The sequence below is a fragment of the Oncorhynchus kisutch genome, linkage group LG5 (genome assembly GCF_002021735.2).
Source record: "Oncorhynchus kisutch isolate 150728-3 linkage group LG5, Okis_V2, whole genome shotgun sequence".
NCBI lineage: Eukaryota > Metazoa > Chordata > Actinopteri > Salmoniformes > Salmonidae > Oncorhynchus > Oncorhynchus kisutch.
The window spans coordinates 39,918,501-40,062,679 of NC_034178.2; the positions used below are offsets into that span (position 1 = coordinate 39,918,501).

The 144,179-nt window shown below is 42.6% G+C and overlaps 2 protein-coding genes across 9 annotated transcripts; one reads left to right on the forward strand and one right to left on the reverse strand.

Moving 5' to 3' along the window:
* Nucleotides 1–6,798: 6,798 nt before the first annotated feature.
* Nucleotides 6,799–52,131, forward strand: LOC109891025 (ankyrin repeat and SAM domain-containing protein 1A). 5 transcript variants are annotated; one of them, XM_020483272.2, is made up of 15 exons: nt 6,799–7,445; nt 14,543–14,612; nt 32,621–32,736; nt 39,072–39,170; nt 39,481–39,627; nt 39,935–40,051; nt 40,974–41,147; nt 42,658–42,795; nt 43,055–43,126; nt 43,225–43,311; nt 43,507–43,644; nt 44,118–44,300; nt 47,755–47,853; nt 48,773–48,870; nt 49,120–52,131. In XM_020483272.2, the coding sequence occupies exons 1-15, from the start codon at nt 7,155–7,157 to the stop codon at nt 49,196–49,198; spliced, it is 1,908 nt and encodes a 635-aa protein (XP_020338861.1). In that variant the 5' UTR covers nt 6,799–7,154; the 3' UTR covers nt 49,199–52,131. The 5 variants fall into 5 exon arrangements, with proteins under 5 accessions (XP_020338861.1, XP_020338864.1, XP_031680899.1 ...); XM_020483275.2 differs by lacking the exon at nt 47,755–47,853 and having other exon boundaries at nt 6,802–7,445; nt 48,773–52,131; XM_031825039.1 differs by lacking the exons at nt 6,799–7,445; nt 14,543–14,612 and having other exon boundaries at nt 30,977–32,736.
* A 19,348-nt stretch (nt 52,132–71,479) lies between these two features.
* Nucleotides 71,480–123,640, reverse strand: LOC109891027 (polyhomeotic-like protein 2). 4 transcript variants are annotated; one of them, XM_020483282.2, is made up of 15 exons: nt 123,488–123,640; nt 101,933–102,143; nt 100,823–100,981; nt 100,533–100,610; nt 100,255–100,422; nt 96,594–96,743; nt 95,656–95,938; nt 88,396–88,748; nt 88,053–88,233; nt 74,959–75,164; nt 74,145–74,277; nt 73,886–74,006; nt 73,514–73,634; nt 73,105–73,411; nt 71,480–72,894 (listed from the first exon to the last, which is right to left on the reverse strand). In XM_020483282.2, the coding sequence occupies exons 2-15, from the start codon at nt 102,083–102,085 to the stop codon at nt 72,740–72,742; spliced, it is 2,568 nt and encodes an 855-aa protein (XP_020338871.1). In that variant the 5' UTR covers nt 102,086–102,143; nt 123,488–123,640; the 3' UTR covers nt 71,480–72,739. The 4 variants fall into 4 exon arrangements, with proteins under 4 accessions (XP_020338871.1, XP_020338869.1, XP_020338868.1 ...); XM_020483280.2 differs by having other exon boundaries at nt 100,524–100,610; nt 123,488–123,636; XM_020483279.2 differs by having other exon boundaries at nt 101,921–102,143; nt 123,488–123,636.
* Nucleotides 123,641–144,179: the final 20,539 nt, after the last annotated feature.

Here is a 144,179-nt window from a genome sequence, read left to right on the forward strand (position 1 = left end):
GTTGTATCTCAATCTCTTCATTCAAAGACTCAATTATGGACACTCTTACTGACAGTTGTGGCTGCTTTGCATGATGCATTTTTGTCTCTACCTGCTTGAAATTTGTGCTGTTGTCTGTGCCCAATAATGTTTGTACCATGTTTTGTGCCGCTACCATGTTGTGTTGCTACCATGTTGTTGTCATGTTGTGTTGCTACCATGCTGTATTGTCATGTGTTGCTGCCTTGCTATGTTGTTGTCTTAGGTCTCTCTTTATGTATTGTTGTGTTGTCTCTCTGGTCGTGATGTGTGTTTGGTCCTATATTTATATATTTTAAAATGTAAAATGTTTAATCCCATCCCCCGTCCCCGCAGGAGGCCGTTTGCCTTTTGGTAGGCCGTTATTGTAAATAAGAATTTGTCCTTAACTGACTTGCCTAGTTAAATAAAGTTTATAAATAAAGTTTAAATAAAATAAAGATCGGTATTTGGCCAGAAGCAATAACAGCAGTGCATGAATCCAAGTCAATTAAAATTAAAGTAACTAGTGTGACTAATATAGTGGCTATGTATCTCATTGTCTGAGACTGATACAGTATTTGGTGTAGTTTCCAGGCATGCCAGTCTGATGGGCCATCTGGCTTTACTGTACAATTTGAATGAAAGAGATTGCTTCCAATACCTGTCCAGTTAAGCCCTTAAACAGGATCCCTATCAGGTTCTGATGACTGGAAGGAGGAATAAACCAAAGGTTCACAAACCCTTGTGAAGTTCAGTGTGTGTCCACCTTTATATCAGATATAATTTTCTCTAGTACTGTATGTCTCTTCCACAGTTCCACAGTTTACTTCTCTTTGTTTATGAACATATTCACAAGTTTTTCAGAGGTGACCAGACCCTTTTCGTAGAGGAAAGACATTTGTGGCATGGTATACAGTCTCGGTCTGTTGGGTTGTCGTCTCTCATCTCTACGCTGGGATGAAAGGACACTGATAGATGTCCTGTGCTGGGTCTTCAGTCAGCCATGCGTGCTCTCCTTCACATTCCTCTGCTGGGAGGTCAGCTCCATTTGTGACGGTTATGAGCCTTTCAGGACTGCCTGTCCATCTTGAATGAGCTCTCTGAGCTGGTAGATGTCTTTTGTTGAGTATCTGAGCCGACCTCCGACTTCATAGTCTTAGTGTCAGTTACCATTATCGTTTATGTTTTGTGTGTGTCTGAGTTGCTGTAGATTAGAGTCATTTGATATTGTTTCCCGATTGATAATAGGCCTACTATTTTCCTTACAATGTTGAATCATTTAACATGATTTGAAAAATGTGTTTCAGTTCAAACAGTAATTAAAAGCCTCCAGAACTCTTACAGATTATAATTGAATTACTGTTCCACATTTGAACATGTCTTTTCAACCGCACCACATTCAGGGCTATAAATGAAAGTGCTGAGAAACAGTACATGTGACAGGTTGACTTTGTAAGAGCTTCTAAGTTCTAAGAGGCTGAAAGTCAGTGTCATGGCCCAGGCAAATTCTCCAAATCCCTAGTGAGGCTTGATGTGAGTTCATGGAATTCTCTAATTATTCTAAAAGATGGACTTCTCATCCTTAGCATACAGGCACAATAACCCACTAATAAACTGCAATGAAATGTGTGGTTTCATTTTATACAAGGCGTCTCTGAGAGGTAGGCACCAGGCAGTGTTTTACCTGTTTCCCCCCTTTTTTCACTAGTATGAATTAGCTTGGTTCTAAGATTTGTATTCAAGCCAAACAGCTTGATTCACAGAAGGCAACAACATCTCTGTTTGAATATCTTTATAACACAATGGCGCCCTTTCACTTCTTAGAATGAATGCAGGTCATCTGGGGCCTGTCCAGATGATGTAAAGCACGAGGTTTGCAGAGAGAAGTAATGATTTCAAGCACGAGGGAAGTAATGGAATTTCTGCGTGTTATGAAAATGTAAATTGAGGGCCTGGGGATACATAGGTGCAAAGTACCTTCGAGACCAAATGCCTAGGAACCCCAAAATCTAAAATGCAGTTGTGAGTCAGAGCATACACAACAAACTGAAACACGGAGAGGTCCTTGCGTTGCACGTGTTTACTACAAGGTGCTGCTGTGTTTGCTGGCAGTGCTTTGCTTGGTTGGAGGACCGTGTTCATGAGTCATCATCTCTGCCCTGGGGCTCTGCAGCCAGATGATGGAGCAGATGTATTTCTTCTTGTTGTAGTTCCTCTGATATACCGGTAAGGCATCATTACATCTCTGTAAACATTTATTATACATTCAGAACCTTTCCAAATTGATATAATGGTTATGAATGATTTGTTTTTTACACCTCAGATTTTCCGTCATTATTCTGAAGTTGTCAGACCCCAGTGTGTGTTATGGCATACTGTAGAGGGTGGTTGTGTTCGGTGCTGATTATTGTGCTCTCTCTCTCTCTCTGGCTAGAATGTTATCCCTTGTGTCATGTACAGTTGAAGTCGGAAGTTTTTCAACCACTCCACAAGTATCTTGTTAACAAACTATACTTTTGGCAAGTCGTTTAGGACATCTACTTTGTGCATGACACAAGTAATTTTTCCAACAATTGTTTACAGACCGATTATTTCACTTATAATTCACTGTATCACAATTCCAGCGGGTCAGAAGTTGACTACACTAAGTTGACTGTGGCTTTAAACGGCTTGGAAAATTCCAGAAAATGATGTCATGGCTTTTGAAGCTTCTAGGCTAATTGACATCATTTGAGTCAACTGGAGGTGTTCCTGTGGATGTATTTCAAGGCCTACCTTGAAACTTAGTGCCTCTTTGCTTGACATCATGGGAAAAATCTAAATAAATCAGCCAAGACCTCGGAAAACATTTTAGACCTCCACAAGTCTGGTTCATCCTTGGGAGCAATTTCCAAACGCCTGAAGGTACCACTTTCATCTGTACAAACAAAAGTACACAACAATAAACACCATGGGACCACGCAGCCATTATACCGCTCAGGAAGGAGATGCATTCTGTCTCCTAGAGATGAACGTACTTTGGTGCGAAAAGTGCAAATCAATCCCAGAACAGCAGCAAAGGACCTTCTGAATATGCTGGAGGAAACAGGTACAAAAGTATCTATATCCACAGTAAAATGAATCCTATATCGACATAACCTGAAAGGCCACTCAGCAAGGATGAAGCCACTGCTCCAAAACCGCCACAAAAAAAGCCAGACTACGGTTTGCAACTGTACATGGGGACAAAGATCATACTTTTTGGAGAAATGTCCTCTGCTCTGATGAAACAAAAATAGAACTGTTTGACCATAATGACCATCGTTATGTTTGGAGGAAAAAGGGGGAGGCTTGCAAGCCGAAGAACTCATCCCAACCGTGAAGCACGGGGGTGGCAGCATCATGTTGTGAGGGTGCTTTACTGCAGGAGGGACTGGTGCACTTCACAAAATAGATGGCATCATGAGGCAGGAACATTATGTGGATATATTGAAGCAACATCTCAAGACATCAGTCAGGAAGTTAAAGCTGTCAGGAAGTTAAATGGACAATGACCCCAAGCATACTTCCAATGTTGTGGCAAAATGGCTTAAGGACAACAAAGTCAAGGTATTGGAGTGGCCATCACAAAGCCCTGACCTCAATCTTATAGAACACTTGTGGGAAGAACTGAAAAAGCGTGTGCGAGAAGGAGGCCTACAAACCTGACTCAGTTACACCAGCTCTGTCAGGAGTAATGGGTTAAAATTCACCCAACTTATTGTGGAAAGGTTGTGGAATGCAATTTAAAGGCAATAGTATGGTTCTCAATCAGAGGCAGGTGTCGTTAGTTGTCTCTGATTGAGAATCATACTTAGGTAGCCTGGGTTTCACTTTTGAGTTGTGGGTGTTTGTTTTCCGTGTGTGTGTTTGTTGCCACACGGTACTGTTTCGGTTTCATTCGTTTCACGTTTATTGTTTTGTAGTGTTCAGTTTGTGTTGATAAATAAAACGTTATGGACACTTAACACGCTGTAATGTTTTCCTCCTCTTTGTCTGAAGAGGAGAGGCGAGAAGGATCGGAGGACCAATAGGCGACATGGAGGGTGTTCATCTTATTTAATAATAAATCCAAACTTAACTCTTCAATTTACAAAAACAACAAATGTGAAAACCGAAAACAGTACCGTGTGGTGTAAAACACAGACACGGAAACAATCACCCACAAACAAACAGTGAAACCCAGGCTACCTATGTATGATTCCCAATCAGAGACAACCAACGACACCTGCCTCTGATTGAGAACCATACTAGGCCGAACACAGAAAAACAACCAAGACACACAAAACATAGAATGCCCACCCAACTCACGTCCTGACCAACACTAAAACAAGGAAAACACAAAAGAACTATGGTCAGAACGTGACACACGCTGCTCATCGGTCCTCCGATCCTTCTTGCTTCTCCTCCTCAGAAGAGTAGGAGGAATGCTGTTACACATCAACTTCATGTAATTGTCAATAAAAGCCTTGGAAACTTATGAAATTCTTGTAATTATACTTCAGTATTCCATAGTAATATCTGACAAAAATATCTAAAGACAATGAAGCAGCAAACTTTGTGGAAATTAACATTTGTGTCATTCTCAACACTTTTGGCCACGACTTTACATACCAGCCCTACCCAAAGGGAAGAGGTGGGCAGGCCAGGGACTTGGCTGGCTGAGAGCACTACAGGGCAGGCGTACACAGTGCAGAGCAGCGGGCACTGCTGAATGCTAAGCACGCCTTAAAAGAGAGCCCTTTGTCAGAATCCACCCTTGATGAATAGACTGCTCAGCATTTGAGAGTGTGTGGGATCTGTACAGCATTCTTCTCAAGTCATCAAGTCTGTTTGTCCATTTTAACCATTGCAATGCCTAATGGAGCAAATATCATGACTAGAAAATATACTCTACTAATTCATGCAGGGGCTTATCCAAGACCCAGTGGTACAGCACACATTGTGGTGGAGGAATCATCCTAGACAACCCTCCCTCTGAACAGGCAGGCACCCCAGCTGTCAGTCTGAATTAGGCCAGGCCTTAGATCCCCACCACGAATCAGGACAGGACAGACTAAGTCCTCCGATAGGGAGTCAGAGTACAGGCGAAGAACGGGACGGCAGCTCCTCTCAGGATACAGTCCAGACAAAGTTTGCAGGTATGGGAAAGCTTATGAATGGGGATTTCACATGGTCTTTTGAAAGCTATTACAGTTCCTGTAAGCAGCTGTTTTTTAATTAAGTACTAATTGTCAAATGACTTACTAACTGTCGCTATGTTTGATGAGTTTTAGAATAACAAGCACAGAGAGAGCATCCTTCTAGAACAGTAAAAAGCAGCTCGATTCTTGAAAAATGTGGAATCTGATTCTATTCTAGTGCCTTATTGGGATCATTTTCTTTCTTTCTTTCTTTCTTTTTCTTTCTCTCTCTCTTTCTCTCTCTCTTTCTCTTTCTTTCTCTTTCTTTCTCTTTCTCTTTCTTTGTCTCTCTCTTTCTTTGTCTCTCTCTTTCTTTGTCTCTCTCTTTCTCTCTTTCGTTCTCTCTTTCTTTCTCTCTCTCTCTCTTTCTCTCTGTGTCTCTGTGTGTGTGTTTGGTCTAACTGTACTATCATTTTGGGTTCCAAAAGTCCTCACAAGGACAGTAAAACAAGGAAGATTCTGACAAGGCTATTTTAGGCTTAGGGGTTAGGTTAGGGTTAGGGTTCGAATTAGGGTTAGGGGATAGGTTTAGGGTTAGGGGTTAGGGTTAGCTTTAGTTTAAGGGTTATGGTTAGAGGTTAGGGAAAATAAGATTTTGAATGGGAATAAATGTTTTCTTGAGCACTTGGATAGTAAAACCAATGTGTGTGTGTGTGTGTGTGTGTGTGTGTGTGTGTGTGTGTGTGTGTGTGTGTGTGTTTATCACACACGTTTTGGGATTTTCCTCCTGTTTTTTAACTCTAGTGTCTACTTTCAGCCATACACTGAGAATACAAACATTAAGAACCATGACATAGACTGACCAGGTGGATATAAGTGAAAGTTATGATCCCTTATTGATGTCACTTGTTAAACCACTTTAATCAATGTAGACGAAGGGGAGGAGGCAGGTTAAATAAGGATTTTTAAGCCTTGACACAACTGAGTCATGGATTGTGTACAGTATGTGTGTCATTCAGAGTGTGACAAAAAGACTGCAACGCTGCTGGGTTTTTCTCGCTCAACAGTTTCCTGTGTGTATCAGGAATGGTCCACCACCCAAAGGACATCCAGCCACCTTGACACATATTTGGGAAGCATTGGAGTCAACATGGGCCAACATCCCTGTGGATTGCTTTCAACACCTTGTGTTGCTTTCAACACACACACACACACACACACACACACACACACACACACACACACACACACACACACACACACACACACACACACACACACACACATTGGTTTTACTATCCAAGTGCTCAAGAAAACATTTATTCCCATTCAAAATCTTATTTTGCCCTGACGAATTGAGGCTGTTCTGAGGGCAAAAGGGGGTACAACTCAATATTAGGAAAGTAAGTGTTCCTAATGTTTTGTAAACTCTGTGTATGTCCTGTCGGGAATAGTCTGTCTAGCCATGTTTGTTTAAAATCCATTTGAACAATACTATGTTGGTTAAGAATAAGAAAGGAGGAAGAGAGAGAGCGAAAGCAAGTGAAAGACATTCAGGGAGGGGAAGGAAAACGTTTAAAAAAGTCTCTTTGAGGCAGCAGTCACTAAGGGGAGGGCAGCCGGATACCACTAGTGGGTGGCGCCTGATGGTTGTATCTGAGCCATGGACACACATAGCAGCAAGCCTCTCTTTTACATACTCCCTTCCCCTAAACAGGAATAGATGTCATTTTTTAAACAGGAATAGATTTGATATATTTTAAACAGGAATCGATGTAGTAGGCGGTTTTCTGTCACACAGTTTCTTACATCATCCCTTCTGTCTGGATTTTTCTCAGAATTCACCCAGAAAACAACAATTCGGCACAGACTGAGACTCCTGGATCCTACAGTGTTTTACAGCACTATCTACTCTTACCAGTGGCTGCTGGAAAAGGAGGAGAAACTGCTGCCTGAGGCCTGAGAACAGGGAGGCTAAGATTCTAACACTGCCACACAGGCAGCTCAACAGTCATGTCAGCCTCCCTCCTGGACGCTGATCCCATCTATGCCACGGTTGTCCACACTGCCAAGGCCAAGGCATGGGAGTCACCAGGTGCCGTGTCTGTACCTCCAGTCAGGCTGAGGGCTCCGGTGGACCTGAAGCTGACCCGCAGCCTCTCCAAGTCAGACTCAGACCTGTTTGTGTCTTCCCTGAGTGAAGAGGATGGGGGTCTGAATGGCCACTGTGAGTCTGTGACCAACTGCAGCTCTGGGAAAAAACGGATGGAGAGATCGCCCTCCTTCGCCTCAGAGTGGGATGAGGTAATACTCTGGGCTCTCTGGGTGGGAGAAGATGCAGGGATTGGCACTGGGAGAGTTAATGCATAGACAGGCTACCAATTGAGCTTTTTAACTCCTATAGGGGCTCGGGGGAAAGGAGGGGGAGTATTGTAATGAGGGATAAAGAGAGGAAGGAAGAAGAGTGAGAGGCAGGAGGGGAAGGGGCAGCAGTGGCGCTGACTTTACCTATACAGTCACTGCAGAATGCCTGTAGGCAAGTGCTGAACGCATGAGTGGCCTGATCACTCCCACCGATACCCCATAGCAGCCCTGGCACAAAAGGCTAATTGGGCTTGGAATGTCACTCCAGATACAGCCAGACTGCTTCCCAGAGGTCAGCCCATGCATGGTTCAATGTCTCCCCTGTTCCCACTGGTTCTCCTGCTCTCTGGAAGGCTAATACAGGACAGAGCCCCAGCCTCAGCGCTTACTGTATGTATACAGATTCCATCCTGGTCTAAAGATGCATTGTGCTGAACTCTAGTCTAGATAGAGGTTATTGCCTCTTTTGGCTCAGCAGTGTCTCCTCCCGTGGCCATTCCCCCTGTTATTCCCTAGTTCCCCGGCCCTCTCTCTGCTCTCCCCTCTATTCTCTGCTCCCTGACAATACTGTTTACTCAGGCCCTGCTGGGTGGGGTGTCCTGTTCTCAAGGGCATCCTGTTTTGCAGCTGCCCCCGTGTGTCTGTTTCTCGTGTAGATTTTAGGGATTCATTTGGAGCAGGATGGGGGAGAGGACGCAGGGACAAATACTTACTCAGACATACTCATAAGGAGCTTAACAACGGCCCGTCCCACTCAGACAGTCCAGAGCCCGGCTCTAATTACACACACACACACACACACACACACACACACACTGTTCATAATTTTCTGAAGTCATTTACCGGTATATTTGTAATTTCTTGTCATTAGCCTGCCCTATGCTTGTCCCAATTATTTGATTTGATGTAAGGGTTATATTGAGGGCATTTAAGCATAAGAGTGGTCCTCCTTGCGGGAAAGCACTCTAGCAAGCAAGGGATCATCACACGGTATGCTAATGACAGGTTTGATGACATCAATTATCAACAGCTTTACATCTTGAGCACATTTGTTAAATTCTTTAAAGGAACAAGTGTCCAAACCAGACCTGTTAAAGATTGCATATCTCCATACCTCCACTCATTAGTAATGCTTTGAACATCTCCATTCATTAGTGAGAGTACTTCAAATGAGCTTTTTATATCAGAGAGATGATTGTGGTTGTAGTGTGTGTTTGCTCGTGCGTGCATATAAGTGTGTTGTGGCATGCTCTCGTCCATTTCCCTCATTGTGTTAACATTGCTCTAGTCTATTGGGGCGCTGGCTGAAAATAATTTCAGCTTGGAAAGACTAACATGTTCAGCACATATGCTGGTTTAAGTCCTTCCATAATTCATGTGGCTAGCTGGGGCAGAGATCTATTTATAATATCTAGTTTGACAAACTCACCTGACAGATTGGGTCTGCATTGGCTCACCCAGCGAAACACATCCACCTGATGTCCCCATCCCACTGCGCCAGACTGACAGAGAGCAGGCTGTGTCGGGCATGTGAGCAAATATGCTTGATTGAACATCTGATTAAAAGTCTCTCCTCTCGTCATCTAGGCATGGAGCCAATGGGCAGTTCAGCTGTGAACATAGTCCATAGGTGAAACAGGCATGGCAATGAGATCCATAAAAAAACTCCCGTCTTTGAGGTGCCCTCTTGGTTCCACCATCAGTCTATTAGTCTGTACTGTGGCGTGTCCTGCATTAGTGATCCTGTTACATACCAATCTGGCTTAACCCCCTGCCTCATATTACCTCCTGATGGCTAAACTTCACCGTTCATTTGTAATACACACTACAGTTTAAAAGTTTGGGGTCACTTATAAATGTCCTTATTTTTTAAAGAAAAGCACATTTTTTTGTCCATTTAAAATAACATCAACTTGATCAATTTGATTTAATGGACAAAAAAATGCTTTTCTTTCAAAAACAAGAACATTTCTAAGTGACCTCAAACTTTTGAACTGTAGTGTACCTGCAGTGAAAAGGCAATACTTATGGACCACACATTCTTATTGTGCCTAGATACTGAGAAAGGCAGGAGAAAAGTTCAATAACGAGCTGCTGCTATTCAATCTGGCAAAGGGATTTACAGTCCAGGCTCCTAATTGCTAATTGGTAAAGTAGTTTAATGGCTATCCAGCTCAAAGCTTATAGCTGACAGTGATTCGTCATGATCTACACAGATGGGTATATAATTAACCAATTAACTTTTGTTCATATGGGGACTTAGCTAAATTAATAGCTGTGGCTTGACTGTCTTAAATGAGTTGAATTCCCATTAAAAATAATGTGGATACTATACATTACTATACAGATTTAATCCTGAGCGATAGACCCATGAGAGGCCCTGGTTAGGGTAAGCTTCCCAACAGGTCTTCTCCCTGGGTCCTTGATGTGGGTAACAGAACAGTGTGACAGCAGCAGAGATTGAAGTGCCCACTAAGAGGATTAGCATATAGATCCCACCTGAATACAGTCTGATCACTTTTAAGAGGAGCACAATTGATTTAACAGAGTCCATCAACAGGCCCTTGACTTCATAACTGTGCTATAATATGTATAATGTAATATATTTCTTTGTGGTCACCATTAGAGGTCGACCGATTATGATTTTTTTCAACGCCGATACCGGTACCGATTATTGGAGGATAAAAAAAAGCCGAAAGCGATTAATCTGCCGATTTATTTATTTTTTATTTGTAATAATGACAATTACAACAATACTGAATGAACACTTATTTTAACTTAAAATAATACATATATAAAAATCTATTTAGCCTCAAATAAATAATGAAACATGTTCAATTTGGTTGAAATAATGCAAAAACAAAGGGTTGGAGAAGTAAAAGTGCATTATGTACCATGTAAAAAAGCTAACGTTTGAGTTCCTTGCTCAGAACATGAGAACTAATGAAAGTTGGTGGTTCCTTTTAACATGAGACTTCAATATTCCAAGGTAAGATGTTTTAGGTTGTAGTTAATATAGTATTTATAGGACTATTTCTCTCTATACCATTTGTATTTCATATACCTTTGACTATTGGATGTTCTTATAGGCACTATAGTATTACCAGTGTAACAGTATAGCTTCCATCCCTCTCCCCGCCCCTACCTGGGCTCAAACCAGGAACACATCGACAACAGCCACACTCGAAGCAGCGTTACCCATCTCTCCACAAAAGCCGCGGCCCTTGCAGAGCAAGGGGAATAACTACTCCAAGTCTCAGAGCGAATGACGTTTGAAACGCTATTAGCGCTCACCCCGCTAACTAGCTAGCCATTTCACATCGGTTACACCAGCCATTAGGCTGATAGGCTTGAAGTCATAAACAGAGCTGTGCATGCGAAGAGCTGCTGGAAAAATGCATGAAAGTGCTGTTTGAATGAATGCTTACAAGCCTGCTGCTGCCTAACATCGCTCAGTCAGACTGCTCTATCAAATCATAGACTTAATTATAACATAACACAGAAATACGAGCCTTTGGTCATTAATATGGTCAAATCCCGGAAACTATCATTTCGAAAACAAAACATTAATTCTTTCAGTGAAATATGGAACCGTTCCCTATTTTATCTAACGGGTGGCATCCATAAGTCTAAATATTCTTGTTACATTGCACAACCTTCAATGTTATGTCATAATTACGTAAAATTCTGGCAAATTAGTTCGCAATGAGCCAGGCTGCCCAAACTGTTGCATATACCCTGACTCTGCGTGCAATGAACGCAAGAGAAGTGGCACAATTTCACCTGGTTAATATTGCCTGCTAACCTGGATTTCTTTTAGCTAAATACGCAGGTTTAAAAATATATACTTCTGTGTATTGATTTTAAGAAAGGCATTGGTGTTTATGGTTAGGTACAGTCGTCCAACGATTGTGCTTTTTTCGCAAATGTGCTTTTGTTAAATCATCCCCCAGCGTTGCATCGATTATATGCAACGCAGGACACGCTAGATAAACTAGTAATATCATCAACCATGTGTAGTTAACTAGTGATTATGATTTTTTTTGTTTTTTGTTTGTTGAATTTGACCCCTTTTTCTCCACAATTTCGTGGTATCCAATTGTTTTAGTAGCTACTATCTTGTCTCATAGCTACAACTCCCGTACGGGCTCGGGAGAGACGAAGGTTGAAAGTCATGCGTCCTCCGATACACAACCCAACCAAGCCGCACTGCTTCTTAACACAGCGCCATCCAACCCGGAAGCCAGCCGCACCAATGTGTCGGAGGAAACACCGTGCACCTGGCAACCTTGGTTAGCGCGCACTGAGCCCAGCCCGCCACAGGAGTCGCTGGTGCACGATGAGACAAGGATTTCCCTATCGGCCAAACCCTCCCTAACCCGGGCGACGCTAGGCCAATTGTGCGTCGCCCCACGAACCTCCCGGGCGCGGCCGGTTACGACAGAGCCTGGGCACGAACCCAGAGTCTCTGGTGGCACAGCTGGCGCTGCAGTACAGCACCCTTAACCACTGCGCCACCCGGGAGGCCAACTAGTGATTATGATTGATTGTTTTTTATAAGACAAGTTTAATGCTAGCTAGCAACTTACCTTGGCTTCTACTGCATTCGAGTAACAGGCAGGCTCCTCGTGGAATGCAATGAGAGGCAGGTGGTTAGAACGTTGGACTAGTTAACTGTAAGGTTGCAAGACTGGATCCTCCGAGCTGACAATGTGAAAATCTGTCGTTCTGCCCCTGAACAAGGCAGTTAACCCACCGTTCCTAGGCCATCATTGAAAAAAAGAACGTGTTCTTAACTGACTTGCCTAGTTAAATAAAGGTATACAAAAATAAGAATCTGCAAAATCGGCGCCCAAAAATACCAATGTTGTTATGGAAACTTGAAATCAGCCCTATTTAATCGGCCATTCCGATTAATTGGTCGACGTCTAGTCACCATACTTGATTATTCCCACTCATTGTCACACTAATCAAAGGCTTGCCACTCAAGAGCTTACTGGAAAATAGTGCATATGTGCATTCTACTGTAAGACAATTCACAATTCAGTTTGAAAAATCATCTATTATGTTATGCGTTATGATAGCTACATTGACTAGTTTTTTGTACACATATTCCACCGATTTGTTCTCAACTGATGTCCTGCACATCTGGAAAGAGTGATGATGTGGGACAATTATGTAGCCTTAATTCTGTTACTCTCGGGCTGAAATAATTTACCTCTTTAATTGTAATGAGATGGAATTCCGGAAAAAGCTGCTTTTGGGCCGAAATAAGGTGCACTATGGCCAATGTGGTGCTGGTATGTGTGTGACAGAATGTATCTGGGTTAATTCAAAGTGGAATATGTAAGGTTTGTATCGCTGTAGGGAGCTGCCATGCTTCCCACGTGTCTGACTTCTAAATGAATCAAGGCTTTTCCTGAGTGTTTATGCCACTAGCAAAGTGCATAGGACTTCTCAAATACTAAATATTGCATCAAATAGCCCTTTATTTGTCTCCAGTGTAATTAGTGAAAGCAAATTCAGATTTTCATCCTCTTATAGTTGTATACAATACAGATTTAATCACAGGATAGCACTGTATTATGGTATTAGCTACCACTTGAACAGTTAGTGTACAGTTAGCTCCCTCCATGGCTCTGAGAAGCTCTCTTCCCATAATCCCAATCTATCTAGAGGAAAGGGTGCTGGAGAATGTCACACCAGTTCTCACACACAAATACAAGGCTAAACTGTGCAATATTACTGCAATATTCTTCTTGACTTTGCTTTTAAGATACATTATGATCCTTTCTTTTCCAAGAGAGAAGAGGTTTTAGGTCCATAATCTGCTGTATTGTTCTGTGTTAACCCCCAGGCAGACTTGTTGTTTCTCTCTGTATACTGCATGTTTTCCCTTTCTGTTCAGAGAAGGGGCAGAGAGCCTTATTTAATCTCATAAAGGTCATTTTGCAGAGATCTATTTGGCCTGCCACTTTCCCCTGTGCTTCGTGCACACAAGGTTCAAACGCTTTAAATTGTGAGTGACCCTATTACCCCGCTGTGTTTTTGCTGAGTGGTGGAGGGAGTGTGAATGACCATTAAAACGCTACCAACATTTTTGTGTAAATGCTGACCAGACCGCTTGCGCGCGCATGATGATTTTGTCCACCCACACCAGACACGATCAGGGCACGCAGGTTGGAATATCAAAATTAACACTGAACCAACTATATAAATTTGGTGGCAGGTTGAAAAGCATTAAACATTTATGGCAATTTAGCTAGCTAGCTTGCTTGCTGTTGCTAGCTAATTTGTCCTGGGATATAAACATTGGGTTGTTATTTCACCTGAAATGCACAAGGCCCTCTCCTCCGACAATTAATCCACAGATAAAAGGGTAAACTGAGTTTGTTTCAAGTAATCTCTCCTTTAGGATTTTTCTTCTTCATTGGACTTTGTATGGCAGTTGGCAACCAAGTTTAAGGTGCATTACCACCACAAACAGGAGTGTGGACCTCAGTACATTTTTCAATCACCCATGTGGGAATATGCTCATAAAAAACAATGAGGAGCTGGGTGAGGTGGGACTTGCAGCACGTCAAGCGTCACAAATAGAAACAAGTTCTATTTTAGCACCTGGCTATGTAGACACTTGTTGACACACGTGAGCAGTGTGGGAGAAATGATTGAATAACATGTTTGTGTACATTTATTTTGCAATGCCCGCACACGCGACACAAGCGGTGTGGTCAGCATGTTACTCTTAAACAACCCTCCTTCATCTTCAGCCCTCCTCCTCAGTCAGCCTCCATATTCAATCAACATTACACTGTCTGTAAACATACAGACACAAGATGTATGAGCAAATGTTGAAGCTTATTAATCAAGGATTTGGCCTGTCTTAAGAAATGTTAGCAGTAAAGGATAAGGTTACAGACTCTGAAAATATACTATATTACATTTATTTGTGTTATGGAAATGATGAATATGTTTAATAGTGCTATTGTTGAATCTTAGGGAAACCATATCTGGTTTGTTCTGCTCCTCCTCCTCAGATTGACAAGATAATGAACCTGATTGGAGCAGGCATCGAATCGTCCAATGACAAGCAGTGCATATCCCCAGGTAAATGTTATTTATTTGTATTGTCTTGAATACCTTCATGTAGGTAAATGCTGCAGTAAGCTGTATGTCAGCCTTGTGATAGAGTGTTCTGGTAAAGGGTTAACCTTCATTACAGGTAGAATGTGTCTACGATGTGTCTTCGACTAACAGCCAACAACCCTATTATCTAAGACATAAATGATAGCCAGTGGGAATTGTGGTGGAGTACCCCACCAAGGTAGTGGCAGTGCTAGCAACACTGGCTGTAACCCTTTGGGGGATGGTCACATTCTGACAATCAGGGAGGGGGCAGAATACTGTGGCCTTGGCAGCACAGCATCATAATGGTCTGACTGCACAGGGGGTGCCGGGGAAAAAGGGTCTCCACAGGGGACCAGCGTGAGTGTGTGTTTTGGGGAAGGGGGGTATCCAATCTCCATCAGCCAGGAATATACATTGGCTTATCAAATCTTCCCATCCCTGCTCAATTTTGGTACGCCTCTCAAACAACTACAATGGTATATGCATTCACATAGCAAGTCTACTTTTGAGCTAGGCTCTGGGGATGAAACAACTGTTTGTGTATGTGTGTGCATGAGGGCCTGTGTGAGTGTGTAGGTGGGGGTATTGGTGGAAGGGGAGAGGTGTAGATGTGTATGTGTGGATGGGGCGTGTGCTTGTATGCATCAAACAGACGTTTCTATAGAGTAATGATGTTAGGGGCCATACAGGATGGAATCACAAGCTGTAATATAAAATAATAATTTCTGCATGCCTAAATGTTGATTTTCTACTGCTTGTCCTTGATAAAGATAACAATCCTTTGTAGGAAGTGCCTACATTATTATTTTTCAATTGTGGGAAGGAATTCATGTATGCGTATAAAAAATAAATAGTTACATATAGTATAACCGAGGCGAAAAGGTTAGACATGCTTATGGCTACTAACCTGGTTTTGTTCTGTAAGTGGCACTTTGTTCTCCTTTCAAGTGTCCCAACCTCTTAAGGACCCTAGGATCTATGTGTACGGGGGTGGTCTGTCAGTCACAGGGACGACATTTCTACTTGGGAAGGGGAAGGTTTTTGCGGGAGGGAAATTGTAGGATAACTAGAGGTCTACTTAGAGCCAGTTGGGGCTACAGTATGTTTAGCAGGGCAACTATCATGGTACAGCTACATGGATAACAGACAGGTATTTATACTGGTGGCACTGGTAGGTATGGATAAGTATCTCAAAATGGTGACTAGGATAGTGGTAATTTTGTCAAATAGAGTCCAACATGGTAATTGGTGAATTGAGTATAGCAAGCTATAATTCCAATGGTTTGGCGATAATAGGGAAAGAAGAACAGTTTTTACATGGTTAAAGGAAAAGGATTACGTTATTTATTGTTTACAGGAAATGTATCATTCAGTACTTTCTGATGAAGTGGCTTGGGAAAAAAGTGTGATGGTCAAATCTATTTCTGTCACGGTGCTAAGGAATTCAAAGGTGATATAATTCTTATAAAAAACAATCTAGATCTTGAGGTGCAATCTGTTAAACTAGATCCAAAAGGAAGATGGATTGCTTTTAATGTACTACTTGAAGATAAAAAGTTATGGCTAATAAATCTATATGGACCGAATAATGACGATTCAAAATATTTACAATAATCAAATTAGTCTCCAAGATACAAATAACTCTATTGTAATGATAGGGGACTACAACACATTTTTAAGTACGTAAATAGACCATAAAGGCTATCATACTACCAACTATCACCCTCTAGCGCTCAAAGAGATTATGATAATTATGGATACGTTGGAATTGATGGCTATTTGGAGGCTCAAAAAATCGGATCTCTTAAGATATACTTGGAGGAGACTTAATCAAGCTAGTCAGATTGATAATTTTCTGGTAGCCTTTTCTATGGTGCCAAAAGTGAAAAAGGTATTGATTAAGAATTGAATGTGATCAGATCATCAACATATCCCTCCATATACAGTTGAAGTCGGAAGTTTACATACACTTAGGTTGGAGTCATTAAAACTCGTTTTTCAAACCCTCCACTAATTCGTGTTAACAAACAATAGTTTTGGCAAGTCGGTTAGGACATCTACTTTGGGCATGGCACAAGTAATTTTTCCAACAATTGTTTACAGACAGATTATTTCACTTATAATTCACTGTATCACAATTCCAGTGGGTCAAAAGTTTACATACACTAAGTTGACTGTGCCTTTAAACAGCTTGGAAAATTCCCGAAAATTATGGCATGGCTTTAGAAGCTTCTAGGCTAATTGACATCATTTGAGTCAATTGGAGGTGTACCTGTGGATGTATTTCAAGGCCTACCTTCAAACTCAGTGCCTCTTTGCATGACATCATGGAAAAATCTAAATAAATCAGTCAAGACCTCAGAAAAAACATTGTAGACCTCCACAAGTCTGGTTCATCCTTGGCAACAATTTCCAAATTGTAGGTACCACATTCATCTGTACAAACAATAGTACACAAGTATAAACACCATGGGAACACACAGCCATCATACCGCTCAGGTAGGAGACGCATTCTGTCTCCTAGAGATGAAAGTATTTTGGTGCGAAAAGTGCAAATCAATCCCAGAACAACAGCAAAGGACCATATGAAGATGCTGGAGGAAACGGGTACAAAAGTATCTATATCCACAGTAAAACCAGTCCTATGTCGACATAACCTGAAAGGCCGATCAGCAAGGAAGAAGCCACTGCTCCAAAACAGCCACAAAAAAGCCAGACTATGGTTTGCAGCTGCACATGAGGACAAAGATCGTACTTTTTTGAGAAATGTCCTCTGGTCTGATGAAACAAAAATAGAACTGTTTGGTGATAATGACCATGGTTATGTTTGGTGGAAAAAGGGGGAGGCTTGCAAGCCAAAGAACACCATCCCAACCGTGAAGAACAGGGGTAGCAGCATCATGTAGTGGGGGTGCTTTGCTACAGGAGAGACTGGTGCACTTCACAAAATTGATGGCGTCATGAGGAAGGAAAATGATCTGGATATTTTGAAGCAACATCTCAAGGCATCAGTCAGGAAGTTAAAGCTTGGTCGAAAATGGGTCTTCCATTTGGACAATGACCCCAAGCATACTTCCAAAATGGCTTAAGGACAACAAAGTCAAGGTATTGGAGTGGCCATCACAAAGCCCTGACCTCAATCCTGTAGAAAATTTGTGGGCACAACTGAAAAAGCTTATGCAAGCAAGGAGGCCTACAATCCTGACTCAGTTACACCAACTCTGTCAGGAGGAATGGGCCAAGATTCACCCAACTTATTGTGGGAAGCTTGTTGAAGGCTACCCAAAACGTTTGACCCAACTTAAATAATTTAAAGGCAATGCTACAAAATACTAATTGAGTGTATGTAAACGTCTGACCCACTGGGAATGTGATGAAAGAAATAAAAGCTGAAATAAATAATTCCTTCTACTATTATTCTGACATTTCACATTCTTAAAATTAAAGTGGTGATCCTTACTGACCTAAGACAGGGAATTTTTACCCGGATTAAATGTCAGGAATTGTGAAAAACTGAGTTTAAATGTATTTGGTTAAGGTGTATGTAAACTTCTAACATCAACTGTAACAATGACAAACTTTCCGCGAGGACAGGGATATTGGAAATTTAACCAGGGATTATTGACTGACACTACTTTCTTACCAAAAACGAAGAAATGTATAACATACTTTTTGTTGAACAATACAGGTTCAGGGGACCCACTTATCATATGGGATGTCTTTAAGTGTGCCTTTAGAGGCCATTCAATTCAACTTTCATCCCAAAAACAAAAATGTTATCGGTCAATGGAGAAAAGACTTACAACAGAAATTGAAAATCTAACATTACACATCAATGGTGTAGATAAATGTAATACATAAGCACTAAATAATCTAGATGCGAAACAAAACGAGTTTGAGAAATTTATTCAGGAAAGAAAGGTTTCATCTTCATAAAAAAACTAAGCAAATTGGATGGAGAACTGCAAAAAGGTTTTCTAAACCTTCAATATAGAAGCACAACCAAAAAGATCCTACAAATTTTTTTTTTGCAAACGATGGAGAAATCTTTATCTCACCAACAGAGATTTTTTTTAAATGAGGAAGTACAATTTTTTTAAACAATTGTTCTTTTGTCAAGTTCCTTCAACCTCACTTGACGATGAGTTTTGTGATATCATTCTCCCCCCAAAAATAGATAAAACTATCTGCAACAGAAAAAAAGTATTGTTGTGAAGTATTAATTGCACATGACGAGCTATGGTTGGCAATTGATTTCTATCAGACGGGGAAAACCCCTGGTCTTGATTGCATTCCAATAGAGATATGTACAACTTCTTATGAACTACTGACATATCCATGACTATCATGTTTTAATTACTCATGTATAAATGGCAGACTGTCGGACACACAAACAGAGGGACTGATTTTTTCTCCTACTGAAGCAGGAGCCAGGGGGGCAATACAAAGACCCCGTCTCTTTAAAAAATTGGAGGCCCCTTAGCAGTAAGTCGTCCTGTCGTGTCGTGTCCCTGTATATTTTGTTTATATTTTGTTTATTTTTCGTTTTTTACATATTTTTCGTTTTTTACATAGCTATCCCTTTAAAAACATTTTGCTAAACCTAAGCTTCCAAATACGCTGGATCTTCACAACTAGCTATCTAGCTAAACCGCAACCCCGGATGATTACCCCTGGCTAGCGTCTCCACCCACTTAGCTTGAAGCTAGCCCGGCCTGCGCTACCACCGTAGCATACTCCTGAGCTACAATACCCGGGCCCACGACCGGTCTATCGATGTCACCGCATGAAGAGGAATAAACAGACTCACCCCATCGCGACGTCCCCCAAAGGCTAACTCTCTAGCCCTCGCTATCTCCCTGCTTGCTAATTCGGCCTGCTAACTGCTAGCTTGTCCAGCTCCGGTCCGCTAACTGCTACCTTGTCTAGCCCGGGCCTACAAACTGTTAGCTTGTTAGCACAGGCCTGCTAACCGCCTGAATCGCCGCGTCCCAAACGCCCACCGGACCCATATTTACTTTCTATCTCTTTTGACTTTTAATTTGTTTATACCTTCCGGAAACCTGCCTCATCCAATGTGATACGGAATCGCTATTATTTTTTATTTATTTTTAGAACACACTCAAGAACCTCCAGAAGCTAACCAGCTAACTAGCTACAAGCTATTTAGTCATTGTTCGTTTTTTTTTTTTTTTACCTGGATAACACTCGCCAGTCCAGCTTCCCTTCCCCATCCACCGCTGCCCCCTGGACACTGATCTCTTGGCTACATAGCTGATGCACGCTGGACTGTCCATAAATCACGGTACTCCATTCTGCTTGTTTGTTTTATCTGTTGGCCCCGTTGCCTAGTCTACGCCATTTTACCTGCTGTTGTTGTGCTAGCTGATTAGCTGTTGTCTCACCTACTGTTTTAGCTAGCTTTCCCAATTCAACACCTGTGATTACTGTATGCCTCGCTGTATGTCTCTCTCAAATGTCAATATGCCTTGTATACTGTTGTTCAGGTTAGTTATCATTGTTTTAGTTCACAATGGAGCCCCTAGTTCCACTCTTCATACCCCTGATAACTCCTTTGTCCCACCTCCCACACATGCGGTGACCTCACCCATTACTACCAGCATGTCCAGAGATACAACCTCTCTCATCATCACCCAGTGCCTGGGCTTACCTCCGCTGTACCCGCACCCCACCATACCCCTGTCTGCGCATTATGCCCTGAATATATTCTACCATGCCCAGAAACCTGCTCCTCTTATTCTCTGTCCCCAACGCTCTAGGCGACCAGTTTTGATAGCCTTTAGCCGCACCCTCATACTACTCCTTCTCTGTTCCGCGGGTGATGTGGAGGTAAACCCAGGCCCTGCATGTCCCCAGGCACCCTCATTTGTTGACTTCTGTGTTCGAAAAAGCCTTGGTTTCATGCATGTCAACATCAGAAGCCTCCTCCCTAAGTTTGTCTTACTCACTGCTTTAGCACACTCTGCTAACCCTGATGTCCTTGCTGTGTCTGAATCCTGGCTCAGGAAGGCCACCAAAAATTCAGAGATTTCCATACCCAACTATAACATCTTCCGTCAAGATAGAACTGCCAAAGGGGGAGGAGTTGCAGTTTACTGCAGAGATAGCCTGCAAAGTAATGTCATACTTTCCAGGTCCATACCCAAACAGTTCGAACTACTAATTTTGAAAATTACTCTCTCCAGAAATAAGTCTCTCACGGTTGCCGCCTGCTACCGACCCCCCTCAGCTCCCAGCTGTGCCCTGGACACCATTTGTGAATTGATCGCCCCCCATCTAGCTTCAGAGTTTGTTCTGTTAGGTGACCTAAACTGGGATATGCTTAACACCCCGCCAGTCCTACAATCTAAGCTAGATGCCCTCAATCTCACACAAATCATCAAGGAACCCACCAGGTACAACCCTAACTCTGTAAACAAGGGCACCCTCATAGACGTCATCCTGACCAACTGGCCCTCCAAATACACCTCCGCTGTCTTCAACCAGGATCTCAGCGATCACTGCCTCATTGCCTGTATCCGCTACGGAGCCGCAGTCAAACGACCACCCCTCATCACTGTCAAACGCTCCCTAAAACACTTCTGTGAGCAGGCCTTTCTAATCGACCTGGCCCGGGTATCCTGGAAGGACATTGACCTCATCCCGTCAGTTGAGGATGCCTGGTCATTCTTTAAAAGTAACTTCCTCACCATTTTAGATAAGCATGCTCCGTTCAAAAAATGCAGAACTAAGAACAGATACAGCCCTTGGTTCACCCCAGACCTGACTGCCCTCGACCAGCACAAAAACATCCTGTGGCGGACTGCAATAGCATCGAATAGTCCCCGTGATATGCAACTGTTCAGGGAAGTCCGGAACCAATACACGCAGTCAGTCAGGAAAGCTAAGGCCAGCTTCTTCAGGCAGAAGTTTGCATCCTGTAGCTCCAACTCCAAAAAGTTCTGGGACACTGTGAAGTCCATGGAGAACAAGAGCACCTCCTCCCAGCTGCCCACTGCACTGAGGCTAGGTAACACGGTCACCACTGATAAATCCATGATTATCGAAAACTTCAATAAGCATTTCTCAACGGCTGGCCATGCCTTCCGCCTGGCTACTTCAACCTCGGCCAACAGCTCCGCCCCCCCCGCAGCTCCTCGCCCAAGCCTCTCCAGGTTCTCCTTTACCCAAATCCAGATAGCAGATGTTCTGAAAGAGCTGCAAAACCTGGACCCGTACAAATCAGCTGGGCTTGACAATCTGGACCCTCTATTTCTGAAACTATCTGCCACCATTGTCGCAACCCCTATTACCAGCCTGTTCAACCTCTCTTTCATCTCGTCTGAGATCCCCAAGGATTGGAAAGCTGCCGCAGTCATCCCCCTCTTCAAAGGGGGAGACACCCTGGACCCAAACTGTTACAGACCTATATCCATCCTGCCCTGCCTATCTAAGGTCTTCGAAAGCCAAGTCAACAAACAGGTCACTGACCATCTCGAATCCCACCGTACCTTCTCCGCTGTGCAATCTGGTTTCCGAGCCGGTCATGGGTGCACCTCAGCCACACTCAAGGTACTAAACGACATCATAACCGCCATCGATAAAAGACAGTACTGTGCAGCCGTCTTCATCGACCTTGCCAAGGCTTTCGACTCTGTCAATCACCATATTCTTATCGGCAGACTCAGTAGCCTCGGTTTTTCGGATGACTGCCTTGCCTGGTTCACCAATTACTTTGCAGACAGAGTTCAGTGTGTCAAATCGGAGGGCATGCTGTCCGGTCCTCTGGCAGTCTCTATGGGGGTGCCACAGGGTTCAATTCTCGGGCCGACTCTTTTCTCTGTGTATATCAATGATGTTGCTCTTGCTGCGGGCGATTCCCTGATCCACCTCTACGCAGACGACACCATTCTATATACCTTCGGCCCGTCTTTGGACACTGTGCTATCTAACCTCCAAACAAGCTTCAATGCCATACAACACTCCTTCCGTGGCCTCCAACTGCTCTTAAACGCTAGTAAAACCAAATGCATGCTTTTCAACCGGTCGCTGCCTGCACCTGCATGCCCGACTAGCATCACCACCCTGGATGGTTCCGACCTAGAATATGTGGACGTCTATAAGTACCTAGGTGTCTGGCTAGACTGCAAACTCTCCTTCCAGACTCATATCAAACATCTCCAATCGAAAATCAAATCAAGAGTCGGCTTTCTATTCCGCAACAAAGCCTCCTTCACTCAAGCCGCCAAGCTTACCCTAGTAAAACTGACTATCCTACCGATCCTCGACTTCGGCGATGTCATCTACAAAATGGCTTCCAACACTCTACTCAGCAAACTGGATGCAGTCTATCACAGTGCCATCCGTTTTGTCACTAAAGCACCTTATACCACCCACCACTGCGACTTGTATGCTCTAGTCGGCTGGCCCTCGCTACATATTCGTCGCCAGACCCACTGGCTCCAGGTCATCTACAAGTCTATGCTAGGTAAAGCTCCGCCTTATCTCAGCTCACTGGTCACGATGGCAACACCCATCCGTAGCACGCGCTCCAGCAGGTGTATCTCACTGATCATCCCTAAAGCCAACACCTCATTTGGCCGCCTTTCGTTCCAGTACTCTGCTGCGTGTGACTGGAACGAATTGCAAAAATCGCTGAAGTTGGAGACTTTTATCTCCCTCACCAACTTCAAACATCAGCTATCTGAGCAGCTAACCGATCGCTGCAGCTGTACATAGTCTATTGGTAAATAGCCCACCCTTTTCACCTACCTCATCCCCATACTGTTTTTATTTATTTACTTTTCTGCTCTTCTGCACACCAATATCTCTACCTGTACATGACCATCTGATCTTTTATCACTCCAGTGTTAATCTGCAAAATTGTAATTATTTGCCTACCTCCTCATGCCTTTTGCACACATTGTATATAGACCCCCCCTTTGTTTTCTACTGTGTTATTGACTTGTTAATTGTTTACTCCATGTGTAACTCTTTGTTGTATGCTCACACTGCTATGCTTTATCGCAGTTGCAAATGAGAACTTGTTCTCAACTAGCCTACCTGGTTAAATAAAGGTGAAATAAAAATAAATAAAAATAAAAATGTTGCGAAGCAAAACTATTGGCAAACCGTATTGCTCATAGAATAAAAAAGGTCCTACCAGTTATGTACAACAATTCATCACGATCAGACGGGATTCTTAAAAGGAAGATATATTGGAGGCAACATTAGACAACTACTAGAAATAATGGAAGACAATGAGAGTGCAGGGAAACCAGGTACAGTATAATCTTTATGGCAGATTTTTGCGAAAGCCTTTGATACAGTATGTCTAGAATCTGTTTACAAGTGCCTGGATTTTTCAACTTTGGAGAATCTTTAATAAAATGTGTTAAAGTAATGTACAACAACCCTATATGTAAAATAATAAATAATGGTTACTTCTTTGATAACTTTGAATTGTCAAGAAGTATAAAACAGGGTTGCCCTCTGTCGCCATACCTATTTATTATGGCCATTGAACTGCTAGCTAATGATAACATTAAAGGGCTAAACATGTTTGGATTACAGACAAAAGTATCAATGTACTCCGATGATTCAAGTTTTCTCGATCAATTTGATGTTATTTTAATGAACAAAAATTCAGATTTATTTTCAAAAACAAGGACATTTCTAAGTGACCCCGAACTTTTGAACGGTATTGTATATATTGGGAAAAAATGTACAAGAAGGGTATAATATTTATGAAGAACATTGTAAACAAGGCCGGTAAAATGATGTCACACAAGCAACTAACAACAGTGTATGAAGGTATAAGACAAAATTCTAACCAACTCATCGCGGCTATTCCACAAAATTGGAAGAGACAATTACTTAAAGAAGAAATTAAAGAATTAGTCTTTCTGCCACCCATTAAAAGTCACAAAATGCTTAAAATGATTAGTATAAATTGAAAATGTATCAGTTTTACTTAAAGTCTAAATGTTTTACACCAATGTCATATACAATTCAAGTCGGGTCTATGAACTGATATATAAAACAACAATTGATTCATAAATCTGTTCGTTTCAATTTTAGCTATTATATAAAATACTTGCTCCAAAAAGAATGCTCAATATATGGGGCATTGAACAGTCAGCCTTGTGCAGACTCTGCCATGTGGAAGCAGAGCATATTTTCTGATACTGTCCATCGGTAGCTTGCTTTTGGAGTCAGGTCCAGGAATGGTTGTTATGTCATAATATCAGGGCCCAGATGGACCTGCAAACTGTATTCCTTATGGGATCTGAAAAAACGCGATCAGTCAATGGGAAAAATTTCATTATACTCTTGGTTAAAGTATTTATTTTCAGGGCAATATCTGTAAAAAAAAAACAAATAGGGAGGTTCAGGACCATCGTAAGACATCACAGTGAAATGGAGGGATGTATTGCAAAAGGAAATTGCAAAATTGCATTAAACTGGGAGAGATGGTTTCATCTGTGGACATAGGAGGGTTGGAGTTAAGATCACAATGATTGGTGGATTGGCCGCAGTGTGTGAAAATCCAGAACTTGAAAAATTCTATGTATGTATGTATGTATGTATGTGTGTATGTGTGTATGTGTGTATGTGTGTGTGTGTGTGTGTGTGTGTGTGTGTGTGTGTGTGTGTGTGTGTGTGTGTGTGTATGTATGTATGTATGTATGTATGTATGTATGTATGTATGTATGTATGTATGTATGTATGTATGTATGTATGTATGTATGTATGTATGTATGTATGTATGTATGTATGTATGTATGTATGTATGTACGTATGTACGTATGTATGTATGTATTGTGTTTTCTCCAATCAGGGTAGGGTTGGGGGGAAAATAATAATAACTGTATTAATAATATTAATTATAATAATTTAATAATTTAAAAAATATATATATTGGGATTAGAAATGATGTAAACAATTAAATTGATAGTACCCACAATCTATCTGAAATATTAAAGCTGATCTACCCCCACCCCCCACAAAAAGTACTATAACATTTTTTAAAAATATATGAAGATTTGTTTCCCCCATAAATCGAAACAATCCAATGTGTCATTAGTTGTGTGTGCAACTTATGTAATCTGTATGGGTTTTTTTGTGGGGTGAAGTGTATTTCCACTTTAAAATAAATCTAATTTAAAACTCACTTGACTGTCATTTTTCCTGTGCTGTGTCTCAATAGTGGCTGAATTGATGCTCTGCTTCATCGAGTCTGTCCTTCAGGCTGTGCTCAGGGGGAAGCCAACTGGCAATGGCTGAATTTGTTTAGATTACATTCCCAACTTGATATATGGTATCTCCCTTGCACAACAGCCTCCCTTAGATCCCTCTATAAGACTATGTACCTCAATGAATTATGGGTCATTTTGCTTTGAGGATTTTTTGTCAAACTCATATTGATAATGACACTCTTTAGGCTTAATGTTGTAACATGTATTGTAGGTGGGCCTAATGTACAGTATCTTATGAATTAATTTGCAGAAATAGCTAGCTACCCACTGCAGGCTGACGGTCTTTTTCATGACATCATACAGCACAGCTGCCTCCCTCTGACGATGTGTGCCCATTACACCGAACAGGCCTCAGTCATAACGTCGATAAATTATCCTTGACACATCATTTATTATCATTAGTCATAAAACTCACCAATTTAGTTTTTCCTCTCCTTCACTTAAAAAGATGTATTGAATCCCAATTACTCGATACCACTGGATATTATTTTAATTTCCTTTTCTTTTCAAACCTGAGGTTATTGTACTCTACGTAATGTGGCTGGAAAATACGGTAATTGATGTGTTTGTTGATGTAGATGGTGCTACTAGACTAGTTCTGTATTTACATTTGTCATACAGAGGACTTAGCAGGAGCCTGTCACAGATTTAGCTGAGTCATAGCTTGCTGATTTTATCTCCTGATTGTACTCAGGCTTATTACATTGTCATTGGAATTGGACCCAGGGAGAGAGGGGGAGAGGATGAGTGAGGGAGGGAGAAGCCAAATTGTCACTCTTCTACCCTCCCTTATCCCACCATTGTAAATTAGCTCAATTTTCCCACATTCCTTCCATCCCTCTCTCCCATTCCTCCCATCCCCCTCTCTCCATAGATCATTTCCCAGGGATGGCCTGAAGCCAAGTTGTGCTAATTAATTCTAAACTATAACATTTTTTAATATGAGACTGTGCCAAGTTGCCTCTAGAAACATCCCAGCAATTCCATGTGGCATTTTGAATGCTTAAGCATTGTGCTGTTTGCATTTGTGGTTTGAAGGTGCTTCAATTGTCTGTTACATGAGCATTGAGTAAATGAGCTTAAAAGGGAGCAGGGAAAGAGAGAGAGAGCTTTCCCAACAACACACAGGAGACATCCTGCAGCTCAGTTTGTGTATGCCATTCTTCTGACGTTCAAAGGAATAGAGTCCGTCTTCCGTTCCCGTGAATTAATTCAACTCTGCGGCTCATTTTGGTAGAGTTGTTGATGTGTTGACAGGGAGCAAACATTCCTCTCACGCCGATAAAATAGACAGTGTTTCATCTAGGCAGTAGAGCGTTTACCTCTCCCTAAATAGGTCTGTCTGGTTTCCCTCTGAGCCAAGTCTAGACCTAGGTAGCTTTCTCTTTCCATATGCAAAAGCACACTAGCCCAAACTGGATGTCAAGACCCATTTACCAGGCTGAGCTGGTGACCCAGTTCCCCCTAACAGTAAAAGGAGCGATGGAGTGACCCTCTGTCAGTCAGTAATTAGGCCCGCTGGTCCCTGGGAGGGGTTGTCGTCCCAAATGAATGGCTGTAATTGGGTGGTGAGGGCTGGTATTTTATACAGGCATTGTTTGAGTGATATAGTAAAGGAGCTGACATGGGTGAAGCTTGGGGGGAAGGGGGAAAGGAGAGGGGTCTGACTGAAACATAATGAGTGTTCTCCAATCTTTCCTATTTTTCATTACCATCTTATCTCCCCCACATGCACATTTCATCACCTTCACTATTCATCTTCTTCTGTGTGTCTCTTTTCTGTCTTCTCCTTTTCTCTCCCCCTCCCTTTCTCTCTATCTCAGAGTGTGTCTAATAGAAGGGCTGTCTGTTCTTGATTATGAATTATAAGCGTTAGCTCTTGCTCGCTTGGATGTGTGGCCACAAAGACAGGGCCAAGATTCACAAAACACTTCTTAGGCAAAAACATAAGAGGCTTCTTAAGAAAAAAAATAGGCAGTTCATAAGATAGTTTGTAAGTGCATTCCTCCACAATATCTTAAGATTTCATGATTTTCTTACGAACCTCTCAAATATCTTCTTACAAACTTCTTAAATATCTTCTTAAGATGATTCTCGCTAGGCAACCAATTTAGCTAGCTTTTTAGCTAGCAATGGCAATGATGTTAGCATATTTCGTTCTGAGATTACAATTCTAAAAAATGCTCTTGAGTTTCAAATATTAATACTGAAACTTTCAGATGAAGTTTGTGAGTGAATTAAACAATTGCTTTCATTAGCTTATTTTCTCACTGCCCTGAGTTTACGACAAGGGTTTAGCTATCTTGGAATTAAAAACATTTCCAAGAGCAAATCCAAGAGCTTTCTTTTCAATAATCTAATTTCTTCCGAACATTTTGCTTAAGGAGAAACATAAGAAATAATGCAAGAACATTTCCAATAACCTTTTTGAGGAATAGAAACTTTGCTCAACTTTCTAAGTCAATAGTTAAGGAAAATATTGCAGTGAAGAAGAAGGTTTTGTGAATATGGGCCCTGACCTTTACCTGATCGTTAAGGCACAGCAATTGGGTCACAGCTGGCCAATTACGGCAGGAGCTCAATCGATTGCTCCTCACTTTGCTTCTGTAACCATCACTTCTCCTCCTCTGGCCAGCTGGCTGGGGATGTGATGTGTGAGGTGTTCACAGGCAGACTGAAAGCCTGAATAATTACTCTATGCCTGCAGTTGCATCCAGATAACACCAGTGAGGGAAGCAGTAAGCAGCCCTGCGTAGGTGGGTGCTAATGCCTATTTGGACTTATGTCAATAGATGTCTATGTGCCCATTTGTATCGTCCTGTTGCATTTCACTGTATGATTCCAGCAGTAATCTGACCTGTAAACGTCATGCATCAACTGTTTTATTTGTGATATGTGCTAACATGAAAACAGAAGTTAATGAAATATGTCTCTCCTGTCATCTTGTAGAATGGGGGGGGGGTATCGAATGACAAGGACTTGAGAGTCACTATGTTTGACAGTATGAGAGTCACTCTGTTAAAGCACTGTGTGTATGCGTGTGTGCGTCCGTGCGAGTGTGTGCGCAGGTGTGTGTGTGCATGTGTGAGTGAGCGCTGCACTGACTTGAATATGTGTTGCCCCCAAGTCCTATCATCAAAGAGAAATGTAAATGAGTTAAAGCCAGCTGCTAATAAGCTAGCGCTTGAAAATGGTCTTTTGTTTTAATATCCCTTGTTAAGCACTGGGAAGCCAAGCTTCAAAATCACTGTCCATGTAAACTCAGCAAAAAAAGAAACGTCCCTTTTTTCAGGACCCTATCTTTCAAAGATAATTCGTAAAAATCTAAATAACTTCACAGATCTTCATTGTAAAGGGTTTAAACACTGTTTCCCATGCTTGTTCAATGAACCATAAACAATTAATGAACATGCACCTGTAGAACGGTCGTTAAGACACTAACAGCTTACAGACGGTAGGGAATTAAGGTCACAGTTGTGAAAACTTAGGACACTAAAGAGGCCTTTCTACTGACTCTGGAAAAACACCAAAAGATGCCCAGAGTCGCTGCTCATCTGTGTGAACGTGCCTTAGGCATGCTGCAAGGAGGTATGAGGACTGCAGATGTGGCTAGGGCAATAAATTGCTATGTCCGTACTGTGAGACGCAGTGTTACAGGGAGACAGGACGGACAGCTGATCGTCCTCACAGTGGCAGACCACGTGTAACAACACTTGCACAGGATCGGTACATCCGAACATCACACCTGCAGGACAGGTACAGGATGGCAACAACAACTGCCCGAGGTACACCAGGAACGCACAATCCCTCCATCAGTGCTCAAACTGTCCGCAATAGGCTGAGAGAGGCTGGACTGAGGGGTGTAGGCCTGTTGAAAGGCAGGTCCTCACCAGACATCACAGGCAACAACGTCGCTTATGGACACAAACCCACCGTCGCTGGAACAGATAGGACTGGCAAAAGTGCTCTTCACTGACGAGTCACGGTTTTGTCTCACCAGGGATGATGGTCGGATTCGCGTTTATCGTCGAAGGAATGAGAGTTACACCAAGGCCTGTACTCTGGAGCGGGATCGATTTGGAGCTGGAGGGTCCGTCATGGTCTGGGGCGGTGTGTCACAGCATCATCGGACTGAGCTTGTTGTCATTGCAGGTAACCTCAATGCTGTGCGTTACAGGGAAGACATCCTCCTCCCTCATGTGGTACCCTTCCTGCAGGCTCATCCTAACATGACCATCCAGCATGACAATGACACCAGCCATACTGCTCGTTCTGTGCGTGATTTGCTGCAAGACAGGAATGTCACTGTTCTGCCATGGCCAGCGAAGAGCCCGGATCTCAATCCCATTGAGCACGTCTGGGACCTGATGGATCGGAGGGTGAGGGCTAGGGCCATTCCCCCCAAGAAATGTCCGGGAACTTGCAGGTGCCTTGGTGGAAGAGTGGGGTAACTTCTCACAGCAAGATCTGGCAAATCTGGTGCAGTCCATGAGAAGGAGATGCACTGCAGTACTTAATGTAGCTGGTGGCCACACCAGATACTGACTGTTACCCCCCCTTTGTTCAAGGACACGTTATTCAATTTCTGTTAGTCACATGTCTGTGGAACTTGTTCAGTTTATGTCTCAGTTGTTGAAACTTGTTATGTTCATACAAATATTCACACATGTTAAGTTAGCTGAAATTAAACGCAGTTCACAGTGAGAGGATGTTTCTTTATCTGCTGAGTTTAGAACGGGAGAAGGGGAAAAACCTACATTACATATTTATTCCGGACAGAGGTCTGTGATCTGGGGCTCCCAGATCTGTTCCCTGCCTCTGATGGTGGTGTCCTTTCTGCACTAGCAAGATCAGAGGGCCTCTGTGCAATTCTAATCAGTGCAGAGGGTGGGAAGAGAGAAATACTGTATGGTAGAGGTAAAGTAGAGAGACATAGACTGTGGTAGAGGGAGACGGAGGGTAAGAGTGGCTGTGAGCAAGAGGAGAGAGGCTATGAGTAGAGGGAGAGGGAGGGTGAGAGAGAGCGAGAGACTGTGAGGTAGAGAGAGAGGGAGGGTTTGATATAGTGAGAGTGTGAGCCAGAGAGAGGTAGAGGAAGGAACAGAGAGAGAGCTGATACGTGGAGCTGTACCCTGCTCTATTAGGCAACATACGGCAGCCCTGCAGTGCACTGAGACTATGTGAATGAGGGAATGTGATAGAGAGCAAGAAAGAGAGCAGAAGAGAGAGAGCAAGAGGGACAGGGTAAGAGAAATCTTGAGGAATTTGGGAAAGGGGATGAGCATCAAGACTGCCTGTTGTGCATGCAGGAAAGGCACGGTTGAGGCTGCTTTCTGGGCTCGTGAGTATCCAGCATCAGGACGTTGTGCCCTGTGAGGGAAGCAGTTTGGAGAGCGTGTGAGCCGAGAGCAGCTTCTTTGTGACAGTACGTGCATCAGACAGGGGATGCAGCAAACCTCTGCCCAGAGCACAGGGGCTTCTGGAGCTAGCTGTACCCACAGCGGGGGAGAGCCCGGTGGGTGGAGGGGGCTTATCGGATGGGGAGGGGGAAAACTGAACCAAGGTGGTCCTGTGGAAATCTCAGCCAAGAGTCAAGAGGCTCACCTGCGCTCTGTTGGAGCTGAGCTTGGATTTACTGGTGTGAGATATAAGAATGTTCTCTGAATGAGCCAGCCTCCAGAGGAGTGTCTATATGCTGGGAAGCACCAGGTTTACCACCAGGATCTCTGGGAACACCAAGGACATAGAGCCTCTTTTCACGGCCAAGCAGGTGGGCAGGCGGCTGGAGTTTTATCAATGGGCTGGTAATTGAATTCTGATTTGATTCCATCAGTTTTTCATCAACAGTCGGGAGCCACAAGGGAGACCTTGAGTTTTGGTGTATGAGATCGGACTCTCATTCCGTTTGTGGAGTAAGATAATAATCCTATAGAGAATATCATGATCCAGATGACATTAATAGCTTACTTTATCATGGTTCTACCTTTATTCAATGAGCCACATCAGAGCTCTCAGACAGGTTGTCCACTAAAGCCATGGGACTGACACAGAGGTGACCAAGTGCTACAAAGTGTACTCTGGGAGCTGTAATTTACTGTGGTTTATCATACCCAAGTGGAATATAATCTGTTTTAAGGATTATGATGATGGTTTAACCAGGACAGAGGACACAATGTGCAGTGTGATATCCAGTAATACTGTATAATTTTTGTGTGGCATTGAAAGTTATTTTGTTTAGTGCTTCGTGTACTGGAAATATTGACACATTTTTAGGCATAGGCAAAGTCACAAACACTTTTTTTGTAGTCAAGGATGTACCTACCAAAGGGATCAATTTTCATGTCAGTAATTAGCTAAAGATTTTTATGGAAGATGCCAGATTGGCTCAATTAATTGAACGTGGTGATCAATATTCAAAGGGTCTACATATCCAACTCTACCTCTACCCTTGCCTGACATTGACACTCACAGTAACGACAGTGGGTGTACAGTATATCAAGGTGGGCTGGTTCCACCACTATATCTCCAGTTTAAGAGTAGCCGGGCCCCTCCTGCTCTGTGGGAGCTGCCCTCCCCCAGCCTGGACCCTGTCTCCTCTGCCCTGTTGGTGCTCCTGCACTCGGCTGTGCTGGCCGAGGATGATGTGGCAATGTCATGTCTCGTCCTCGGAGTGCCGCTGCTACCGGCTGAAGGGATTTTCCCTGCTGAAGCGCTTCCCTCTCTCGGCAGATGGGGCCTGCAGCAAAGCCCTGGACCAGCCCGTGGGAGAGTGGCTGGAGCATGTGGGGCTGCCACAGTACGAGAGCAAGCTGCTGCTTAATGGCTTCGACGACCTACGCTACATGGTGAGTCAACATGTCTAAGATATTTTCTACTTTCCATCTCCTTTTCTCCCTCTTCACTTTCTCTATCCATCTTATTCTCTCTCTCCCAGTTTCCATCTCCCTTCTATGGCACAACAAAACCTATTAACATGCCATCTCATTTACAGTAAAATCCCAGTCACGACCATTCCACCTATCTTGGTAGGCTGATTTATGTTCTATAACCTCAACCCCCATGCTGGCCCAGCCAGATAGCATACAGAGTATAGCTCACCCAATCATCAGCAGATACGACAAGTGGCTCTGTTGAGGCCACAGTATGGATATTACTTCAATTTCTGCTAACGTCAACTGCAATTCTATGAGATATATTGTGGCAAAGTTAAGATTCCTTTTTTTCAGAGGCATGAATCATTTTTGATGTAGAGACTTCATGCTGTAGTGACTGTCTATTGTGATGTCATGGTCAAATTGTATACTGATTTTTAAAAATGACATTTTTGTAGTCCTGAAAAATCTTTAACTGATGCCACTTCAGCCAGAAAAACAGTTTTCAACCAGAAAGTTACATAATTATGACATCCCTTGTGCTTCTTACAGATGCAGGATCTTAATTTGATCACTCTTTTGTTGCTGAGTATGTTCCTGCTCAGCAGGAAATGCAAACATGTAGTGTATGAGGTTTAAAAAGCCATATAAAGTTTGTAATTTACACAATTTACACAGATTTGATACCCAAATATTTTTTTCAATCCCTACAAAAATGTCCATTCATTATAATCCACATAATAATTCACATTTCCTGTTGCTGCAGGATCTTTTTTTTTTTTTTTTTTTCTTCACCTTCATTTAACAAGGTAAGCTAGTTGAGAACAAGTTCTCATTTGCAACTGCAACCTGGCCAAGATAAAGCAAAGCAGTTTGACACACAACACACAGAGTTACACATGGAATGAACAAAACATAGAGTCAACAATAAATAATTAAAAAAGAAAACAAAGTCTATATACTGTGAGTGCAAATAAGGTCAAATAAGGGAGTCAAGGCAATAAATAGGCCATAGTTGCGAAGTAATTACAATATGGAAATTAAAACACTGGAATGGTAGATGTGCAAAAGATGGATATGCAAGTAGAAATGCTGTGGTGCAAAAGGTGCAAAATAAATAAATACAGTATGGGAATGAGGTAGATAGATGGGCTGTATACAGATGGGCTATGAACAGGTGCAGTGATCTGTGAGCTGCTCTGACAGCTGGTTCTTAAAGCTAGTGAGGGAGATGGGAATCTCCAGCTTCAGTGATTTTTGCAGTTAATTCCAGTCAGTGGCAGCAGAGAACTGGAAGGAAAGGCGACCAAAGGAGGAATTGGCTTTGGGGGTGACCAGTGAGATATATCTGCTGGAGCGTGTGCTACGAGTGGGTGCTGCTATGGTGACCAGGGAGCTGAGATAGGGTGGGGCTTTACCTAGCAGAGACCTGTTGATAACCTGTAGCCAGTGGGTTTGGCGACGAGTATGAAGCGAGGGCCAGCCAACGAGAGCGTACAGGTCGCAGTGGTGGGTAGTATATGGGGCTTTGGTGACAAAACGGATGGCACTGTGATAGACTACATCCAGTTTGCTGAGTAGAGTGTTGGAGGCTATTTTATAGATGACATCGCCGAAGTCAAGGATCGGTAGGATGGTCAGTTTTACGAGGATATGTTTGGCAGCATGAGTGAAGGAAGCTTTGTTGCAAAATACGAAGCCGATTCTAGATTTAATTTTTGATTGAAGATGCTTAATGTGAGTCTGGAAGGAGAGTTTACAGTCTAGCCAGACACCTAGGTATTTGTAGTTGTCCACATATTCTAAGTCAGGACCGTCCAGAGTAGTGATGCTGGACGAGTGGGCAGGTGCGGGGAGCGATCAGTGAAGAGCATGCATTTAGTTTTACTTGCATTTAAGAGCAGTTGGAGGCCACGGAAAGAGAGTTGTATGGCATTGAAGCTCGCCTGGAGGTTAGTTAAAACAGTGTCCAGAGAAGGGCCAGAGGTATACAGAATGGTGTAGTCTGCTGAGGTAGATCAGAGAATCACCAGCAGCAAGAGCGACAGCATTGATGTATACAGAGAAAATAGTCGGCCTGAGAATTGAACCCTGTGGCACCATCGAGACGACCAGAGGTTCGGACAACAGGCCCTCCGATTTCACACACTGAACTCTTTCTGAGAAGTAGTTGAGGAATCAGGCAAGGCAGTCATTTGAGAAACCAAGGCTGTTGAGTCTACCAATAAGAAATATGGTGATTGACAGAGTCGAAAGCCTTGGTCAGGTCAATGCCCAGGTCGATGAATACAGCTGCACCGTATTGTCTCTCATTGATGGCGGTTATATCATTTAGGACCTTGAGCATGGCTGAGGTGCACCCATGAAAAGCTCGGAAAACAGATTGCATAGCGGAGAAGGTACGGTGGGATTCGAAATGGTCGGTGATCTGTTTGTTAACTTGGCATTCGAAGACCTTAGAAAGGCAGGGTAGGATAGATATAGGTCTGTAGCAGTTTGGGTCTAGAGTGTCTCCCCCTTTGAAGACTGGGATGACCGCAGCAGCTTTCCAATATTTGGGGATGTCAGACGATACGAAAGAGAGGTTGAACAGGCTAGTAATAGGGGTTGCAACAATTTCGGCAGATCATTTTAGAAAGAAAGGGTCCAGATTGTCTAGCCCGGCTGATTTATAGGGGTCCAGATTTTGCAACTCTTTCAGAACATCAGCTATCTGGATTTGGGTGAAGGAGAAATGGGGAGGCTTGGGCAAGTTGCTGTGGGGGGTGTAGGGCTGTTGACCGGGGTAGGGGTAGCCAGGTGGAAAGCATGGCCAGCTATAGAAAAATGCTTATTGAAATTCTCAATTATCGTGGATTTATCGGTGGTGACAGTGTTTCCTAGCCTCAGTTCAGTGGGCAGCTGGGATGAGGTGCTCTTATTCTCCATGGACTTTACAGTGTCCCAGATTTTTTTGTTGAGTTTGTGCTACAGGATGCAAATTTCTGTTTGAAAAAGCTAGCATTTGCTTTCGTAACTGCCTGTGTATATTGGTTCCTAACTTCCCTGAAGAGTTGCATATCGCGGGGGCTATTCGATGCTAATGCAGTATGCCACAGGGTGTTTTTGTGCTGGTCAAGGCAGTCATGTCTGGGGTGAACCAAGGGCTATATCTGTTCCTGGTTCTATGTTTTTTGATTGGGGCATGCTTATTTAAGATGGCGAGGAAATTACTTTTAAAGAACAACCAGGCATCCTTTACTGACGAAAAGAGGTCAGTATCCTTCCAGGATACCAGGCCAGATCGATTAGAAAAGCCTGCTCTCTGAAGTGTTCTAGGGAAAGTTTGACAGTGATGAGGGGTGGTCGTTTGACCGCAGACCCATTATGGACACAGGCAATGAGGCAGTGATCGCTGAGAACCAAGTTGAAGGCAGCAGAGGTGAATTTGGAGGGCAAGTTGGTTAGGATGATATCTATGAGGGTGCCCGTGTTTACGGATTTGGGGTTGTACCTGGTAGGTTCCTTGATAATTTGTGTGAGATTGAGGGAATCAAGCTTAGATTGTAGGATGACCGGGGTGTTAAGCATGTCTCAGTTTAGGTCACCTAACAGCACGAGCTCTGAAGATAGATGGGGGGAAATCAATTCACATATGGTGTCCAGGGCACAGTTGGGGGCAGAAGGTGGTCTATAGCAAGCGGCAACGGTGAGAGACTTGTTTCTGGAAAGCTGGATTTTTAAAAGTAGAAGCTCAAATTGTTTGGGAACAGACCTGGATAGTATGACAGAACTTTGCAGGCTATATATGCAGTAGATTGCAACTCTGCCCCCTTTGGCAGTTCTATCTTTTCGGAAAATTTTATAGTAAGGGATGGAAATTTCTGGGATTTTTGTGGCCTTCCTAAGCCAGGATTCAGACATGGCTAGGACATCCGGGTTCGCAGAGTGTACTAAAGCAGTGAATAAAACAAACTTAGGGAGGAAGCTTCTAATGTTAACATGCATGAAACCAAGGCTTTTACGGTTACAGAAGTCAACAAATGAGAGCACCTGGGGAATGGGAGTTGAGCTAGGCACTGCAAGGCCTGGATTAACCTCTACATCACCAGAGGAACAGAGGAGGAGGAGGATAAGTGTACGGCTAACGGCTAGTACATTCGGAACAGAGAGTAAAAGAGAGTAGACCGTAAGGCCTACTCTAAGAACTACTGGCTAAAAACCATACAAAAGAACCGGAGAATCTCTTTAATAAGGTAATAATAGGATGAGGATAATGGGTCATTAGTATTGTGATGTTAATGTTAATCTCTTGACTAATGTGTCTGAGATGTAGAAGCACCAAGCAGATAATTGATGAGCTCCCTGCAGGACATATTACCCTCAGATACTTGTAGGTTGTGTCTGAAAAGGTCAGAGCAGTCAGAGAGATGTTGTAAAGGTTCAGTGGTGTCCTATTGAACTGTTTGTCTGCCAAATTCTTTGTATCACTGCAGAGCTGATGTGTTAATTATTTTATTTACTTGGTGGGCTGATTCTGGATCAGGAGAGGTGTTGTGCTGGGTTTTGCCCTGAATCGTTTTTGTGAATAGTTGACATACTCTGTGAGATATTGTTCAACCCTATCATCAAATGAATTTATAAATCGCATAGAAATACAATATCATGAAGCCATGAGGAGCAAATGTAATGGTGACTGTGCCAGAGATGCACATTAGTTGGTGAACGACTGACCTAAAAGATGCAAATATAAAGATGTCATCTTCATTAATAAAATAGGAGAGAAATCAAATCTTCTCTCTCTTTTATACTAAAGCTCAGTGGGGAAAATCTGAATGCCCCATGTTCCTGCTGACCCCAAAGGCAAGGGTGTCATAGAACAAATTCTTCATTACTGAGAAATCAGAGTTAGACTACCCTTCAGACCTATCAATGTAGATACAGTATGACTACCATCAGAGAACACAGGCTCACATACACTCTGTAGGGATTTGTCTCAGCATGGGATGATTGCTCCAAGTGCAGCTTTTGAGAGATCATAAATAATAAACCGCTGTGTCCCCATTTTCCAAATTTTTACAAGTTGATAATAATTTTTTGTTGCTTTCACCAACCATAAATGGGTCTCTCATGTCTCTCGTATGGCCTATCGTTTTTCCCTTATGGGGCTTTTGGTGCTTTTTACATTGCAAATTATAAAATACATATATTTTTTAGAGCATCCTCATTTCATGACACCTTCCTCCTTTGTGATGAAGTAGACTGTAGACTGTATGTATCGCAGTTATGTAATAAGCAGTTATAGATATGGATAAAAATAGATATTCATTACTTAATCATGTTTTCCTGATGAAGTATAAATGACAAGCTCCCATGGGACCTCCTGGAACATCCAACAATCACTTTAGTTGAAATATCTATTTCAGGCTATTCCTGAAGTCAGTCACTGCATTAGTTTGATCCTTGTTCTAGTGATAATCAGTGTGTAATTTCCTACTGTCATACCTTGTGACTGTAACTGCTGTATTGTGCTCCAGAAACAAGCAGTGATGCCATATTTAGAAAAGACTAGCTCCATTTGAACATTCTTGGCCAGGAAGAATCAATCTGCGGCAGTCCACTGGGAAAATGCTGAGCTACACATTTTTAAGGGTCTCCTTGTATCTTTATTCCCCCCCCCTATAAACCTGAATTAGATGACGAAGCTTGTGCCTCTTATGGAGAACTACGTAAAACAAATGGTGCACATTTATTGTTGTCAATCATTAAGGAAAATGGGAAATGTTAAGTTGACTTTATTGTATTCACAATTATATGCAGTGAAATCCTCATTCCTTGTCTCCAACACCACAGCTGTTTGCACACACACACACACACACACACACACACAGGTGCGTAGTCCTAAACATTTCCCTCATAGCAAATGTAATGTTACATTGCAGCTCAGATGTAAAAGCTGCTGCAGTTTTGATTGCTTTTCCCTTGGTGGTTTTTCATTAAAATAGATTGATTACCTTTGGCATGCACAATTTATTTGACTCCAATGTCCTCCAATTCTTGTTTGTCTGAGGACATAAATAAGTGTGTGTGTGTGTGCTTTTACTTGTGTGTTCATTTGTGTATGTGTGTGTCTGTGTGTGTGTGTATTATTGATTGCATATAGGGACCTATAAAGTGTAGGATATGTTGTAATGTCTATGTTAATAGTTATCTTAATTAAGGGATTTATACGTGTTTCGGTATACTGTTGAGTTTGGGAAGTGTCTGCAGTTTGTGGTACTGATGTAATTAACTTATGCGTGTGCATGCGTGCGTTGATGCTTTTGTAGGGCAGTAACGTGATGGAGGACACGGATCTTAGAGATATGGGAATCACTGACCCTGGCCACAGAAAGAAGATCATCCGTGCAGCACGCAGCTTGCCCAAGGTACAGTAGTTATCATCAGTCCAGGGCACTGCCTGCAACCTTGTGCCGGGTTGACCATTCATCCCTGTCTAAGAAGCCACCGTACATCAAGGTGTCAAGGAGTGTGCATTATCTATGTTTGTGCACAGTATTTTCAATCATGATAATGTATTGTAAAGTATCTTTGATCTAGTCTGCAGCTATGTTTAGCAATAGCAATCATGTGAACAAGCCTTTTGACATTGTGTACGGTTTTAAAATCTTGAAAGAAATGGTGAAATCCTGCTTTTATTTGAATGTAATTTGATCTCCTTTCTGTCCCTCTTTGTAGGTGAAAGCCCTGGGCTGTGATGGCAGCACCTCTCTGTCCACCTGGTTGGATGTGCTAGGCCTCCAGGAGTACCTGCCTAACTTCCTGTCCAGTGGCTACCGTACCTTGGACTGTGTGAAGAATCTATGGGAGCTGGAGATTGTCAATGTGAGGCCAATGTTTTGTTAGTGAATTATGTAGTGCCTCAGGGAAGAGACAGCACTGTGCTGAGCTTAAGGCAAAACAGATTTGAGCTGAATAATTGAGGAGAGTCCATTCTGTCTGCTTGGCGAGTGCCAGCATAGGTGTCAGACTCACTATATACAGTCAGTGTGAGTGTATAATGTGTATTTCCATTCATATTTGTTGGTTTGTACTTGTTTGTCAATATTAGTGTCTGTGTTGTTCATATGAACGTAGTCCTATGTACGGTCTAGTAGTTACCATTGTGTCTTATCTGTGCACGTCTCTGCAGGTGTTGAAAATCAGCCCTCTGGGCCACAGGAAGAGAATCATAGCGTCTCTGGCAGAGCGGCCCTATGAGGAGGCCCCGACCAAATCGCAGATCTCTCACCGTCTCTCACAGATCAGGGTTAGTAAGAGTAATCAGTGTCTTACATTTGAACAATAATCCCAGCTAGCACATTTGGTTCCTTGGAAGTTGTGGGAACATACGTTTTTGGTTTCCCACTGGATCTGTTAACGCAGCTGAAGTACTGAAATTCCCACAGAAGAATGTTGTTTCTTAATGTTCTCTGGACTATATTTAAACATTCCCAATGTCAAACCAGTTGGAGAACATTCCTAGAACATTACCAAAATTTAAATTGAAGCTACAAGATGTAACTTTTTGGGCAATCCGACAATATCCATATCGAAATGTGAGTTATAGATCTGTCATTCTCATTGAAAGCAAGTTTAAAAATGAGTAGATATGTTCTATGTGCACTATCTCTACGCCTCCTGTTTTTTAGTTTAGTTTTTTGTGTCTGCTACTTTAGGTTTTGTACACCAGCTTCAAACAGCTGAAAGTACAATATTTTTGGTTATGGATATATCACAGCACTTTAGATAGTATAGTGAGAAAATCATTGTACTATTTTCTCACTATGTTTGTCACATAAACTGAAATTAGGCCAATTATTAGAATTTTAGCAACCATAAAATGTTGGAGCCATTAAATGTAACCATGTTTGAACTTTTAGGAAACGTTCTGTTAATGAAATACCAAGAAAATATATATTTTTTGTCAAGAATGTTTAAAAGCCAAGCAACTATCCTGCACCATTCTCAGAAAGTTGTGGGAAGGTAGTATGCAAAATAACCATAGAACAATCAAGCTCTAAGAAACATATGGTTCTTAGAATATTATGTGCTAGCTGGAATCTAATTTGTACTGTATGCCATTACATAATGCTCTAATATCTTATTGAAATCTGTATTGTGTCACTATGTTTTCTTATCTTTCACATCCAATCAGTCATCAATATGATCAATCAATATGTACGTGGCAGTTTCAGGACCTGTTGTCCCAGACAGGGACCTCTCCTCTGAGTCAGATGGACCCTTCCACCAGTCGCTCCATGGACATGCTCCTGCCCTTGGGGGAGGGAGGCAGGAGGAGGAGAGCCATGGACCAGGACTGTAGCGTGTCCCTGCGCTCCTACAGCGAGAGACCCCGCTCCCACGTTAGTCCTCCTGCCAAAACACTGTCTTTACCTGTACCTCATGAAGTAACAGAAATACAGTATGTGTCTCTGTGGTGTGCTTGGAATAATCATGTTATAAAGAGAGCTATCTGCTGCTGGGGTGATCTGAAACAGAAGCTGTTATGTGTTTAAAAACCTCTTGAAACTAGCAATCCCGGATCCGGGATCGTAATCATAGCCTCAAACGAATTAGCATAACGCAGCGGACATAAATACCCCTAAATACCCCCCTTTTCCTATTTGTGAAAATCACAAATGAAATGAATGAAATATATTCAAACACAAAATTAGCCTTTTGTTAACAACACTGTCATCTCAGATTTTCAAAATATGCTTTACAGCCAACGCTAGACAAGCATTTGTGTAAGTTTATCATGGCATAATGCTATGCTAGGCTCTGCTGGCAACAGGCAACATTTTCACGAAAATAAGAAAAGCAACCAAATTAAATAATTTACCTTTGAAGAACTTTGGATGCTTTCACTCAAGAGACTCCCAGTTAGATAGCAAATGTTCCTTTTTTCCAAAAATATTATTTTTGTAGGCGAAATAGCTCCCGTTTGTTCATCATGCTTGGCTGAGAAATCGACTGGAAAATGCTACCACTACAACGCCAAACTTTTTTCAAAATTAGCTCCATAATATCGTCAGAAACACGGCAAACGTTGTTTAGGATCCATCCTCAATGTGTTTTTAACATATATATTCGATAATATATCCGTCGAGGCAATTGGTTTCTCATAAGAAGCGTTTGGAAAAATGGCTACCTCAGTATTTTACGCAAGATTTTCTGCGGGAGACACCATGTGACCACTTGCTATATATGGTACCTTACGGCTATTCTTCAATGGAAATGCGTAAAAAGACGTCACAATGCTGTAGACACCTTGGGGAATACGTGGAAAACGTAAGCCAATTTGTAGCTCATTCACAGCCATATAAGGAATCATTGGCATGAGGCGGTTTAAAAAAATGCGGCACTTCCTGGTTGGATTTTTATCTGGGTTTCGCCTGTAACATCAGTTCTGTGGCACTCACAGACAATATCTTTGCAGTTTTGGAAACGTCAGAGTGTTTTCTATCCAAAGCTGTCAATTATATGCATAGTCAAACATCTTTTCGTGACAGAATATCTAAAAATACCAAAACATTTAATAACATTTGAGACATGGATAGTGCATGTGTGCCATTCAGAGGGTGAATGGACAAGACAAAACATGTGAGTGCCTTTGAACGGGGTATGGTAGTAGGTACCATGTGCACCAGTTTGTGTTAAGAGCTGCAAAGCTGCTGGGTTTTTCACACTCAACAGTTTCCTTTGTGTATCAAGAATGGTCCACCATCCAAAGGACATCCAGACAACTTTTGATCAGTCAAAGTGTTACAGCATCTTTTTAGTTTTAGAATCCTGTAATATTTTGTGACTAAATGTTCTGCCATAAAATCTTTGTAAAGTACAGCATCAATCCATGTCTATCTGTCTTTCTAGGACAGGCAGAGTGACCGACAAAGGGAACCCCGTTTGACCCTCCGGCCGCCGAGCCAGTCTGCCACGTACACCACGGTCTCTGCTTGGCATCACCAGCCTGAGAAACTTATCTTAGAGTCTTGCGGGTATGAGGCCAGTGTAAGTCATGTCAATGGTCAATCTCCTGTCGTGTTGTGTCAATGGAAGTCCCCTTGAATCTCAGCCACTAGAAAAGTCCTCAATCCGTGTTTGATAATCGCTTGATGTTTCAAGAATTGATCGTTCCCACTGGGCACAAATGGTTGAATCAACGTTGTTTCCACGTAATTTCTTTGAACCAACTTGGAATATACATTGAATTGACATCTGTACCCACTGAGTTCAGAGATAATAGCCTGTTTTGTTGCTTATTTTCCAGTATATGGGATCAATGATTATCAGGGATCTAAGGGGGATTGAGTCCACTCAAGAAGCCTGTGCTAAAATTAGGGTAAGTCTGACTGCCATACTACAGATCAATACTCAATCACTCTATTCTAGCACTCCGTATTAATATGGATCCCCTCACCATTTTCTTTCTCCTTGTAGAAGTCAAAGGACCATTCAAAAAAGGGTCCTGTTGTCATCCTCTCCATCACTTATAAAGGGGTCAAGTTCATTGATGCCGCCACTAAGGTAATGGGAGCCTGTTGGCAATGAGAAATGCATGATGAGCTCAACTGCATTATTTTTCTCTCTCGCGTTCTCATATTATTTCCCCTACAATAAAGATAGCACTGTTGGTTCGGATGAAGTCAGTGGTTGTTACTGGTCGATGGTTTTGTTCCTGTTGCTCCTCAGTTCCAACCTATTCTTTTATCCTCTCACCAGTCAATAGTAGCCGAGCATGAGATCAGGAACATCTCCTGTGCGGCCCAGGACCCCGATGACCTCTGCACCTTCGCCTACATCACCAAGGACAGTAAGAGTGGCCACCACTTCTGCCATGTCTTCAGCACTGTGGAAGTGGTGAGGAACACAATGATGACACCAGCCCAAACCCCTCAATCAATCATTCCATAAGGCTATGCCAAAATACAATCACCCATTTCCCACCTTCTAAAGTACTCTGATTTGTATTAATTTGTTTCTAAATGCCATGTCATATCATAAAAAAATCTTGAAAGGAAAAACTTGATTGACAAAACTGCATGCAGCTTCTTGATTAATTAAATTGCCTTAATGTCTTGATTAAGGTAATGCACCTGCTGTCATGGAAGTAACATAATATCTTGATTAGTCTATTTTATAAGCCATGTGCCAAACATTCCTGGCAGATGACACAGCTACATCTTGATTATCTAATTAAATACTCGATTAACTTAGTTCCACTGCTATGATTGACAACGCAATGATAAAAATGCAGATTGTGCCTCATTCAAAGTAGCTGTCAGTCACTACTGCAACTGTCTCTTCATTCTTTACTCTCTCCCTCGGTACAGACTCAGACTTATGAGATCATCCTGACACTGGGACAGGCATTTGAGGTGGCCTATCAGCTGGCTCTCCAGACCAAGGCCAGGCAGTATGTCCCAGTCCCCCCACTGTCTCTGGGGTCAGAGGTCATTGAGACCAAATCCAGCCGGCCCACGTCACAACAATGGAGCAGCATGAGGAGATCAACAGTGAGTACCACACACTGAGCATAAACAAAAAATTGACATGTAGCTGTGTGTGTGTTTCTAAATGATATGCATACTGTGTTTGGGTATACAGTATGTACAGGTAACTGTCAAAATAAAGGAAACACCAACATAAAATGTCTTAATAGGGTGTTGGGCCACCACGATCCAGCAGAACTGCTTTAATGCTTCTTGGCAAAGATTCTACAAGTGTCTGGAACTGTATTGGAGGGATACGACACCATTCTTCCACAAGAAATTCCATAATTTGGTGTTTTGTTGATGGTGGTGGAAAACGCTGTCTCAGGCACCGCTCCAGAATCTCCCATAAGTGTTCAATTGGATTGAGATCTGGTAACTGAGATATGCACGCACGTGCGCACACACACACACACACACACACACACACACACACACACACATACACACTTTAAACCCCTTATGCTCTTTTAAGACCTCTTTCAAAGTCACTGTGATCTCTTCTTCCAGCCATTGTAGCCAAAATAATGGGCAGCGGGGCGTTTTTATACATGACACTAAGCATGATGGGTTGTTAATTGCCTAAATATCTCAGGAACCACACCTGTGTGAAAGCATCTGCTTTCAATATACTTTATATCCCTCATTTACTCAAGTGTTTTCTTTATTTTTTTCAGTTACGTATGTATGTGTACATGCGTAGGCATGTATGCATAAATATGCACAATCAGATAACACACAGTCCTCGTGAGCAAATGTTCCTCCGGATTTTAAACCACTGATCACACTATAAAAAAAAGGAAGATTTATAGTGCGATGAAAGTGATGACTCATTACTTTGCTACCAATCTCACCTCCCCAACTCTGAGTCACTCAGATCGGAGTAAATTTTCCTGCAGAAATACAGTATGCGAAACTTGATGAGTGAATAGTCTTATTTTTTGCTAACAGGCAGGATATAATATAATCTGTAAATAGAGAGAGAGAGGGAGAACTGTGCGTCTCTCTGCTGGTCACCCGGCCCCTCCACTGATTCCCAGGATATTGATTGAGAATGTTACATAAATGTTTACGTATGCCCTGGGCCATTTATGGATGTATTGGCCTTTCAGGACCCTGAATAATGAACACTCAGTGACCACAGTCACCTGAGAAAGCTGGACCGTCTGGACCGAGCATGCACACTGCTCAACATGTTTATGCGTCCTCGCAAATCACTATGCTTTATTATCTGCTTTAAACATAATATATTATGAGGTAATCAGTTCGCTGCATAATGTACAGGGTTGGCAGTATTTATTATCTACTTTTAGGCAGTGGAATTCTAGGAACATCTAGAACAAGACAACTCCATTTGAAGCTTTTAATGTAGATTAATTTCACAATTGTGAGATGACCTGTCATTTTTTTCGATGTACTTTCATTCTTGCCAGGTATGCACTATTTTGGTCCGATGTACACTACCGTTCAAAAGTTTGGGGTAACTTAGAAATGTCCTTGTTTTTGAAAGAAAAGCACATTTTTTGTCCATTAAATTAACATAAAATTGATTAGAAATACAGTGTAGACATTCTTAATGTTCTAAATGACTATTGTAGCTGGAAACTGCAGATTTTTTATGGAATATCTACATAGGTGTACAGAGGTCCATTATCAGCAACCATCACTCTTGTGTTCCAATGGCATGTTGTGTTAGCTAATCCAAGTTTATCATTTTAAAAGGCTAATTGATCATTAGAAAACCCTTTTGCAATTATATTAGAACAGCTGAAAACTGTTCTGATTAAAGAAGCAATAAAACTGGCCTTCTTTAGACTAGTTGAGTATCTGGATCATCAGCATTTGTGGGTTCGATTACAGGCTCAAAATGGCTAGAAACGAATAACTTTCTTCTGAAACCCGTCAGTCTATTATTGTTCTGATAAATGAAGGCTATTCCATGCGAGAAATTGCCAAGAAACTAAACTTCTCGCAAAACGCTGTGTACTACTCCCTTCACAGAACAGCGCACACTGGCGCTAACCTGAATAAAAAGAGGAGTGGGAGGCCCAGGTGCACAACTGAGCAAGAGGACATGCACATTAGAGTGTCTAGTTTAAGAAACAGACGCCTCACAAGTTATCAACTGCCAGCTTTATTAAAAAGATTCTGCAAAACACCAGTCTCAACGCCAACAGTGAAGAGGCGACTCTGGCCTTCTAGGCGGAGTTACAAAGAAAAAAACATATCTCAGACTGGCCAATCAAAAGAAAAAATTAAGATGGAAAAAATAACACACATACTGGACAGAGGAACTCCGCCTAGAAGGCCAGCTAACGGAGTCGCCTCTTCACTGTTGACGTTGTTAGCAGTTGATGTTATTCTTCAATAACACAAACTACAAAGCAAATCAAGGGGAGAAAAACGTGTTTATTTGATAAGGACAAATCATAGATGTTATGCTGGGAGGTAGATGTTCAGTCTCCCCTGTCCTCAGCTTTTCTCCACATAACAAAGGAACAGGATGCCATTTACAACCCCCCACCCTAGCCTGGGGTTGACCAATTAGAAGTCCTTGCAGTACAACTGGGCCAATGGCCAAATAACCAGTATCCTGCTCCAGACTCAATGTACAGAACGTAGCACACGTAGCTCTGAGTTCAGGAGTGACATTCCACAGATTCTAACCAGCTGTTGAACTGAAACCCAACTCGTACTTACAATTCTCTATTGAGCATTAATACTCTAGTTTTTAGTCCTCTCACCCTCTGCATTGTGTATTTATCTTCAAAAAATTCTTATAAAGTTGAGACTGGTGTTTTGCGGGTACTATTTAATGAAGCTGCCAGTTGAGGACTTGTGAGGCGTCTGTTTCTCAAACTAGACATCCTAATGTACTTGTCCTCTTGCTCAGTTGTGCACCGGGGCCTCCCACTCTCTCTATTCTTGTTAGAGACCATTTTCTCTGTTCTGTGAAGGGAGTAGTACACAGCGTTGTACGAGATCTTCAATTTCTTGGTAATTTCCCGCATGGAATAGCCTTCAATTCTCAGAACAAGAATAGGCTGACGAGTTTGAGAAGAAAGTTATTTGTTTCTGGCCATTTTGAGCCTGTAATCGAACCCACAAATGCTGATGATCCAGATTCTGAACTAGTCTAAAGAAGTCATAAATCACTGTGCAGTTGATCACTTTGTACTGTGCTGTACTGGCTGTGTCTAGATATGGGAGGAGCTTTGCTAGTACAGTCCAGTCTAGTTGACAGATGTGATAAAGCCCTGCTATGCCAGCTGCTGTCAAGTATACATTTTTTTCCTGTGATAAATATTTATAACATTATTTGTCTACACCTAATAGGTTGTGATAAATTACCTAGATTATTCACTTTTTATATCTTCCACCACTATGGTCAGTTCAGTGCCACTATAAATGCTTTGTTTTTCTATTTCCCTGTTTAACATTTCTTTGTTCTTGTCTTCTTGGTCCTCCTGTTTCCCAGGGTGCCCCTCTGCTAGAATGCCGCTGCTGTTACTGTCACACGTGTACTACCCACCGCCCCTCCTTCCTCCCGTTGCACTCTATTAGCCCTGGAGTCCAGGTCCTGCTCTCTCCTCCTTTCCGCTATCCTTCATCATCCATCTGCTAACCTACCTGACGTGCCTCTAACTCTCTCATCATTCCATGTCCACTTTTTGGTTTGCTTCCAGGCACTTCATCTAGCCACACAATATTTGCCCTTTTGATATGGCATAGCCTACACTGAATTTCTGCCACATTCTCATAGTCATTCCATTTGAGCTGATAAGAAGCTCTTTCTCATTATTCTTGCCTGAGGATAAGTAGGCTATACCTTAGCTTAGACTTAATCATCTATGGAAGATTCATGGCTTTGCAGTTCTGCTGCTAATGATCTAGTGCTTTAATTGCATAGCTGTGTGATCAGTATAAATAGCAACATGCTTGAGGTGGCCTATTTAGTGTTAATCCTCCTATATCACTAAGCTTTTGCATTCTGATGAGTCTTATATTGGACAGCTATAATTGAATGATGGCCTTGTACACCTGAGTCTTTCATTGCCACAATGTTCTTAATTTGGGGTGTATCAGTGGTGTTTCATGTAATTAGATATACAGGACTACTAATTGAAATTAATTTATTCACATGGAACAGCTATAACATGTGTGTATGGGTGCTCATGTGTTAACAGAGACTTTTGTTTGGGTGAGAGCATGTTATGAGCGCATGTTTGGATCCTTATGGTGTTTTCACGTTTTCACTTAATTTAAAACCCAGATTAAGAGACAGATGGGACTGTGTGTGGTCTGTTAGGTCTCCAGCAGCCTGTTTTGCTATCAGACATCTCTTTGTTGTGGATTGAGCCCTGGTGTCTGTGATTCTAATATCACTGGACTGTGCCTTTAATCCACTTGCACGTTGGCTGAGGACTTGAGTGTGCAATGGCCTCCACCACTCCTGCAACCTTACGCCCGTCTCTCGTCCCCCCTCCCCCCGGCAGATTGACCCTCTGGAGATGGACGCAGACATGCAATCCCTGGGCAGCGCCACCTGGCTCTTCAACCAGAGAGACTCCAACAAGCGCCCTGTCAGCACCAAGTACGAGACCACCATATTCTGAGGCTGGATCCCCTGCACCGACCTCACCCTATCCTAGCACCCAGTTTGCCCCCTGACCTCCACCGCCCTCTCTCTCTGTCTCATGAGCCCTGTGCCTTCTCACTGTGATGGTAGCATCCCTCTGGGCTGCCCCTTCTCCTCTGCCCTGCTCTGACCTACACAAACCTTGCACTGCTCTGACATCACACATCCTTGCAGCCCTCTCTCCTGTTCTGTTCTCACCCCTAGGCAGCCCGTTACCCTACTCCTCCTGACACTGCTGCAGCCGCTGATGGGGCCCCTTGACTTGTGGATGGACCTGGTGTGAACCTACAATGGCCCTGTTCTCTCAACCAAACGGCCTCCTCCTCCCCCCAACTACTCATCTGCATCCACCCCTATTACGTTTATCATCATTGAAGAGATTGTGGCTTTTTTGTCCTCTTCCTGTCATGCTATTCTTTTTCCAAGTGACTCCCTTCAGTCAAAACAATCCTGACTTTTTTTTCTGTTGAGCTACCTGTTGCATTTTTACCTGACAGTAACATGATTTGCATTGGCTGTACTGCCAATGTGAACAAGAAAATTGCAAACCTTCATAAGTTCCTCTTTTTATCTAATACCAAAGGAGTACTGCTCTTGGGCTATTATCCACAGAGTTTTGGTCCCATGCAGAGTGGAATAAAGAACATTATCATGTCCCAAACTCAGCCTATCCTTCCCAAACAACCTCCTCAGTCATAAACAATATTTTATCCCCTTCCCAAAGGGATTAACAATTTTTCTCATCTTTTTAATGTGTTTATTTTTGTATTTCACTTTTTCCCACTCAGACAAGTTTAATATTTTTCTTTCCCTATCTGTAGCTTGTCCTGTCTTACCAGGCATCTACCACTGTGAGGCACTGTGAGGAGACATATCTAGCCTGGGATGCATGAAGGACAGAAAATCTATAAGACAAAAAACAATCACAAACTTTTTTCTATGCATTTTTAATCGTACAATGATGGATCGTCAAGGAATCTTCCTTTTCCATGTATAATGGAACAAAAACTGAACCTCAATGTCCTGTGTGATTCTGTACACAAATGGACAGGACAACTCTTCCATCACTCTGCCAAGAACAGTAGTAGCCTTACTTCAATCTGGCAATCTATCAGTTTAAATCTAAACGTAATCAATTGAGCATCCTTGCCACCATCACACATTCTCCACACTTGCTGACTGCTGCACGCATCTTTCGTGGTTTAAAATACTTACAACACTTTTGAGTTGACAACACATGAACACTTTGGCTGAGCTGCAGTGAAGGTGTTGTAATGGTACAGGTTTGTCTAGATAATAATGTATATGATGCTCTGTAGCTACACAGCGTGCATGGTGCCTCACCAGTCATTTTATTACCAAGAGAGACTGTTCGGCTCATCAGAGAACACTGTGTTAAAACATGGCACTATCCCCTTTAAAAACTTTTTGTTTGTTTAGAAAATTATATGGTAGGTATTTTGTTTAACAATTATTAATAAGGAATGCTTTTAAAAATAACTGGGATTCCTGAAATGTATTTACTGAGAGAAACCAAGGGAAATCGTAGCAACACCACAATGTATTGCCATAGTAAAATAATGCAAATACAAATTCATGACAAGTTGCCAAAACACCTCATGAAGGTACATTTGATGGCAATAATTTAATTTGCCAATTCATTGTGAAAGGTATAAGATATTCCCAATAACATTGCTTAAATCTTTTTATATGAGGCAAGGCAGGTTGTGTTGCCGGACTCCTGATGCCACTGATTCAGCATGAGGTAAAATGTGTCACTAGAAAATGAACAACAGTGCCAAGGATTCAGGCTTACTCATAGTTTGAACTTTAAATTTGAGGGATCTAAATGTAATTAGATATGGTTTTATTATGCAAATGTACTTTGGGTTGAAAATATATTTGAAACTGCATTCTTGTTTTTCCGTTCACTGTGTCTAATACTGCAGGTCTACAGGAGCTATCTGTTGGTATCATCTACTTGTGTTTTGCTCAACCTATTTTGTGTGCTGTGTTGCCTTGTGTTGTGTCCTCCTGTAAGGATGGCCTGTTCTGTCTCTGTCCGCTGTCCTCATTCTGTGTCCCCTGCTGCAGGATATGTTATGCTTTGCCTCTCTCCAAATGGCACAGGATGGCTGACTGGAGAATGAGTGTTAAGACTTGACAGTCTCTGTGTGGTACTGTAGCTGTGTCTCATCGTTGTTCTGTTCTGACTGATACTGTAGCTACCACTGACGCATGTGGTAGTATTTGTGTTTCGTCCTCTGATGCACTTGGCCCATTGAGGTGTACATATGTAGCAGTGTCTGTTTAGTTTTTTCATATCATTTGCCTTTTTGTTTTACTTTATCCATTATTATAACACAAATACAGCACCCCATCTCATTTACATTCTCCAGCATTGTCATTTCTCGTGCACTAAGTATGTTCCTCCCTGTTATGTGTTGAAATCATGAAGACACATTCAACCTGCTCTGGTTTGGGTGCATATAAATGCCTTACATTTTAGAGAGCAGAAGCTATTTTAAGCAGACACAATGTGGTGGCATGATTTGGCTGTGCATGTTTCTGTCTTTTTTAACACCAGTGTTTTCCTTGTGTAGCTCACTCCAGCGTTCAAGTTTCCGGACACCAAGCTGTGAGTTGAAGTGGAGCAGCCAATGTGAGTGTCTGCGTGTGTGTAGACTAGAGACAGAGAGACTAACAGAGACACAAGCAGCGGGTCTAGGAGTGACTGTTTGATAAGGTCTGCTGCCTTCTACAACCTCACCTGAATACAAAGTAACAGATAAAGGATAACCTTACACTAGCTGTCTGTCTCAACTGGGCATGGCAGGGCCTGTCTCTCACTCCTATCTCGAGAAAGTTCAGTCTGAAATCTCCTCCCTGGCCTCACACTGACTGTCTTTACCTCCACTCCTTACTTCAAGTAGGTACTGTAATCTGCAGAGTATAGGCAATTAATGTTGGGCCAGCAATGACAATTTTTATTGATTTAGGTCTATTTGAGAAAATCATGTTGTTACTGTAAGGATCTAGGAGAGTCAACGCGAGAGTACATTCATCAAATGTAGCACTACTGTACCAGCATAATAATGCTATGCCCATGTATTTGTGGACAGAGTATAGTTTGTCAATGATTATGTGATGTTTATTTATTTATTCCAATTAAAAGCAAAATATACCTGAAATTAAATAGTACAATGGAAAATGTTATTCTTAAGGTATTTGATTTTGTCTTGAGGCATATTCCTTGCATGAGAGTTTGACAGAGCTGGCAGACAATATATTCTATGAGAGTTAATTGCATCTCTTCGTCACAAAGACTAGCCCAGGGACTGGCAGAGGAGTGTACAAAGTTATATTCCCTGACTAGTAGACATTTAGAACAGAAAATCTGATGGAAATAAACTGATGCATTATTTTCATATGGCTAACTAAGGTAGGCTAAAATACATTATTCAATGGAGAAACACATTTTCAAATGAGGGAGAAAATGCAACTTACAAACTCTGTACCCTTGAAAAAACCTGGAAGCTTCTACACATGTAAATTCAGCAAAAAAAGAAATGCCCTCTCACTGTCAACTGTGTTTAATTTCAGCAAACTTAACATGTGTAAATATTTGTATGAACATGACAAGATTCAACAACTGAGATAGAAACTGAACAGGTTCCACAGACATGTTACTAACATAAATGGAATAATGAGTCCCTAAACAAAGGGAGGGAGGGGGGGTCAGAATCAAAAATAACAGTCAGTATCTAGTGTGGCCACCAGCCACCAAGTACTGCAGTGCATCTCCTCATGGACTGCACCAGATTTGCCAGTTCTTGGTGTGAGATGTTACCCCATTCTTCCACCAAGGCACCTGCAAGTTCCCGGACATTTCTGGGGGGAATGGCCCTAGCCCTCACCCTCCGATCCAACAGGTCCCAGACGTGCTCAATGGGATTGAGATCCGGGCTCTTTGCTGGCCATGGCAGAACAGTGACATTCCTGTCTTGAAGGAAATCACACACAGAATGAGCAGTATGACTGGTGGCATTGTCATGCTGGAGGGTCATGTCAGGATGCGCCTGCAGGAAGGCTACCACATGAGGGAGGAGGATGTCTTCCTTGTAATGCACAGCGTTGAGATTGCCTGCATTGACAACAAGCTCAGTCCGATGATGCTGTGACACACTGCCCGAGACCATGACAGACCCTCCACCTCCAATCGATCCCGCTCCAGAGTACAGGCCTTGGTGTAACGCTAATTCCTTCAACGATAAACCTGAATCCAACCATCACTCCTGGTGAAACAAAACCGCGACTCGTCAGTGAAGAGCACTTTTTGCCAGTCATGTCTGGTCCAGCGACAGTGGGTTTGTGCCCATAGGCTACGTTGTTGCCAGTGATGTCTGGTGAGGACCAGCCTTTCAACAGGCCTACAAGCCCTCAGTCCAGCCTCTCTCAGCCTATTGCGGACAGTCTGAGCACTGATCTGCAGTCTTCATGCCTCCTTGCAGCATGCCTAAGGCATGTTCACGCAGATGAGCAGGGACCCTGGGCATCTTTCTTTTGGTGTTTTTCAGAGTCAGTAGAAAGGCCTCTTTAGTGTTCTAAGTTTTCATAACTGTGACCTTAATTGCCTACCATCTGTAAGCTGTTAGTGTCTTAACAACCGTTCCACAGGTGCATGTTCATTAATTGTTTATGGTTCATTGAACAAGCATGGGAAACCGTGTTTAAACCTTTTACAATGAAGATCTGTGAAGTTATGTGGATTTTTACGAATTATCTTTGAAAGACATGGTCCTGAAAAAGGGAAGTTTCTTTTTTTGCTGAGCTTAGCTTCTACAGGCTGTAGTGTCTGTTATTTAGTTAAACGTGTGAGATCTTAGCATGGTAATGTGGTTTAAATCACGTACTGGTAAGTAAAGGGTGTACATCAGCAGATTATGGGATTTTCAAAGACGGTCATACTACAATATGTATGTAGTGCATTTCAGAAGGGTTGTTGCGCTAGGCTAAGGCCTCTGATAATAAAGTTGGCTATATGATAATAATGTTTACCTCTGTAATAAGATGTCAATTGCATGCTGTATTCCATCAGGCTGGGAGGCACCCTTTATTATTTGTTATGAGCATTGATGGCATAATATACTGAACAAAAATATAAACGCAACATGTAAAGTGTTAGTCCCATGTTTCATGAGCTGATCCCAGAAAGAAGAAGATCCCAGAATTGGTCCATTCGCACGAAAAGCTTATTTATCTCAATTATATTAATGTAAAACTTTTTTTTTTACCCCCTTTTTCGCCCCAATTTTGATCTTGTCTCATCGCTGCAAGGATGGATGCGGGAGAGGCGAAGGTTGAGTCACGTGTCCTCCAAAACATGACCCGCCAAACCACGCTTCGTAACACCCACTCGCTTAACCCGGAAGCCAGCTGCACCAATTTGTCTGCGGAAACACCGAAGTCAGCCTGCAGGCTCCCGGCCTGCTACAAGGAGTCGCTAGAGCGTGATGAGCCAAGTAAAAGGCTGTCGTGACACCGCAACACTGTGATGTAGTACCTTAGACCGCTGTGCCACTCGGGAGGCTTCACATTTTTTTACACAAATGTGTTAACATCCCTGTTAGTTAGCATTTCTCCTTTGCCAAGATAATCCATCCACCTGACAGGTGTGGCATATCAAGAAGCTGATTAAACAGCATGATCATTATACAGGTGCACCATGTGCTGGGGACAATAAAAGGCTACTCTAAAATGTGCAATTTTGTCACGCAACACAATGCCACAGATGTCTCAAGTTGAGGGAGTGTGCAATTGGCATCTTGAATGTGTCCACTACGAGCTGTTGCCAGAGAATTGAATGTTCATTTCTGTACCATAAGCCACCTCCAATGTCGTTTTAGAGAATTTGGAAGAACATTTAACCGGCCTCACCAGCGCAGACAAAGTGTAACCACGCCAGCCTAGGACCTCCACATCCAGCTTCTTCACCTGCAGGATCATCTGAGATCAGCCACCCAGACAGCTGATGAAACTGTGGGTTTGCACAACTGAAGAATTTGTGCACAAACTGTCACTGTATCAGGGATGCTCATCTGCGTGCTCATAGTCCTCACCAGGGTCTTGGCCTGACTGCAGTTTGGCATCGTAACCGACTTCAGTGGACAAATGCTCACCTTTGATGGCCAACGGCATGGTGGAGAAGTGTGCATTTCATAGATGAATCCCAGTTTCAAATGTACAGATGACAGTGTATGGCGTTGTGTGGGCGAGCGGTTTGCTGATGTCAACACTGTGAACAGAGTGCTCCTTGGTTGCAGTGGGGTTATGGCATGTGCACGCATAAGCTACGGACAATGAAAATAATTGCACAGAGATACCGTGACGAGATCCTGAGGCCCATTGTAGTGCCATTCATCGACTGCCATCAACTCATGTTTCAGCATGATAATGCACAGCCCCATGTCACAAATATCTGTACACAATTCCTGGAAGCTGAAAATGTCCCAGTTCTTCCATGGCCTGCAAATTCACCAGACATGTCACCCATTGAGCAAGTTTGGGATGCTCTGGATTGACGTGTGCGACAGCATGTTCCAATTCCCACCCATATCCAGTAAATCCCACCCATATCATTATATGAACGCATGTTGTGTTTATATTTTTGTTCCGCATAATAATACATTATTGACCAAGATTATATGGCCTTATTCCGACACTTTTATTCCTCAGAAGTTCTTTATAGCGGAACCCCTCAACAACATTCCGCTGAAAAGTCAGTGAGTGAAATTCAAAAATATTTTTTAGAAATATGTAACTTTCACACATTAACAAGTCCAATACAGCAAATGAAAGATAAACATGGTGTCCGATTTAAAAAATGCTTTACAGTGAAAACACAACATATTAGGTCATAGCCAAGTCAAAAGAACACACAGTCACAAAAAGCAGAAATATAGATCAAATGAATCACTAACCTTTGATGATCTTCATCAGATGACACTCATAGGACATCATGTTTCACAATACATGTATGTTTTGTTCGATAATGTGCATAAATACTCATAATAAACATTGATAAAAGATACAACTGTTATTCACAGAATTAAAGATAGACTTCTCCTTAATGCAACCTCTGTGTCAGATTTCATAAAAACTTTACGGAAAAAGCATAATCTGAGAACGGTGCTCAGAGCCCAATCCAGCCAGAGAAATATCCGCCATTTTGGAGTCAACAGAAGTTAGAAATAACACCATAAATATTCACTTACCTTTGAGGATCTTCATCAGAAGCCACTCCCAGGAATCCCAGTTCGACAATAAATGACTGATTTGTTCCATAAAGTCTATCATTCATGTCCAAATAGCCACTTGTTGTTAGCGTGTTCAGCCCAGTAATCCATCTTCAAATTTATTTATATAGCCCTTCGTACATCAGCTGATATCTCAAAGTGCTGCAAATTCACCAGACATGTCACCCATGTGATCTTCATGAGGCGCAGGCACTTCGTCCAGAGAAAAACTCGAAATATTCCATTACAGTCCTTTAGAAACATGTCAAATGATGCATTGAATCAATCTTTAGGATGATTTTAACATAAAACATTAATAATGTTCCAACCTGAGAATTCCTATGTCTGAAGAAAAGCACTGGAATGAGAGGTAACTCTGTCGGGAGTGCGTGTCATGAGACCAAGGCACTCTGCCAGACCACTGACTCAAAGAGGTCTCATGAGCCCCTCCTTCATAGTAGAATCCTCAAACCAGTTTCTAAAGACGGTTGACATCAAGTGGAAGCCGTAGGAAGTGCAACTTTATCCATATCCCACGTTGTATTCGGTAGGCCAAGCTTTGAAAAACGACAAACCTCAGATGTCCCACTTCCTGGTTGGATTTTTCTCAGGTTTTCGCCATATGAGTTCTGTTATACCCACAGACTTAATTCAAACAGTTTTAGAAACTTCAGAGTGTTTTCTATCCAATAGTAATAATAATGTGCATATATTAGCATCTGGGACAGAGTAGGAGGCAGTTCACTCTGGGCACGCTATTCATCCAAAAGTGAAAATGATGCCCCCTATCCCAAAAGTGTTATAAAATACACCATATACACAAAAGTATGTTGACACCCCTTCAAATTAGTGGATTTGGCTATTTCAGCCACACCCGTTGCTGGCAGGTGTATAAAATCTAGCAATCTCCATAGACAAACATTGGCAGTAGAATGGCCTTACTAAAGAGCTCAGTGACTTTCAATGTGGCACCGTCATAGGATGCCACCATTCCAACAAGTCAGTTCATCAACTTTCTGCCCTGCTAGAGCTTCCTCGGCCAACTGTAAGTGCTATTATTGTGAAGTGGAAACATCTAGGAGCAACAACGGCTCAGCCGCACACGGAACGGGACCAACGAGTGCTGACGTGCGTAAAAATCACCTGTCCTCTGTTGCAACTCACTACTGAGTTCCAAACTACCTCTGAAACCTACGTCAGCACTAGAACTGTTCATTGGGAGCTTCATTAAATGCGTTTCCACAGCTGAGCAGCCGCACACAAGCCTAAGATCACCATGCACAATGCAAGTGTCGGCTGGAGTGGTGTCAAGCTTGCCGTCATTGGACTCTGGAGCAGTGGAAAAGCATTCTCTGGATTGACGCTTCACCATCTGGTAGTCCGACGGACAAATCTGGGTATGGCGGATGCCAGGAGAGCTCTACCTGTCCCAATGCATAGTGCCAACTGTAAAATGTGGTGGAGGAGGAATAATGGTCTGTGGCTGTTTTTCATGGTTCGGGCCAGGCCTCTTAGTTCCAGTGAAGGGAAATCTTAATGCTACAGCATAAAATGACATTCTAGACGATTCTGTGCTTTCGGCCCTTTCCAGATTCAACATGACAATGCTCCGTGCCCAAACCGAGGTCCATACAGAAATGTTTAAAAAAATATATATATATATTTTATCCATTGTTTTACCAGGTAAATAGACTGAGAACACGTTCTCATTTGCAGCAACGACCTGGGGAATAGTTACAGGGGAGAGGAGGGGGATGAATGAGCCAATTGTTAACTGGGGATTATTAGGTGACCGTGATGGCATGAGGGCCAGATTGGGAATTTAGCCAGGACACCGGGGTTAACACCCCTACTCTTACGATAAGTGCCATGGGATCTTTAATGACCTCAGAGAGTCAGGACACCCATTTAATGTCCCATCCGAAAGACAGCACCCTACACAGTGCAGTGTCCCCAATCACTGCCCTGGGGCATTGGGATATATATATATTTTTTAGACCAGAGGAAAGAGTGCCCCCTACTGGCCCTCCAACACCACTTCCAGCAGCATCTGGTCTCCCATCCAGGGACTGACCAGGACCAACCCTGCTTAGCTTCAGAAGCAAGCCAGCTGTGGTATGCAGGGTGGTATGCTGCTTGATGGTTCATTGAGATCAGTGTGAAAGAACTTGACTGGCCTGCACAGAGCCCTGAACTCAACCATTTCTAAGAACTTTGGGATGAATTGGAATGATTGAAACACTGACTGCGAGCCAGGCCTAATTGGCCAACATCAGTGACCGACCTCACTAATGCCCTTTTGGCAGAATGCAAAGAAAGTCCCTGCAGCAATGTTCCAAACATCTAGTGGAAAGCCTTCCAAGAACAGTGGAGGCTGTTATAGCAGCAAAAAGGAAACCAACTCAATATTAATGCCAATGATTTTGTAATGATATGGTCAAGAAGCAGGTGTCCACATACTTTTGGTCATGTAGTGTATGTAAGTGTGTATATACAGTTGTAGTCAGAAGTTTACATACACTTAGGTTTTTCAACCAATACACAAATTTCTTGTTAACAAACGATAGTTTTGGCAAGTCGGTTAGGACATCTACTTTGTGCATGACACAAGTAATTTTTCCAACAATTGTTTACAGACAGATTCTTTCACTTATAAATCATTATATCACAATTCCAGTGGGTCAGAAGTTTACATACACTAATTTGCCTGTGCCTCTAAACAGCTTGGAAAATTCCAGAAAATTATGTCATGGCTTTAGAAGCTTCTGATAGGCTAATTGGAGTCTGGTTAGACTGTAAACTCTCCTTCCAGACTCACATTAAACATCTCCAATCAAAACTTTACATCTAGAATCGGTTTCCTATTTCGCAACAAAGCATCCTTCACTCATGCTGCCAAACATACCCTCGTCAAACTGAAAATCCTACCGATCCACGAGTTCGGCTATGTCACAGGGTGGCAGCATCATGTTGTGGGGGTGCATTGCTGCAGGAGGGACTGGTGCACTTCAAAATTGATGGCATCATGAAGAGGCAAAATTATGTGGATATATTGAAGCAACATCTCAAGACATCAGTTAAAGTTAAAGCTTGGTTGCGAATGGGTCTTCCAAATGAAAATTTATCCAAGCATACTTCCAAAGTTGTGGCAAAATGGCTTAAGGACAACAAAGTCAAGGTATTGAAGTGGTCATAACAAAGCACTGATCTCAATCCTATAGAACATTTGTGGGCAGAACTGAAAAAGTGTGTGTGAGCAAGGAGGCCTACAAACCTGACTCTGTTACACCAGCTCTGTCAAGAGTAAAGGGCCAAAATTCACCCAACTTATTGTGGGAAGCTTGTGGAAGGCTACCCAAAACGTTTGATCGAAGTTAAACAATTTAAATGGAATGCTTCCAAATACTAATTGAGTGTATGTAAACTTCTGACCCACTGGGACTGCGATTAAATAAATAAAATATTAAATAAATAATTATTCTGACACTTCACATTCTTAAAATAAAGTGGTGATCCTAACTGACCTAAGACCGGAATTTTTACTAGGATTAAATGTCAGGAATTGTGAAAAACTGAGTTTAAATGTACTTGCCTAAGGTGTATGTAAACTTCCAACATCAACTGTACAGTCATGGCCAAAAGTGTTGAGAATGACACAAATATTAATTTCCACAAAGTTTGCTGCTTCACTGTCTTTAGATATTTTTGTCAGATGTTACTATGGAATACTGAAGTATAATTACAAGCATTCCATACGTGTCAAAGGCTTTTATTGACAATTACATGAAGTTGATGCAAAGAGTCAATATTTGCAGTGTTGACCCTTCTTTTTCAAAACCTCCGAAATCCATCCTGGCATGCTGTAAATGAACTTCTGGGTCACATCCTGAATGATGGCAGCCCATTCTTGCATAATCAATGCTTGGAGTTTGTCACAATTTGTGGGTTTTTGTTTGGGATTAAGGTCTGGGGAGTTCCTTGGCCATGGACCCAAAATATTGATGTTTTGTTCCTCGAGCCACTTAGTTTGCCTTATGACAAGGTGCTCCATCATGCTGGAAAAGGCATTTTATGTCACCAAACTGTTTCTGGATGGTTGGTATAGGTTGCTCTCTGAGGATGTGTTGGTACCATTCTTTATTCATGGCTGTGTTCTTAGGCAAAATTGTGAGAGAGCCTACTCCCTTGGCTGAGAAGCAACTTCACACATGAATGGTCTCAAGATGCTTTACTGTTGGCATGACACAGGACTGATGGTATCGCTCACCTTGTCTTCTCCGGACAAGCTTTTTTCTGGATGCCCCAAACAATCGGAAAGGGGATTCATCAGAGAAAATGACTTTACCCCAGTCCTCAGCAGCCCAATCCCTGTACCTTTTGCAGAATATCAGTCTGTCCCTCATGTTTTTTTTGCTACCCTTCTTGACACCAGGCCATCCTCCAAAAGTCTTCACCTCACTGTGCGTGACCCGATCCCGCAGCTGAATAAACTTTAGGAGACGGTCCTGGCGGTCCTGGCGATTCAGTTCATTTGAATTGCAAAGAGGGACTTTGCAATTAATTGCAATTCATCTGATCACTCTTCATGACATTCTGGAGTATATGCAAATTGCCATCATACAAACTGAGGCAGCAGACTTTGTGAAAGTTAATATGTGTCATTCTCAAAACTTTCGGCCACGACTGTATATACTCTACCATTCTAATATCCATGTTTTTATCCATGTTTTTGAAAGAAAAGCACATTTTTTGTACATTAAAATAACATCAAATTGATCAGAAATACAGTGTAGACATTGTTAATGTTGTAAATGACTATTGTAGCTGGAAACGGCTGATTTTTAATGGAATATCTACATAGGCTTACAGAGGCCCATTATCGTGTTCCAATGGCACGTTGTGTTAGCTAATCCAAGTTCATTATTTTAAAAGGCTAATTGATCATTATAAAACCCTTTTTCCATTATGTTAGCACAGCTGAAAACGTTTGTTCTGATTAAAGAAGCAATAAAACTGGCGTTCTTTAGACTAGTTGAGTATCTGGAGCATCAGCATTTGTGGGTTCAATTACAGTTCTGCAGGTACTATTTAATGAAGCTGCCAATTTGTTAAAAATAAACTTAAATATCACATTTACAATAGTATTCAGACCCTTTACTCAGTACTTTGTTGAAGCACCTGGCAGCAATTACAGCCTCAAGTCCTCTTGGGTATGAAACTACAAGCTTGACACACCTGTATTTGGGGAGATTCTACCATTCTTCTCTGCAGATCCTCTCAAGCTCTGTCAGGTTGGATGGGGAGCGTCGCTGTCCTGCTATTTTCAGGTCTCCCCAGAGATGTTAGATCGGGTTCAAGTCTGGGCTCTGGCTGGGCCACTCAAGGACATTCAGAGACTTGTACTGAAGCCACTCATGCATTGTCTTGGCTGTGTGCTGGTTGTCCTGTTGGAAGGTGAACCCTTGCCCCAGTCTGAGGTTCTGAGCATTCTGGATCAGGTTTTCATCAAGGATCTCTCTGTACTTTGCTCCGTTCATCTTTCCCTCAATCCTGACTAGTCTCCCATTCCCTGCAAAACATCCCCACAGCATGATGATGCCATCACCATGCTTCACCATAGGGATGGTGCCAGATTTCTTCCAGATGTGAAGCTTGGCATTCAGGCCAAAGAGTTCAATTGTGGTTTAATCAGACCAGAGAATCTTGTTTCTCTGGATCTGAGAGTTCTTTCAGTGCCTTTTGGCAAACTCCAAGCGGGCTGTCATGTGCCTTTTACTGAGGAGTGGCTTCCGTCTGGCCACTCTACCAATAAGGCCTGATTGGTTGATTGATGCAGAGATGGTTGTCCTTCTGGAAGGTTCTCCCATCTCCACAGAGGAACTCTGGAGCTTTGTTAGAGTGACTATTTGGTTCTTGGTCACCTCCCTGACCAAGGCCATTCTCCCCCGATTGCTCAGTTTGGCTGGGCGGCCAGCTCTAGGAAGAGTCTTGGTGGTCACAAACTTCTTCATTTAAGAATGATGGAGTCCACTGTGTTCTTGCGGACCTTCAATGCTGCAGAAATGTTTTGGCACCCTTCCCCAGATCTGTGCCTCGACACAATCCTGTCTCGGAGCTCTACGGACAATTCCTTCGACCTCATGGCCTGGTTTTTGCTCTGACATGCACTGTCAACTGTGGGACCTTATATATATACAGGTGTGTCTTTCCAAATCATGTCCAATCAATTAAATGTACCACAGGTGGACTCCAACTTGTAGAAACATCAAGGATGATCAATGGAAACAGGATGCACCTGAGCTCAATTTCAAGTCTCATAGAAAAGGGTCTGAATACTTATGTAAATAAAGTATCTGTTTTTCATTTTTAATAAATTAGGAAAAATCTAAAAACCTGTTTTCGCTTTGTCATTATGGGGTATTGTGTGTAGCTAGATGAGAGAAACAATTCATTTAATACATTTTTGAATAAGGCTGTAACGTAACAAAATGTGGAAAAAGTCAAGGGTTCTGAATACTTTCCGAATGCACTGTAAATTTGTCACATTTATGTTGGGAGTATATTGTGCTTTGCGTTACTTACCACTGATTAAGAAATGAATATGTTTTTTTTATATGTTTTTCCTCATAACTCTAAAACCCAATTATTAAAATGTTAACTGAATCCAGTTTGTAAACTTGTTTAAATAGATGGAACAAAATGTATTTTCGTATCTATGATAACATTTTGAGGAGTATCATACTTGGGTAGAATGTATTAAACACATGAACCTTTTGGGGTAAATTTCACTCAACAAATACCCCAACAGATGATGTAATGTACAGTTAAAAAAATACAAATGTATTTACATTTTTCAAAAGTGCATAAACAAATCTTTGGTATGTGCTTTAAATTATAGAGTACATACCAATCAAACATGCTCAGAAGCAACTCAATCCTACATCCCACTCAACATTATCCAGCTAATGTACAGACAGTAGCTGACATACATGCATACTCTAGATATGAGTAAAATTATTATTAGGGTTGCCAAACCTGTAAACAGTGTTGAAGACATGGAATTTGAAATGCCAGTATAATTTGTTTATATATTACATACGGTATGTCTTGAGGGAAATACACTACCGGTCAAAAGTTTTAGAACACCTACTCAATCAAGGGTTTTCTTTATTTTCCCTATTTCCTACATTGTAGAATAATAAACGTTTGACTGGTACTGTCTATGTATTCCACTATCTCATGGCCTGACATATGTTTTTGTTTAACAAACTTAGCTAATGTATTTACGTCCTTCTCAATTCTAAATAAACAGTATACACTCTTCGTTCTGTAAATGTTGAATGGCAGCGTATGCAGGTGACCAAGGTGTTGGTGGTGGGAGACTATCTCGGCCTCTCCCAGTGGGAACAGGGTCCAAAGACTGTGCAGTTAATATGGACCATTCGCCGAAAGGCCATTCCCAGATCTGCTAGCTCAGCAGCCTCAGATCAGGGGACATGAATCGACTCTATTCAGTGGGGCCTCTCTCCAGCATGGCCTGGAGGTAGCTCTGTACTCTCTCTACTACAGTATGTGTGGGACGCAAAGAGAGAAATCAGCCTGCTGCAATCGCCCATTTGACTTACATACCTTCCTAAACTGTACAACTGTATGGGACTTATAATTATATCAATAAAGATTCATTTGACCTCCTTATATCACTGGATAAACACAGTATTCATGCAGTAGTTACTCTAGAATGCTGAAGCATTATCTTAAGAAGTGCTATACTTGGGAGGTCAGGTTCAGGTTGGTGGCGACTGACCCATGAGTGTGAGGATAGGGTTGTCATCCTTTGGCAAGGTCTGAGATCTGTCGCTCGAGCCCGTCTTCACTGTCCTGAGGCAGAGTTGGTCCTCCCTACGTGATCAGAGCCTCCTTCACCTGCACAAGCACCTGCTTCCCCAGCCCGAGCAACACCCCCTGCAGGTCAAAGCCCCTGAGCTAACCAGAGAGACTGGTGTCAAACATCCATTCTGCAGGATAAGGATTTAAGGAACTCTCACATTTGATTGTACTTACCATATTACTTGTTTTTTAAAATGTTTTTGGGGGGTTACGTTAACTATGGGCTATTTCTTGAGCCTGCAGAATCTGGGGTTTGTTGCATATGTTTACACAGCAGCAGTTAGGCTCTTTTGTCAACTTCCCTGTTTGGTCAAACATTACCTGTGCCCAGAGACAGCCAGTAAATCCCCCCCATCTCTTACCTCCAACAGGGCAGTGATGGTCTGCTTGAGTTTACCTACAAACCCCTACGAAGAAAAAACAGCTTCCCCACGCTGTGTGCTGGTCAACAGCAGAACTGATGCCTCAAGAACTAACGGGCTCAGTCTCTGTTCCAGCGCCTCCAAGCGGGCTCTGTCCATCAGAACTGTCTGTGGAGAGAGAAGAGAAATTTGAACATGAGCTACTAAAACTATTTTTTACCGTTTATGTGGGGTTTCACCCCCACATAAATAATTGTAGGGTAATCTCAGTCTATTGTCATTTCCTTCCTGGATTAGATTCGCCACTAAACTGCATGAACTGTCAATATGCTTATTGTGCCACTATGAAAACAGAACCAAGCAGGGTCCTGTTGTTTGATTACCTCAGGGTAGGTCTGGTTGTTGGGGTCCCAGCTCAGCAGACGCAGGTAAGCCCTGTCCAGAACAGATGTAGGACTGACTGGCCTGGGAGTCCCAGGATCAAGGTCTGACTGGGCACTGACCGATGCCACCACTTGTGCTGCCACCTGAAGTCAAACATTGGAATTGTCCATGATCTCTAGTTAGAAAGGTTTATTAAATTACCTCAAAACCAGCAAAATAAACAACAACAAAAAACACATGGATCCACTTCCTTCTGGATGTTAGGAGCATGTCAGAATTGACAGGACTGAAATGTTTTTAAGTGTAGATTTACTCCAAGCACCTTGTCTCAGCATCAAACCAAAAGTAGGCCCAGGCTCATAATAATGGCTGGAATGGAGTCAATGGAATGGCATCCAACCATGGGTTTGATGCATTTGATACCATTCCACCTATTCCGCTACAGCCATTACCACGAGCCAGTCCTCCCCAATTAAGATGCCACCAACCTCCTGTGGATGAGAGGAATATTCTGTGAAGAAACTTCTGAGTTGAACTATTTTGAGATTTAGTCTTTCACAAGGTAACTTGGTTACATTTCAATATCTGATATGATACATAAACTTTTTTTAACCATAAAATGAGTTCATTGAGTCTGTCCCTCACCTGAGGAGCTCCACTGGGTCCGATAAGTCCTGATCTCTGGGTCTCGTTTAGGGGCACACAGGGAGGCCATGGTATTGATGATGTAGCCTGACAGTCTTTGCAGGACCAGGGCCCCATGATCTGCCTGCTGCTGGATCAAATCCAGGTCCAGAACCTCCTCCACTTGAGCCCTCAGACTGCACATGGCCTGGCAGGAGCAGGGACAGCACGGTCTGACCACACAGGGGACAACCACACAGTGGGTCACTTAAATTAACATCTAGTTGTTGCTACTTTTTCACTGTCAATGCTGAGAAACTGAGGAGGAGGGTGTAATATTCTTATGTGTAAACATTCTGAATTTCAATTGGTTGCATTTTACCGCCGTATCATACTGTGCTATGATTGGTTAAGATCACCCAAATGGTTAGGTCATGGTCAGTTTGATCCTGGTTGGCGATACGTGAACATGCCAGTTATAGCTAGCTAATAAAGAGCTACGTTAAGAAATATCCTGTTGTACTGCATTTTATTATTTTGTACAAAGCGTGCAAAACAAGACAAAGGGTACATGACCATATTTACAGTTTTCACTTCTTGTAGCAGAATGACTACATGGGTATAGTCACGAGTTCCGGCGCCGACAGAGATGGCCACCTCGCTTTGCGATCCTAGGAAACTATGCAGTTTTTTGTTTTTTTACGTGTTATTTCTTACATTAGTACCCCAGGTCATCTTAGGTTTCATTACATACAGTCGAGAAGAACTACTGAATATAAGATCAGCGTCAACTCACCATCAGTACGACCAAGAATATGGTTTTCGCGATGCGGATCCTGTGTTCTGCCTTGCAAACAGGACAACGGAGTGGATCCTATGCAGCGACCCAAAAAAACGACTCCGAAAGAGAGGGAAACGAGGCGGTCTTCTGGTCAGACTCCGGAGACGGGCACACCGTGCACCACTCCCTAGCATTCTTCTTGCCAATGTCCAGTCTCTTGACAACAAGGTTGATGAAATCCGAGCAAGGGTAGCATTCCAGAGGGACATCAGAGACTGTAATGTTCTTTGCTTCACGGAAACATGGCTCACCGGAGAGGCGCTATCCGAAGCGGTGCAGCCAACGGGTTTCTCCACGCATCGCGCCGACAGAAACAAACATCTTTCTGGTAAGAAGAGGAGCGGGGGCGTATGCCTTATGGCCAACGTGACATGGTGTGATGAAAGAAACATACAGGAACTCAAATCCTTCTGTTCACCTGATTTAGAATTCCTCACAATCAAATGTAGACCGCATTATCTACCAAGAGAATTCTCTTCGATTATAATCACAGCCGTATATATCCCCCCCCAAGCAGACACAGATGGCTCTGAACGAACTTTATTTAACTCTCTGCAAACTGGAAACGATTTATCCGGAGGCTGCATTCATTGTAGCTGGGGATTTTAACAAGGCTAATCTGAAAACAAGACTCCCTAAATTTTATCAGCATATCGATTGCGCAACCAGGGGTGGAAAGACCTTGGATCATTGTTACTCTAACTTCCGCGACGCATATAAGGCCCTGCCCCGCCCCCCTTTCGGAAAAGCTGACCACGACTCCATTTTGTTGATCCCTGCCTACAGACAGAAACTAAAACAAGAGGCCCCCACGCTGAGGTCTGTCCAACGCTGGTCCGAGCAAGCTGACTCCACACTCCAAGACTGCTTCCATCACGTGGACTGGGAGATGTTTCGTATTGCGTCAGATAACAACATTGACGAATACGCTGATTCGGTGTGCGAGTTCATTAGAACGTGCGTTGAAGATGTCGTTCCCATAGCAACGATTAAAACATTCCCTAACCAGAAACCGTGGATTGATGGCAGTATTCGTGTGAAACTGAAAGCGCGAACCACTGCTTTTAATCAGGGCAAGGTGTCTGGTAACATGACCGAATACAAACAGTGCAGCTATTCCCTCCGCAAGGCTATCAAACAAGCTAAGCGCCAGTACAGAGACAAAGTAGAATCTCAATTCAACGGCTCAGACACAAGAGGCATGTGGCAGGGTCTACAGTCAGTCACGGACTACAGGAAGAAATCCAGCCCAGTCACGGACCAGGATGTCTTGCTCCCAGGCAGACGAAATAACTTTTTTGCCCGCTTTGAGGACAATACAGTGCCACTGACACGGCCTGCAACGAAAACATGCGGTCTCTCCTTCACTGCAGCCGAGGTGAGTAAAGACATTTAAACGTGTTAACCCTCGCAAGGCTGCAGGCCCAGACGGCATCCCCAGCCGCGCCCTCAGAGCATGCGCAGACCAGCTGGCCGGTGTGTTTACGGGCATATTCAATCAATCCCTATACCAGTCTGCTGTTCCCACATGCTTCAAGAGGGCCACCATTGTTCCTGTTCCCAAGAAAGCTAAGGTAACTGAGCTAAACGACTACCGCCCCGTAGCACTCACATCCGTCATCATGAAGTGCTTTGAGAGACTAGTCAAGGACCATATCACCTCCACCCTACCTGACACCCTAGACCCACTCCAATTTGCTTACCGCCCAAATAGGTCCACAGACGATGCAATCTCAACCACACTGCACACTGCCCTAACCCATCTGGACAAGAGGAATACCTATGTGAGAATGCTGTTCATCGACTACAGCTCGGCATTCAACACCATAGTACCCTCCAAGCTCGTCATCAAGCTCGAGACCCTGGGTCTCGACCCCGCCCTGTGCAACTGGGTACTGGACATATGCATACGTATATACTGTACTCTATATCATCGACTGCATCCTTATGTAATACATGTATCACTAGCCACTTTAACTATGCCACTTTGTTTACATACTCATCTCATATGTTATACTGTACTCGATATTATCTACTGTATCTTGCCTATGCTGCTCTGTACCATCACTCATTCATATATCCTTATGTACATATTCTTTATCCCCTTACACTGTGTATAAGACAGTAGTTTTTTGGAATTGTTAGTTAGATTACTTGTTCGTTATTACTGCATTGTCGGAACTAGAAGCACAAGCATTTCGCTACACTCGCATTAACATCTGCTAACCATGTGTATGTGACAAATAAAATTTGATTTGATTTGAGGGCTGCATGAAAGCTGCTCACGAAGACAGTTCACCGTGCTTTCTGGGACTATGTCAGTCACTGTCCCTTCCAAGCTAAAAGGAAATGAAAAAAAATCTGTGACTTCAAAGTGACTGAAATATTTATTTAGACAGGAATTGTGTGTTTCATAGCTTGACTTCATACCGGTCTTTGGGTGGGCTGGTCTGTCTGAAGACGAAGTCTCTGTTTATCACTATCTCATGTGCAAGGTTGAGATTGGAAACACAATTCTCCAAATTCATCAGCCTAGTGGTTAAAGTGTTGGGCCAGTAACTGAAAGGTAGCTGGATGGAATCTACAAGCTGACAAAGTAAAAATGTGTTGTTCTACCCCTGAACAATGGAGTTAACCCACTGTTCCCCTGTAGGCCGTCATTGTAAATCTGTTCTTAACTGACTTGCCTAGTTAAATAAAGGTTCAATTAAATATATATATCAGAGTGATGGTTTGGGAGGGCTCCCTGGAGCATGGACACACATATGTCAAATCATATTTTTTGCAGAGCCAGCCAGTCAATTTGAGTAAGATTATTGTGAATTCTACGTAAGGACAGTTTTACTTTATCACGCAATGACACCACACTGTCATTTAGAAACCTTTAGCAACAAATCAACTTGCTTCCAGCAACTTACCCTGAAAATGTGTTGGTAACACTGTGTGCTCTTCCAGTTCAGCCTCGAGACTGTGCGAGCCGACAGCAATTTTTTTTACAATTAGGAATGGTACAAAAGTTCACCTTTATGTATAATATTACCAGGGAATAAGCAAAGCGGAAATGTTCTTGAGTCAATTTTTTAATTTGTACACCAGACAGGTGTGAAACCTGGTTTGAATGTCTATGGTGTGATCGTAACCATGGCAAGTAAACTCAGCAAAAAAAGAAACGTCCTCGCATGTCAACTGCGTTTATTTTCAGCAAACTTAACATGTGTAAATATTTGTATGAACATAAGATTCAACAACTGAGACATAAACTGAACAAGTTCCACAGACATGTGACTGACAGAAATTGAATAATGTGTCCCTGAACAAAGGGGGGGGGGGGGGGGGGGGGGAATAAAAAAGTAACAGTCAGTATCTGGTGTGGCCACCAGCTGCATTAAGTATTGCAATGCATTTCCTCATGGACTGCACCAGACTTGCCAGTTCTTACTTTGAGATGTTACCCCACTCTTCCACCAAGGCACCTGCAAGTTCCCTGACATTTCTGGAGGGGGGGGGGAACAGCCCTCACCCTCCGATCCAACAGGTCACAGACGTGCTCAATGGGATTGAGATCCAGGGCTCTTCGCTGGCCATGGCAGAACACTGCAATTGCTGTCTTGCAGGAAATCACGCACAGAACGAGCTGTTTGGCTGGTGGCATTGTCATGCTGGAGGGTCATGTCAGGATGAGCCTGCAAGAAGGGTACCACGAGGGAGGAGGATGTCTTCCCTGTAACGCACTGCGTTGAGATAGCCTGCAATGACAAGCTCAGTCCGATGATGATTCGACAACGCCCCACACCATGACGGACCCTCCACCTCCAGATCGATCCCGCTCCAGAGTACAGGCCTCGGTGTAATGCTCATTCATTCGACGATAAACGTGAATCCGACCATCACCCCTGTTGAGACAAAACCCCAACTTGTCAGTGAAGAGCACTTTTTGCCAGTCCTATCTGGCACAGCGACGGTGGTTTGTGCCCATAGGCGACGTTGTTGATGTCTGGTGAGGACCTGCCTTTCAACAGGCCTACAAGCCCTCAGTCCAGCCTCTCAGCCTTTTGCAGACAGTCCGAGCACTGATGGAGGGATTGTGTATTCCTGGTGTAACTCGGGCAGTTGTTGTTGCCATCCTGTACCTGTCCCACAGGTGTGATGTTCGGATGTACCGATCCTGTGCAGGTGTTGTTACACGTGATTTGCCACTGCGAGTGCGATCAGCTGTCCGTCCTGTCTCCCTGTAGCGCAGTCTTCGGTGTCTCAGTATGGACATTGCAATTTCTTGCCCTGGCCACATCTGCAGTCCTCATGCGTCCTTGCAGCATGCCTAAGGCACATTCACGCAGATGAGCAGGGACCCTGGGCATCTTTTTTTTGTGTTTTTCCAGAGTCAGTAGAAAGGCCTCTTTAGTGTCCTAAGTTTTCATAACTGTGACCTTAATTGCCTACCGTCTGTAATCTGTTAGTGTCTTAACGACCGTTCCACAGGTGCATGTTCATTAATTATGGTTCTTTGAACAAGCATGGGAAACAGTGTTTAAATGCTTTACAATGAAGATCTGTGAAGTTATTTGGATTTTTACAAAATATCTTTGAAAGACAGGGTCCTGAAAAAGTTTGAGTTTAGAAGTGACTGACATATGGCTAAGCCTAAAAGCAAAACCCCAGACCACACATCACTTTGAGTGATAGGAAAGGATTCACCAACACTAGGACTAAAATAATCCCAAATCACTGATCAATTCTTCCCGCGCACTGAATGGTGACGTTTGTCTGCCACATATCCTAACTATTCAATTGCATATATTATAATTGAAAGACTTGAAAGCAGCCACTATTAACGTATTCAATACACCAACCTATTCAATATTCAAACCCACTGTACTTCAATTGTTTTACAATCACTACCCTTTAAGCACCACTAGAGGACAGGCTACATTTGTGACAATATAATTCAGATAAATATGTTACCATGTACTTACACTAATACATGTCCCATGTAATAATGATACAAGACAGCAGGAAGGAAGGAGGATCTTTCGGAGTTCTGGAGACAACTGCAATCCACCCAAAGGACTATGTGCGATCAGTGAAGCTACTGGTCTTGCTACTGTACCGACATGCCATAATATCAAACTCAAACAAATATAGATTTTAACACAAAAATAAAAACATACAACTGACTATGCTGCAGATTTATCATTGAAAAATGTTGTGTAACAAATTCAGTACTTCGTTAAATACAGGCATTTGACAAAGCATCATCTCAAACAATTAAAAACACAATTGACCATTCATCACATGACAAGCATACCATTTTTTTTTTTATAAAAACACTAAAAAGACACCTTCCCCAAGCCATGATATTTACATGTTTGCATATTTCAAAATACTTAATTTTTATATAAAAGATTATGGATAACTTAAAAGCAAATACAAGCATGTAATTCCTTAAAAGGTAGCTTTAGACTCATACAGATCTTGACAACTCACCAAACCAAATATTTGAATTTCAAACCCAATCAAGTAATGTTGGTTGTATTAATTTAAACTATGGAGAAGAGAACCAATCATTTTAAGTGCTAGTGGAATAAAAGAGGTATGATGGGGAACATCCACAGTGAGTTCATTGAGTTATGCATCTTTTCAGCCTTGTGGTCAACCCATAGATAGCATGGGTCAACCCTACAGTCATAGAAGACCTCACAGGATGTGAAATCTGACCCAGGAATAAATAAAGGCATGGCATCTTGGTAAATCGCATTTGGAAAGAAGATCGTCTCTCTAAGCCCGTAAAATGTACAGAGAAAGTATCAATGTCACAAAGTAACAGCGTAAACTGCTCTGAGCACAGTGAAATGCCATGCAGTGTATAGTTGCTGATCATTATGAAATGGAGCTAAACATCTGTTGTATAAGACTCAAACTGGTGACTGGCTTTCATTTGTTCCCTGACAAACATACTGTACACGTACGGCTGTCAATAACATCAGATCAGCACCAAAATAAAACATACCACAATGATAATTAAAAATCACAATTATACTTCAGAAAGTAATGCAGATATACCCACATTTTCACATCTTTTCCTACAAGCTGAAATATATCCTTGCAGTGCTTTTAGCACTATTTGTGCCATTACTCTAACACAGTCAGTCCATTAAAGTATTTCCCTGGAAACTTCTCCTTGACAACCAATGGAATGACCAGTTGTCCACCTGTCTGCAGGCCATGGATAAATGTACCATGAAGGAGCCAATCCAAAGGTGGGATGAAAAATGGTAGTGCAGAGGTAAGGTAGTCATCAGTGCAATGGCGACATGTTTAATCTTGTCCCAGAGTATGACTCCTTCCCACCAAACACAGACTAACACGCACACAGACATACACAAATGCACACACAAATGCACACACATCAGCACCATATCAACCCATCATGGCTAAGAGTCTTTGAGCATGTTGATGCTTGCGTAGATCTTAAGTGCAGGTCCCAGTTTAATGTTCATTGCACTCATAAGGTGGTCCTCTTTCAGTAGGAGCATGGCCTGCCCGTCTATCTCCTGAGTGCGGAACTCATCTGCTATCTCCTGGCAGCCTAGGAACAAGCCACAGCGAACCCATTAAATAAATGATCTAACGTCAAAGACAAGCATGAACACTCTACATAAGACAATCCACTGAGGAATGAATAAACGTTACTGATCCCCAGAGGGGAAATAAGCTTACTATCATCACATCATCATGCCTACAGAAAAATATAGTTATGGTGTAGGCCTAAGCTAAATACTGTATTTATGAGACTTACCTGGAAGGGAGCGAATGAACTCGTATACTTCCTCCACATTCCACTTGGTGGGGTCGTTGGGCAGGAAGTGCTGAGTGAGGAGAGGCAGCTCTCGGCTCCGGGGGGACTCCTGGTCCGAGCCTCTCCCTGCCAGGAGTGACACCGCCTGGGGTGCTGGGGGCCCTGAGCTGGCTGCTGACAGGGGCGACGGAGGCTCCTCATAGCTGGACATGTCAGAGCAGGGGCTGGACTCTTCCTGGCTGGGTTGGGAGGGAATCGGGGAGGACACTGAACCCCCCTGGGTCTGCTGAGGCATAGGGGACAGCTTCTGAAACACAAAACCCATGAGTCAGCTCTGGTGTCACTGAGGGGAGCATGTTTGTTCACAGAGGAGCTGTGATGTCAGTGGAGAAGTAGGAGATTATCCTACCTGCTTCTTAGAATCGATACTTTGGTGGCCGCTGTTGTGTGACCTTCTGTGCCAGCGGTTGGATGTTTTGCTCCTTTCTGGATGGAAAAGGCCTATCCGCTTCCTGCAACCAACATTATACCTGTTCCACAACAAGGATAATAGTTATGTCCACTCCCATCCCACATCTCAAAGCAACACTACTGTGGAGCTCTGACCATGATGGATTTAACCCACTGAAAGGATCTAAAAATTCTACATCTATCTGCATTGCTTGCAGTTTGGGGTTTTTAGGCTGGGTTTCTGTATAAGCACTGTGACATCTGCTCTTTGTAAAAAGGGCTTTATGAATACATTTGATTGATTAGAAATGGTACCCCAAATGTGAATTACCTTTTTGCACACACCATGGAACAAAACCGTTTTGACCCCTTGAATTTGTAGGCAAAGTCCACCCAGCCACAGAATTCACAGCTCAGTTTGGGAGAATCTGAATCTTCTTGGTCTTTTAATTCTGTGGACAAATCAAAATAATTCCATGAAAGATCCACATCTCTTACATTGTTATGAAGCTGTAGCACTTAGAAAGTCCATAATTGTGTTGCTTGCCAAATATGATGGCTTCAATCACTCCATACATGACATCCCTTACCTTGAGGGGTCAGCTCCTCTGTCTCGGAGTCTGTGGTGTTGGTGGGGTTACTAACAGGAGTCTTGTCGGGGTCAGAGGAGAGCTGCTCATGCAGCTTCTTTGGGCTGTCCATCATCACAGGCAACCGCTCAATCTGGGGAAGACAACATGTGATGGCTTAATGGCACTCTTTCCAAGCTATTCATTTTAATTTTTACCTTTATTTAACTAGGCAAGTCAGTTAAGAAAAACATCTTATTTTCAATGACGGCCTAGGAACAGTGGGTTAACTGCCTGCTCAGGGACAGAACGACAGATTTGTACCTTGTCAGCTCGGGGATTTGATCTTACAACTAGTCCAACGCTCTAACCCCTAGGCTACCCTTTCACCCCTATGACAGCAATACAATGGCAAACTAACAATGCTGTGTCCATAAGCTATAATAAAGCCTGTGCAGCAAACATCCACTAGGAAACAGGGAGTTGTTAATTGATAAGTCAAATAGGCACAGTCACTCAAGTGTGCATCAACATTTTGCGCCCCACCTCTCTCAAAAATAACACTTAATTGTGGTCTTAACATCTGTGTGCCTTCTTTCACAGACATCTCTGTATGGAACAATATTTTGGACTACAGAAGGCTATTAGAATTTATGACCAAGGCAAACATTAGTAAGACATTGCCCTTTGTCATTGCTTAGCACAGAGAGTGATGTTGCATGATTGTTTGTGTTTGTTGCTATTAGGAATATGCCCCTGTGGGAAATCACTCTTGAGATAGTGGCATGTTGTTTACTCCTAGCTGCTAAGGAGTACCATGGGAGAAGGCACTTACAGGGAAGGGTTCAGCTCCCTCCTGGATGACAAAGCCCTCAATGACGTGGGTGAGGACCTGGGGCTTGACGATAGCCTGGGGTGGCTTGTTCTCCCCATTCTGTGGGATGCTCCCTGTCAGAGTGGGCGCCTCGTTCTCATTTCCCGAGGTCATGGCTGGAGGTGGAGTCCCAGGTGCAGCATTCACCCTGTTGGTAGTAGTGACTCCTGCCAATTACAAATTAAAAGGAGCAGATAACGCATTGCATCATTCAATGATGTGGCCCACATTTGTACTCAATGTTTTAGAATGTATTCATGTCACTTTAATTGAGCTACAATATTATTTCACGGTGTGTACTACTGTTGTCTTCTCTAGTCATTCAAGTACTAATGTAAATAATTATATCGATCATCCACCTGTCAAATCCTGTGTAAGGGGCCCACTTCCATTACCAAGCGTTTGTAATGTAACTCACAAGATACATTTTCATCAGTAATGCGTATCAGGATATCAAAATACGAAAACGTATTTATGGCTACAGTAATGAAGTAGTAACCTATGCATGAAAACAACAAACGCTTCCATGGCTGTTTGCAAAAATGTTAAAACCCTTAAAAGTACTGATAAAGTTCAACAACTGTTCCATTTCAAAAGGGAAATAAAAATTGGCTCACCTAAATTCTTCCTGCCGCTTCACTTGTGCTTTTATCCGATTCAATACACAAGCACGCGCTATGGCCTGCCTCTCTCTTTCAAAGCAATAACTGTACTACAAAGCACGCAATACAGAACAGACCCACTCGCTCGATCGAGCCCTGCACCAATGGTGAGAGGTGGGTAGAGCAGAATAATTAAATACTTCAAAAAAGGTACCGCCCTCTCTTTTTCCTCCATAGACATGTACTCTGCACTTATACTCTAACAATTAGACACATGAAAATAAAAACACTTCACTTATGTTGACAGACACATTTCTGGTTCTTCTCACGTGAATAATCTCAGCCCTGCTAATTCACAGGGCTCACGTCTATCTGAGCAACTACTGACACACAGGAACCGCTCTTTAGTCTTTATACAAATGCAGGTCCTGTGACCCAATGTAGCATAAAATTCCACAATTGCAAACCAAAAGAAACCTTCATTCTCTTTATAAGGAAACATACTACAGGATACTGCACAAAATATGGTTTAAGTAAGCATAATAAATACCAGGAGCAGTTGGCTATATTCTGCAACTTTGGGTTATGTTCAACCACACAGTAGGCTCTGAATGTGTTGCAATCTGGTCCAAGCAGAGAGCCAGAGGTCCTGCCTCTATTTTTAGACATCAAAGATGACTGTCTGTTTATTTTGAACCTCAGTGGCAAGCGGAGCACCTCGACTATGCATTCACACCCAAGCACTAGTCATAAAAAGAGCCTTGTGGCTTTACATTTCACTTTTACAAGAACAGTAGCAATAAAAACGGAACCTTTTAATATGATCTGCATGTTCAGCATTTTGAATGAACGAGAGTTTAAGACTACTACCATCATAAAACACATTTTCCATTTGACTAAAAGATTAAAGCACAATATTTTTGTCCATACCAATTTTGACATTTAACTCTCCCCGACAGGAACACCGTGTCCACTGCTCCTCAATGGTTCCATTGGGGATAACCAGACAAGATTCCTCATCCCTGACCAAAGCCACGAGCACAGCTGACAAACATTAAGAACAGATCTGCCTCCAAACCTGGTGCATAATTTATCAACTGTGTGTAAATGTCTTACTAAATTAGGGCACATGTGACCTGTTTCAGGAAACTAGGCGTATATCGCGGGTCACTACGTCACAGGAGAGCCGTTTGAACTAAAAAAATGTTTTTTCATCAAAATGTGTTTTTGTGGCAGAATTGCCTTCTCGAACATGTGTCTTAATAACAAACGTGTATGCCATCTGTATATACACAAATACAATTGTTAAATTACAAGCATAGTTGGTTTAGCAACAGAAAAAGCAGGAACCTTCCCGCTAGTCATGATTGGCTGAGAATGAGTGGGCTGGACATGCCGAGAGACGAGTTTGGATTGGTCTGCCATATAGCACGCGTCTGTCCATTTGAGCTGGTCAGTATGTCTAGGTAATCCTGTTTAACACAGCTTTAAAAAAAAAAAATCACCACGTAGTAAAACTGCATAAGTGTTGCTCTCCACTTTATGGAGGACCGAGTTTTGAAATCAGTGGAATTTGAGTATGATAGTTAAGGAGATGGAGAAAACAACAGTCTCCTGATTACTTCTTCAAACTAAGGGCAACCATGGCATCCAACAGGAGACGCATCCATCCATGATATATACAGGTAAGATAGCCTAGCTAGCTACATTTTCAGATATTACACATTTCTAATTTTGACAGAAAGTGGTTTCATTTCAAGTTAGTGTACTATTAGCTAGCTAACGTTAGCTGGCTGGCTCGCTAACTAACATTACCTGTATGATCTTATTATTCATATCTCAGAACCATTTGCTTGGCCAGTTATAGCCTAATGTTAGCTAGCTAACATTGAACCTGGTTGGTTAGCTACCTGCAGATTCATGCAGGGTAGTAACGTCATGAGTTGTGATTATGGTTCATTGTTTAGCTAGCTTGCCACTATGCAAGTAACCATTTCGGTGTGTTCGATTTCAGAGCAATCTTGTGTGCCACAGCATAGAATAACTGGTGAATTTACAAACACTCAACACCCGTTGAATATGACCGGTGTCAGTAAATGTTGGCAGAAAAAGCATAATTCAATTGTTGCAAGAAGCACAGTCACTGACGCTCCGGATAACATGAAAACAACTTAACCAGCTCTACCAGGTTGAGTAAAATGGTCTGAGTATTGGTGGGGGCTAAAACTTAAAAGGGTGTGAATGATGCTGAATGGGTGTAGACAAAAGAAGAGCTCTCCAGTAGGTACCAACACGTTCAAGGCCATTTTCTCAAAAGTGAAGTTACAGGTTTATCAACTTTCAAATTTTGCTACATAAGACCGAATCAAGGTGGTCGGTTACATGTCTAGATTCTAGGATTTTCTGGTGCAAAACATTAATTGGGATTTATCCCATGGAACATACAGTATGAGTGTGGAAAGCTGTCATCAAGGCAAAGGGTGGCTACTTTGAAGAATCTAAAATATATTTTGACTTGCAACACTTTTTTGGTTATTGCACGATTATACATATAATCCAAGATGGCGTAGCAGTGCAGTGCAGATGCAGTTTGTTGTCCTCTCATTTACTATTTGCATGTCTTTTTTGTATATATTCCAATTTATTTTTCAATCTCTTTTTCCATTTTAAAATTAAATATACCTTCCAGTAACCAGCCTCACTCAATCTGACAAGGATCCGCTATTTTTTTTTAGACCCTATAGCAATAACATTCCTCAGAAGGTAGCCAGCTAATTAGCTAAGTTACTAGCTATTTAGTCATTGTTAAAACACTGCTGGCGGCCTTTACCCTCTGCTCAGGCACCAACCATTTTTTTTTTTGCCTGGATAATACCTGCCAGCCTCGGACTGTTTTTCTCCACTACAACGCCAGATTCCTGCCGTAAACCCTGGACCATTGATCATCACAGCTACCCGGCTACCAAACAAAATTATCACAACTACAATACCTTTTTCGCCATCTGGCCCGGTCCCTTCGTCGACACGGTGCCCCTCCGTACCAATATGACTGGTCCGCAGACATAATTCCATCAGCTGTCCGGCCTTAGCCGGACGACGGAGCAGACGCTTCTACTTACCCCGGACTGCTAACTTTAAACGCTGTGTCTTTCGTGTGCTAGCTTAGTAACGACTACCTAGCGGCTTCCCTGTTTCATCTATTGCTGTACACTGGACCCTATGATCACTTGGCTACTTAGCTGATGCCTGCTGGACTATCACGGTACTCCACTTTGTTTACCTGTTGGCACTAGTCCCGAACTCAGGCCCTGTATGTAGTTAACCGACCCTCTCTGCCCATTCATCACCATTTTACCTGTTGTCTTCCCTGATTAACGGTTGTTGTCTCACCCGTTGTTGACTTAGCTGGCTCTCCCAATCAACACCTGTGATTGCTTTATGCCTCGCTTTATGTCGCTCTCAAATGTCAAAATGCCTTGTATACTGTTGTTTAGGATAATTATCATTGTTTTAGTTTACTGCGGTGCCACTAGTCTCACTGTACATGCCTTAGATACCTTTGTCCCACCTCCCACACATGCGGTGACCTCACCCAGTATAACCAGCATGTCCAGAGATGCAACCTCTTTTATCATCACTCAGTGCCTGGGTTTACCTCCACTGTACCCCCACCCCACCATACCCCTGTCTTCACATTATGCCCTGAATCGATATATAATGACCTCACCCCGTCAGTCGAGGATGCCTGGTCGTTCATTACAAGTAATTTCCTCACCATTTTAAATAAGCATGCCCCTTTCAAAAAATGTAAAACTAAGAAGAGATATAGCCCTTGGTTCACTCCAGACCTGACTGCACTTGACCAGCACAAAAACATCCTGTGGTGGACTGCAATGGCATCAAATAGTCCCCACAATATGCAACTGTTCAGGGAAGTCAGGAACCGATACACACAGTCAGTCAGGAAAGCAAAGGCTAGCTTTTCAAACAGAAATTTGCATCCTGTAGTTCTAACCCAAAAAAGTTTTGGGACACTAAAGTCAATGGAGAACAAGAGCACCTCCTCCCAGCTGCCCACTGCACTGAGCTAGGTGACACAGTCATTACGATAAATCCATGATAATCAAAACATTTCAATAAGCATTTCTCTACAGCTGGCCACGCTTTCCTCATGGCTACCCCAACCAACAGCTCCGCACCCCTCGCAGCTACTTGCCCGAGCCTCCCCAGCTCCCCTTCACCCAAATCCAGATAGCAGATGTTCTGAAAGAGCTGCAAAACCTGGACCAGTACAAATCAGCTGGGCTAGACAATCTGGACCCTCTTTTTCTAAAATTATCTGCCGCCATTGTTGCAACCCCTATTACCAGTCTGTTCAACCTCTTTCGTTTTGTCCGAGATCCCTAAATATTGGAAAGCTGCCGCGGTCATCAAGGTCTTCAAAGGGGGTGACACTCTAGACCCAAACTGTTACAGACCTATATCCATCCTGCCCTGCCTTTCTAAAGTCGTTGAAAGCCAAAGTTAATAAACAGATCACTGACCATTTTGAATCCCACCGTACCTTCTCCGCTGTGCAATCTGGTTTCCAAGCTGGTCACGGGTGTACCTCAGCCACGCTCAAGGTCCTAAACGATATCATAACTGCCATCGATAAAAGACAGTACTGTGCATCCATCTTCATAGACCTGGCCAAGGCTTCAACTCTGTCAATCACCGCACTCTTATCGGCAGACTCAATAGCCTTGTTTTCTCAAATGACTACCTTGCCTGGTTCACCAACTACTTCGCAGACAGAGTTCAGTGTGTCAAATCAGAGGGCCTGTTGTCCGTACCTCTTGCAGTCTCTATGGGGGTACCACAGGGTTCAATTCTTGGGCCGACTCTTTTCTCTGTGTATATATCAACGATGTCGCTCTTGCTGCGGGTGATTCCCTGATCCACCTCTACGCAGACACCAAAAAAAAAAAATCTAATTTATTTGTCACATACACATGGTTAGCAGATGTTAATGCGAGCGTAGCGAAATGCTTGTGCTTCTAGTTCCGACAATGCAGTAATAACCAACGAGTAATCTACTCTAACAATTCCAAAACGACTACCTTATTCTTTATCCCTTTACACTTGTGTGTATATGTACATAAAGATATATGAATGAGTGATGGTACAGAGCGGCATAGGCAAGATGCAGTAGATGGTATCGAGTACAGTATATACATATGAGATGAGTAATGTAGGGTATGTAAACATTATATTAAGTAGCATTGTTTAAAGTGGCTAGTGATACATGTATTACATAAAGATGCAGTAGATGATATAGAGTACAGTATATATGTATACATATGAGAAGAATAATGTAGGGTATGTAAACATATTAAGTAGCATTGTTTAAAGTGGCTAGTGATATATTTTACATAAATTCCCATCAATTCCCATTATTAAAGTGGCTGGAGTTGAGTCAGTGTGTTGGCAGCAGCCACTCAATGGTAGTGGAGGCTGTTTAACAGTCTGATGGCCTTGAGATAGAAGCTGTTTTTCAGTTTCTCGGTCCCAGCTTTGATGCACCTGTACTGACCTCGCCTTCTGGATGCTAGCGGGTTGAACAGGCAGTGGCTCGGGTGGTTGTTGTCCTTGATGATCTTTATGGCCTTCCTGTGACATCGGGTGGTGTAGGTGTCCTGGAGGGCAGGTAGTTTGCCCCCGGTGATGCGTTGTGCAGACCTCACTACCCTCTGGAGAGCCTTGCGGTTGTGGGCGGAGCAGTTGCCGTACCAGGCGGTGATACAGCCTGACAGGATGCTCTCGATTGTGCATCTGTAGAAGTTTGTGAGTGCTTTTGGTGACAAGCCGAATTTCTTCAGCCTACTGAGGTTGAAGAGGCGCTGCTGCGCCTTCTTCACGATGCGGTCTGTGTGGGTGGACCAATTCAGTTTGTCTGTGATGTGTACGCCGAGGAACTTAAAACTTACTACTCTTTCCACTACTGTCCCATTGATGTGGATAGGGGGGTGTTCCCTCTGCTGTTTCCTGAAGTCCACAATCATCTCCTTAGTTTTGTTGACATTGAGTGTGAGGTTATTTTCCTGACACCACACTCCGAGGGCCCTCACCTCCTCCCTGTAGGCCGTCTCGTCGTTGTTGGTAATCAAGCCTACCACTGTAGTGTCGTCCGCAAACTTGATGATTGAGTTGGAGGCGTGTGTGGCCACGCAGTCGTGGGTGAACAGGGAGTACAGGAGAGGGCTCAGAACGCACCCTTGTGGGGCACCAGTGTTGAGGATCAGCGGGGTGGAGATGTTGTTACCTACCCTCACCACCTGGGGGCGGCCCGTCAGGAAGTCCAGTACTCAGTTGCACAGGGCGGGGTCGAGACCCAGGGACTCGAGCTTGATGACGAGTTTGGAGGGAACTATAGTGTTAAATGCTGAGCTGTAGTCGATGAACAGCATTCTCACATAGGTATTCCTCTTGTCCAGATGGGTTAGGGCAGTGTGCAGTGTGGTTGAGATTGCATTGTATGTGGACATATTTGGGCGGTGAGCAAATTGGGGTGGGTCTAGGGTGTCAGGTAGGGTGACATGGTCCTTTACTAGTCTCTCAAAGCACTTCATGATGACGGAAGTGAGTGCTAAGGGGCGGTAGTCCAGTTACCTTAGCTTTCTTGGGAACAGGAACAATGGTGGCCCTCTTGAAGCATGTGGGAACAGCAGACTGGGATAAGGATTGATTGAATATGTCCGTAAACACACCAGCCAGCTGGTCTGCGCATGCTCTGAGGGCGCGGCTGGGGATGCCGTCTGGGCCTGCAGCCTTGCAAGGGTTAACACGTTTAAATGTTTTACTCACCTCGGCTGCAGTGAAGGAGAGTCCGCATGTTTTGGTTGCGGGCCGTGTCAGTGGCACTGTATTGTCCTCAAAGCGGGCAAAAAAGTTATTTAGTCTGCCTGGGAGCAAGACATCCTGGTCCGTGACGGGGCTGGTTTTCTTTTTGTAATCCGTGATTGACTGTAGACCCTGCCACATACCTCTCGTGTCTGAGCCATTGAATTGCGATTCTACTTTGTCTCTATACTGACGCTTAGCTTGTTTGTCCGTATACATCTGGCCCTTCTTTGGACACTGTGCTAACAAACATCCAAACGAGCTTCAATGCCATACAACACTCCTTCTGTGGCCTCCAACTGCTCTTAAACATTAGCAAAACCAAATGCATGCTTTTCAACCGTTCGCACCCGCCCGCCCGACTAGGATCACTACTCTGGACCGTTCTGATCTAGAATACTTGGACAACTACAAATACCTAGGTTTCTGGCTAGACTGTAAACTCTCCTTCCACACTCATATCAAAAATCTCCAATCAAGAATCTAAACTAGAATCGGCTTTCTATTCCGCAACAAAAGACTCCTTCACTCACGCCGCCAAACTTACCCTAGTAAAACTGACTATCCTACCGATCCTTGACTTCGGCAATGTCATCTACAAAATAGCTTCCAATACTCTACTCAGCAAACTGGATGCAGTTTATCACAGTGCCATCCGTTTTGTTACTAAAGCACCTTATACCACCCACCACTGCGACCTGTATGCTCTAGTCATCTGGCCCTCGCTACATATTCATCGCCAGAACCGCTGGCTCCAGGTCATCTATAAGTCTATGCTAGGTAAAGCTCTGCCTGATCTCAGGTCACGATAACAACACCCACCCGTAGCACGCGCTCCAGCAGGTAATACCTCACTGGTCATCCCCAAAGCCAACACCTCCTTTGGCCGGCTTTTCCTTCCAGTTCTCTGCTGCCTATGACTGGAACAAATTGCAAAAATTGCTGAAGCAGGAGACTTACATTTCCCTCACTAATTTTAAACATCAGCCATCTGAGCAGCTAACCGATCGCTACAGCTGTACATAGTCCATCTGTAAATATCCCACCCAATCTACCTACCTCATCCCCATTGTTTTTATTTACTTTGCTGCTCTTTTGCACACCAGTATCACTACTTACACACCATCATCTGCTCATCTATCACTTCAGTGTTAATCTGCTAAATTGTAATTACTTTGCTACTATAGCCTATTTATTGCCTTACCTCATGCCATCTGCACACACTGTATATAGACTTAATTTTTTTTCTATTGTGTTATCGACTGTGCTTGTTTATTCCATGTGTAACTGGGTTGTTGTTTCTGTCGCACTGCTTTGCTTTATCTTGGCCAGGTCGCAGTTGTAAATGAGAACTTGTTCTCAACTAGCTTACCTGGTTAAATAAAGGTGAAATAAAAAATTCCATGTGTTATTTAATTGTTTTGATGTCTTCACTATTATTATACAATGTAGAATGAGTAGGTGTCCAAAGATTTGACTGGTACTGTATACATTTTTTCATTGATAAATCAGAGTCGTGAACAAGCGCTGGAAAACTCACTCCATTCCCCTTTTATGGTAACAAAAATGCCCTCATTTGCTGTATGATTCGGAAATGTTGGAACTGGACCATGTCAGTTTCTAAAAGAAAGTACAAAGGCAAATTTGATCACATTTCTGTAGAGGTGTGGGCAGAATGTTTACAGGGACTTTTTCTGACTAAAAATGCCTGTTGCTTATACAGCGAGTCCCAAACAAACACTGGCTGAGCATTACGCAAGATTGGCTATTTGAACAATTTAAAAGTAGACTAAATGCTACAGCCCACACTTCTATGCAAAATTCAAATTATGGTTCAATATTTTGTGAAATCAACAGTTTTATCTCCTGTCTTGGTATAGGCTCTGAGTTTAAATAGGAGAGCTACATCACAGCCTACCACACAGCAATACTGTAGCCTACCCATACCATCAAATATTTTAAATAGGCTACCAGTCTATTTACATGTCACCCCCTGGTCATCCTGGGATCGGTCGGACAGTGAGCGTGAGGTACTGGTGGCATACCGTGGCTAAGGACGTGAGGGTTTATGTTTCTCCTGTTTGGTGTGTGCCCAGTGTAAGGCTTTTAGGCACCTGCCCAGAGGTAAGCTACACCACTTACCCGTTCCACAGTGTCCTTGGTCGTACCTGTCGGTAGATTTTCTGACTGATCTGCCACCCTCACAGGAAACACCGCGATTCTGGTCATTGTGGATCGTTTCTCGAAGTCCTGTCGTCTCCTCCCTCTACCCGGTCTCCCTACGGCCCTACAGACTGCGGAGGCCTTGTTTACACACGTCTTCCGGCACTACAGGGTGCCTGAGGATATAGTGTCTGATCAAGGGCCCCAGTTCACGTCTAGGGTCTGGAAAGCGTTCATGGAACATCTGGGGGTCTCGATCAGCCTTACCTCAGGGTTTCACCCCGAGAGTAATGGGAAGGTGGAGAGAGCGAACCAGGATGTGGGCAGGATTCTGCGGTCCTATTGCCAGGACCGGCCGGGGGAGTGGGCGGTGTTCATGTCCTGAGCCGAGATGGCACAGAACTCGCTTTGCCACTCCTCCACTAACCTCTCTCTTCCAGTGCGTACTGGGGTACCAGCCGGTTCTGGCGCCTTGGCATCAGAGTCAGATCGAGGTTCCTGCGGTGGACGACTGGTTCAGGTGCGTGGAGGAGATATGGGAAGCTGTCCGTGTTCACCTTCAGCAGGCCGTGACGCCTGCTGAAACCTGCCCCTCCGCCTGCCCTGCCGGAAGCTGGGTCCGTGGTTTGTGGGGCCATTTAAAGTCCTGAGGAGAGTGAACAAGGTTTGCTATAGGTTATAGCTTCCAACCAATTACCGTATTAACCCCTCGTTCCATGTGTCTCTCCTCAGGCTGGCCCGCTCCAAGAGTCTGAGGTGCGGGAGCTTTCTCTGCCCCCTCTAGACATCGGGGGGGGGGGGGGGGGGGGGGGGGGGGGGGCGTACTCCGTCCACTCCATACTGGATTGAGGCGTCGGGCGAGGGGCCTTCAGGATCTCGTGGAGTGGGAGGGGTACGGTCCGGAGGAGAGGTGCTGGGTTCCGGGCGAGAACGTGTTGGACCCTTCAATGCTGCAGGAGTTCCACCGTCTTCGCACGGATCGCCCTGCGCCTCGCTCTCCGGGTCGTCCCCGAGGCTGGTGTCGACGCGCTGCTGGAGCTGCATGTCAAGGGGGGGGTACTGTCACAACTTCTGCCAAAGTTGGTCCCTCTCCTTGTTCGGGCGGCGTTCGGAGTCACCAACCTTCTAGCCATCGCTGATACACTTTTCATTTTCCATTGGTTTTGTCTTGTCTTCCATCACACCTGGTTCCAATTCCATCAATTACATGTTGTGTATTTAACCCTCTGTTCCCCCTCATGTCCTTGTCGGTAATTGTTTCTTGTAGTGCTTATGCACGGTATGCTGGTATTTACCGCGTTTTGTTTGACCCATTTATTGTATTGTTCTGTTAACCTGTCTAGGACTGAACCCTTCGCCAACAGCCAATGAAATTGCAGGGCACCAAATACAAATCAACAGAAATGTCATAAATCAAATTTCTCAAACATACAAGTATTAGGCACCATTTTAAAGATAAAATTCTCATTAATCCAGCCACAGTGTCTGATTTTTAAAATGCTTTACAGAAAAAGCTACACAAACAATTATGTTAGGTCACCACCAAGCCACAGAAAAACCCAGCCATTTTTCCAGCCAAAGAGAGTCGTCACAAAAAGCACAAATAGAGATAAAATTAATCACTAACCTTTGATGATCTTGATACACATAGGACTTCATGTTACACAATACATGTATGTTTTGTTTGATAAAGTGCATATTTATATAAAAAAATCTAATTTTACATTGGCGTGTTACATTCAGTAGTTCTAAAACATGAGGTAATTGTGCAGAAAGCCACATGAGTTCACAGAAATACTCATTATAAATGTTTTTGAAAATTCAAGTGTTATGCATGGAACTTTAGATACACTTCTCCTTAATGCAACCGCTGTGTCAGATTTCAAAAAAACTTTACGGAAAAAGCATAACCTGAGTACGGCTCTCAGAGCCCAAACCAGCCAAAAGAAATATCTGCCATGTTGCGAAGTCAACATTAGTCAAACATAGCATTATAAATATTCACTTACCTTTGATGATCTTCATCGGAATGCACTCCCAGGAACCGCAGTTCCACCATAAATGTTTGTTTTGTTCGATAATGTCTATAATTTATATCCAAATAGCTTATTTTGTTAGGGCGTTTGGTAAACAAATCCAAACGCTTGTTCAGGTCCAGTCGGATGAAAAGTTCAAAAAGTTATATTACAGGTCAAAGAAACATGTCAAACTATGCATAGAATCAATCTTTAGGATGTTTATATCATAAATGTTCAATAATGTTCCAACCGGACAATTTCACTGTCTGTAGAAAAGCAACGGAACGAGAGATACCTCTCATGTGAAAGCTTGACTGAGAACGAGGCTGCTGCCAGACCCCTTAGTCAAACAGCTCTCATTTGCTCCCACCTCACAGTAGAAGCCTGAAACAATGTTCTAAAGACGGTTGACATCTAGTGGAAGCCTTAGGAAGTGCAAAATAACCCATATGTGTATATGTATTCGATAGGGGCTGAGTTCAAAAACTACAAACCTCAGATTTCCCACTTCCTGTTTGGGTTTTCGCCTGCCATATGAGTTCTGTTATACTCACAGACATCATTCAAATAGTTTTAGAAACTTCAGAGTGTTTTCTATCCAATACTAATATGCACATATTAGCATCTGGAACTGAGTAGGAGGCAGTTCACTCTGGGCACGCCATTCATCCAAAAGTGAAAATGCTGCCCCCTATCCCAAAGACGTTAACGGTGGTTTATGCATATTAAACGACACCGTTGTAAATCAGTTTTCGCTCTCCTGTGCCTGACTTCTCTGACGCCAGTACGCACCTCACGACATCTATTGAATGAGCGATGGATAAATGGTAGGCTAATAATTGTTGTGTAGCGGGAATAAACCAGTCATGTTGGAAAATATTATTATGACCTATAGGCCTATAAAATAAAAGTCAAAGAATCATATTAGGCTGTATACTGCTATGTGATCTCCTTACCAACATCAAATGCATCGGTTTTATCATTACGTTTCAAAAGTCTTTATTAGCCTACCATTATAATTCCTGTGCATCAAACAAAAATTTCCCCAGAAGAACAGTATTTTCTTGCAATAGAATTGATCAACCACTAGAAGTTGTGCATACACATTGGTCTGTATGTGAGATACGCACACTTTCCCGTCAGGTTCCAAATGGATAAATACCAACCTGGGAGTCTTTCTTGTACACACACCTTTGATAAATTAGGCCCCTAGAGAGCAGTACATGGCAGAGTGGCCTATGTTTGATCTGGCTTTCCAAAGTTGTAATTGGTTGTAAATATGATATGACAACAATAGACCACCCCCAGTCCTGCCTCTAGGCAATAGAACTAAGAGATGGGGTGATACAAGCTTGTTAACATGAATCATTAAAACCAAATGTCCTGCTACCTTGTGGTTGGCTGATGGGTGTGACTGGGTCAGTCTTTGGCTGCTCTGTTGGCTTGGTGGCTTGTGGTGGAGACTGGGCAGATGGGGTACACTGCTGCTGCACTCTGGTAGTTGGGCAGCGCTCTCTGACCAATGACGTGGGCTTGTCCTGCCCTTTACTGTCCTGGACTAATCGGGAAGCCTGAAAGTACGTAATAGAATATAGAGAAGGGAGAGAGAGTTTAGTGAAACATATTTGACTAATGACAAGAGATTATTGATATACTTTAGGCTCACTGACACATTGTTACAGAGTAATCCTCTCCCCTTTCCATAATTCTTGCTGTGACTGCTGTGTACTAACCTGTGAGGGCGCTGGTTGTATCTGGAGGTTAATGGCTGTGAGTTGTACTGGCTGGGCTTTGGCTTGGCTCAGGTTGGAGTGGAGAGCATGTGGGCTGATGGTGGAGTGAAATATGGTTGCCTGCTGACTGGGTGTAGTGGGTTGGTGGTGAGAGGTGGGTTTCGGCAGCACAGGGATAGGGCCTGGCTGGCTGGGGGAATGGGTGACCAGAGAGGTAGTCTGCAGGTGTGGCTGGATGGAGGCAGTTTGCAGTAGCTGGCCCTGGGTCCTCTGGGAAGCCTGGGTCTGCTGGATCACAAACTGCTGGTGTTTGTGCTGCTGGACCAGGGAGTGGGGCTGGATCTGGGTGTATGCTGGAACAAGAATCGAGGATTAAGATACATTAAAAAAATCTTATAGTTAAGTCAGTACATGTACACAAAAGGAAAACCCTGAATAGTGGACCTCTAAAAAGGAATTTATTTATTTGCTATTGTTGTCAAAAGACCTTGTTGAAAAGCACAAGGCAGACTTGCCTTAAACCATTGTTGAGGTTCTGACCAGCCATTACTCACTAATGTCTCCAAAGGGTCTGTCATCACCTGACAGGGCTTCTGCTGACAAAATGACAACCTGAGGACTTAACTTCCCAGAACCCAGGGACACAACTCATCATTCATGTATTGTACTGTCGTTCAGTGAAATGGGCTCTACACAGCAACAGTCAGAGTAGCCAAACATATGCAGGAGGAAAGCCAGAGGGAAATAAGAAGAAGCCAATGCTCCATGACATGCTGTATGTAGTCATCTGTGAGTCAATCCCCCAAGCCTTCAGTTGCCCAAACACTCCCAAACAACTCTCCCAAGGAAACAATGAGGTTGGATCTGGCCCTCATCATTACTGTGAGGGAGGGTTCTCATGAATCATCTCTCCTAGGAGCTGTTAACCTGTTTGTCTCAGGTGTAAGCCCTAGGGCCTTACAGTAGCTTCGCTCAGATGATCTTAGTAAACTAACAGTGTCTGAGGAGTCTAACATTTGTGGATCTCTTTTGATTATGAAGGATTGATGCCAAAGATATTAGGGTTCCTCCCTGCCCCCCTTTTTTAGTATATTTTGTGTGGGATAGGCTCCATCTGGTATGAATGTTTCTCTGTTTCGCGGTAACCACAGTCTACCCTGCTGTGAAAATAGAGACGTTTCCATCCGGCAGAGTTGCATGTCATTAGTCATTTATACCACAGGATCTTCTGGAAAGTGCTGGTTTTCACGTGGCAAAACTCTATGAAACCCACAGCATATGGTTAGCTATAGTTTCACTAAGTACAGGGTGAAGACTGACATCTCTCAGAAAGTAGCATGATAAAAGCCTTTGACGGATACTCTCAATTACATGATAACATAGTAAAGGTCTACCTGCCACCCAGCCCTCACTAAGGATAAATGGAAAAGAGGCTGTATAATAACGGCTATCAATTCAGCAGATAGGCCTAGCACTTGTGTGAACAGATGAGTGGATTTCCGAACGACTGCACACCGGATACAAGCAACAAAACTCAGTCCTGCTCGACAGCTTTCTCAAGCACTGTAATGAGTAACAGAGAAAAGTCTTGGAAGGAGAGGAAGGGGTATTCATTTAAATGCCTTTTGTCCCTCAAGGCCTTTGGATTAAGGCCTCACTAAGCAACCACTCCCCCATACCTGTGTGTTGTTTCAGAATGTCTAGAGGAAAGGACTCAGTGCACATTCCCTATGGGGTTTCAATAGCAGACTGGAAAATACCGGAGTTTCTGCAATCTACTATTGCTGCTTTAGTTTAGAAACCTCACCCACACATCACTGTAAATCACTTCATAACAAACAGGTAGAGTGCATATGGAAAGTATTCAGACCCCTTTTTGCAAATTTTTTCTTATTCTAAAATTGATTAAAATATTTTTTTCCCCCTTCAATCTACACACAACACCTCATAATGACAAAGCAAAAAACAGGTTGAAGTAAAAAAAAAAAAAAAAAATTAAATAAAAATGTAATACCTTATTTACATAAGTATTCAGACCCTTTCCTATGACACTCAAAATTGAGCTCCGGTGCATCCTGTTTCCATTGATCATCCTTGAAATGTTTCTACAACTTGGAGTCCACCTGTGGTAAATTCAATTGATTGGACATGATTTGGTAAGGCCCACACCTGTCTATATAAAGGTCCCACAGTTGACAGCGCATGTCAGAGTAGAAAACAAGCAATGAGGTTGGCGGAAATGTCTGTAGAGCTCAGAGACAAAAACAAATAATTCTGCAGCATTGAAGGTCCCCAAGAACACAGTGGCCTCCAGAGTTGCTCTGTGGAGATGGTTGTCCTTCTGGAAGGTTTTCCCATCTCAGCAGCACTCCACCAATCAGGCCTTTATGCTAGAGTGGCCAGACGCTAGCCACACCTCAGTAAAAGGCACATGACAGTACGTTTGGAGTTTGCTAAAAAGGCACCTAAAGACTCTCAGACCATGAGAAACAAGATTCTCTGGTCGGATGAAACAAAGATTGAACTCTTTGGCCTGAATACCAAGTGTCACGTCTGGAGGAAACCTACCACCATCCATACGGAGAAGCATGGTGGTGGCAGCATCCTACTGTGGGGATGTTTATCAGCAGCAGGGACAAGGAGACTAGTCAGGATCGAGGGAAAGAAGAACAGATCAAAGTACAGAGAGAACTTTGATGAAAACCTGCTCCAGAGCTCTCAGGACCTCAGACTGGGGCGAAGGTTCACCTAACAGGACAACGACCATAAGCACACAGCCAGGAATGATTGTGGCGTCGGAACAAGTCTCAATGTCCTTGAGTGGCCCAACCAGAGCCTAGACTTGAACCTGATCGAACATCTCTGGAGAGATCTGAAAATAGTTGTGCAGAGATGCTCCTCATCCAACCTGATATAGCTTGAGAGGATCTGCAGAGAAGAAATGGGAGAAACTCCCAAAATACAGGCGTGCCAAGCTTGTAGCGTCATAGCTAAGAAGACTCGAGGCTGTAATTGCTGCTAACGTAAAGGGGCATTTCAGTTATTTTATTTGTAAAAAATTTGCAAAAAGGTCTAAACCTGTTTTTGCTTTGTCATTATGGGACATTGTGTGTAGACTGATGAGGGAAAAAAGTAATTTAATACATTTTAGAACAAGGCTGTAACGTAACAAAACGTGGAAAAAGTTAAGGGGTTGGAATACGTTACGAATGCACTGTAAATGTGCATATGTGTGAGTGAGCAAATAACGGAGTGAGTGAGTGTGTGTGTGTGTGTGTGAGATGGAGTGACAGTGTGTGTGAGTGTGTAGGGCCCAGTGAGTGTGCATAGAGACAGTGTAAAGACCGAAATAAAAATAATAAAATATATAAGTTCTCTCAAATAGTCTGTGTAGCTATTTTGTCAGCTGTATTGCTTGGGGATAGAAGCTGTTCAAGAGCGTGTTGGTGTAAGACTTGATGCACCAGTACCTCTTGCAGTGCGGCAGAAGAGAAAATAGTCTATGGCTTGGGTGGTTGGAGTATGACGATTTTCCGGGCATTCTTTTCACACCGCCTGATATAAGAGGTCCTGGATGGCAGGGAGCTCAGCCCCAGTGATGTACTGGGCTGTCCGCACAACCCTCTGTTGCGCCATGCAATCGAGGGCAGTGCTATTGACATACCAAGCAGCGCTGCACCCAGTTAATGTGGTCTCAATGGTACAGCTGTAGAACCTTTTGAGGATTTGAGGGCCCATGCCAAACTTTTTCAACCTGCTGAGGGGCAAGAGGCACTGCCGCTCCTTCTTCACGACTGTGCGTGTACTTGGACCATTTTAAGTCTTTAGTGACATGGACACCGAGGAACTTGAAGCTCTCGACCTGCTCCACCCCCCCCCCCCCGGTCATGCTGACATTGAGGCAGATGTTGTTGCTCAGGTACCACACTGCCAGGTCACCGACATTCCTCCCTGTATGTGGACTCATCGTTGCCGGTGATCAGGACTACCACTGTCATGTGGTCAGCAAACTTGATAATAGTGTTGGAGTTGTGCGTCGCCACACAGTTGTGGGTGAACAGGGAGTACTAAGCACACACCCCTGTGGGGCCCCTGTGTTATGGGTCAGCATGGCGGAGGTGATGTTGCCTACCCTCACCACCTGGGGTCGGCCCATCAGGAAGTCCAAGATCCAGTTGCAGAGGGAGATGTTCAGACCCAGAGTCCTAAGCTTGGTGATGAGCTTGGAGGGGACAATGGTGTTGAACACTGAGCGGTCAATGATCAGCATTCTTACATAGGTATACTTCTTATCTAGGTGGGTGAGGGCAGTGTGGAGAGCAATTGAGATTGAGTCGCCTATGGATCTGTTGGGGCGGTATGCAAGTGAGTCTAGGGTGGCTGGGATGGTAGAGTTAATGTGTGAAACAACCAGCCTGTCAAAGCACTTAATGATTATAGAAGTGAGTGCTCCAGGGTGGTAGTCATTGTGGTATTAAGTCTTAGAGTTCTTAGAAACAGGGAGGATTGTGGTCATCTTAAAATTAGGGGATTACAGACTGGGACAAGGAGAGATTGAAAATTACCGTGAATATGCCTGCCAGCTGTTCTGTGTATGCTCTGAGAATGCGCCCTGGAATACCGTCGGGGCCCGCGGCCTGGGGGGTATTGACCTGATTAAAGACCCTTCTCATGTCAGCCTCGGAGAGCGAGATCTCCCAATCCTCTGGGTTGGTGACAGCCCTCACACCTGGCTCGATGTTGTTGTCGAAGCATGCATAAAACAAATTGAGTTAGTCTGGTAGAGAGGCATCGTTGGGCAGATCACAGTTCAGTAATCTGTAACTGCCACATGCCACATGCGATGGGCGTCGGAGCCTGTGCAATGATTCCACCTTAATCTTATATTGTCCTTTTGCTCATTTGATGACTCTGGGGAGGTCATAGCGGGCCTTGTACTTATTTTGGCTACCATGATCAGAAGAGATCTCTGTGACTTTGAAAGAGGGGTCTCAAAGGAGCATAGAGAGTTAACACTGTCTCAGTCACCAGATCTTAACCCAAATGAACACTTATGAGAGATTCTGGAGCGGTGCCTGAGACACTGTTTTCCACCACCATCAACAAAACACCAAATGATGGAATTTCTCATAGAAGAATGGTGTCTCATCCCTCCAATTGAGTTCCAGACACTTGTAGAACCTATGCCAAGGTGCATTGAAGGTGTCGGCTCATCGTGGCCCAATGCCCTATTAAGAACCTATGTTGGCGTTTCCTTTATTTTGGCAGTTACATATAGCTTGAGAAGAAAAACTACACCAAACATATCAATACGTTGTGTGTTTTAAGTACTTGCAATGGAGCTACTATGTATGTACACATGGAACCATACAATGGCTTGATAATGTAACAGAATGGGGAGATCCTTTTAGGCTTACGGAACTGCACGCCAAGTTTGGAAAAAAATTTGACAAAACAAAACATAACACCACTGTGCAGTTAGCAGGGGCATAGAATGAGACTAAGTCTGCAAGGTGGTCTTTGGTGCTGTGCTGTAAGTTTAGTAGTAGGGTGCTGGGATAGCTTCTCTGTCAAGGAGGTGGTGAAGAAAAGACTAAAGTACACAATGAACCCAACTGTGGAACAGCTGCTTCCAGCCAATCTCCATTCGAGGAAAAATCAGCCAGTATGTGATAGGAGAAGCAGACACACGGCTGCTCTCTCCTTCTCTTGGAGGCTCAATTAATACACAGTATGAAAATAGACAATTAACTAGGCCTATTCCTGTGGCAGTGTTCTCTCAGATGTCAAAAATAAAACTACATGAGCCATTTGTTATGTATAGTCTATTATTAAGGTGTTGATTAGAATTGTTTCATTCAAGTATTTCCTTCTTCAAAATGACTGTGAATCAACATGCATAATGAATGACCCAGTAGATGACAGTGCACATAGGATCAGTGGGAGCCCCTATCCAACCATAAACCCAGTCAGCCACCACAGCTGCTACTCCATCTCCCCCTAGTGTAATCCACTGAATTGACAGAGTGCTTCTCACATGTCCAGGGCACACCTGTCTGTCCCCCATGGCCACTACCAGGGCAGCCCATGTACATTTACAAGTTTATGTAGTCAGGTTTTCAGATACCTCCTCCCTTTCATTTCATCGGAATCCATTACTTAAAGCGAGACAAAGACACAGTTGTGCAGTCGCATGCGCAGCTTATCCATCAAGTCTGGCACAACACACAACACACACACACACACACACACACACACACACACTCGCACACAGTCAGAGTTATTCTGTTCAACTGCTGGCATAGATGCAGCCATTCTCTGTGACACAATAAGTGGTCTAGAAAGACAACTGTGGCACAGAGCCCTCCATGGCTTCTCATTGAAAAACCAGCTTGACTATTCCGGAGGCAGAGCCCATGTTCTCCCCTGTAGTAGTGAATATAGTGTGGTCGGTACAGGCCTCGACATGCCACAAACACAGGTTTTAAAATAATAATAAATAAATCCCATGACTGAAACTCAATTGTCTGCGGGGCCAGGTTTACCTCCCATTTCATGTAAAAAAAGAATTTAAAAAAAAGTCATTGCCATCATGCTTGTGGGGAAAGAGGTTAATTTTGAAATTCTAGTCCTTATAAAAAATTTAAAAAACATTTATAAAAAAATCATCTACATGACTGAAATCCATCGCTGTGACAACCCCTGCATACAGTAGAGAAATCTATCAAAAATAACTAGTAGACTTTTACAACTCTATTCTTAGCTTACTGTAAACATAGGTTCAGGTTTCCAAAAGTAGGAAACTCAGGAAGTAGCAACACTGGTAACATCATTTGACTGGTTGAAATGTAACCAAACATAGAAGTGTAAAAGAAGCACCTGAGCGGGGGGCCTCCTATCCGGTACAGGGGAAAAGGAAGCTAGGTTGAAGATACTATATCCCTGACAAACACAGAGCTGTTGAAATGTAGTTGTGTTCCAGAAGGAGCATGAGGAATGCACCGTTGTCAGGCTACTGGAGGTATGATTAATGTTCCAGACTAAATTGCTCAGTCACAGGGGCAGAATATTCAACATCATCAGAGTGCAGAAAAACCCATCCCTTATCACAATAGCCAGTACTGATCCGAATACTCTCCATCATTTGAGGAAACATTCCTAATTGTCCAAGGGTGCAATGGTGTCAATTTCATGAAATCCTAATATAGGAGTCTAGCCTGTGTCTGTAAAAGCTAGCTAACGCTAGGGTTGGATACATACCTGGAGTGCTGAGAGGCTGTCCACTAACAGCCGTGACACTGCGACTCATGTTTATAGCGTGCACCTCCGTCACTATGCTCTCTCCCTTCTTGCTCCCGTCCAAGGCGCCGTCGGGCCGACTGCCTTTCCCCCCAGCGCCCTGGCTCCCCTGGCTGGGGTTCTTAATCAGGGGAGAGGGCTGGATGGAGATAGGGCTCTGCTTTAGGCTGAGGGCCTGCAGGCTGTGTGTCTGAGAGGAGGACGTGGTCGCCCCTTGATGGCTACGGATAGCCAGGTTCTGGACCTGAAAAGACACAGAGGTCAGGTCCCGGAGGCAATGAGACATGGCCTAGGGCAGGAGAGGTGGGGCGCACCACAGTCAAGGGTCCACCCACAGGCCATCTGCAGAATTAGTGAGAAATACATTTTAGATTAAATGAGGTATCACAGCATAACTGTAAACCTAATGCATTTGCTACAGCTAGGGGTTAAAGGAACAACAAAAAATCCCATGAATGAAACTTAAGTCAATGTCAAATCAACGGGCAAACTATGGCTCGAGGGCCACATCTGGATTTTTCGAAGTTCAATGGAGGGCCGCACAGATTTATTTTTTGACCGATTTGTTAGTCAACAAAAGATTAACGGGCCAGAAAAATGTGATTTGAAAATATATAGGCCCATTAGCATTTCTACATACTTTCTATCTAGTTTTAGACATTCAAGTGTGGCCAGGAGTGTTTAACCCCCCCCCCACCCTCATCCCAAAAAATAAACTCATGCATCATCATGATGGAAGTCTGTCGCAGTGAAGGATAACTTTAAGCCTTGGCTATACCCCTCGTTTGAATTATGGTGACTTGTGTTGATCATCTATGCCCTCTAGTGCTGCTCCAGGTTACTACAGCAGCGCTGTGTGTATGGCATTAGCCTATAGAGTTGAGATAATAATAGTGTACCTGTGAGGAGGACTGTTGTCCAGAGGACCGCGTGGAGCTCTCAGACTGGACTGCAGCCACTGTGGCCGTAGGTGTGAAGATGAGCTGAGGGGACAACGGAACAGCACGGCCTAGGCTCCTAGCTACTTGCACAAGGTTACTTTGCTGTGCCTGAAAAAAAAATGAAAATAAATAAATCACACCAACATACAGTATATGTAAATAATCACTCCTTGGTTTTGGGTAGAGATAAATTATACTGTAAACAGCTGATCTTTATCTGTTGCTTTCTCACACTCTCTCAAGCTCACTCTTACTATGCATAGTGTGTCAACAAATCTTTAAGGGAATAAAATGTAATCTAATCAGACTGAACTGATTCAGCTTGACATGCAGGACAACACTTCTTCACACTCCTTCCAGCAGGCTCATGCACAATTCTCTCCAGACCTGACTGCCCTTAACCAACACAAAAACATCCTGTGGCGTTCTGCATTAGCGTCAAACAGCCCCCGTGAAATGCAACTTTTCAGGGAAGTTAGAAACCAATATACAGAGGTAGTTAGAAAAGCCAAGGCTAGCTATTTCCAGCAGAAATTTGCTTCCTGCAACACAAACTCAAAAAAGTTCTGGGACATTGTAAAGTCCATGGAGAATAAGAGCACCTCCTCCCAGCTGCCCACTGCACTAAGGATGGGAAACTGTCCCCACCGATAAATCCACTATAATTGAGAATTTCAATAAGCATTTTTCTACGGCCGGTCATGCTTTACACCTGGCTACCCCTACCCCGGTCAACAGCACTGCACCCCCCACAGCAACTCGCCCAAGCCTTCCCCATTTCTCCTTCTCCCAAATCCAGTCAGCTGATGTTCTGAAAGAGCTACAAAATCTGGACCCCCACAAATCAGCTGGGCTAGACAATCTGGACCCTTTCTTTCTAAAATTATCTGCCGAAATTGTTGCAACACCTATTACTAGCCTGTTCAACCGCTCTTCCTTGTCATCTGAGATTCCCAAAGATTGGAAAGTAGCTGCGGTCATCCCCCTCTTCAAAGGGGGGGACACTCTTGACCCAAACGGCTACAGACCTATATCTATCCTACCCTGCCTTTCTAAGGTCTTCTAAAGCGAAGTTAACAAACAGATCACCGACCATTTTGAATCCCACCGTACCTTCTCCGCTATGCAATCTGGTTTCAGAGCTGGTCATTGGTACACCTCAGCCACGCTCAAGGTCCTAAACGATATCATAACCACCATCGATAAGAAACAATACTGTGCAGCTGTATTCATTGACCTGGCCAAGGCTTTCGACTCTGTCAATCACCGCACTCTTATCTGCAGACTCAACAGCCTTGGTTTCTCAAATGATTGCCTCGCCTGGTTTACCAACTAATTCTCCGACAGAGTTCAGTGTGTCAAATCTGAGGGCCTGTTGTCCGGGCCTCTGGCAGTCTATGGGGGTGCCACATGGTTAAATTATTGGGCCGACTCTCTTCTCTGTATACATCAATGATGTCGCTCTTGCTGCTGGTGAGTCTCTGATCCACCTCTACGCACACGACACCATTCTGTATACTTCTGGCCCTTCTTTGGACACTGTTAACAACCCTCCAGACGAGCTTCAATGCTACACAACTCTCCTTCTGTGGCCTCCAACTGCTCTTAAATACAAGTAAAACTAAATGCATGCTCTTCAACCGATTGCTGCCTGCACCTGCCCGCCCGTCCAGCATCACTACTCTGGACGGTTCTGACTTAGAATATGTGGACAACTACAAATACCTAGGTGTCTGGTTAGACTGTAAACTCTCCTTCCAGACTCACATCAAACATCTCCAATCCAAAGTTAAATCTAGAATTGGCTTCCTATTTCGCAACAAAGCATCCTTCACCCATGCTGCCAAACATACCCTCGTAAAACGGCAGGGTAGCCTAGTGGTTCGAGCGTTGAACTAGTAACCGGAAGGTTGCGAGTTCAAACCCCTGAGCTGACAAGGTACAAATCTGTCGTTCTGCCCCTGAACAGGCAGTTAACCCACTGTTCCTAGGCCGTCATTGAAAATAATAAATTTGTTCTTAACTGACTTGCCTGGTTAAATAAAAGGTAAAATACAAAAAATTCAAAAAAATAAAACTGACCGTCTTACCAATCCTCGACTTCGGTGATGTCATTTACAAAATAGCCTCCAACACCCTACTCAACAAATGGTTGCAGTCTATCACAGTGCCATCCGTTTTGTCACCAAAGCCCCATATACTACCCACCACTGCGACCTGTACGCTCTCGTTGGCTGGCCCTCGCTTCATACTCGTCGCCAAACCCACTGGCTCCAGGTCATCTATAAGACCCTGCTAGGTAAAGTCCCACCTTATCTCTGCTCGCTGGTCACCATAGCAGCACCCACCCGTAGCACGCATTCCAGCAGGTATATCTCACTTGTCACCCCCAAAGCCAATTCCTCCTTTGGCCGCCTCTCCTTCCAGTTCTCTGCTGCCATTGACTGAATCGAACTACAAAAATCTTTGAAACTGGAAACACTTATCTCCCTCACTAGCTTTAAGCACCAGCTGTCAGAGAAGCTCACAGATCACAGCACCTGTACATAGCCCATCTATACTTTCCCCTACTGTATTTATTTATTTATTTAGCTCTTTTGCACCCCAGTATTTCTACTTGGCACACTCATGTACTGTCAAATCTACCATTCCAGTGTTTTACTTGCTATATTGTATTTACTTCACCACTATGGCCTATTTATTGCCTTTACCTCCCTTATCGCACCTCATTTGCTCACATTGTATATAGACTTATTTTTCTACTGTATTATTGACTGTATGTTTGTTTTACTCCATGTGTAACTCTGTGTTGTTATATGTGTCGAACTGCTTTGCTTTATCTTGGCCAGGTCGCAGTTGTAAATGAGAACTTGTTCTCAACTTGCCTACCTGGTTAAATAAAAGGTGAAATAAAATGTAAAAAATAAACAGTGGCGACACAAACAGCAAACACTTCAGTGTTGGGGAAGCTTATCTGAAAATATATAGTTTATTAAGCTACCAATTACTTCACATTGGAACAAGGTAAGCAACACTAAAGCTACCCTTTAAGAGAAATATAAGTGTACTTAACTAAAGGTCACTACTTCATGATACATTTCCATAACTAAATGTCATAGACAAAAAAATTGGAAGAACAGATCAATCTGGAGCAGTATAGGCTGCTGAGGGGAGGACTGCTCATAATAATGGCTGGAACGGCGCAAATGGAATGGCATCAAACCATGCGTTTGATGTATTTGATACCATTCCACTGATTCCTCTACCAAGAGCCCTTCCTTACCAATTAAGGTACCACCAACCTCCTGTGCTCTGGAGTCAGATGTTAACAGAATGTGTAATTTAGCCTATTAAACAAAAAAACTGTTTCAAGTGAGAACTAGGCAGGTCTGATGTCGAAAAAAAGGAAATCCCCTATTTTATGTGGTGTGTAGTTTCAGTAGTTAGCTACATCGCAAAATAAAACACTACCAAGATTTGAATTTAGTTCAACTACCACCAAACTACTGCAAAATGTAGTTCACTACTCCCCAACACTGCCCTTCATCACACAAAGCCTCCAGAAGTGCGGCTGAGCCAGCTAGTGCGTGTGCCAGTCGGCATGCTTCTGGGGGCTTACCATCTGTGCACGCAGGTACATATGAGCCTGACTGGCAGTGAGGGTGGTGGGGCTGGACGGGCTTCCCAGGATTACGGCCTGCTGGGAGATGCTGCCGGTGGGTGCAGAGCTGACACTCTGGGCTCTACTGATCAGCTGGGCTGCAGCCGGGGACGTGGTCAGGTTAATCTGGGGACAGGACAGGGAAGACAGGAAGGATTAAAAAACTTCACCAACAAAAACACTACACATCTTGGAACCCAACCCCTTAGTTACTAGACATGACTCACTGCACTCACTGTGGTCTGGGATGAACCTGTTTGCTGGGACGAAGTGGCATTTTGGGTGGAGCTCTGCCTTCCTGCCGCAATACTGGCCTGTGACATGACAGGTGAGAACCGTTAAGGGAGTATGTAGGGGTCAACACTTAAATTCCTCTTCATCTGAAGATAACTGTTTGATTGACCAACCAAACCCCAGCACTGGACTCATCTCTCATCTTTGTCAAAACCTTAACACTAGCCCCCAGCCTTGTTGGAGGCCTGTTTCATTCCCTAGTTTAACAGTTCCTTACGTCTCCGCTGCTCACCTGCTGTACGGCAGCCAGGCTCTGGAGCTGTGCATTGCTCAGGTGCTGCTGCTGGAGTGCTGCTGTCTGCAGCATTAGGTGCTGCTGCTGCGCTGCGTACATCTGCTGCAGGTACTGTGCAGCCGTGTTTGGCTGCCGGTGCAACGCCTGCTGGATCACCTTCAGTACACAAAGAGAAAGAAACAGGTTAGCGGTTGGGGTAATATTCTCAACAACAGGCTTTAAAAGGGGACTTACAGGGTTGGAGTAATACTTGGAAAAAATAAGTTCCCATTTACATTGTTTTTACAGATCCATTAAAAGCAGGTAGAGAGATTCCTTGGGTGGAAATGTGTTCCTCCTGTTAGGGAGAGTAGGCTCACCAATGTATTCTCTCATCCAATGCCAAGTCCTTCGGTCCCTGAGCACGTCCTTTATTCATGACTCAAATTGACTGACAACCTCACCACAGTTGCTAAGGCAACAGGAGAAAGGGATTGACCCAGGGCACATGGCCTAATAGAGGTTCTCTGACCTAAGCCTCCAGGGGGCAGAGAGGGTGGTGATTGTGATGGAAACATCCATTCACTTCTCTCTTATTGAGCCCAAAGGACCAGGAGTCCACTATGTTGAGTAGGCAAGTAGTGACAATGCTGCTAGTTCTCTTGCTAAGGGCAGAGGAGAGCATGCAGATGAGAGAAAGGGTAAAGGATAGAAGAGAGCTAAGACCAGTCTGTCACCCTTCAAAACGCTGACAGTCTAATTCAGGCTGGGTTTCACATCAGTCAAGGGTCAAATAGCAGAGGACCGAGCCTGGAACGTGGAAACATAGCAACACTGATCAGCTGTCATTAGTATTGACAGATTGCATGATGCCAGTGTACTACATCGAATAAACAATGAGATAAAATTGCACAGTCTCATTTATTATAAGCATTCCAAAATTCTATAGTGAGCTAAGTGCAATACTGGGCAGTTTACGGTACATGCATGTTTTACCAGCAGATGGCAGTAGGGTAATGACAATAATTGTATTATTGCAGGGGATGCAATGGGAAGACAGTTCATGCAAAACATGTGAATGTGTGTGTAACACTGGACTGGCATGTTTCTTTTTACCCTGAAGTTTACCTGAACCGTCTGCCTGTCAGGAATCCCGCTGTACACAGAGATGTGAGGCACAGCCTGCCTCCCCGCACTGCTGCTGCTGGTGGTACTTGTGCTGGAGGCAGTGGTCCCAGTGCTGCTGGCACTGGAGGCTGGAGGCACATGTTCATTGTCCATGGTGCCCTCTCCTCGTTTGGCCCTTCCCCTGCTGCCCTTTGGACAAGCTCTCCTGAACCTACAAAACAGGAGAGTTACAAGGGAGCCATAGGGCTCAGACATATTGGGCCATGTCCAACCATGTCATGTGCAGTCACTGTGTTGGCCTATTCAGTGTAACCTCATGAAGCAACCCTAAAGCCTATAAACCTGTATAAGTATGACATGACTTTCCTAAGATGATGCAAAATGTTGCATGTATACATACTGTACTTGTCTCATTTCAGCACTTGTGCTAACATGGGACACATAATTGAGCACAGACACTGGGCATAGACATAGTAGCGATCCTCGCTATATGAGCCACATTACAATTTCCACCAAGTGGGTTAACCCTATTTGCGTGATGCACCTGAACGCACAGCCTGGACGTGTGAGGGGGCTGAGTAGTTGAAGCACGAGGGCGTGGCTTCCCATTGGGAGGGGGCAGTGTGGCGATCATCTCTATATCAGCCATGTTACAATTCCCACAAAGTGGGTTAACCCTATTGGCACGATGCGTAGGGTGAACAGGAATTCTCAATGCGTTTCCAGTAAATATTTACTGGATTCATATTTTCAAATACACATACCATAATAATAACATTAATAATAATAATAATAGAATATTAGGCCAAATGGTCTTCCCCAATGATGTCATGCCAATCAATAATAGTGTGTTCCTCTGCAAGGACGCCGTTTGGCAGAGCGCAGGAAAACATCAGTAGAACCGGGAAGTAACAAACGTGCTTAACAATTAAGAAATGCAATGGCAAAATGCTAATAATATTTGGATGTAAACATATTTTCCAATGAATGTAGCTTGGTAACTGCCATGTGTTTTCTACTGAATTATAGTGAGCCAGAAATGTGTAAACTATAAAATGCTGATAAATGCTAAAACAAACGAACCATGGATTATGATTTGCGCCGAGAAAGACATCAGTTTCCTCCTTAACTCGATTTAAATCGCTCGTTGGTGGAAAGAAACTGGGAAAATATGCATACTGTAGGGCTGACCCCATTTAGTCGACCGGACGATTGTTTGGTTGATCAAACATTTTTTAGTCGAGCAGTTGCAAAAATATATATATAATAATTATGTCATGTCTTGCTGTCTCGGTGTACTAATCCATTGCGGAGGCCGCAGGGATGGCACACCAGTATCATCAGTACTACATTTACCGTTAAGTCTCATAATTTCGAATCGACACCGGCTCCGATGCTCGTCGGATGTGGCAGGGTGTGAAAACTATTACGGACTACAACAGGGAAACCCAGCTGCGAGCTGCCCAGTGACGTGAGCCTACCAAACAAGCTAAATGCCTTTTATGCCTTCTTCGAGGCAAGCAACACTGAAGCATGCATGAAAGTACCAAATGTTCTGGACGACTGTGTGATAACGCTCTCGGTAGACGATGTGAGCAAGACCTTTAAACCGGTCAACATTCACAAAGCCGCGGGGACAGACGGATTACCAGGACGTGTACACAGAGCATGCGCGGACCAACTGGCTAGTGCCTTCACTGACATTTTCAACTTCTCCCTGACAGAGTCTGAAATACCTACGTGTTTAAAGCAGACCACCATAGTGTTGTTGGGCACAGGGACTAAGGTAACCCGCCTAAGTGATTACCGCCACGTAGCACTCACGTCAGTAGCCATGAAGTGCTTTGAAAGGCTGGTCATGGCTCACATCAACAGCATTATCCCGGATACCATAGACCCACTCCAATTCGCATACCGCCCCAACAGATCCAGATGACGCAATCTCAATTGCACTCCACACTGCCCTTTATCACCTGGACAAAAGGAACACCTACAGTGGGGCAAAAAAGTATTTAGTCAGCCACCAATTGTGCAAGTTCTCCCACTTAAAAAGATGAGGCCTGTAATTTATCATAGGTACACTTCAACTATGACAGACAAAATGAGAAAATAAAACCCTGAAAATCACATTGTAGGATTTTTAATGAATTTATTTGCAAATTATGATGGAAAATAAGTATTTGGTCAATAACAAAAGTTTCTCTCAATACTTTGTTATATACCCTTTGTTGGCAATGACAGAGGTCAAAAGTTTTCTGTAAGTCTTCACAAGGTTCAGACACACTGTTGCTGGTATTTCGGCCCATTCCTCCATGCAGATCTCCTCTAGAGCAGTGATGTTTTGGGGCTGTTGCTGGGCAACACGGACTTTCAACTCCCTCCAAAGATTTTCTATGGGGTTGAGATCTGGAGACTGGCTAGGCCACTCCAGGACCTTGAAATGCTTCTTACGAAGCCACTCCTTCATTGCCCGGGCGGTGTGTTTGGGATCATTGTCATGCTGAAAGACCCAGTCACATTTCATCTTCAATGCCCTTGCTGATGGAAGGAGGTTTTCACTCAAAATCTCACGATACATGGCCCCATTCCTTCTTTCCTTTACACGGATCAGTCGTCCTGGTCCCTTTGCAAAAGACAGCCCCAAAGCATGATGTTTCCACCCCCATGCTTCACAGTAGGTATGGTGTTCTTTGGATGCAACTCAGCATTCTTTGTCCTCTAAACACGAGTTGAGTTTTTACCAAAAAGTTGGTTTCATCTGACCATATGACATTCTCCCAATCTTCTTCTGGATCATCCAAATGCTCTCTAGCAAACTTCCGACAGACCTGGACACGTATGGCACTGCAGGATTTGAGTCCCTGGCGGCGTAGTGTGTTACTGATGGTAGGCTTTGTTACTTTGGTCCCAGCTCTCTGAAGGTCATTCACTAGGTGAGATCTTGCATGGAGTCCCAGATCGAGGGAGATTATCAGTGGTCTTGTATGTCTTCCATTTCCTAATAATTGCTCCCACAGTTGATTTCTTCAAACCAAGCTGCTTACCTATTGCAGATTGTCTTCCCAGCCTGGTGCAGGTCTACAATTTAGTTTCTGGTGTCCTTTGACAGCTCTTTGGTCTTGGCCATAGTGGAATTTGGAGTGTGACTGTTTGAGGTTGTGGACAGGTGTCTTTTGTACTGATAACAAGTTCAAACAGGTGCCATTAATACAGGTAACGAGAAGAGGACAGAGGAGCCTCTTAAAGAAGAAGTTACAGGTCTGTGAGAGCCAGAAATCTTGCTTGTTTGTAGGTGACCAAATACTTATTGTCCACCATAATTTGCAAATAAATTAATAAAAAAATCCTACAATGTGATTTTATGGATTTTTTTTCTCATTTTGTCTGTCATGGTTGAAGTGTACCTATGATGAAAATTACAGGCCTCTCATCTTTTTAAGTGGGAGAACTTGCACAATTGGTGGCCGACTAAATACTTTTTTGCCCCACTGTATGTGAGAATGCTGTTCATTGACTACAGCTCAGCATTCAACTCCATAGTGCCCACACAAAGCTAATCATTAAGCTAAGGACACTGGGACTAAACACCTCTCTCTGCAACTGGATCCTGGACTTCCTGACGGGCCACCCCCAGGTGGTTAAGGTAAGCAACATCACATCTGCCACACTAATCCTCAACACAGGTGCTCCTCAGGGGTGTGTGCTTAGTCCGCACCTGAACTCCCTGTTCACCCACGACTGCATGGCCAAACACGACACCAACACCATCATTAAGTTTGCTTACAACACAACAGTGGTAGGCCTGATTACTGACAATGATGAGACAGCCTATAGGGAGGATGTCAGAGACCTGGCAGTGTGGTGCCAGGACAACAACCTCTCCCTCAATGTGAGCAAGACAAAGGAGCTGATCCTAGACTACAGGAAAAGATGGGCCGAACAGGCCCCCATTAAAATCGATGTAGTGGAGCGGGTTGAGAGTTAAGTTCCTTGGTGTCCCCATCACCAATGAAATATCATGGTCCAGACAGTCGTGAAGAGGGCACGACACCACATTGACCCCCTCAGGAGACTGAAAAGACTTGTCATGGGTCCCCAGACAAAAAGTTATACAGCTGCACCAATGAGAGCATCCGGACCGGTTTAATCACTGCCTGGTATGACAACTGCTCGGCATCTGACCGTAAGTAGCTACAGAGGGTATTGCATACGGCCCAGTACGTCACTGGGGCCAAGCTTCATGCCATCCAGGACCTATATACTCTGCGGTGTCAGAGGAAAACCCCAAAATGTGTTTCATCTCAAGGCCATCAGACTGCTATAACAGCCATCACTAGCACATTAGAGGCTGCTGCCTATAGGAATAGACTAGGAATCACTGGGAACTTTAAGGAATGGAACACTAGTCACTTTAATAATGTTTACATATCTGGCATTACTCATCTCATATGTATACACTGTATTCTATACTATGGTATCTTAGTAAGTTCCACTCTGACGCCGATCGTCCATATGTATATAGTCTTTATTTATTCCTACTTAGATGTGTGTGTGTGTAGCGTAATTTGTTAGATATTACTGCACTGGCGGAGCTAGAAGCACAAGCATTTCGCTACACCCGCAATAACATCTGCTAATCACGTGTATGTGACCAATAAAATTTGATTTGAAAATTGTCAGACACCAGTCACCCAAGTCAGACTGTTCTCTCTGCTTCCTCACGGCAAGCGGTCTAGGACCAAAAGGCCCCTTAACAGTTTCTACCCCAAACCATAAGACTGCTGAACAATTAATAAAATTGCCACCCAGACTATTTACATTGACGATCCCAAACCCCCCATTAATTTTTACACTGCTGCTACTCGCCGTTTACTATCTATGCATAGTCACATTACCCCTACCTACATGTACAAATGACCTTGACTAACCTGTACCCCTGCACATTGACTCAGTACCGGTACCCCCTGCATATAGCCTCGTTTATTGTTATTTTATTGTGTTACTTTTTATAATTTTTTACTTTAGTTTATTTGGTAAATATTTTCTGAACTCTTTCTTGAACTGCATTATTGGTTAAGGGCTTGTAAGTAAGCATTTCACGGTAAGGTACAACACCTGTTGTATTCGGTGCATGTGACAAATAAAGTTTGATTTACAATGTTTGTTCGGCTACTGTAACATCTGTTAATGCATTCAACATATTGGAGTGGACATATTGTTCGCACAACCTAAGCTACACTTGAGATGACCAAGTTTTGGTTTATTTCATTCCATTTACAGGTTGTCAGTTTATTAAATTGTGTTTTGTTTGGAGTGCTCATGTCAATGTTGAGTAAGCGTAGGCTTATACATGTGCCCATTTGGGGATCTGATAGTATTTCTGATTGTCTTAACTCACCACCACTAAAGAGAAAGTAAACAGAGCCTGTTTTTACATCCATTGAGAATGACAATAGATCCTCAATTTAGCCCACTTGGAAAAATCTTTCCAGCACTCTCCCTTTTGATAACCACTCGATGTGAAAGGGAAAAAAAACTCATAAAATAGGCCTACCTGATTACTTCTTATCCCTTGCACAAATAGTCTACAGCTGTGTCTGTCTGGAGCTCACTGGCTCTGGAAACTGAGGACCCAGAATATTTTATACGATGTTGCAAATTTGTTAATGCAAGCTTGAGGCTGGACCAAGTTGATACAATGTTTCGAGTTCCTTGCAGACAGGCCAGGCATAGCCAGCATAATTTATTTTTATTTATATATATATATATATATATTTTTTTTTTTATCTGAATATTTTCTACCTGCAGGCTGCAATGTTTATTTGTAGGCTTAATGTATTAGTACATAACATAGTTGGCAATGGCAATAGAAGTTACTTTTTGATTTGTATAATTTTCATTTAGATAGATATAATTTTTATTAATCACATGACAAATTGGTTAGGCCTTCTCTGGCTCCCTCGAGTCATTTGTGTGTCTTGATTATTTAAATTACAGTGTGCTTAAAGCATCCGACAATAGCCTACATATAGTTGATTTTATTAAAAACACATGGGGTGTGTCTATATGTAAAAATACACGTTTCAACCAGTCGAAGGAACAGATGACTCTTGTTCGACCAATTTTTTTTTTAGTTGGGGACAGCCCTAGCGTACTGCCTTAATAAAACAATCTTCCACCACCATTAATACACATATAGAAGTGAATGTGCCAATATTTCTGGTCCCATAAAATGGGGGGGGGGGGACTACGTACACAAACTGCTGTAATTTCTAAATGGTTCACCCAATATGATTGAAAATACCCTCAAATTAAAGTTGATAGTCTGGACTTTAACCTCAGTCATTGTAGCATTTAAAATACAAAGTGCTGGAGTAGAGACAAAAAATATATAATGTCACCCAATACTTTAGCTAGGCCTAGATGCAGTCCACATCATCACAGGCCCCATCACACTATGCGTGAGCTCTCTAGTGAACAAAGCCATTCAGTTGTGTTTGATTTTGCATTGAAATACATAACCGAGAAGAGGAATTGAGTTTTCAGGGGCCATTCTCAGATTACCACAGCAACAACTCACTTTCTTCAACATGTCTAATGGTGAGCATGATGTGAAATAAGGGGAGAAGAGTAAATTCTGAAAAACAATGAATTCCAGTGACACATTTAAGTTAAATAAAAGTATCTAATCACAGCTGGTGTGATAATGACTTCAACCAAGTTAAAGTACACAGATACTGAAACTGTCTACTATCAGGCTCATATTAAGCGTTTGGCTACTGAACCCTTTCTGTCTCCAACATGTGAAAATTAGCAGATTAGTAGTGGACTCTAGAGCAGCAGAAGCATCCCAGTGACTGACTGTCCCCCTAGTGCCATACTGTTCCATTAGCAGAGGATGTGAGGTTCAGAGTACACTGGGCAGATGAGATGGAGTGGCTGAGAGAGCAGAACAGCTGAGGGGTTAAGGGAGCTTGGAGGAAGAGAGGGGGCATAGGGCTCAGGTTGAGTGTTTGGAATGGATTGTGGATTTTGACTGTGTGAGTGGTTGGGGTAGGGTTGCGATGGAAGTAATTAAAAAGGTCTGTAGTAGCTATGCAGAAATTCCTAAGCTATTTCCTCTCCCCTCTTAATTATATTTTCAGTGGGTTAAGGCAAGGTGTCATATGATACAGCCTAGGCCTACATTGCACGGTAGGTTAAGAACCATCCAGTGAAGGCAAACCTCACCTTGTTTCCCCGGTAAAGTTTGGTAGTGTGTACTACCACACGCAGAACTGGACTAGCTAATAGGTGCCATATGTTTACTGGTTATCCATGGTTATAAGCTACAATGCAAAAGCCTTTTCCTGCCAATAATTCCAATCATTGAGAGCATTACTTCACATCTGGATGTCCCCCCTATAATTAACTTGCCTGCCCCAGTGAGAAATTTATGCCTGACATCTAGTCTGGTTACACAGTGATTTTAGTTCAAACAAAGCCTTGTCCTCCTCATCATGGTGAAGCATTCCACAGGAACAGCCTGGATCTTATAGCCTGTTTAGACAGGGAGGGATTCCCCTCTGGCAACGCTGCTGCCCCAATCTCTCCAAGAGGAATCACTCATCCATCAGTCATGGAACCCCCACTCGACCAGCTCGGCTGGAATTCTGCATTGGGTTGATTAGAGCACGGGGCTACACTAGGAGTGGGCAGTACCATAAACCAATCCCCTACACACCAAGATTTTACAAATCCATGGACCTTCAAACCCCTACATCCAGTATTAACAGAAATAAATTCTATTTGATTCATGGGCTTGCTCTTGTCATTCCAAGACTAAAATAACCACATGTCTGAAGGTCTGCATATAGTTCAGAGGACAAGAGCTTTAAAGACAGACAGGCTGTCTATACAGAGCTAAGTGCAGCAAGGACAAGAGCCCCCATCACGTAACGAGCTCTAGCCAATTTGTAATGACACACAATAAAAATATACCGCAAAACACAGTCAAAAACCATGATCAATATAGGAAAAGAGCATAGGATATGTACATTAATGGCTTTACAGCAAGGCTTATGGCTATACTAGAAAGGGTGCCACAGAGACAAAGCCCATGATGCTCCTACCTCCTCTGGCCCCCCCAGCGCGCTGCAGGAGTGTGATGCCCCATCCCCTGGGACCCTGGTCCTGTAGGATGCTGCTCCTCTTTGTCTGACTGTGTCTGTGTGTTGGAGCCAACCAAACCACAGCCTCTCTCTCTATCCCCTACGAACACTCTGCTCTGTTCCCCATCCCAGCATCAACACAGACACAGCCCACCAACCTATCCCCTGCCTTCCTCCTGATTATGTGGTATCCTAGCGACAACCAACAGGGTGCCTATGGAATCCCCATGCAGTGCAGCATGCCGATTGGTCGGCAGCACCCCCTCTAATATAGATGGTGGTAATGATTTCACCCTCTACCCTCCCCCTGCCAGAATACTGAATTTGGTAGCATGAAGCCTCAGCCACATAATATTCTAACCAGCATCAAAACCATATTGGGTAAGTACAAAACCCAATCTGTAAATGTTTAGTCCCATCTATTTAAATATATTTTTTGTTTTTTTATTACAGAAAATTTGATTCCATCTGTTATTATTGCATAAGGACATGGGTTATAACAGTCTATAATCATTAATTATTATAGTCTACACACACACACACAACGAGCATTCAGGATAGGATCATATATGCTCGTCATGGGAATCCTCTAGCAAATAAGCTAATAGGAACTGGAAAAAAATATGCAATATTATTGGGTATTATGGTCTGTTTGAAAGATTTATTGAGTATATTTCTCAAATTAATGATCTAAATTATATCTGACAGAAACATGAAAGAGCCACAATTATAAAAGAGGCATTTCATTATAGCGCACATTAATTGAAAAGATAATTGAAGAGGACTATAGATATCAGCTAAATTAAATTGGTTTTTGGTTTCAGTGGAATTCAAATGTCACTATATAAAAAAATACTAAGGCCTATGCATTGCCTATAGAATAATAGACAGACATGTGTAATCAGCTGCTTGATGATGGCACCACATTAAAAACACCAACGACCATCAAACCTTATATCATGCCTGGCTGTATGAAATGCAAACATTTCAGTGGTTTGCTGCTGTAACGTATTGATTGGGGCCTGGCAGGCATAGCTTTCATTGATTATAATCTTCTCATTAGCATATAGATTAGCCTAGCTGCCTGCCGGTGGAGGAGAAAGCATGAACCTTGAGTTCCAAAGCAAGGAAAATGAGCTTGGGGACTGGGATGGGTCGGGAAGGGTTGGAGATGAGGGAGGAATGGTAAGGGAAGGCTGTCATGAGTCAGATCTGTTTTGATGCAATGTCTGACTGACAGCACAGGGCTTGGGATGGCCATGGTGTGGCTTGTTTGTATTGGAAAACAAACATGTCCTCTGAGAAAGGCTGGCGTCTAGCCTACCCCACAAACCCTCCCTACCACTGTTTATCTGGACTTCCTGTCTCTTGGCCATCCCAAGTCACATAAGAGCCTCTTGGAATAAGAAATGGACATATTGAGTTAAAAAGGTGTGGAGTTAATGGTGTGGACCACAACTTTAACTCAATATGCCCATTTCTTATTCCAAGATGCTCTTTTGGGGCTCTAAAAGGAAAAAAAACACTCATCTATATTTAGAAGGCATATACGTTTTTTTTTCATCTTCTGTGGGACAGCTTTGGCATGAACCAATTCCTTTCACAGTTCCTGTATCTAGGGTACTGCAGAATATTCATCCTCCAAAATATCTAACAATGATCTCGTGGGCCTAATTTAGAAGGAATAAGCCTGGATGAAGATTTCAAACTGTGATATGCTTTTGATGCACATCCAGGCTTATTCCTTGTGCATCAAAAACCTATCACAGTTTGAAATGCATCTCATATTTAAGTGATAATGCCAGAGACGCCAGAGTTGAGGGTATATTGGCGCAGGGATCGTCTCGGGACGGCAAACACTGGCTTCAAGGGCATTAACAGTTTTATACAACAGGTTACAAACATATTCAAATAATTGACATATTTTCATATAAAAACATTATTTTGATAAATTTATTCATACTATTTCATCCTTCCACGAGATAGTCTCGACATAAATCTAGGGTTGCTACCCAAGCCGGCTGGACGTCCATTATATCGGTTCGGTTGCCAGAGACGCGACACAGTCATTCAGTCTTTCTGTTCTGTATCTATGGAGGCGACCCAGACGTTTGTTCTAAATGTTCCATTGCCATGCTGGCAAAGTTCTTATCCCTTGCTAGCTAGCCAGCCAACTACGGATAACACAGTCAAGTCAAACATTGCAGCCAGAATAACAACAAAGTCGTTGCATTTGCTTAATCTGTTTTGTAGTGACATTTACTTAGATACATGATACATCCAATGAGTTTGCAGACGACACTACAGTGGTAGGCTTGATTACCAACAACAACGAGACGGCCTACAGGGAGGAGGTGAGGGCCCTCGGAGTGTGGTGTCAGGAAAATAACCTCACACTCAACGTCAACAAAACAAAGGAGATGATCCCCATCCACAGGACAGTAGTGGAGAGGGTAGAAAGTTAAGTTCCTCGGCATACACATCACGGACAAACTGAATTGGTCCACCCACACAGACAGTGTGGTGAAGAAGGCGCAGCAGCGCCAACCTCAGGAGGCTGAAGAATTTCGGCTTGTCACCAAAAGCACACAAACTTTTACAGATGCACAATCGGGAGCATCCTGTCGGGCTGTATCACCGCCTGGTACGGCAACTGCTCCGCCCACAACCGTAAGGTTCTCCAGAGGGTAGTGCGGTCTACACAACGCATCACAGGGGGCAAACTACCTGCCCTCCAGGACACCTACACCACCCGATGTCACAGGAAGGCCATAAAGATCATCAAGGACAACAACCACCCGAGCCACTGCCTGTTCACCTCGCTATCATCCAGAAGGCAAGGTCAGTACATGTGCATCAAAGCAGGGACCGAGAGACTGAAAAACAGCTTCTATCTCAAGGCCATCAGACTGTTAAATAGCCACCACTAACATTGAGTGGCTGCTGCCATACATGTAAAAAAAAATGTATCACTAGCCACTTTAAACAATGCCACTTAATATAATGTTTACATACCCTACATTACTCATCTCATATGTATATACTGTACTCTATACCACCTACTGCATCTTGCCTATGCCGTTCTGTACCATCACTCATTCATATATCTATGTACATATTCTTCATCCCTTTGCACATGTGTGTATAAGGTAGCTGATGACGAAAATGTTAGGTTAGATTACTCGTTGGTTATTACTGCATTGTCGGAACTAGAAGCACAAGCATTTCGCTACACTCGCATTAACATTGGCTAACTATGTGTATGTGACAAATAAAATTCCATGCGCACAAAAAGTGTTGCTTAAATTTTGTGGACAAATTTGTTTAAATCCCTGTTAGTGAGCATTTCTCCTTTGCCATGATAACCCATCCACCTGACTAATGTGGCATATCAAGAAGCTGATTAAACAGCATTATCATTACACAGATGCCCCTTGTGCTGGGGACAATAAAATGCCACTAAAATGTGCAGTTTTGTCACAACACAATGCCACATGTCAAGTTGAGGGAGCGTGCAATTGGCATGCTGACTGCAAGAATGTCCACCAGAGCTGTTGCCAGAGAATAGAACGTTAATTGCTCTACCATAAGCCACCTGCAGGGTCGTTGTAGAGAAATTGGTAGTAGGTCCAACCGCAGAAGTGTATGGCGTCGTGTGGGTGAGTGGTTGCTGATGTCGACGTTGTGAATAGAGTTCCCCATGGTGGCGGTGGGGTTATGGTATGGGCAGGCAATCTATGGCAATTTGAATGCACAGAGATACTGAGGCCCATTGTCGTGCCATTCATACGCCGCCATCACCTCATGTTTCAGCATGATAACACCCCATGTCTCAAGGATCTGTACACAATTCCTGGAAGCTGAAAATGTCCCAGTTCTTCCGTGGCCTGCATACTCACTAGACATGTCACCCATTGAGCATGTTTGGGATGCTCTGGTTTGACGTGTACAACAGTGTGTTCCAGTTCCCGGCAATATCCAGCAACTTCGTACAGGCATTGAAGAGGAGTAGGACAACATTCCACAGGACACAATCAATAGCCTATGCGAAGGAGATTGGTCACGCTACATGAGGCAAATGTTGGTCACACTAGATACTGACTGGTTCTCTGATCCACGCCCACACCTTTTTTTAAAGGTATATGTGACCAACAGATGCATATCTGCATTTACAGTCATGTAAAATCCATAGTAGAGGTCAACCGATGAATCAGAATGGCTGATTAATTAGGGCCGATTTCAAGTTTTCATAACAATGATAATGTTATTACAATGATCATCATGATAATTTTTGGACACTGATTGTGGCCAATTACATTGCACTCCGCGAGGAGACTGTGTTATGCGAGTACAGCAAGAGGCCAGGTACAGCAAGGTAAATTGCTAGCTAGCATTAAACTTATCTTATAAAAAAAAGAATCTAACAATCACTAGTTAACACATGGATGATGATATTACAAGTTTATCTACCTTGTCCTGCGTTGCATATAATCGATGCGGTGCCTGTTAATTTCTCATCGAATCACAGCCTACTTCGCCAAACGGGTGATGATTTAACAAGCACATTCGCGAAAAAAAGCACTGTCGTTGCACCAATGTGTACCTAACCATAAACATCAATGCCTTTCTTTAAAATCAATACACAAGTAAATATTTTTAAACTTGCATATTTAGTTAATATTGCCTGCTAACATGAATTTCTTTTAACTAGGGAAATTGTGTCACTTCTCTTGCGCTCCACGCAAGCAGAGTCAGGGTATATGCAGCAGTTTGGGCCGCCTGGCTCATGGCGAACTGTGTGAAGACAACTTCTTCCTAGCAAAGACTGTAATTAATTTGCCAGAATTATACATAATTATGACATAACATTGAAGGTTGTGCAATGTAACAGCAATATTTAGACTTAGGGCTGCCACCCATTTGATATTTGATAGAGCAGTCTGACTGAGCGGTGGTAGGCAGCAGCAGGCTCGTAGGCATTCATTCAAACAGCACTTTCGTGCATTTGCCAGCAGCTCTTTGCTGTGCTTCAAGCATTGAACTGTTTATGACTTCAAGCCTATCAACTCCCGAGATTAGGTTGGTGTAACCGATGTGAAATGGCTAGCTAGCTAGCGGGGTGCGCGCTAATAGCATTTCAATCGGTGACGTCACTAGCTCTGAGACCTTGAAGTAGTTGTTCCCCTTGCTCTGCAAGGGCCGCGGCTTTTGTGGAGTGATGGGTAACGATGCTTCGAGGGTGGCTGTTGTCGATGTGCCCCTGCTTCGAGCCCAGGTAGGGGCGAGGAGAGGGACGGAAGCCATACTGTTACACTGGCATTACTAAAGTGCCTATAAGAACATCCAATAGTCAAAGGTATATGACATACAAGTGGTATTGAGATAAATAGTTCTGTAATTCCTATAATAACTACAACCTATAACTTCTTACCTGGGAATATTGAAGACTCGTGTTAAAAGGAACCACCATATGTTCTCATGTTCTGAGCAAGGAACTTAAACGTTAGCTTTTTTACATGGCACATATTGCACATTTACTTTCTTCTCAAACACTTTTTTTTGCATTATTTAAACCAAATTGAACATGTTTAATTTATTTGAGGCAAATTGATTTTATTGATGTATTATATGTTAAAATAAAAGTGTTCATTCAGTATTGTTGTAATTGTCATTATTATAAATAAAGCTGATCAATCGGTATCTGCTTTTTTTGATCCTCCAATTGGTATCGGCGTTAAAAAAATTATTATCGGTCGACCTCTAATCCATAGATTAGGGCCTAATGAATGTATTTATATTGACTGATTTCCTTATATGAACTGTAACTCACTAAAAATCTTTGAAGTCGTTGCATGTTACGTTTATATTTTTGTTCAGTATAGTATGAGAACTACAACATGCTCTCTACATATTAGCTAGCCCCGATGTGCTGAGGCGATCCCTTGCTTTGAAAGCATTGTCACACTTTTTTCCATTGACAGAAACATACGTCTGTCACGAATGTTAAATACAATTATTTGAACTTAGTCTGTCGATTGTCCAGACAGAATATTTTGAAACAGCACTATGAATTTCATCCCAATAGCCAGAAGGGGGAACCATGGGAAGCATTGAACTACAGAAATGTAGCCGTGGCAATATATTAATTTTGCTGGTATTTGTAGCAGTTAAAGAAACTAGGATATTATTCCATCTACAGAGGTCAGATTAAACTGATTTGAGCTTCTGTTAAAAGGTTTCTGGCAATGGTTTCATCTAAAAGGAGGAAATATATCTACTCCCAAATATTTAAAATGGGAAAGGCCTCAATCGGGGTCTTGAGGCAGTACGGCTGATTTGGTTAGACTCATTTTATAACTTGAGATGAAGCTGAAATATATCTACGATCTTCAATGTTTTTGGAAGCAATTGAGATACATTGTCTGGATAGAGTAAAACATTGTCTGGATATAGTAAAATATTGTCTATGTATAATGATATGAAGTGATCAGTAGATTTTAAAGTCAATTCCCATGTCTTTAAAGACAGACCAGTGATATGACCATACTAGTTTATCAAAAGCTTTTTCTGCATTGAGGGATAATACAGCCTAAAGAGGTGTTGTTTCTGATGAAGCTTCTAAGATATGTAACAGTCTGAGGTTATCTGAGGATGAATGCTTTTAAACCTGCTTTGAACCTTGTGGATACATTTGGGTAAGAAAGTCTCTAGATGGGATAACATTTTGTTAAACAGTTTAATGTGTGTTTATCAAAAGATAGTGGGTGATGGTGATAACACTAGGTGGCATCCTTACATTTAAAAAATAAAATAAAAGCAAAATTATTGCTGTATTCACATCGCTCACAAATGAACCCTTCGTGAATGGCTCAGCTAATTATTTTGAGCAATAGTGAACATAACAGATTCCAAAATGTTAAATAGATCTCAGGAGGAATACCGTCCCAGCCAGGTGATTTGCCTTTATTGATGGTATCCAATGCCCTTTTAAATTTATTGAGAGAGATTTGGGCTCCCAGCAAGGTGGCTTCCTCTGAGAGAAGTGGTTCTTAATTTTTTTAGAAAGGACTTTGTCTGGCTTGATGTGGATTTACAATCAGAGGTTTACAGTTCTTTGAAGAAGCAGTAGAATATTTGATTCATTTGGGTTCCGATTGAAACGGGAATTACTGATTCAATAGTTGCTATATCTGCTAATCAATCATTATTGCATAGCTTGTTGGCCAGTAAATGGCAAACGATTACCATGGAAGTAATGGTTGAATCTAACCCAAATGGATGGCAAATTCTGCTTGGTTTTATCAATAAATTAAAGTTATGTCTTGACTTTGGAAAAAGTAACAGCTACCTGGTCTGAAAAGTGTGCTGAGAACAGTTAACATTTCAAATATCTTCTTTCATTGTGATTTATTCAACCCAGATGCAAATGCAGTGACATTACTTTTTATAAAACCTTTGGTGGCATCTCATAGAATCCACGGGTCATCGACTGAATTCTTATTGATCATTATGAATTAATTTAGTTCAATTTCAAATTGATCACAGAATGTAGAATTTTGTAGTAATTAAATGTTGAAATGCCATCTTGTGGTTCTTAAGAGACTCTGAAGTACGAAATTGATTTGTGAGAATGCTAATAACTTACAATTTAAGTTCATGCTGTCGATTTTGTTCACTCCATGGAAATCAAATGTAGGCCATCCCTTGAGGTTGTAGAATGGTCAATGAGTACTGTCCAAAATGACAGTCAGTGTACTACATTTGTTGGAGTGTGTAACGAGAGCGAGAAAGTCTCCCTTGATCCAGAGGCCCGATAGGACTGAGGTGTAATTGAGCCGTCTGCCTCTGATAGACTTACACAGCTGAGTAGTACAAAGAGAGTCTGGCCCCCTTCCAGGTGTGTGTACTGGATGCATGGCAGTGGTATCTTGTGCGTATGTGTGTGAGTGTTGACACTCCGCCACACGTGGCCCATTCCCTAAGGCAGTGTGGGGCATACTACAACACCCACACCAGATGTACCAAGGGACCTGCCTGCTCTGTTCTTCTCTACATCTTAATATAGAATGCCACTTAAGGCGTCTGCATGCTTTCCAGACAAAACAATTCAGAAGAGTTTTTGGAAATATGATGATAACATTTTGTGACGTTTTTGACTTTGGTGAGGGTTTTTTCGGGCACACATTTTTTCTGGAGGAAAGCCAAAGTCCAGAGCCGAAGTCTATGTCCTTTCGTCAGTGATTGGTCAACAGTAAGGAATTTTCAATAAAGTGGTTGGTGTCATTCAACGAGAGAAGTCTTGTTTTCATGCACATTTTTAATTGTGAAATACTGCACCAAACATCTATTGCACGACTAAGGTCCCCAGGCAAAAACATCAAAATTAATAAACAGATTTCTTGAGTTATCTTAGATTAATTCAGACTATTTTGAGGAAGTGTATACTGACTAAGGTGTCTCAAAACAAACAAACCATACTATTGCGGTACTTCAAGCGAAGGTCTTTTAAGAGAGTATGAGAGCACACTTGTTCCTAAACTGAAACATGCTGATGCCTTAAGCCTAATTGTTACGTGTTAAAATCCTGCTGACTCCCCTGTAAACCTAAATAACAAAACCACAGTATCTCCTCCCATACCGAACATTCCTCACTTACTCCACTCTATAAATAACTGTATCAAACAGCACTCCCAAAGCCGCAGATTCGTAATATGCGTCAACCCAGACACTATTCTATGACTCAATCGCAAAATAACCATTCCCCTACAAAGGGAAAAATAGGTCAGGCATGATCACTGGTAGTGAACATAGAGTATTGAAAGCCCTGGCCTCATTAGAAGACATTTAGCATGTCTATGCCAGCTGTGGGCCAGCCTGCCACTGGGAGGACTAGACAAGACTGGCAAAACCAGATGTTGACTGACTTGACTCCTTACCAGTAAACGATCTTCGATGCAGCTGGGTGACTGGCCTGCTATGCCCTTGTTTTGTCATGATAGTCAGGGTCTCCCAAGGTCTTCCAAAACCCTTGGCTGGATGTTCTGCTCTGATACCATTCTCAATGTTTTAAGAAATGTTTACACTGGGACACCTCAGTGTCATAATGGTAAATATAGGCTAGCCTGCCCTTAGACATGAACTGTCTAACTGCTTACTTTGAACTAACTCTAGTTTCAGTCAATAAAGTGAAATCGACAACTAATCTTGTTTTAGTCGTGGATGAAAAAAATATTACTTTTCAGTTACAAGCCAGCAGACACTCACTAACACTCCTGGTTCAAACTAACGCCAAGCGTCCATCCACAAAGGGGCCCAGACTACCATGACAGCAACAGTCTTTAATTATCCCTCTTTCCCTGGGATGCAGTGGAGAGCTAGGCTTAATTGGTATTCCCTGGTAGAAGACAAGAGGCCTGGGCTGGTGGGTTCATACAGCTAAAGTCTGCAGAAACCAATCCCCCCCATGACCAGGTCTCTTCCCTGTGGGGGATTTTATTTTTTACTTTATTTAACTAGGCAAGTCAGTTAAGAACAAATTCTTATTTACAATGACGGCCTACTGGGGAACAATGGGTTAACTGCCTTGTTCAGGGGCAGAACGACAGAACGACTTGTCAGCTCTGGGATTCGATCCAGCAACCTTTCAGTTACTGCCCCAACCACTAGGCTACCTGCCGCCCCAAAATGATGATCTCTGTGGGGAAAGGATTAGCTCTCCATAAGGAGGTAAATAAATACAAATATTTGATGAGGCATTATGGTGGGACAGGGGCAAGCCAAGGGGTAAGGTCAGTGCCCCCTCCTGCTTATTTACAGATTAGGATATGAACCATAAAATAATGCTACTATATTCCAATAGCATAGATTTGCATCTTTCAAAAGTATTTCAGAAGCCTTGAATGAAATTGAATCAGTGCCTTGGCAAATAGCATGTTGTGGTCATACATTCTGAAACCTGAACAGCTGATTAAGTTGGTTAATATGAGTGTGTTGAGAATCACACACACAGAAGTTTTTTTGTCATGAGTCTTGCCCTTGAGGCAGAACTGAGCAGTTTCCACTGGATGAGCAAGCTGCAAATGCTAAATTGGTTCTATCGTAAAAATTAATAGAAACAAAAATGTGCTTTTTGGTCTTAATTTAAGGTTAGGCGTTTGGTTAAGGTTAGGGATAAGGTTCAAATCTGATTTTGACATTGTGGCTGTGCCAGCTAGTGACCACTGCATGCAGAGCTGCTTCCAGTATGAGTCAACTCAATAAATGCCAACCTGCCACTAACGCACACTATGATGGGTATGACTGTAAATTGAGAATGTACTATTTGAACACACTACTCCGAATGATTCTCCCAGAGCACTGTGGCCTGGGGTCCAAGGGGAGATACTCTATCCATAATAATTTTCAGTCATACTGAGCAATAAAATTGAGTCCCAGTACAATTAACCTCAAAAGCCTAGAGGAAATTCTAGGCGCTTCACTGTAATAGAGCATACTTTTCTCCAGTTTGACAGCTAACATAGTGACTATGGGTATAGTGCCTTCAGAAAGTATTTACACCTTTTTCCAAATGTTGTTGTGCTACAGCCTGAATTTTAAATGAATTAAATATTTTGTCACTGGCATACACAAAATAACCCATAACGTCAAAGTGGAATTATGTTTTTCGAAATGTTTACAAATGAATAAAAAATGAAAAGCTGAAATGTCTTGAGGCAATAAGTATTCAACCCCTTTGTTATGGCAAGCCTAAATAAGTTCAGGAGTAAAAATTGGATTAACAAGTCACAAATTGCATGGACTGTGTGCAATAGTAGTGTTAAAAATTATTTTCTCACGGATACCTCATTTTTGTACCCCACACATACTGTATGCTGCTGCTACTGTCGCTTATCTATCGGTCCCTCAGTTGAGTCGTGAATTTCAAACACAAAGACCAGGGAGGGTTTCAATGCCTTGTAAAGAAGAGCATCTATTGATAGATGGGTAAAAATAAAATAAAAAAGCAGACATTGAATATCCCTTTAAGTGTGGTGAAGTTGTTGATTACACTCTGGATGGTGTATGAATAAGCCTAGATTCAGACACTACAAAGACAAAGGCATCCTTCCTCACTCATTTGCCGAAGATGAAGGATACCGCACAGGGATTTCACCATGAGGCCAATGGTGACTTTAAAAACAGTTACAGAGTTTAATGGCTGTGATAAGAGAAAGCTGAGGATGGATCAACAAAATTGTAGTTACTCCACAATACTAACCTAAATGACAAAGTGAAAGAAAAAACGAAAACATGCACCCTGTTTGCAATATTGCACTAAATTCAAATAAAGAAATTAACATTAGGTCCTGAATACAAAGTGTTATGTTCGGGGAAAATCAAACACATCAATGAGTCCCACCTCATATTTTCAAGCATAGCAGTGGCTGCATCATGTTATGGGTATGCTTGGCAAGGACTATGGAGTTATTTATGATAAAAAGAAACAGAATAGAGCTAAGCACAGGCAAAATCCTATAGGAAAAACTGTTTCAGTCTGCTTTCCAACAGACATTGGGAAGAAAGAAAAAAAAAAAATCACATTTCTGCAGGACAATTACTTAAAACACAAGGCCAAATATACACTGGAATTGCTTACCAAGACATTTAATTTCCCTGAGTTACTAGTTACAGTTTTGACTTCAAATCATCTAGAAAATCTATGGCAAGACATGAAAATGGCTATCTAGCAATGATCACAAGCAACTTGACAGAGCTGTAAGAATAAATACAAAAATATGTAACATGCAAATATAGTGTGTTAATGGGTGAGAAAATATATTTAGTTCATTTTGATTTCAGGCTGTAAAAAAAAGTGGAATAAGTCAAAGGGTATGAATGCTTTCTGAAGGCACAGTATGTAATATGCACATACAAAAAACATACACATTGAACGGAGTTGTGGGGTAGTCATGTAGACTATCTTGTTGGTCTCATTTGGGTCACTGAAAGAGCCAAGGATACTATAACTAGCCTGTTACGACAATGAACATTCAGACGCCAGGTCTACACGGATCCACCTGTACCCAAACACTCAAGACCCGATCCAGGACCCATAGGGGTCTGGATCCAGAATTTGAAATAATGTCACGGGTCAGATCTGATTGTCACCGGTCACGGGAATGTGTCATTTTAACTGACTTGTCCGGAAGTACCAATACAGATCCGAACATGACTTCTGCAAGAAAGAAAGAAAAAAAGTGTATAATTTATGCTGCTGCTTGTTGTTGGTCAATCATAAGTTACCAAAGCAGCAATAGGCTACAGTCATAGAGCCTCCGTGTGGGGCAAAAGTTAGAAGATATCTAATCAGTTAATTAAAGAAGGATAGGCTACAATGACCAAGAGCCAACAGGTAGGCTGCTACTTTATATTCTGAATGGAGATTTGTAACTGTAGGATGAGAATGCGCATGCAGCCTCAATTAGCCTAGCTAGCTAGCTTAACTCGCTTCTCCCGGTTTCATGCAGGCAAGGCCAGTAGTAATGTTAATCATATTGGATGGCACATAACCTAGCTAAGGCAGCTATTAGTCTACTATGGCACAAGTTGGCTTGGTTTGTTACCTTCGGTCCCTCTCTCCTCCCAGTGTCACTTGCTCACACTCACAGTAGCCTACGCACAGCACAGCCCCTGCTAAGAGCGCCACCTTGCTCTACCTCATACTTTAACAACTCCAGTTAATAAACCATCTTCAAAATTGACTTTTCTGCTGCTTCCCTCACTTGGATCGAAACGGCTCTGACCAGGTCTGGTTGTCCTTGGGTCCGTTCAGGAACGGGTCTCTATATAAAAAAAATATACATTTATGCCTATGGAGTCCAGATGGGAAAGCCCCAGGTCCATTTCGCAACGGGTCCAACGTTTTGGACCCATTAAGGCCTCTAGTTCAGACATGCTGCACTTGTCAAAATAACCAACCCTTCCCCCTCACGACATTGTGACTCAAGGGACACGGTCTCAAAAGGCACCGACCTATCCCCTCCAAAAGTGTCCAGGGAGGCAAGCGCTGTGTTCGTAGGTGTGCAGCCCATGCAAATGAGCATGCAAGAGCTGAGCACCAGCTAACTGATCCTTGCATCTGCATTCATTTTTTTTATCTAATCCACAAAATAGTTCCGTGTAGGCCTTCTAACTGATGTGTGTTCCTGTTTATTGCACGCATGCACTGAAGTTCCTCTTGTCTAGCTAGTAGCTAGCCAGCCAGCTCTGTCAGTCAGACAAGGAAGGTTGCTGTCAGCTCAAAAAAGGTCCCTCACGACTAGCATGCACATGCTCAGACTAACACGGTCATTGACCGCAGAAATACAACTAGAATACCGAGGCCAAGAACGGACTTTCATAACGAAATAAAATGTTGTTGCCATACCTTCCACGAAGGCCTTGTACTTCCCTGCTTGGAAATACTCTCGTGCTTCTTTCCTGCTACTCTAGCTACACCATTATTGGATATTGTTGAATACGATACACTTGGAATAAACCAGCGAGAGTGGAGGAACAGGGGTGTGAGGAAAAAAACCTATGCATTAGCGTTCCGAAATAGAACATGTGACATGTATTCACCCAATGGATAGAACGTGTACCTCTTTGGCACTCCCCCTTCCCTTTCAGACCTGGTCCCTCCGGTACCCTTCCATGCGCCTGTCAAATCGGTACTACGGAACCTGTCATGGTCTCCATAGCAACACATAGGGATTTAACCCTTGTCCGGTTTTTATTGGCTCATGCCTTTAAATTGGTAGCTATGTAGACAGCGCAGTGTTTGCAAATACCGTATGATCAAAAAGAAAGGGAGAGCAAAAAAGAAAAGAATGTTGCATTGTTAAATATCTCATCTAATGAGGTCAGCATCAATTCTGAACAAATAAGTCAACATTGGCATTTTCAAAATTATCATATAAAACCACAATTACATGCAAACTGTTATTGTCTTCCACTAAATTATGGCAATACTAGTCCAAGGTAGAATTCAGGGGTGGGGGAAGGGTTGCAACCCCATGTTATATGTCAGAGGGTAGGGGCTGCAATGCATGCAAATGTATTCAAATGTCAGGGCTATCATAAATACAGTGCATGAAAATGCACTAGGCTATGTGGCTCCGGGGCAATGTTGATTGGTCACAGATGTAATGGTCCATATGGTGCCATAAAATGTCATTTATTTTGGGAAACCTCATTATGGGGCATGTGTGGCACAGAACCTTATCCTTGACCTCAGGGGGCTGTGTACCATCAGACACCTATTTAAAGCCTCAGTGAGCTTGAACAGTTGCCAGATTCTCCATAATTTTTCTCTCATTAACCCAAACAACATTTCTGAATCTAATTGTCTATTCATCACCCTCCCTCATGCAAGCTACTGCTAAAAGTAACATGTATTACAGTCAGCTTCAGAACAGCAAGTATTGTACATGATCATTGTGCTTGTGTGTTACATCTCCAAGGGACAGACAGGCTATTTCTTAAAAATCTAAAATGTTCTAAAGATGTCATTTTCTACCTTTCTTAAAAATACATCAAAACCTTATCCACCAACTTTGAATCATGGGGCTGAGGCAAAATGTTGACCTATGATAATAATAAGGACATAGACTAGATTAATTGCTAATGTTTCAGGGAGACCCTATTGTGTTTCCTGTAACACGAGGATGAAGTGTATTCATTGGCTTGCAAATGCTGAATAATTGATCAGAATATGACTTATTTGGTTGGACCATGAGTTAATTATCTGCTATTTCATAGCCCCTTGATACCCAGCTCCCAGAACCTTCATAGACGGGACATTCCAGTAACTTGGTTATTCCCTAAAGACCTGTTATTATGAGCTGAAGTGTCAGGCAGCAGGATAATGCAATAGAATACAGTATCTCAAATGAACCATGATGAGGTGTGTTCAATACACCATTCTGGCTGACTAGAGTGAGTCTCAAAACTCATGTTTACACCATATCATGAACAATAATGGAGTGTGTATTATTCATGAGAATCATAATGAAATATTAATGATGGCTCCCTCAGTGGCATGTAGCCTAGCGGTTAAGAGCGTTGGGCCAGTAACCGAAAGGTCTCTGGTTCAAAACCCTGAGCCGGCAAGGTGAAAGAAATCTGCTGTTCTTCCCTTGAGCGAGGCAGTTAACCCTGAACAACAACTACTACCCGTATATAGGAGTATATATGTCGTCCTAGATCTGAAACTAAGCCGACATGGATGTATTTATATATACTGTTGTGAGTAGAAGAGTTGGAATAACATGTTATAATAATAAAACATTTATAAATAAACAGATTCTGTGTTGTGGTACTGTTGTTGACCAGATGTGAGGAGTTCGTAGAGAATGGACTCATTGCATATGGAATGAGCTGCAGCAAGTATCACACTTCTCTGTAACCAAAATAATACAGCCACCTGCTGGTGGAAAAATAAGCTGCATTAATCAGGATGTGGTACCCTATCTCTACAATGATTACATTAAATCTACATGGAACACATAACCAACCAAAAGCTGAAATAAAAATCAGCATAATACAAACAAAATGTGATAAAAATGGCTGAAGATAGTGTGCCTCTGTGATGGTATCTTATGACTTCATAGCTCAAGCTATGAAGTCTTAAAATGCCATCTCTGAGGCACACTATCTTCAGTCTGCTCTCACAGATTTGAGAGGTGGCCTAGTTGTTATTTCAATTAATAGACCTGAGATACTTACTGCCACATGTTCACTGAATGGCCTTGTATATAGTGAAAATGGCTGAAACCCCATGATGGGCTGGCGGTCTCCCTGAAAAGCTAACAGCTTCATAGCATTAGTGCGTCAGGTGATGAGAAGAGAGGAGAGAAAGTGGGACTCGTGTAGATAAGTGAGTCATCTGTGGAAGGCTGGGACTGACTGACATTCGCTAACTTTCTTTTTCCTCGCTTTGTCTCTCTTTTCCCACCAGGATCATAGATTCAGAAGTCTGTTTCTGTATTCTCCTATAACAGATGGTATTTCTGTTGTATTTATTGTTATGGTAACAGAGACTTGAGGATGACTGTTATCAATGGGGTTAAACAGATGCAGGTCATCTCCACCGAGAAAACAGCCTTGATGAAGGGGCCATATGTTACTGAGGTAAGAGCCTCCTTATTTCAATGTGCAATGGTAGGCCATTTATACTTATACTTTTGTCAATGTAGGCTACTTATATTCCAATATAGGGTAGATAGACTTTTAGGAACTTGTTAGTTTAATGGAACTTGTTACTTTAAAGTGAATATCTTTCAACTTTGATTTTGCAGTCCCTTGTATTATAGCGCAGTAGCTAAAGGGTGACGCATGAGTGATGCATGTTTTATTGAATGAGTGTCAAAGAGATCAGCGTGGCAAAAGAAAAGTTGGAGAAATTCATTAAACAATATTTCTGTGGTAGCGTAAGAATCCGGGAAACAAAGTACAGTCCTACACTGTGTTGATAGGAGAGAGTCAATGATGAGGGACAAGGATTGCATTCCTGTAATAAGATAATTGTTTGGTATGAAAGCAGAAATAATGCCCTGTATGTATAGTACATACCAGACATATTTGACTGGTTAGTATAGGTTACAACTGTAACAGAAGTTGATATGGGCAGGTAAAAGCATTTGGCCTGAACTCACTGTGAGCTCTGCTAGTCAGAATTCCACTCTGACCGTGCCAGTCAGTTTGACATGTCTGTTGGTCACTGTGCATCACCCATCAAACTAAAATGTCTCACATATCACAGAGGGTAGTGCTGTCCTCATAGCATATCTATTTTGGCTCTGCAGGTTACCCCAGAGTAAGCTCCTGCTCTCACCTGGTAATGTGTTGCAGACAGTAATCTTGTCTGGCATGGAGGGTCAAGGTTGCTACTGAATGTCCAGCTACATGGCCAGGTCATAGAGCCTGTAAATATACAGCATTTACAAGTTAGTCCTTATAGAAATAGACCTATAAACTTAATATCTTATTCCATTAATGTATCAAAACTGCTATCACTAACGCAATTACTAAATTATATGTAACAACATGTTAATGCAATGTTGTTAGCTACCAAACTGGATGATGATGAATGTAATTTTGATGATGACAATAAGTAATGATGATTATGGACATGACAGGGCTCTGTATTCTATCAATAAAATTAACAACAGTTTGAGTAACATCACAACATTATATTATTTCACGACACGAAGGTTTGAAGTTGCATGGCAGCTGAGGACTACCACTACACAGTACATGACAAACGATCAATCATTGTGCCTGTAAAATATGGCACTTTGGGCTTTGGCTGTAAAGACAGCTTAGCTAGAGGTGGCACTGTGTTGGCTGGGAGCTTTGTGAAAGCTGGGTGTGAGGTATCTGACTAAACTCAACTCCATGGTTAACAATGTTTCTGCTGAACCACACAAATGGAGTTGAGCAAAGACCAGGCTTTGTGGAACTCAGCTCTGACTATATCAATTCACACATGGTCAATTCTTCAAAGACTCCCAAAAATGGCAAATCTGCAGAATGTGCATGTGCCAACTGAATCTCAGATGACGTAGGCTTAGATTGTGTGATTTGATTGGACAATGAGCATTTGGAGACCTAGGCACATGCACATTCTCGCTGAGTTGCCATTTTCGAGAAACAGAAACGAGCAAAGAGTTTAAAGTATTAACCTTGGTCGAATCGATGTAGTCGGACCTGAATTCCACAAAGCCTGGTTTCTACTCAACGTTGTTGGTGGAGTTCATCAGAAACTTCCTTCACTGTGGAGATGAGTTTAGTCAGCTAGGTGTGAGGTCTTCTGGCAGGACGCAAAGTGTTTGAAATGCCAATGTTAGGGGATGGACAGTGGGGGGACAGTCTGAGAGGTTACCAAAGGACAAACAGATACTACTTCACTAGACTATAACACTACGCTATACTACTTTATTGTCCTACCGTCATCCCCAGTCCAGAAGAACTCAGAGGTTACCGTCTATTAAATAATGTATCCAGATGTGACTATTATTCCTTTATGGCAAAAGTTACATGGAAATTGGTTACTTTTAATAGGAAGAAAAACTGTTAATGTTAATTTGAGCAGCATGTCTTTGGTTTGATCAGATAAAAAAATGTCTGTCTGTTGCTGTTCATACTTTGGTTAAGGACCTTGGACTTGTGTGTTGGTCCACAAGGGGGAGGCAATATGTTACAAACAGCTTCTGACCACAGATTTCATCTTGGTCATACTGACATAGAGGGCATGGCTTGTTGGGCTCAGTGAGTTAAAATTGTCAAAATGAATATTTCATTGACTGATAGATTCACTGCAAGAATGCGTTACTGACAAAAAAGACAACATACTGTATGGTCAACATCCATATAGTGTCATCCATGAAACTCGCACTGGAGTCCACTTAAACCAAGTAAAAACTGGACTCGTTTTAACTATGGTACTACTTTATGAATCCAACAAATACAATGTTGCTGTTTTGCAAAAGACATTCAAAAGATCAAAATAAGAATGACCCTTTAGAAAGCAAAAAAAGGAAGGAAAGCTACGAAGGACAAAGACCATGTCATGTGTGTGTGGCTTTGTGGCTTTGTGTGAGCAAAGATGCAATAATAAGAATCAAACAGCTTTGCATGCTTCCTTGGCCAGCTGAAAAACATAAACACTATATATTCACCTGTGACTAAATACTGTATTGACAAAAATAAGGACTTAAAAACATTCCTCTCTGCTGGGTGAGGCAGTCATCTCAGTGTTATTCAGTCTGGATTTCCTCAAAGGGGTTTAAAAATAGATGGTAGGAAGGACATGGCTAATTGTTATCTTGAACAATGAGAATTCCTAAAGTAACACACTCACATACAGTATATGTGGTTGTTTCCTGAATAGACGGTCTTTCTGTTTTATCCTCAAATGATTTATTTATGCTTCAAAGTGACTCTACCCGCCTCGTTATGCCTCTTTGAATGTTCCTGAATGAAAGGGCTTGGGAGTGGCTTTGGAGTTGCCACTCGGACCTAAGTTTCCGTGTTTGTGCTAGAAATCCTCAGTTTGTTCTTCATTGTTGCATACTTCTTCAATGTGTCCTCCTGAATGTTTGTATTTTTAGGGAGTTTGGCTGTGTTGTGAGGAAGGATATTTGTTTATTTAGTACAAAGCTTCAAAAGATTTCACTGTGTTCTCATGGGAATGGTTTGAAAAGAACAACATTCTAGTTGGTGTGTAAAAGAGCACTTTGCTGTCAGATGTGGTGCTATCCCGTACATTTCATACTATAGAACATCAATTAACAATAGTAAAATAAGTAATTGTTCCCAAAATGTATATCCTGTCTATCTTCTAGTAGTAGCTGCCTGTTAGGCCTTTCGACAGCCACACAAACAGTGAGAACCTTTCACTCTCCAGGCATATCCGCAGGGTCCTACTCTGGGCCTTGTCTGAGCCTCAGCCCTGGCCTGAACATGAGCTGTAAGCCCCACTAGTTTTGCAAAGAGCAGATTAGGAGATGGGGTGTCTGCCTCATTTGAGGTGTGCTTGAATGACCTTACATAGTGCACACATTCATTAACACAATCCCTCGACATCCAATACAAATAAAAAGGATTTGTGCTGTCAAATTTACAGTGCCCATTAGGGACAAATACTCAATGTTCATCCTCAAATACAAATGATAATAATGTGCAGCACTGCTCCGTCTGGTTCAGTGGAATGGGAGTGTTGTGAATGCAAATAATAAGTTCACCTGAGGCGAGTGAACAGGAACCGCCCAGGCTGAACGCTACGACAGAGCTGTAACTGTTGGTTTTGATGTGGTGGTTTGGCCCATTCCGCGCAGACTCTAGAGCAGGGGTACATGCTGTCTAGACGTGCGCATGTTGATTTTGTACATCCACACCAGACGTGATCCAAGACACGTAGGTTGAAATATCAAAACGAACTCTGAACTATATTAATTTGAGGACAGGTCGAAACACATGAAACATTCATTGACATTTCACTAGCTAGCTTGATATAAATGTTTACAGTACTCTCCCTGTCCTGCATCCTGTTGTCATGGGATATCATGGGATAAAAACACTGTTGTCATGGGAGAGTAAATACACATTGAATAAGAAATAACAATAACGAGAAAAAATAACATGGCTATACAGGGAGTACAAGTACTGAGTCGATGTGCAAGGGTACGAAGTATGCTAATTGAGGTAGGGGCAAAGTGACCAGACCGGCTTGAAGCCCGTAACAAAAAGGGAGACGTGGAGATAAGGAATAACAAAGATATATTTATTAACTGAGGTAACCTTTAACCTATATACAAATAAACAATGGTGTGTGTAGTCAGTAATCAGTAGTGTCAGTGAGTGGTTGCGTGTATAGATGTGATAATGAGGAGTGTTGCAAGATGCCAAAGCAAGCCACAAAAATGCCACAACCAAAATCAAACAGTGTTTCTGCATGGAGAGAGTCTCCTCAATGAATGGGGAAAAGGTGTATTTTAAATCCGGAACACACCTGGGCCCAGGTGTATCCCATTTCGCTGACGACACTCCCAGCTCCGCCCACCGACATCCTATTAAGGAATGTCTTTCTTTTGGTGTTTTTCAGCCAGTAGAAAGGCCTCTTCAGTCTCCTAAGTTTTCATAATTGTGACCTTAATTGCCTACTGTCTGTAAGCTGTTAGTGTTATAATGACCGTTCCACAGGTGCATGTTCATTCATTGTTTATGATTCATTAAACAAGCATGGGAAACAGTGTTTAAATCCTTTACAATGAAGATCTGTGAAGTTATTTCGATTTTTACAAATTATCTTTGAAAGACAGGGTCCTGAAAAAGGGACGTTTCTTTTTTTTGGTTGCTGAGTTTAGGTGGAAAATGCTAATGTTGTCTAGGTGGTTAACATTAGCTAGGCTAGGGGTTAAGGTTAGGATTAGGAGTTAGGTTAAAGGGTTACGGTTAGGATTAGCTAACATATTAAGTAGTTGCAAAGTAGCTAAAAAGTAGTAAATAGTTGCAAAGTTGCTAATTAGCTAAAGTAGTCCATGATGAGATTCAAACACGCAACCTTTGGGTTGCTAGACATTTACATCATACACCAATCCATCCACCCTACTTTTGTGTTCGCCTTAACCTTCTGTCTTATGTAACCATACAAATTACATTTATTATGTAACATCTAGTCTATGAGATCAGGCTGAGTGACTAGGCAACAGGATAGATAAGCGACAGTAGAAGCAGCATACAGTATGTGGTGAGTGTGAACATGTGTGTGAGTATGTATGGCGTCAGTGTGCATGTTGTGTGTGTTTGTTAGGGTGTCAGTGTAAGTATGTTTGAGTGTGTAGGTATAGTCCGGTGTGTGTGCATAGTCTGGTGTGTGTGCATAGAGTCTGTGCAGGAGAGTTAGTGAAAACAAATGGTCAGTGCAGGTAGTCCGGGTAGCCATTTGATGATCTATTTAGCAGTCTTGTTTAGCAGTCTTATGGCTTGGGAGTAGAAGCTCTTCAGGGTCCTGTTGATTCCAGACTTGGTGCACTGGTACCTCTTGCCATGCAATAGCAGAGAGAACAGTCTATGGCTTGGGTGGCTGGAGTCTTTGAAAAACGTTAGGGCCTTCCTTTGACGCAGCCTGGTTTCGAGGTCCTGGATGGCAGGGAGCTCGGTCCAGTGATGTACTGGGCCGTACTCACCACCCTCTGTAGTGCCTTGCGGTCAGGTGCCTTACACTTGTCATATTAAGCAGTGATGCCGTCAGTCAAGATGCTCTCAATCATGGAGCTGTAGAACTTTTTGACGATCTGACGGCCCATGTCAACATTTTTCAGCCTCCTGAGGGATGAGACAGTGTTGTGCCCTCTTCACAACTGTGTCGGTGTGTGTGGACCATGTTAATTCCTTAGCGATGTTGACACCAAGCAACTTGAACTTCTCAGCCCGCTCCACTATAGCCTATCGATGTGGATGGGGGCATGCTTTCCCCTCCATATCCTGTGGTCCACAATCTGCTCCTTTGTCTTGCTGACATTGAGGGAGAGGTTGTTGTCCTGGCACCACACTGCCAGGTCTGACCACCTCCCTATAGGCTGCCTCATTGTCATTTGTGATCAGTCCTACCACCGTTGTGTCATCCGCAAACTTGATGATGGTTTTGGCGTCGTGCGCGACCACGCAGTCGTGGGGGAACAAGATGTACAGGAGGGGACTAAGCACACACACCCCTGAGGGGCATCCATGTTGATTATCAGTGTGGCAGATGTGTTGTTTCCTATACCCTCACTGCCTGCAGGTGGCCCATCAGTAAGTCCAGGATCCAGTTGCAGAGGGAGAAGTTCAGTGCCAGGGGCCTGAGCTTGGTGAGGAGCTTGGAGGGGACTATGGTGTTGAATGCTGAGCTGTAGTCAATGAACAGCATTCTTACATTCTGTAGGTATTTGTTTTGTCCAGGTGGATGAAGGCAGTATGTTGTGCAATAGAGATTGCGTCATCTGTGGATCTCGATCACATATCTCTTATTTTATTTGTGGGTATACTTGGGAACATATTTCCTAAATTATTTTTTGTTGTTGCTGAATTCCTGTCTTTTTTTTTTTACCCAAAACTAAAATGTTTATATTTATTTTATTTTTTACTTTGTGGGCCAAAATAAATCACTCTCAGGCTGGTTTTGGCCCGCAGGCCACCTGTTTCCAAAACTGCTCTAGAGTTTACAAGAAACCTGAGGCACTTCCCAAAGAAAAAGGTTAACATGGCATTTCTTACATGATGCCACACCAATCTGATCCAGGCTTATAGTGTCATTTTAATGTCTGCGTCTATTCCCACTAAGTGCTGTATATGGGTGATTCTACAGAAGTGATGCAAATTGCAGTCCCATCCCAAAAATATATATTTAAAAAAACTTGAGACATTTATTGATCATGATATGTCCTAATTCAATCCAAGGCAATAACAACAACAAATATTACTTGTTTAAAAAAAAGATTTTTCTGAATAATAGTATTAGTATAAAATATAATTTCCCAAATAAATGTTCCATGCAATATAGCTCAGTATTTGAATAATTTATACAGACTATACAGATTTCAGACCCCACTCTGTCTACCTAACATGTGTTGGAAGACACAGTTTGCGAAAAATAGGATACAGTAGCTTCCGAAAGTATTCACCTCCCGTGGCATTTTTCCTATTTTCTTATTTATTTTTAGGTTTTATCATTTGATTTACACAACATGCCTACCACTTTGAAGATGCAAAATATTTTTATTGTGAAATAAACAAGAAATAAGACATAAAAACTGAAAACTTGGGCGTGCGTAACTATTCACCCCCCCCAAAGTCAATACTTTGTATTGACAGCTTTTGCAGCAATTACAGCTGCAAGTCTCTTGGGGTATGTCTCTATAAACTTGGCACACCTAGCCACTGGGATTTTTGCCCATTCTTCAAGGCAAAACTGCTCCAGCTGCTTCAAGTTGGATGGGTTCCGCTGGTGTACAGCAATCTTTAAGTCATACCACAGATTCTCAATTGGACTGAGGTCTGGGCTTTGACTAGTGTTGCTTTAGCAGTATGCTTAGGGCCATTGTCCTGCTGGAAGGTGAACCTCCGTCCCAGTATCAAATCTCTGGAAGACTGAAACAGGTTTCCCTCAAGAATTTCCCAGTATTTAGCGCCATCCATCATTCCTTCAATTCCGACCAGTTTCCCAGTCCCTGCAGATTAAAACAAGATGCTGTTCTCGGGGTGATGAGAGGTGTTGGGTTTGCGCCAGACATAGAATTTTCCTTTGATGGCCAAAAAGCTCAATTGTAGTCTGACCAGAGTATCTTCTTCCATATGTTTGGGGAGACTCCCACATGCCTTTTGGTGAACACCAAACATGTTTGCATGTTTTTTTCTTTAAGCAATGGCTTTTTTCTGGCCACTCTTCCGTAAAGCCCAGCACTGTGGAGTGTATGGCTTAAAGTGGTCCTACGGACAGATACTCCAATCTCCGCTGTGGAGCTTTGCAGCTCCTTCAGGGTTATCTTTGGTCTCTATGTTGCCTCTCTGATTAATGCCCTCGTTGTCTGGTCTGTGAGTTTTGGTGGGCGGCCCTCTCTTGGCAGGTTTGTTGTGGTGACATATTCTTTCCATTTTTTAATAATGGGTTTAATGGTGCTCCGTGGGATGTTCAAAGTTTCTGATATTTTTTTATAATCCAACCCTGATCTGTACTTCTCCACAACTTTGTCCTTGACCTGTTTGGAGCGCTCCTTGGTCTTCATGGTGCCGCTTGCTTGGAGGTGTTGCAAACTCTGGGGCCTTTCAGAACAGGTGTATATATACCGAGATCATGTGACAGATCATGTGACACTTAGATTGCACACAGGTGGACTTTATTTAACTAATTATGTGACTTCTGAAGGTAATTGGTTGCACCAGATCTTATTTAGGTGCTTCAAGGCAAAGGGGGTGAATACATATGCACACACCACTTTCCATTTATTTTATTTTTTTATTGTTTGAAACAAGTAATTTTTTTCATTTCACTTTACCAATTTGGACTATTTGGTGTATGTCCATTACATGAAATCCAAATAAAAATCCACTTAAATTACAGGTTGTAATGCAACAAAATAGGAAAAACACAAAGGGGGATGAATACTTCTGCAAGGCACTGTACAAATTAGCATTCCTTTCCAACCCCCAATCTGCACCACTTCTGTAGCCATATTATGTCAGCGAGTGTTAGATTTAAACCTCTGTGGGTTGATAGGTTTAGAGAGAGTGAGACAGAGGCTGCCCAGGTTTACACTACTGCATGACTCAGAGAAAGAATGAGAATGGACGTAGGAGGTAATTTGCACATCTGAGAGAAGTAGAGAAATGAGAGCAACAGCACAGAGACCCAGCCTCTGACAGCTCAACCTCAAGTGTCTGTGAGCCCAAACCAGCTAGATCCTGAGTGTACTGGCAGGCGCACGCTGCCTCACACTTGTAATGATTTAATAATGCATCATCATCCTCCATGTAGACAAAGGGACTCAGTGTGTGATAGCCTGGCTCGCTTTCCCTTTACAGCCAATGTTAACTGGTAGCTAGCTTACAGGGTTTTCACTACCTTCTTCATTTGATAACCACATAGAGCCATAGATATCATATGTAACATTTATTACACGATGGGGATAAACATTCCTTCATATTAAATAAACTTGTGTCACATCTTGGTACATTTGGTTTTAACAAAAAAATTCTACCTAAATAGATTAAACTTTACAATTGTCCTGGTAGGTGTAGGGTCAGCCAACAGGCAGTACAGTAGAGTACAGTAACGGTATAGTAGCTGACTGAGCCCTGTGAAGAGGAACCTATCCTAACTCTGGTCACTGCAGCCAGACCCTACCCTGTGTTGGCTTGGCCTACAAGGCTCAATGATGCTTCAATGACTTTTGAAAACAGGGGGCTCGCCTCTAATCGTGGTTGACAGTATGTTTTTCTATTTTGCACTGTTCCAGGAGGAACTGCCGTGTGACGTTTTCCTAATTGGACATAATGAATGAGGGAAAGGGATTTCAGAGGCATGCGTCTGAATAGCTGTGATGTGTGTCTGAGCTTATAATGAGCTGACTTTTCTTCTTCTTTCTTCTTCACAGGTTAATCCTCTCATAGCACACTATTACTGTGTTCATAAAGAGTTCACAGTTTTGAATTATTCTCAATTCTAGGGCTCTCGGACTCCACTTCTGTCACGCCCTGGCCTTAGTATTTTGTGTTTTCTTTATTATTGTGGTTAGGCCAGGGTGTAACATGGGTGATTATGTGTTTGTCTTGTCTAGGGGTTTTGTAGATTGATGGGGTTGTGTTCGGTGTAGTATTCTAGGTAAGTCTATGGTTGCCTAGAGTGGTTCTCAATCAGAGGCAGGTGTTTATCGTTGTCTCTGATTGGGAACCATATTTAGGCAGCCATATTCTTTGGGTATTTCGTGGGTGATTGTTTCCTGTCTAGTTAGGACTGTTTTGGTTTCGCCACGGTTTCTTATGTTGTATATGTATATTGTTCATGTTATCATCTTTATTAAAGATGTTCAACCATAACCACGCTGCATTTTGGTCCTCCTCTCCTTCCCAGGAAGGAAACCGTAACAACTTCAAGTCAGAATTACAGGTATTTGTTTGGATAAGCAAAGAACGTGTCCAACCAAATCCATATACGACTGGACACTTGTGTGAATGTAAAAAGTTTTCATAGACCAGTCCCAGGCCATTCTGACTGGTATTTCTTTCTAAATTCTAATTAACATGCTTCATTGTGGGCTGATATGTGTAAATATTTGTCCATTCCTCTACATTCCTAACCAGAAATAACATTCAATATATCAATTAAGAGTTAATGGTTCATTGTATAAACCCTCTACTACAGATGTTTGTATACTTTTTGAGGCATTTGCCAGCAGTGAAATGATTGCAATTGTAACTATGGCAAGAAAGACTAGCTGCTCCCAGTGTCCAGGGTATTCCTCTTTTTTATGGGTTTGTATACAGCGAGTCCCATGGAAACCTGCAAACTTAAGTGCTGACCACATACATTAAACTGACACCATTGCTTTTTATGTAAATATGTCATTAAAGGGACCCTGCAAAGTGCCATTGTTTCCAGGCACTGAAAGTATTCTTACTAACTGCATCGATATCAAGAAACAGTGACCAACACATACAGAATGGAGGGAAAGAATGTAATCAACCACACCCTACCAGATAAGTAGGAGGCTATTTCTAACAATGGAAAAGGGAATGTGAACGTTATACATTTACAATAAACCCCCATATTTCTGAATGACCCTACTGTTTCTTACTGTTTAATTACTGTGGGATTAAACACTTTTAGAGCTCCCCAAATCCCTTCCCCTTCCACATGGGTCAGGCACCTTAATCACAGTGGGCTTAGGGGCCCTGTGGCACTAATGGCAGAGAGACCAGAGGCCCAGCAGAGAAAGGAGTGTGTCAGCACTTTGGGAGGGAGAGCTAATGGCGCGCTCTGGCCTCCAGCCTGCCGTCCACATACATGCCCCATGGCAGGGACCACTGGACATAGTGGCAGCCCCAGCTTAATGGGCAGAGAGCAGCTGAGAGAGTGATAGGAAAGGGGGAAGAGAGTGGAGTGAGAGGATGACCGTGGGTAAATCCTGATGGGATTGGTCCTCATACCATGCACACACAAGTCAGTTAATTACCAAACTCTACTTGTCCTCTCTGGTCCACACCAGCTCAAACTCAATAACCGCTGTTGGAAGAAAGGGACCAAGTGGCCAAGTGCCCGGAATGAGAGTGGTCCAACAAACTCTTTGGGCTTATTCATACAGCCTGACTGGCATCAAGTTTAGAAGTTATCAAGTTGTCAACTTGGCATCAAGTTATTCAGGTCTAAAGAGAGAAGCAGAAAAATAATGTACGTTTCTGTAAAGTGAAAATTTGCACCACTCTTTATAATCTACACATCAGTCAGGAGAATAACATTGATCACTCTCACATTTTCAGACAAGTCCTAAGGTTGCTAAGCTGCTTATCAAGAGAAAATGTCCATTTGTATTGTCACTGAAGGCTGGCAATGGTTTCCCCTCCTATTACTGTGGTGAGGAAGCTGGCATGAATTCAGATTACTGTTGCAAAACTACACCGACCCAGCTACGACTAGGCCGTTCCATGAAATGAGTGCTTTTTGCAACCCTTTGATATTTTAAGTAGACATTTGTGCACCAATATTGTATTTTAAAAGCCTGTTATATTCAATGAAGTGTCGTTAATATAGACCACATGGAGAATTCAATTAATCAGATTTTTATATGAATAAATATTTGAATTATATATTATTATATTCATTCAGTATATGAATTCAGCATTTTGACATGTTCCTCCGGGCACCCTCTGTGACTTCGAGGAAGATTTTAAGCCATTTAACCCCAAAATTTCACAACCTTTTCTTTGTATGTGTGACGTTCTGACCTTAATTCCTTTGTTTTTGTCTTTGTTTTAGTATGGTCAGGGCGTGAGTTGGGGTGGGCAGTCTGTTTGTTTTTCTATGTTGGTTTTTGTGTTTGACCTAGTATGGTTCTCAATCAGAGGCAGGTGTCGTTAGTTGTCTCTGATTGAGGATCATACTTAGGTAGCCTTTTCAACCGGTGTTTCGTGGGTGTTTATTTCCTGTTTAGTGTTTTGTCATTCACCTTACGGACTGTTCGTTTGTTGTTTATTGTTTTTGTTCAGTGTTCATTTTGCTTACTTAAATTATGGACACTTACCACGCTGCACCTTGGTCCTCCTCTCTATCTCTAGACGACATCCGTTACAGGATGAATTAAGATGAAATCTTCAACCCTGTTATGGTCAACCCTGTTACTTTATTTGGCAGAATGTTAAAATGAGGTGAAATTAAAATATTTTTTTTTCACCAAGTTACACATCTCAAAAAAGACACTGAATTGGCGGAACGACCCTACAGCTTTTGTCATTTACAACACACACGACATTAATAGACACATCTATCTGAGAAAAACCTTTATATGTCTTACCCCATTGAGTAGAATCCATTGTGTAGTTGAATAGCATGATTCACACCATTGAATACAGCCAAGACTTTGGCATTTAAAATGAGCACAAACATGTTCCCTAAAAAATTCCAAAATCTTTTCAGGTAGATCCATTTCCAATGGTACTTGGACCCCAGAGGAAAAAAACTGTCCCATTTTACAGGACCAATTTGAGAGCTTTTTAAGGTGTTACATGAAGCATCAACCTAATCAGAGAGAACACCATCCCAAATAATTCAAATAAAGTTCACTGTTCACTGTTCACACCAGGAATAATTGTAGCAGGTTAGGAGAACTTACCCAGCAGTTTAGGAGAATTAATGTAGCAGGTTAGGAGACTGAGGTTAAAGGAAAAGGGTTAGGGTTAGCGAAAATGCTCTCCTAAACTGCTATGAAAATCACTTTGTATCAAAATGGTGTGAAAAGAGTGGAACACACCTGCACAGTTGATGCATGCATAATTAACAAATCAATTCTGCCACACCTCTACACTCTTAGAAAAAGGTTTCCAAAAGGGTTCTGCGGTTGTCCCCATAGGAGAACTCTTTTTGGTTCCAGGTAGAACTATTTTGTGTTCCAGGTAGAGTATATGTGTCAGTCTAAACCTGCTTCACAGGAATGTTGTCTTTAGTAATGATTATGGTTAGATCATAATCATTATAGCTAATTTGGGGTGGCAGGGTAGCCTAGTGGTTAGAGCGTTGGACTAGTAACCGAAAGATTGCAAGTTCATATCCCTGAGCTGACAAGGTACAAATCTGTCATTCTGCTCCTGAACAGGCAGTTAACCCACTGTTCCTTTTTATTGAAAATAATAATTTGTTCTTAACTGACTTGCCTAGTTAAATAAAGGAACAATTTTAAAAAATAAGGTGTGAAAGGTTTTGAATGTTAGACTAGGAGCAACTTTACATTATATTGGAGTGGTGTGTTTTATGCTCTTACTAGCCTTTATTATTTTAGTTAGTACTACAGTAGTGTTTTTTATTGTGTAGTACAACATAACAAATATGTGTACAGCTTTTATAGTAGTTATTCTGTAATAACTATGTTTCACGGAATCATGGCTGAATGACGACATGGATATTCAGCTAGCGGGATATTCGCTGCACCGGCAAGCTAGAACAGCATGGAGGGGGGGGGGGGGGGTGTCTATGCATATTTGTAAACAACAGCTGGTGCACGAAATCTAAGGAAGTCTCTAGAATTTGCTAGCCTGAGGTAGAGTATATTGTGATAAATTGCAGGCCACAGTACTTGCCTAGAGTTTTCAGCTATACTTTTCGTGGCTGTTTATTTACCACCACAGACAGATGCCGGCACTAAGACCTCACTCAGTCAGCTGTATAAGGAAATAAGCAAACAGGAAACCACTCACCCAGAGGCGGCGCTCCTAGTGGCCGGAGACTTTAATGCAGGGAAACTTAAATCAGTTCTACCAAATTTCTATCAACATGTTAAATGTGCAACCAGAGGGAAACAAATTCTAGATCACCTGTACTCCACATACAGAGACGCATACAAAGCTCTCCCTCGCCCTCCATTTGGTAAATCTGACCACAACTCTATCCTCCTGATTCCTGCTTACAAGAAAAAAATTAAAGCAGGAAGCACCAGTGACTCGATCTATAAAAAAGTGGTCAGATGAAGCCGATACTAAACTACAGGACTGTTTCGCTATCACAGACTGGAACATGTTCCGGGATTCTTCTGATGGCATTGAGGAGTACACCACATCAGTCACTGGCTTTATCAATAAGTGCATTGAGGACCTTGTCACCACAGTGACTGTACGTACATACCCCAACCAGAAGCCATGGATTACAGGCAACATTCGCACTGAGCTAAAGGGTAGAGCTGCCGCTTTCAAGGTGCGGGACTCTAACCCGGAAGATTATAAGAAATCCTGCTATGCCCTGCGATGAAGCATCAAACAGGCAAAGCGTCAATACAGAGCTAAGATTGAATCATACTACACCGGCTCTGATGCTCGTCTTATGTGGCAGGGCTTGCAAACTATTACAGACTACAAAGGGAAACACAGCCACGAGCTGCCCAGTGACACGAGCCTACCAGACGAGCTAAATCACTTCTATGCTCGCTTCGAGGCAAGCAACACTGAGGCATGCATGAGAGTATCAGATGTTCCGGACGACTGTGTGATCACGCTTTCCGTAGCCGACGTGAGTAAGACATTTAAACAGGTCAACATACACACAGGGCCAGACAGATTACCAGGACGTGTCCGCCGGGCATGTGCTGACCAACTGGCAGGTGTCTTCACTGACAACTTCACTGACATTTCTCTGATTGAGTCTGTAATACCAACATGTTTCAAGCAGACCACCATAGTCCCTGTGCCCAAGAACCCAAAGGCAACCTGCCTAAATGACTACAGACCCGTAGCACTCACGTCCATAGCCACTAAGTGCTTTCAAAGGTTGGTAATGGCTCACATGCAAACAGACATTAGGTTGGGCCCATGGCAGTATGCCAAATCCACACATCCAAAAGAAATAATCCTCCAAATACAGTAGTGCTTCTATAGGAAGGCTAATGGTCTGACTTTGGCCATGTGTAAGCCAAAGACTCTTTCAATTATCTGTAAAAATAAATAAATAATCATAATTAAAGACGCGTTGTGGTATGCTTGCTCAATGTCTTCTGTAATACCCTCAAACATGACAAAACTTTTAGATTCTGTAATGCTGTAAAGCAAAGTTGGGACTCGGGGTCATTTCTCAAGGCATTTCAGGGTGTCCGGTCAGTGGTCAATTAATGTTTCTGATATCAATTGGCATAGCTAAGCTGACACAATGTATAGGCAGCGTTGAGGGACATATTTAAACACACATGCATTGTTTGGATATTTGCTTATTCCAAAGTCTGACTTGACAAATAAGGCCTTTGTTGACACACAAAGTAGTAGAGGTTTGCATAATATGAATCTACCTTGTTCCACATGTTTATTACGTTATCCGGCAAGTTGTTACATTGAACAGTTTTATGACATTAGAAATGTAAAAGTTATTACCATTGTTACATACCTGCTTAGTGTTTCACAATTTTGTTCATGGTTCATATCAGAACAGTGGAAGGAAATCATGTTAACAACTGCCATAAAAGAAGGAGAGTGAATTTGTTCTCTGGGAGTTTACTGTAAATACTGTACAGTGGTGAGGAGCATAGGAGTCATGGGCTCAGGTGTGAAGCAAGCTTACGTAAAAATATCACGTTGTTTCGTGTTGTTCAGCAACCAATCTACACCTCTGATCCTGACAGAGTACCATGAGGAAGACATGGCATTTCCTGTCTCAAATGAGAGAGCGGTGACAAGGAACAGGATCAGGTCTCTTACTTTATAATTCATTGCTTTGGCACTAAAACACTTTTTCATGGTGCTTTATGGCACACAAGCTCTCCTTGATCTATTCTCATGGACTGCACTGCATTATTACAAAAATACAGTCATACTTTTTTGTAGGTCGGATTCACTATCAGGCCTAATATACTGTAGGACTTAGATGTTAGTAGTCACGAAAACCATGTGATGTCCATTACCTGCCAATGAGAAATGGCAAATCCTTCAGTACAGTTCCACTTAAAGCTGGCTTTGTAATACCATCTTAACAAAGGGATGTCTTCGAAGCCCAGTTTCATCCTATAGAGGGAAAACAATTGAATAATCCTTCATCATTCTAAGATAACTCAAACATACAACCATTGAGCAAATAATTGGGAAGATGACGTTTCAATGCTGTTCAGCATTAGCTGCAAGATGGCTGGGAAAGGATTCTTGGAAGTTGGCCACAGTTTTAAGCGGTTCAGAAGGCCAACAATCTCCATGGGTCCAGATTAACATGCCATGGCTTTAGCCTTAATAACAGAGGTCCAATTGTATGTTGCTGCTGGGAAGAGCATGGACTTAAGGCCAGTAAAACCATTTGAGAGGTGTGTTTTAATTTGTATGAAGCTGTGAAAAAATCTAAACATTGTCAGCTGAGGCAGCGGTCACTGGGCAAAGGTTGAATAATCATTGATTACATTGACGAACACTGTACTAACCTATTTGAGCCATCTTCTACAACAACAGGCCTAACACTGATTTTGTAAAGCTCTCTCTGATGAAGTACAACTTCTGTTTTATCCTTGTCTGGGATGGTCTTGAATACTGTTGCAATGCCCAGATTGTAGGATGGGCTTCCAAACAGGAGCGGTCCAGTCTGGTTATCAGAAACACCTGTGACACATTCCTTGCTGAGAAAGGTTAGTGACTCACTACAGCAGTCTGCATAATGAGGGGAGGCTCTTCTGTCTAGAGGACATCATCGTTATCTTTGTCATTCACCAAGAATCTGCTCAGCACAAGAACCACAACTGCTGTCCTGCATAGGAGGTTGTGAATAGGGATGTGACAAGTGTACACTTTTTCTTGACGTTTAAACTGACATTTATTGTTATTGTTTATCATTAAAACGATAAGAAAAAAAAACAACATAAAACACCGCGTCAATTTACAATGCAGAATAATGTCCCTATTAATTATGTATGACCGCTAGGGCCAGGCAATTCATTTATATCTACAGCAACCCTTTACAGACATAGAACACAGCTCCAGTAACATGTCGATAGTGACAATTGATAACTTTGCAATACAATTTTTTTTAGACAATTAAAAACAGTGCCGCATCAGGTCTGTAGAGCCGGCGGCAGAGCGAATCTGTTTGACGATCCTTTGATATCCATCGGTGGGCACGTTTTTTCAAGGAACCTCATATGTGTGCACGCGCTTTAATGAGTGTTATAGTAAAGCTCATAAGCAGCTCCTGAGTTTCAAGTTTGGGGGAAGCTTACAATTTGTCTTACCATTTCTATGGATCTGCGTGAAAGTTGTGATTTAAAAAAAATGTACGTGCATTTTCGTGGAACAGTATCATTTCAAAAGTAACGTTTTTGTTTCTCAAAACCATTGTCACATGGTTTATCAAAAAATCTGAAGTAAAATGATAAAATGTCAAAGTTCAAATTCCACTAAGGCATGAGCACCAGCCTCTGCCATATGGACACATTGATACCATTGGCGGCTAAAGAAGTGAGCGCATAGAACTCAGAGATAACCTATGTGTGTACATCAAATCAATTGCATGTGCTCTATTACTCTGAATTTGTGCTACTTACTCACTATTGTTTGTGAGGGGGCCACTTTTGGTTGAGACAATCATTCAGAGGGTTGCACACATCTTTAATTTGTTATACTTTTTCTTCCAATATTACCAATTATCAATTGAGAACAAATTCAGAGTAATAAAGCACATGCAATTGATTTGATGTACAGCACATCACAAATATATACATACTGTACACACATCAAATAGGCAACATCACATGTATAAGACCCATATTAAGGGTTACCTTAGTTGTATGAGCAAAAATGTCCCTTCTGCTCCTTGACTGAATTCATTCTAAATGTATAGTCTGTTGTTGCTATCCTTGTGAGGCAATCCAGGTGTGCAT

Coding starts and splice junctions, on each gene's coding strand:
- LOC109891025 (XM_031825039.1), top strand. CDS start 32,257: ATGGAAGATGCCAGATTGGCTCAATTAATTGAACGTGGTGATCAATAT. Junction 40,052..40,973: donor ACCGTCTCTCACAGATCAGG/GTTAGTAAGAGT, acceptor TGTACGTGGCAG/TTTCAGGACCTGTTGTCCCA. Junction 43,645..44,117: donor TCTTCAGCACTGTGGAAGTG/GTGAGGAACACA, acceptor CCCTCGGTACAG/ACTCAGACTTATGAGATCAT.
- LOC109891027 (XM_020483277.2), bottom strand. CDS start 102,085: ATGGACAATGAACATGTGCCTCCAGCCTCCAGTGCCAGCAGCACTGGG. Junction 100,982..101,920: donor CGGTTCAGGTAAACTTCAGG/GTAAAAAGAAAC, acceptor TGTGTACTGAAG/GTGATCCAGCAGGCGTTGCA. Junction 74,007..74,144: donor AGAGGAGCTGACCCCTCAAG/GTAAGGGATGTC, acceptor ATTTGTCCACAG/AATTAAAAGACCAAGAAGAT.